The following is a 140852-nucleotide window of genomic DNA, read 5'->3' as shown; positions in this document are numbered from 1 at the left end:
GAGCATAGAGGGCTCCGAAGACAGCAACTGTAAGTTCCTTAATTCCCAACAGCTAAGGGGCGAGAAGGCTTCCGCCTATATACCGAGGCTGGAGAGATTGCTTCCGAGAGCTGTCATGAGGTGAGCAGTGACTGCTGAGCAGATGGATCAGACAAGACTGGCTCAAATTGTAGGAGGAACTCAGTATCAGAACCAGATTCTACTTCATCTCCGGCTAAGAGAACAACAGTAACATTCCCCAAGCTGATAAAAGAGGTCAGAGAAGGGGAAGAAAGGCAGGCTGCCAGTGGGTTTTGGGAAGCCCAGACATCATAGCCAGCCTGTACAACACCACTGCAAATGGCCAGTGTACTGATGGTGAGCACCAGAGAGGAACTTGCCTAACAAATGCAGGTTCTGACAGAACTGATAGCTGAACTGAAAAGCATCATTGAGCGAGCTAAGACTTCCAGGAATAAGGAACCTCAGGCTGTTGCAATGCAGAAATCAGTATCTAGAGCCACCATCCCACGCAGGCAAAGGGAGAAAGGACAATTCTTCTGCTACCAGTGTGGTCAGGATGGGTACAGTGCGGCCAAGTGGCATAATGAAGAAAATCCCTCCTTAGTGTATGGAAAGCTGAGGATCAGTTGGGAAAGATCCGGTAACTGTCAGAGGGTCTGGGGATGAGGACAGGCCTGCATGATTTGAAGATTCTCCCAGAAAAGACCGTTCAGCTGGGATTCCCTCCGGACTGATAGGGCCTCAAGCAGAGGTCACGGTGAGGATTGAAGGGGCGGAGTATAAAGCCGTGCTTGACACTGGATCTCAAGTAACTATTATATTTCAGTCATTCTATCAACAGATGCTTAGGCACCTGCCTATACAGCCACTGACCGGCCTTGGTCAATGTGACCTCATCATGGATGGATACCTCTACCAAGGGTATGTCATAGCGTACCTGGAATTCCCCGAGGAGGTTGCTGGGGTAAGCGAAGAGGTAGAGACAGCTGCCCTAATATGCCCTGACCCTAAAGGGACCTCTGAGGTGTCTGTGCTGATAGGGACTGATTCCAGTTTCTTCAAGGTATTTACGGATTATTGCAGTTGGTGGGCTGGGGACCAGTATGTGAAAATCTCTGAATAATCTTATCTGGGGATATCAGCAAGAACAAATCTAAGACTAAGAATAAGGCGAGGTCCCCAAAGCCTCCTATGCAGAGACACTATCGTCCCTTTAAATCATTTGGGACAAGGCGGGATGAGAGATATGAAAGGGCTTTTCAGGAAATCATTATTTGCCTGATTCATGTGCCAGTCCTAGTCCTTGCTGACCCAAACAAACCATTTATCCTGCACACTGATGCCAGTTTGGAGGGTCTGGGAGCAGTCCCGTACCAGGAAGTGGGAGGTAAACGTAAACCTGTAGCCTTTGCCAGCTGAGAACTGTCTGATAGGAAAACTCACTATCCCATCCAGAAGCTGGAGTTCTTCGCCTTGAAATGAGCCATGAGAAATTTCAAGACTACTTATATGGTGCTCAGTTTCAAGTATGGACAGACAACAGATAACAATCCACTGACTTACTTGCTAACAAGAGCTAAGATGGATGCTACAGGGCAGAGACGGGTGGCCACTTTTGCTAGCTGTGACTTCAGCATTCAATACCAATGAGATGATATACAGAGTGTGATTTGTGGGAACCACAACTTCTTGGCTGGGGAGAGGATGTAAGCAGGGTCAGTTTGAACTCTACCGGGACATCTGTTGGTGACCTGTTGAAAAGGACTTTTGGGGCTGATGTAATTTGCATGGTCACATACACCCTGCATTGCATGATTGCTTGTCCAAACCATGACTTCAGCTGCTGTGGGATCCCCAGTCTCTTTGTTATTAGGGCAGGAGTAATAAAGTGTAGTTATACTGGTTATATGAATGAAGGACAGCAGAACGGTACTTGGCATTTCATGATTGAGGGACTAACCGTAGCCTAAATCATTCTTGCTAGACAAGGCACATGAGTTCTAAAGCATAATAAGTTGAGGCTGGTTGGCTGAGTGATCTATCAATCAATTGTCTAGTCCTAATGTCTGTAGTCTTGTCTCCTACTTTAAAAACTTGCTATTTACCCCTTTCAGTTGTAAAAATGGGCTATTAATTCCTATCCTTTCTTTCCTGCCTGCTAACTGGTTACTGATCCAAGAGAAGAAGGGGCATGAGCCCTCAGGAGTAGCTTGTGACTGTGAGTAGCAACCTCAGGCCAGACTGTTGAGAAGCAGGGCACAGCCCCCAAATCGGTGGTGTGTTTGAGACTTAGATTTCTCCAAGTGTCAGATTCTGGAGGTCATGCCTTTTATGACTTTTTAAACCAAAACTTGCTATTTGGGAATAATATAAGTGTTCTATGCAGAGGACTAGAAATGTTTTTATTAAGTTGTATTTTAGATCATTTTAACATTTGCTGGAATCAAAGTTTTAAATCTGTTCTTATCACTTTAAGAACTGATACTTCCTCTATCTCAGGACTAGCTATGAAACTGATTTTTTGGAAATGGGAGATGGAACAGCAGCTTCCTGCATCCACTGCACTCAGCGCCCTGATATTGCGGCACTGAACCTCCAGGAACGGTGGCCCTCCCTTTGGGGAGAATATCGTGGTTGAAGAGCAGCGAAGAAAAGTGGTGTTGTCTGTGTTACCATTTGGTTTGTACTAAGAGTATGGTTTCGAGTCATTTGTAACTCTTTCATCAGTTACTAGTTACGTCTTATTATTAGGCCTCTGAGTTGAAAGGCTGTTCTTGCAGATTTGACTTTGTCCTTATTTGTGGGTCAGTTAAACAGCTGCTTTCTTAGTCTTTTCTGTGTAGGTTCTTCAACCGCTCTCCTTAGTAGTCTACCTTCCAGAATTAATTGCATGGTTTGCATCGTTCTTTCCCTCGTCTCCCCACAGAAGAGAGAATTTCCATCCCTTTCCCATTGGGAAAATGCCACCATCTTAACCTAGGAAACAGTCTCTGTAAATGTTTTGCCCAGACGAGGGCTAGTTCATAGGAGCAGAAGAGGAGGAAGGTTGTGGCCCTTTGTGTCACATTCCTAGCATGACTCGAGGAAAATAATTGAAAAAAAAAAAGAAAAACAGTGTCCGGGACCAGTGCACGAGCGGCTCGGGGGGCAGCAAGTCAGTGGGTGGGTTTGTGCAAAGGAGGAGTGTACAGGGAACTGTCTTTCTTTCTTTTTTTTTTAACAGACTTGTGTGTCAAGGGTTCTTGCTTTGAATTCTTCCACTGGAGTCATTTTAGGGAAGTGAGCCTCACTTACAGTTACCTAGTTACGGTGTTCTTTGCATGGCTGAGAGCTCGCCACGGTGAGGTAGAAAGCGGTGGGGGCAGGGGTGTGCGGGCGCCGCAGAGCATTGGCATTGCTTTTTGGCTCTTTGTGAGCTAAGATCAAGCATAAGTAATCTTTTAGCTTCTCTAAGGCTGTGATCAAATGTCTTGATGTTTTTTAGTCTTGGTCTTTTAGTCTCAAGATGAAAACCTTGTCTGTGTCTCTGGGACCTTACAATCAAAACATTATCTAAGTTCTATCTGTTTTTATCAGTTTAATATCTGATATGTCTTTGATGTGAGGACTGTATATTAGCTTGATTTTTGAAATGAGGGGGTTAGAACAGAAGCTTGCTTTGTTTATCTATGCATCAACATGTATTGTAGTGTCTCTAGGTACGGTGTATCTCCTTTAGAGGAGAACTTTCTGGTTAGAAAAACAGAAAAGAGATGAACTGTGATGATCTTCCTTTCAAGTAGATTTTTTTGAAGTAGCAGAAAAATCTGGTGTCTTTAGTTAGCGTTTTTGTTTCTTTATGATAAACACAATACAGTTAGGGTCTCTTGGAAGTGTTTTGTGAGTCTGCAGATGTGAGAGGTTCTTCTTTGTCTTGCTAGAGAATTATTTAAGAAGCTGGACTCCTTCTTTCTGCTGTGAGTCTTTTCAACTGTATGAGGGACAAATGCTTTCCAGACTCTGGGTCTGTTGGGGAGATGGTTGTTTTTTTATTTTTGTTTTTCTTGGGGTGGGGGCTTGGTAATATTTGAGAGTACGTGTATATCAACAACTGCATGAGTTACACAGACTTCTCCCCACCCGACCTACATTCTATGTATCTTGTTTTGTAAGATCGAGACAAGGCACTAGGTGCCGTGCTGCACGTGGCACACAGGGGCCCCAATCCTGATTTTTCCCCTCAAGCCTACTGTAATCTAAATGCTAAATAATAACTCTTCACTTCTCATTATTGCCACCTTCACTATTGGAAAATCCCCCAAATCACGACAGTGGCTTACAAATCATGAGGATTCTTTTTTTTAAAAATGTAATGTGGGTTCTCTATCTTTTCCTTTCGGTTTTCTGAACCAGGCAAGCTAGAAACTTACCTTTCTAGTGCAGCCAGAGCCCCAGAGAGCAGGAGCCCTCGGCGCCTGGGGCTGGCAGGCAGTGGGGTTGCTCACGGTTGTGTGTTCCGCACTTTGATCTCACCCACCAAGCATCAAGTGTGATCTCCTCAGGCACTAGAACAGCCTTAACATGGAGTCACAGACAGCCCCCTTAGGCACCCTGACTCTATCTTGCCACTCAGGCTTAGTAGAAACTGCTGTAACACGCAAACTCTGTAAGTCCTTTAGGGCTATCCCTAGCCAAATAACCATGATCCCTTGCTTATGCTTAGAAGGCGTGCCATCTCCCTGAAGTCCAAGCAGCATCAGGGGTGGGGACAACAGTTTCTTCCTGACAGAGTTTTTGTGTTTGTGCAGGTCTCTGCCTCCTCGTAGGTGTGTGAGGGGGAGCAATCAGCCAAGTCTTTTGTCCATGGATGATCCACAGTGGCTTGTCTGATGTCTCAGTCAGGGCCTTCTCTTGTTGGAAAGGAGATGACGCTTCTTCTGGTAAACTAGCGTTTCACACTTGGTAATGCTTCTCTCCTGACTGGTGGTGGGGTGGCAGCAAGGGGGTTTACAGCTTTAGTGCCAACGCTTATATATCACCTTACAACATGGGCTACGGCTATTATAGGTGAGAATAATGCATGCAGAACTCACGAGCTTGTCATAAACTCTAAACACTAAACACATTTTTTATAAATCTAAGTCCTGTTTTAACAACACTAACAAACAGGTGAGCAAGACTAGTTTCCAGCCATTCGTTTGTCACTTTTCAGTAAGGCCTAGGGGCCTTGGCATGAGCTGGCACCTGGTCTGCCAGTGTCAGAAGAGGATCTTCCCTCTCTTATCCCCAGAGGTCTGTACTGGGAGCAGTACTGTTCAACTTATTCATAAATGATCTGGGGAAAGAGGTAAACAGTGAGGTGGCAAAATTTGCAGATGATACAAAATTGCTCAAGATAGTTAAGTCCCAGGCAGCCTGCGAAGAGCCACAAAGAGATTTCACAAAACTGGGTGATGGGGCAACCAAATGTCAGATGAACGTCGGTGCTGTTAAGTGCAAAGTAATGCACATTGGAAAACATAATCCCAACTATCCCTATAAAACAATAGGGTCTAAATTAGCTGTTACCACTCAAGAAAGAGATCTGGGAGTCATTGTGGATACTTCTCTGAAAACATCCACTCAATGTGCAGTGGAGTGTTGGGAATCATTAAGAAAGGGATAGGTAAGAAGACAGAAATTATCATATCGCCTCAATATCAATCCATGGTATGCCTACATCTTGAATACTGCGTGCTGATGCCGTCGCCCCAATCTCAAAAAAGATCTATTGGAATGGGAAAGATTCAGAAAAGGACAAGAAAGATGATGAGGGGATATGGACCAGCTTCCGTCTAAGAAGAGATTCATAAGATTGGGACTTTTCATCTTGGAAAAGAGACGACTAAAGGGGGATATGACGGAGGTCTATAAAACCATGACCAGTGTGGAGAAAGTAAATAAGAAAGAAAAAAAAAGCTGTGGCTCTTCGGCAGCAGCTCAACCACACTGCTTCTTCTGCGGCAGTTCGGCGGCACCTCCTCCCTCCCTCCCTTCCTCTTTGGTAGATATTTGGCAGCAGCTGAAAGACTAAGACAGGGAATGGGGGACCCGCCACCGAATTTCCGCTAAAGACTCAGATGTGCTGCCCCGATACCAGACGGGCCGCCCCTTTGAATTGGCTGCTCCAAGCACCTGCTTGCTACGCTAGTGCCTGGAGCCAGCCCTACTCCCGTGACAAGCATGGGCTGGTGCAGAGCATGGCAGGGCAGGGAGATGACATCTGCTTTAATAGCGAGGCCCTTTCACAGCAAGGGCAGCACCTCCCCGCAGTAGCACAGACCCACCTACTCCTCCTGCTTTCTCCTGACACCAGCACCACCCTTCCCGGCACCGCCTCACGGCAGCACCTGCTTCCAGACTTGCACCAGAAATGGGAAGTCTGGGCCGGGCCTGGCAGCAGCTGTCAGGAAATGGAAGCAGGAGACACGACCACTCCCATGGTGCTGTGGGGTCCGTCCTGGCTGGTGGGAGATGGAGGCAGTAGACACTACCACCCCTATGGTGCCGTAGGGTTTTCAGGTGGGGTGCCCCCCCAAGGGTTGGGCTCCAGGGGAGGTTTAGCATCTAAACGGATTGGTGGGGGGTTGCTTGGAGGAGGTTTGAAGACCAACAGTGAAGGGGAAGTTGGACAGTTTCCAGAATACCAGGGAGACAAGGCAGGTGAGGGGATACCTGTTAATGGACCAGCTTTGGAGTCACACAGGGTCTTCTTCAGGCAGGGGAAAGGTGCTCAGAGCATCACAGTTCAATAGAAGGTGGAACGCTCTGCCCTGAACACCAGACATTCCCCTACTTCCTGGAATGGGGGGGCTGTCCCCACTGTCCTGTAAACAGCCCCACCACGTAACCCAGACGTGACTGTATCTTAGCACCAAGACACCAGTGGTCACCGCTCCAGAGGAGATGGTACGTACAGGCCACTGCCCTACGTGGCCACCAGACGTCACAGACTGTGCACTTTTTTATCTGGCCCCACACGTTACTGCCCTAAGAGGTGAGGTACACACAGGCTGCTACTCAAACTGGGCACCTGGGGTCACTGCAGCAATGGTTGGGGGGGGGATATACAGGCAGGGCACTGCTGCACATGGCCACCAGGTGGCACTGCTGCAACGGTGCTGGTGGGGGGGAGATGATAAACGGCCACTGCCAGAAGTGGCCACTACCATAATGGCGTGAGGAGAGGGGGAGGGAGATACCAATAGGGCACTGCCACACCAGGGCACCACGGGGAGGTCACTGCTCCAGTTAGTAGAGATACACATCGGGTAGTGCCCCAACTGGCGGCTCTACCCCGGAGAGAAAAGGGGCTAGGGAGAGAGGAGGAAATCAAAGACCACTGGCTTACTTAGCCATAGGGGTCACTACCTAAATAGGGGACACATACACACACAGAGCACTGCCCCACCTGACCAGCAGGGGTCACTGCCCCAATTGGGGGATATACAGAGGGTATTGCCCCACGGGGATGACAGGGATCAGTGCCTGCCATATCTGGCACAGGGGTAGAGTGGATAGGGTGACCAGATGTCCCGATTTTATAGGGACAGTCCTGATATTCAGGGCTTTTTCTTATGTAGGTACCTATTACCCTCCACCCTGTCCCAATTCCTCACACTATCTATCTAGTCACCCTGGAGGGGGGAGGGAGGGGGCTACACAAAGGGCACAGCCATACTGGGCCACCAGTGCACATCCCTGGTGGGGGAGTGATACACACCAGAAGCAGGGCTCACTGCCACAAAGGGGTTGGAAGATACCCATGGCACTGCCTGACACAGCCACCCAGGCACCCTGCCACCTTGGGGGAGGTGAAGAATACACCTTGGGCACTGACTCCTCTGGCTACCAGTGGTCACAGGCCCAATGCAGGGGTTGGGGGGAGTAAATACACACAGGGGACTGCCCCACCTGGGCAACAGGAGTCACCGAGATGAGAGTGGGATACACAGAGGGCCCTGCCCCAATGGCTGATATACATACAGGGCCCTGCCTCACCTACCCACCAGCGCTCACAGGCGCAATAGCAGTGGTGGGGTCACACAGACAACTGACCTCAGTTGCCACCAGGGGTCACTGCAGCAATGCCAGGGGGGATGCATGCCAGGCATTGCTGCTCCTCGCCACCAGGGGTCACTGCTCCTAAAAGAAGGCACCTACAGGACACTCCCGTGCCTGGCCAGCAGGGGTCACTATCGCTGGGGAGGGGCTATGGGGAAGCGGAGAAAGAGCAACTAACTGTGGTGGGGAAAATCACTATCTACCAGGGAGAAAGAACGGACTCTGCTAGGACATCAAACCAACTCCGGCCAGGATGGATACCAGCAATTCGGGGCTGCAGCAGCTCCAGCTAGAGGCTGGGCGGAGGCAAGTGACCTCAGTTTCTGCGCTGAGCAGGCTGCTTTGGCAGCGAGGAGGGACAGGGAACCCCCTGTCCAGGGTGTTGCTGCCCAAGGAGGGGGAGATCTGCGGCACTCTTTGGAGTAGCTGGTTCAGCAGCGGTGAGCCACACGCTTCTCCCTGCCTGAGCTCTCCAGGAGCACATTACGCACAGGTGTGCGCTGGATGTAGGCACCAGTGTAACAACAGGGCCAGACTCTGCTGAGTTCTGCCTGCGAGAGACAGGGGCAGAGTCAGACGGGCAGATGGGGGCAGGAGATAACAGAGCCAGCGACCAAGAGCTGAACCCCTCACAAGTCCAGCCTGTGACATCACTATCTGTCCCTGCAGCTCTCCATCTGTCCGGCTGTCCGTCCAACCCTCAACCCCTCATCCGTCCCCAATGTATGTCACACACACCCCTTCACCCATCGCCTCACATACTCATCTATTCCCTCATGCATCCTGCTGTCCCTCTGATTGTCCCTGTAGTGCCCAGCACAAGAAGGCATAGTGGACCCTGAGCAAGGCTTTTGGGTGATGCAGTAATGGAGCTAGTGGGTGATAAGGGGCATCTCTAATCCCAGCCCCACTTCTCCTCTGCCCAAAGCCATGACCGCGAGCCCACCCCTCTCAGTCTCAGACCTCAAAGCCCCAAAGACATTACTGGCCACTCACACTGTGACCCAGTTACAGCAATGAGGTCTCCCCAAAGATAGGGGGTGGGAGGAGCAACCCCCTTATCCTGGCAGGCAGGACACATCCTTCCCAGTATGGCAGAGACCCTGCCCATGGGCAGATAGACCCAGCTGAGCCCATAGGAGACTGGGGGAGGGGGAGCAGAGGAAGAGAATGCAGGCAACTGAACATGACAGGTGTCCATGAAAGGAGCGAGAGCGTTTGAGTGTAAGTTGGCCAACACAGAGAAAGAAACCTAGGAGGAAGAAAGAAATTCAGAACAGGGAGTCACCCTCATGGATCCCACTTTGTACCAGGGAGCACACACCACTCCTGGCCAGAGAGATGATCAGCCCTCGCAAATGGCAACATCATCTCCCTTGAAACCACAGCTAGTCCGGAAACCCACACTCAGATAACAGGAAGTCCCTGCCTGGAGCCAGGAGGGCTGTGATCAGAGCCCTTCCCAAACCAGATACACATCTCACCGACAGAGATGGCTACTCTTGTCCCAGTTGGGCAGGTCTTGCCTGACATCAACAGGATTCACGCTGTCACTGCTCTCGATCACTTTCCATCTCACCTCAGGGCTGGACTCCATCCTCGCGACTTCTTTTCTCTTGGTATGAAACACAACACAAGAGGAAAAGAAAAAGCAATGGTGGTGAGGCTCCTCTTCTTGCTACTCCTGCACCCCAAGGTTTAGGCTTCAACCCTCCTCCCACTCTGCCATTACAGCTACAATTAGAAATCTGAGCCCGGGGCTCACACCTGGTTGTCTCCCCAATCCTTGGCGCTGTCCAGCATGTCTCCCTCCACAGACGTTACCTGGCCTCATCTTACACTCCATCCTCATATTGCTCTTCTCCTTCCCAGAGCTCCTACTCTGCTCCTCAGGCCTGTCTGTCCTCAGCTCCGCAGGCAGAGGGGAAGGGGCATGATGGGAACACACACGCCCCATTCCAGACACCACACAGCATCCACAGGGCTACCAAAACACCTCATCTTCGGCCAAAACCACACCACACCCCGAGGGAGCAAAAAGCCTTGTGAGCACAGCACACACAAGACAGGAAAAGATTAACACCCACACCCAGCCCAGCCAAAGTGGGAGCTTCCCCACCTTCCCGGCCACAGGTCCATGGGGCTCATGGATGGAGAAGTTTGCTGGGCTGTGGGGGTCCCTGAAGAACTAGCTCAGCATGTGAATGACTGGGACGTATGTGGGGGCCTGACTGTGGGTTGGGGTGTCCAGGAGGACCCAAAGGAAGGGAATAGGGGGATTAGGGATAGAAGAGGGAGTGGTTACCAAGGTGCATTGTGGGAATGTGGGATTTAGAGAGCCCAGAGTGGATGGGTATCGGCGGGTTGGACAACCACACAGTGGTTGAAAAGGGGAACCTGGCAGGTTTGGGTGTAGCAGAGATTGAAGATGAGGAACCTCACACCCTGGGGATGGACTGGGGGAGTGGGGGGATGGGAAAGTGGGGCCCAGCAATGAGAAATGGGTTGGAGGCAATTAGGGGTGGGGCGCTGAGGACAGGGATGGGTGGGGGAGGAGGAAGGTGGCGAGGTGCTGAGGACAGGAAGGAGGATGTTGCGGCTGGGGCAAGAGAAGGAGGTCGGTGTCGCGGTGCTGAGGACGGTGGGGGAGGAGGAGGTCGGGGGCAAAGGGAAAGGCCAGGTAGAGCGTACACGATGGCGGAGGGGATGCTGGGGGCTGAGGGATCCCCACAGATGGGGGTGGGGCTGGTGAGAGGGTCACAACAGATGGGGGGACACTGGAGGGCAGGTTGGGGGGCTTGAAGGAGCTGCTGGATCCCTACAGAGGGAGAGGAGGTGGCGGTGCTGGCAGAAGAGTCACAGCGGATGGGGGGCACACTGGGGGCAGGTTGGGGAAGGTTGAAGGGGCTGCTGGGGCCTTACAGCGGGAGAGGAGGAAGTGGTGCTGGCAGGAGAGTCACAGTGGATGAGGGGGACACTGAAGGGCAGGTTGGGGGAGGTTGAAGGCCCCCAGAGAGCTCCGGCAGTGTATGAAATGGCTCCACGTAGGAACGTGGTGCGCCACTTCGCCCCTTTCACCCCCACACAAAGCAGCTGATCGGCAAAGGTCGAGGACCGGGGTGGGGGGCGAAGCTCCCACCGCCAAAAGGCTGCCCACCAACCCTGGCGCCGGGCAGGTCTGTGCGGGGCAGGTCAGTGCCGGGTCTGTCTCTGTCCGGTGACTTGATACATTTGTCTGCACCACGGGGATGTTCCCAGCGCCCCTTGTTCGCTGGGGCTTTAACCCCCCATCTGGGTGTGAGCTGGTTTCTGGGTGTGTCCGATGAGCCTTGTAACCGGCTCCTTGTCACTCCCTGAACTCCCGCTGTGCCCAGCCATCCAGCCCCATCCTCCTCCCTCGGGTGAGCCCGGCTTTAAACCCCCTCTGCAGTACCAGTGTCACCCGCAGACAAACCTGCTACTGAACTGAATTAATCCTCCTCATTCCCTGAGCCCCCCCAGCTCCGCCTTCTCCCAAAGCCCTGCCCACCACCCCTGAGGTCCTGCCCCCACTTGGCCTCACATCACCTGTTCCCCCTAATCCCTGCCCCTTTCCCCAAAGCCCTGCCCCTGCCCGTTCCTCCAAGGCACCAACTTCGCATTGCCCCTTTTCCCTAATACCCCACCCTAACTCTGCCCCTTCCCCCAAATCCACATTCCTGCATTGCCCCTCCCCAATACACCCCTCCCCTGCACCCTTTCCCCAAGGACCCACCCCCACCCTCACATTGCCCCTTCTCCCAAGTTCCCGCCCTTGAGCTTCCCTTTTCCCCCGAGAGCCTGACCCTGCACCGCTCCTTCCCCCTGAGACCTCTGCCCCTACACCACCCATTCACCTGGGACCACGCCCTCACATTGCCCTGAGACCCTGCCCCTGCACCACTCATTCACCCTGAGACCCTGTGCTCGCATTGCCCCAAGGCCCTGCCCCTGCACCGCCTGTTCCCTCTAATCCCTGCCCCCGCATCGTCCCTTTCCCTGAGGCCCTGCCCCTGCACCACCCATTCACCCTGAGACCCTGTGCTCGCATTCCCCCGAGGCCCCGCCCCTGCACCATCTAGTGACCCAAGAGCAGGCTAGATCTGGGAGGGGGGAGGCAGAAACATGCTTTGCTCTGCCACAGACTTCCTGGATGTCCTTGGGCACATCACTCAGCCTCCCTGGGCCTCAGTTCTCCCATCTGGGAAATGGGGCTGGTGGCGCTTCCCACCTTCGCACGAGCCTGGGAGGAGAATTACCCTGCGAATTAGGAAGATGCTCGGATCCTGGAGTAACGGGGGAGGGGCGCAGGGGAGCATATTAGCACAATCATTTGGTATCTGGAGTCTGTTTGCAAACAAAATATATCCCTGAAGTCATTCCAAACCCTGTATTCAGCCATAACCTTGGGAAATACGTAATGGAGCAGTGTGGTTTTTCCTGTGTAGCCAGCACCCGACCTGGCACCACCCCCAGCTCTGCCTCCTTCCTGCCACTGCAACCCCATCTCACCTCGTGACCCTGTCTGGGTGCCTCCAGCTCCTCGTAGCAGGGGGCTGTGCAGGAGGGTCTCCTTGCAACCATGAGTGGGTGTCTGGTGGGTGCTGTCACCTCTGCCAGAGACCCCCTAGAATCTCACTAGCTTCCTCTGCATGCGGGGAGGGGCTCCTACTTTCTGACTTGGGGGAGATTCTGTGATGTCAGAGCCCGTGGGGGGAGGGGTTTGAATCACGAATCTGGAGTGGCAGGGCAACCCCCTCCCCCCGTCAGATTCCACTAAGGGGCTGGGTTGGGACCTCTAGTGAGGGAGACACAGGAAAAACCAGCCACCACTATGGAACCCAGGAGTCCTGGCTCCCAGTCCCCCTGCTCTCACCTCGAGACCCCCCTCCGCTCCCAGAGCCAAGGATAGAACCCAGAGGTCTTGGCACCCAGCTCCCTCCCTGCTCTGACCATTAGACCCCACTCCCCTTTTAGGCTCACTGCCTCTTCTATCCACGCAGCCCTCCTGTCCATCCCTTTGCTGCAGGTTTCTGGGGTGTCACCCCTGCTCTGCACTCCCCCAGTGCAGCCCAAGGCCTTTCCTCCCCCCAACCACATATCCTCTCTCCCCTCATGCTGGATCATCTGCTTGCCCCCCCTCTGCTTGCCCCCCCTCCACCTCTTGCGGTGCGCTGTGCAGCATGGCTGGGGATTCTGCAATGGCCCAGCACCAGGCAATGCAGAACATAAACCACAGGCCCTACCCTGCCCTGCCCTACCCCACCCCACCGGATCTGCCTTCCAGGTGCATCAGAGCCCAGCGCCCTCCACCTGTGCCCTCCTGCCCCACAAGAGGTGAGCTGCAGTCCCCACCATGCTCTGCAGAGGGGAGGAGGGTCAAGCCAACCAGCCCATTTAGGATGGGAAAATCAACACCCTTTTTTCTGCACAGCCACTGACCATCAGCAGGATTCCTCCTCTTCCTCCCTCCTGTGCCTCAGTGCGACTAAATCTCTGCACCTAGACAGCCAGTCCACCCGCTGCACATCAATCCCCCATGCCTGAGCCTCCCTGCCAAAGTCCTGCACCTGTTTCCATAGAATTAAGTCTCACATCTCGCTGGGAACTCGACTTCTTGTGCCCAGAGAGTCTTGGCCCCCATCAGTAGATGACCTGAGTCTGAGAAACACAGTGTCCGTCTTCTCTAAAGTACTTTTGGAGGCTTTTCTTGGGTGACCATGTGGCCTAATGGATAAGGTATCTGACTTTGGATCAGGTGATTGAGAGTTTGAGTCCCTTTGTGCTTGTGCGATTTTACCATTGTGCTGAAAGTCCTGCTTCCTTCAGAGCTGGAACCTCTTCTTGGCCGCTTAGGCCAATGCTCTGGCTTCAGCTAAAGCCCTCGGAAGGAGTTGGGCTTTGGACATCCCAAAGGCTGGGGCATGAGCCCCAGGTGTTTCCAGTCTAGTCTTTGCTGTTCCTGACTTGCCAAAGAAACTGGGCAGCTGCCCGGGCTGGCGGGTAGAGCAGTTTCCCTCTTCCAAATGTGCTCCTGTCCCTGTACTTGAGGGGGCTTGGTAAATAGCACCTTGGGAGCCTGGGTGTTTCTCTGCTTCTTGCCAGCTGGGGAAAAGCCTCTTGGGGTAAAATCTCCTGCCCCACTGCAAAAGTGAGCACCTTGAGTGGGAACGGTAAGAGGCCCCACCAGGGGGGCTGGCCCTGCTCTCCTACTGTCTTCTGATGTTGGCCACAGAGCATCAGCAGCCGCCCCACATGCTGGTCTGTGGGTGGCCTTCAGTGGGTGTTTGGCATGGCAGGGAGCAGGCTGGCCGGGGGTCTTTGTCACTATCTGCTGGCCACACACAGGCATGGTCCTCCCCTCTCCTGAACAGCCAGAGTGAGTCTGTGCTTGAAAGCAGAGACACAGGAGACTCAAGACAAGAAGGTGAGAAAGATTGAGAAAGGACCTATGAAGACAGCACACACTACAGGGACACTGCCTGGTGAACGGATGTGGAGGCACTAAATTGCCCCATTTTTCCTGGTGCCCTACGCAGCTGCATACTGCTCCAGCGGCCAGCCCAATCCCCCGGCTGGCTGAGCCGGCCAGGAAAGCTGCCCCTGCTCTGCCTCTGCCCTAAAGCCCCCACCCCTGCTCTGCCCCCATGCCGCCTCTTCCCACCCCTGCTCCACTCCATTCCCCCCCCCGCCTCGTCCCCTGAGCTACATCCTGGTGGACTGCAGGAGGGATCAGGCTCATCCTGCACTCACCGGGCGGTGGGAAGTGGAACGACCTGGCCCCAGCCTGCTCTGCTCCACCAGCTCCCAGCTGTGGCGCTGGGGAGTGCTGGGGGGCATTTCCCCCCACTCCCCCCAAGTTCCAAGGCTGGGAGCAGAGTGCAGCAGGCTGGGGCCGGATCATGCCACTTCCCGCCGCCCCATGAGTGTGGGGTCGGGTCTGCCCTGCAATTACCGGGTGGCGGGAAGTGGAGTGACCTGGCCCCAGCCTGCTTCACTCTGCCACCTCGGGCTGGGGGACGGGGTGCTGTGTAGGGCACCAAAATGTCTAGGGACAACCCTGAATAGATCATTTTTCCACAGGGACCAATGGCTGTTAGAATAGAGATATTCAGGCTGCCTGTACAGGCCTAGACTTTAAGAACTTAGGTGTATTTTTATCACTTAGCTAGTGACAGGGGTTTAAAACAAAGAACCAAAATCCCAGTCTGCCTGTGTCTGGGCCTTCTCTCCCTAGGATAGTCTAAGCCCTTGTTCGTAGGCTAAGGCCTGTGGCTAAGCAGCAGGGGCAGCCATAGGCTGGGAAGCGAACAGTCACATCCTCACCTCCCAAACCTGTCACAATGAACTAAGGTGGCGTTGGGCTGTTAGGAAGACGATCCTGTTCCGATAGTGCCCATCACCACCAGATAAAGAAGCAGATCTTAAGGAGCAAAGAGTCCTGTGGCACCTTATAGACTAACAGGCGTATTGGAGCATGAGCTTTGGTGGGTGAATACCCACTTCATTGGATGCATGATCTGAAGGGAGCATCTGATATGGCAAGAAATCCCTTCTCCATGGTTGTGGATGTGAAACCTTCATTTCTGTAGGGTCTATCTTTATGGCCTCCGTTTTTCTATTGTCAATCTGTCTGGTCCTCTAATTGTTTCTGTCTGCTGCAGAATTAATTTTGCTGGGTGTAAGTTAATTAGGGGAGTGGGATGCAATTGGTTAGAGAATTCTGTTACAATAGGTTAGAATTGGTTAGTTACATTTCAGTAAAATGATTGGTTAAGTTCTAGCTGTATAAACTGAGGTCAAACAGGCAGTGGGCAGGGAAATTGGACTCATGCTTGCTAATGGGAGGGGATGGGAATAGGGAACGGGGAACAGGGACACAGACAAGATTCTGCAGTGTCGGAGCTGGGAAGGGGGACGTGAGGTAAACACTCTGCAGTGTCAGGACTCATAGACTTTAAGGTCAGAAGGGACCATTATGATCATCATCTATGATCCGACCTCCTGCACAACGCAGGCCACAGACTCTCACCCACCCAATCCTGTAACAAGCCCCTGACCTATGTCTGAGCTACTGAAGTCCTCAACTCGTTGTTTAAAGACTTTAAGGTGCAGAGAATCCTCCAGCAAGTGACCCGTGCCCTACGCTGCAGAGAAAGGTGAAACCCCCCAGGGTCTCTGCCAATCTGCCCTGGAGGAAAATTCCTTCCTAACCCCAAATATGATGATCAGCTAAACCCTGAGCATGTGGGCAAGACTCACCAGCCAGCATCCAGGAAAGAATTGTCTGTAGGGATGTGGGGTAAACGCTCTGTAGTGTCAGAGCTGGGTAGGGAACAGACTCTGTCCGCGTATAGAGATAAGCCTGACTGGTGTGAAGGGCTTTGGAATCTGCTGGAAACTGACCCCAGTAAACATCCCTTCGTCTGCGCTTCGGACTTATGGTCTTTTGCTGCTTGCTGTCTGCATGACAAGAGCCAGGGAAGTAGGCAGGGGAAGGGAAAGCCCTCTAACAATGACTCCTTGCTCCTGTCCCTCCAGGCTCAGGGGTCAAGGATGGGCAGGACTCCAGGCTCTGCTTGAGGGATCCTGGCACAGGGGCTGGTGGGGCAGAAAGGATTGTAGATTCTGACCTGCACTCTGGAGAGGAGCTAATAAGTGAAGGGGGCATTTTTGATTCCTACCCTGCTTCAAACCTCCCCAGGGCTAGATTTCTACACTCCATAGGGCCAAATGAGGGGGTAAAGCCATTTGGCTAATGAAAACCAGTGCTTCAGGTAAGGCTTGAACTCACAACCTCAGCATAGCTCCTGTTAGCACTGCTATCATAACCTTAGTCCCAGATTTGGACCTTAGCGTCCAAAATATGGGGGTTAGCATGAAAACCTCCAAGCTTAGTTACCAGCTTGGACCTGGTACCTGCTGCCACCATCCAAAAAATTAGAGTGTTTTGGGGCACTCTGGTCCCTCTGAAAAACCTTCCCTGGGGACCCCAAGACCCAAATCCCTTGAGTCTCACAACAAAGGGAAATAATCCTTTTTCCCTTCCCCCCTCCAGGTGCTCCTGAAGAGATACACAGACACAAGCTCTGTGAAACTACACAGAGGGACTCCCCCTCTCTGTTTCCAGTCCTGGAAACAAAAAGTACTTTCCTATTCCCCCAGAGGGAATGCAAAATCAGGCTAGCAATCCAAAACACAGATCTCCCCTGATTTCTTCCTCCCACCAATTCCCTGGTGAGTACAGACTCAATTTCCCTGAAGTAAAGAAAAACTCCAACAGGTCTTAAAAGAAAGCTTTATATAAAAAAGAAAGAAAAATACATACCAATGGTCTCTCTGTATTAAGATGATACAATACAGGGTCAATTGCTTAAAAGAATATTGAATAAACAGCCTTATTCAAAAAGAATACAAATCAAAGCACTCCAGCACTTATATTCATGCAAATACCAAAGAAAAGAAACCATATAACTTACTATCTGATCTCTTTGTCCTTACACTTAGAAACAGAAGACTAGAAAGTAGAAAGTGCTTCTCCAAAGCTCAGAGAAAACAGGCAGACAGACAAAAGACTCAGACACTAAATTCCCTCCACCCAAAGTTGAAAAAATCCGGTTTCCTGATTGGTCCTCTGGTCAGGTGCTTCAGGTGAAAGAGACATTAACCCTTAGCTATCTGTTTATGACACGCCCCCCAAATTGCAGACAGTGGGGAAGCTCACTGGCGGCGATTTCCTTCTAGAACTTGAAAATAAACAGATTAATACAACACATACACCTTTACATATACTCCTAAGTATATAACTAACAGACTTCTACATTTTAAGAACACTGTTTAACTACTGAATTCTGGGAAACTCTCACGGGAGAGTGCATCAGCAACTTTGTTAGAAGCTCCTGTGATGTGTTGAATTTCAAAATCAAAATCTTGGAGAGCTAAACTCCAACGAAGAAGTTTCTTGTTGTTCCCCTTGGCAGTATGAAGCCACTTTAGTGCAGCATGGTCAGTTTGTAGTTGGAACCGCCGTCCCCAAACATATGGGTGTAGCTTTTCCAGGGCGTACACAATGGCATAGCATTCCTTTTCACTGACTGACCAGTGACTTTCCCTCTCAGACAGTTTCTTGCTGAGAAACACGACAGGATGGAAGTTGTGATCTGTTGCTTCCTGCATGAGCACCGCTCCTATACCACGCTCAGATGCATCTGTGGTTACTAGGAATGGCTTGTCAAAATCCGGGGCCCTGAGCACAGGGTCAGACATGAGCGTTGCCTTAAGTTGGGTAAAGGCCTTTTGACACTCATCAGTCCACTTAACTGCATTTGGCTGGGTCTTTTTGGTCAGGTCGGTCAGTGGGGCAGCGATTTGGCTGTAGTGGGGTACAAATCGCCTGTAGTATCCGGCCAAGCCTAAGAAGGATTGGACCTGCTTCTTGGACCGTGGGACAGGCCACTTTTGGATAGCATCCACCTTGGCCTGTAGGGGGTTTATGGTTCCTCGACCCACCTGGTGCCCCAGGTAAGTCACTCTGTTTTGGCCTATTTGACACTTTTTGGCCTTAATAGTTAGCCCTGCCTGCCTGATGCGCTCAAAGACCTTTTCCAGGTGTAGTAGGTGTTCGGGCCAGGAGTCTGAAAAAATGGCCACATCATCGAGGTAGGCAACTGCAAATTCTCCCAGTCCAGCTAGTAGACCATCTACCAGCCTCTGGAAGGTGGCGGGTGCATTTCGAAGGCCGAAAGGAAGGACATTGAATTCATACACCCCCGCATGGGTGACGAATGCTGACCTCTCCTTGGCAGGTTCATCTAGCGGTACTTGCCAGTACCCCTTGGTTAAGTCTATTGTAGAGATGAACTGGGCACGTCCCAACTTTTCCAATAGCTCATCGGTACGTGGCATTGGATAGTTGTCCGGACGAGTTACAGCATTTAGCTTACGGTAGTCCACGCAAAAGCGTATTTCCCCATCTGGTTTGGGTACCAGAACCACTGGAGATGCCCATGCACTGGTAGATGAGCGGATTATACCCATCTGTAGCATGTTCTGGATCTCCCGTTCTATAGCAGCTTGGGCATGAGGAGACACTCGGTAGGGTGGGGTTCTGATTGGGTGAGCATTACCTGTATCAATGGAGTGGTATGCCCGTTCAGTCCGTCCTGGGGTGGCTGAGAACAATGGGGCGAAGCTAGTGCACAGCTCCTTGATTTGTCGCCGCTGCAGACGTTCCAGGGTGGTTGAGAGGTTCACCTCTTCCACGCCACCGTCTTTTTTCCCGTCGTAGTAGACACCGTCAGGCCACTCAGCATCATCTCCTTGGACTGTAAACTGACAAACCTGTAAGTCTCTGGAATAAAAAGGCTTGAGACAATTAACATGGTACACTTTAGGCTTTAGGGAGGAATTGGGAAATGCTATGAGGTAGTTTACAGCTCCCAGGCGCTCTTGGACAGTGAATGGCCCTTCCCATGATGCTTCCATCTTATGGGCCTGTTGCGCCTTCAAGACCATAACCTGGTCTCCTACCTTGAAGAAACGTTCTCTGGCATGTCTGTCATACCAGGCCTTTTGCTCTTCTTGAGCATCCTTTAGGTTCTCTCTAGCAAGGGCTAAAGAGTGTCGGAGGGTGCTTTGTAGGTTGCTTACAAAGTCCAGAATGTTAGTTCCTGGAGAAGGCGTAAACCCCTCCCATTGCTGCTTCACCAACTGTAATGGCCCCTTAACCTCGTGACCATACACAAGTTCAAATGGTGAAAACCCTAAACTGGGATGTGGTACAGCCCTGTAGGCAAACAGCAACTGCTGCAACACTAGGTCCCAATTATTGGAGAATTCGTTGATGAATTTTCGTATCATGGCCCCCAAAGTTCCATTGAACCTTTCCACCAGGTCATTGGTTTGATGGTGGTACGGGGTGGCAACCAAGTGATTCACCCCATGAGTTTCCCACAGTTTTTCCATGGTCCCTGCCAGGAAATTAGACCCTGAATCTGTAAGGATGTCGGAGGGCCAACCTACCCTGGCAAAGATGTCTGTTAGGGCCAGGCACACAGTGTTAGCCCTGGTGTTGCCTAGAGCTACTGCTTCTGGCCATCGGGTAGCAAAGTCCACTAAAGTCAGTACGTACTGCTTTCCTCTGGGCGTCTTTTTTGGGAAAGGGCCCAGAATATCCACAGCTACTCGCTGAAATGGGACCTCAATTATGGGGAGTGGCTGGAGAGGGGCCTTGACCTGGTCTTGAGGCTTTCCCACTCTTTGGCATACCTCACAAGACCGGACATACTTGTCAACGTCCTTGCCCATCCCCTCCCAGTGGAAGGACTTCCCCAACCGGTCTTTGGTTCTGTTCACCCCAGCATGGCCACTGGGATGATCATGGGCTAAGCTTAAGAGCTTCCCCCGGTACTTAGTTGGAACCACTAACTGTTTTTGCGGCTGCCATTCTTCCCGGTGTCCACCAGAAAGAATTTCCTTGTATAAAAGTCCTTGGTCTATAACAAACCGGGATCGATTAGAAGAGCTGAGAGGCGGTGGGGTGCTCTGTGCCGCCGCCCAAGCTTTCTGAAGGCTGTCATCTGCTTCCTGCTCAGTCTGGAACTGTTCCCTTGAGGCTGGGGTCACCAGTTCTTCCTCAGACTGTGGACTTGGGCTTGGTCCCTCTGGAAGCGATGTAGGTGATGGGGTTGTTTCCAGTGCTGGTGCACCTGAGGGTATTTCAGGCTCTGGCTGAGCCTTTTGGGTATGGCTGTCTGTTGCTTCTGCTAGTTTTGGCTCGCTGGCGCCCTCTGGCGTTGAGTTTGAAGATGTAGTTGCACTTGCTGGTGCTGGTTGCTGTTCCAGTTCCGGGCCTGGGACTGGAGATGCTGTGGCTGGTTCAGTGGTAGGCATGGAATCCGGGTCCACTACCTCTGTCTGGGTCTCTGGTAACACAGACGGGGCCTCTGTGGACGGTTCAGGAACAGGAATGGGTCTGGAAGCTTGCCTGGTTTGGCTACGTGTAACCATTCCCACTCTCTTGGCCCGCCTCACCTGGTTGGCCAAGTCTTCCCCCAGTAGCATGGGGATAGGATAATTGTCATAGACTGCAAAAGTCCACATTCCTGACCAGCCTTTGTACTGGACAGGCAGTTGAGCTGTAGGCAAGTCTACAGCTTGTGACATGAAGGGGTAAATTGTAACTTTGGCCTTTGGGTTGATGAATTTGGGGTCAACGAAGGATTGGTGGATAGCTGACACTTGTGCCCCCGTGTCTCTCCACGCAGTAACCTTCTTTCCGCCCACTCTCAAATTTTCCCTTCGCTCCAAGGGTATTTGAGAGGCATCCGGGCCTGGGGATCTTTGGTGTGATGGTGGTGTAATGAATTGCACTCGCATGGTGTTCTTGGGACAGTTGGCCTTGATATGTCCCAGTTCATTACACTTAAAGCATCTTCCATCTGATGGGTCACTGGGCCGAGGTGAGTTACTGGAGACTGGTGAGGTTGAAGGGTAGGGTATCTGTGGCTTTACTTGGGTGGTATGTGGGGTCTTTGGCTGTCCTCGGTTGTAGGGTTTATGGTCTGTGTGCCCCCTGGGGTAATCGTTCCCCTTGACAGTAGCTTTCTTGCTTTCTGCCAGTTCCATCCATTTGGCTCCAATCTCCCCCGCCTCAGCGATATTCTTGGGGTTTCCATCTTGTATGTACCGCGTGATGTCTTCAGGAACACCATCCAAGAACTGCTCCATTTGTATGAGGAGGTTCAGTTCTTCCAAGGTTTGAATGTTGTTTCCTGTTAGCCAGGCCTCATAGTTTTTTGCAATGTAGTAGGCGTGTTTGGGAAATGACACCTCTGGTTTCCACTTTTGGGTTCTGAAGCGCCGACGGGCATGATCTGGGGTTATCCCCATCCTGTATCTGGCCTTGGTTAGAAAAAGTTTATAGTCATTCATTTGGTGCTTAGGCATTTCAGCTGCCACCTCTGCTAAAGGTCCACTGAGCTGTGACCTCAATTCTACCATGTACTGGTCTTCGGGAATGCTGTACCCAAGACAGGCTCTTTCAAAATTTTCCAAGAAGGCCTCGGTGTCATCACCTGCCTTGTAGGTGGGAAATTTCCTGGGCTGTGGAGCAATATTTGGCGCCGGGTTGTTAGGGTTGGCTGGCACAGGCAGCCCAGCTTTTGCCAACTCCAGTTCATGTTTTCTCTGTTTTTCCTTCTCTTCATTCTCTTTTTGTTGTTTTTCCATTTCTCGGTGGTGAGCCGACTCTTCTTCTGCTTGTTTCCTTCGGTAGGCCACCTCTTCTTCTTCTTGCTTCCTTCTGTGGGCCAACTCTTCTTCTGCTTGTTTCCTTCGGTAGGCCACCTCTTCTTCTTCTAGTTTTCTTTTGTGTTCTGCCTCCTTGGCTGCCTCTTTGGCTGCCTGTTCTCTTTGGTAGGCTGCCTGTTCTCTTTGGTAGGCTGCCTCTTTGATCTGTTCTTCTCTTTCTTTCATCTCCATCTCTTTTTGTTTTATTTCCAGTTGTCGCCTGTGTTCAGCTTCTTTGATTTGTTCTTCGGCGTCAATTTTTGCCTTAGAAGTCATGGTTCCTGTTTTCTTGTGTTGGGGTGCCCTCCGGTGTTTATCTTCTGAACTGCAGGTTCTGTTGCCTCCTGGAGTCTGCCTAGCAACAGTGCTTTTTTCCTTTTCTCTCTCTAGCTAATGTTCAATGAAGGGAAACCAGAAAAACCACTTTATTTGCATGCCTATAAGTGCTGGTACTTGCCCCCTAATGGGAGGGCTATTGCATGACAAAAGACCCTTAACAGGTTCTTAATGGCTTCTCGCTTAACATGCAAGCCACAAACTGCGAGAGAGAGCAGAAAAAAAAAATTCTCTCTGGTTCCCTTTTAAAACCAACTGTTTCTCTCTGCTAAAAAGCCCTTAGCAGAGAAAAGAAAAATATAATATTCCTACTGGCTTCTGGATTCTAGTCCCACCAGCTGCACACCATGTAATAACCTTAGTCCCAGATCTGGACCTTAGCGTCCAAAATATGGGGGTTAGCATGAAAACCTCCAAGCTTAGTTACCAGCTTGGACCTGGTACCTGCTGCCACCACCCAAAAAATTAGAGTGTTTTGGGGCACTCTGGTCCCTCTGAAAAACCTTCCCTGGGGACCCCAAGACCCAAATCCCTTGAGTCTCACAACAAAGGGAAATAATCCTTTTTCCCTTCCCCCCTCCAGATGCTCCTGGAGAGATACACAGACATAAGCTCTGTGAAACTACACAGAGTGACTCCCCCTCTCTGTTTCCAGTCCTGGAAGCAAAAAGTACTTTCCTATTCCCCCAGAGGGAATGCAAAGTCAGGCTAGCAATCCAACACACAAATCTCCCCTTGATTTCTTCCTCCCACCAATTCCCTGGTGAGTACAGACTCAATTTCCCTGAAGTAAAGAAAAACTCCAACAGGTCTTAAAAGAAAGCTTTATATAAAAAGAAAGAAAAATAAGTACAAATGTTTTCTCTGTATATAGATGATACAACACAGGGTCAATTGCTTAAAAGAATATTGAATAAACAGCCTTATTCAAAAAGAATACAAATCAAAGCACTCCAGCACTTATATTCATGCAAATACCAAAGAAAAGAAACCATATAACTTACTATCTGATCTCTTTGTCCTTACACTTAGAAACAGAAGACTAGAAAGTAGAACTACTTCTCCAAAGCTCAGAGCAAGCAGGCAGCCAGAAAACAAAGACCTTAGACACTCAATTCCCTCCACCCAAAGTTGAAAAAATCCGGTTTCCTGATTGGTCCTCTGGTCAGGTGCTTCAGGTGAAAGAGACATTAACCCTTAGCTATCTGTTTATGACACCACCCCTCCTCCATAGCAGCTCTGTGCAGTGTAACTGTTCTGCAGGCAGCTTCCCATTAACTGCTGTTGTGGGACATTCCCAGACCTGGAAATGTACGAACGACTGAATTTGAAGAGCAAATGTGGCTTCCTGCACCAGGCGGGATTTGAGTGTTTTGTCCCTGTCACTTAGTGTTTGTCAGTAGTACAGATGCCATGGTGGACTCTAGGCTCTGCTTGAGGGATCCTGGCACAGGGGCTGTGGGGCAGAAAAGATTGTAGATTCCGACCTGTGCTCTGGAGAGGAGGTAATAAGTGAAGGGGGCATTTTTGACTCCTCCCCTCCTCAGCGTCCCAGGGCTGGAATTCTACATTCCACAGGGCCAAATGAGGGGGTGACACCACTTGGTTAATGAAAACCAGTGTTCTAGGTGAGGTTTAAACTCACAACCTCAGCATAGTTCCTCTCAGCACTGCCCTATAAGTACTGTGTGTGAACCAATTGTGCCACTGGAGCACCCGCTAATTATGATGCTCTGAGACTCTTAGGATGATAAAGGCAAGGAGTGACCCCAAAACATTCTCAATGGAGCTGAGAGCAGGTAGTGACAAGTGTTGTACTCGGTGGGGTGGATTCTTCTTAAGGGTTCCAGGCACCATTTGACCCTTTTGTTCGTCCCTGTGTAATAACAGAGCCGATTAAGACTCACTGTAGAGTCTTGCTGCAAACTAACACATCTGAAACCACTGATCACCATGTCTAAGCATTAGTCCTGCTTTGGGACAGTGTCTCTCATGCAAGAAACTGCCGAGTTTGCGCTAGCCGTGAGGCTTCCTCACTAACACCCACCTCAGCCCCCCCTCCTGCCCCGTCCCTGGGCCCCCCATTTCCCCATCCTCCCTCCGGTGACTCCTTCTGTCTGTGGGGCCCCTCCCCCCACCCATCCCACCTCCCCGTCCCATGAGTCCGCCCCAACCCCCTCCTCCTCCCCCCGTCCTCAGAGCCCTGCCCCTGACCTCCTCCTCCCTCCATCCTCACCGCCCCTCCCCCAACCTCCTCGTCCCCCACCCTCAGCGCCCTGCCCCCGACATCCTCCTCCCCCCCTCGTCCTCAGCGCCCCTCCTCCAATTGCCTCTAACCCATTTCTCCATTGCTAGGCCCCACTTTACCATCCCCCTACTCCCCCAGTCCTTCCCTGGGTGTGAGGTTCCTCATCTCCAATCTCTGCTACCCCCCAACCTGCCGGGTTCCCCTTTTCAGCCACTGTGGGGCCTTGCAACCCGCCCCTGCCTCTCCTTGCTGGGGTCTCTAAATCCCCCAGTCCCATAGTGCACTCTGGTAACACCACTCTCCTCTCCCCCTAATCCCGCTAGTCTCTTCCCTTGTGTCCTCCTGGACACCTCAACCCACAGTTTGAAATTTATAAGTGTTTTAAAATTTCAGTGCTCTGCATTTTTCTCCTGCCACTGTCACCTGGCAGCTCAGGGATGTGAGATTCTCCTCCATTGCGTTTCTGCCCACCGAAAAAGAAGAGAGATCACACTTCAGCACCTTTGTAAGTAAAAGCAGCCTGGAAACAAACCAACTGTCTCCAGAGTGTGTAGTTTGTGTTTCTTTTGTTGCAGTTGATGTGTGCGCAGCATGCACGGTGTGTGTGTATGTGTGCAGTGTGTGCAGTGGACAGGGGCATGGTGTGTGTGTCTATGTGCAGTATGTGTGTGGTGGAGAGTGGCACTGTGTGTGTGTGTGTGTGTGTGTCTGTGTGCAGGGCCGGTGCAAGGAAGTTTCGCACCCTAGGCAAAACTTCCACCTTGCTCCCCGCACTCCCAGCCCTGCATCAGCTACCCCCCCAGCTGTCAGGCGCTCCCCCCCCCACAGCAGCTCCCTTGCTTGGGAGCTGTCCAGTACCTCCCCACCCCAGCTCACCTCTGCTCCGCATCTTCCCTGAGCTCGCCGCCCCCGCTCTAATTCTCCTCCCAGGCTTGCAGTGCCAAACAGCTGATTGGCACTGCAAGCCTGGGAGGTGGGAGAAGTGGAGCAGCTACTGTGCACTCGGGGAGGAACCGCTGTAAAAAAAAATTGGAGGCACTGCTTTTTGGCACCCCCAAATCTTGGCACCCTAGGCAACTGCCTAGTTCGCCTTAATGGTAGCACCGACCCTGTGTGTGTGTGGTGGACAGTGGCACTTTGTGTGTATGTGCAGTATGTGTGGTGGACAGTGGCACTGTGTGTGTGTGCAGTATGTGTGGTGGGTAGTGGCACTGTGTTTGTGTGTGTGCAGTATGTGTGGTGGACAGTGGCACTTTGTGTGTGTGTGTGTGTGTGCAGAATGTGTGATGGGCATTGGCACTGTGTGTGTGTGAGAGTGTGTATGTGTAGTGTGTGTGGTGGACAGTAGCACTGTGTGTGAGTGTGTGTATGAGCAGTGTGTGTGGAGGACAGGGGCAGTGTGTGCTCACACAGGAATTCATGGGGAACTCACCACCCTTGGCGCAGCATTTGACTTGTCCTCAGAGTGAATGTAGCACTGTGGAGTGTCAGCTACAGAGCATCTTCTGACAGCTCAGAGGAGCAATTGCAGAGAACATCCTTCTCAACCCCAGGCTGGAAAATGCTCAGTGAGTTCTGTGGGCACGGAGCAAAAGACCAGTGTCTGACACCTCCTGCAAAATGGCCTCTCTCTGCTCCAAAGCATGGAGACGCTGTAGCTTTATTGGTAGTGAAAAAAATGGTGCCCTGGGAAAACAAGCGTAAGGCCCTTTCTGGAAAAGGCTGAAACTTTTTTGCTGAAATTAAAAAAAAATTCCATCTGACTGGCTGTTAATGACCCTTGCAGAAAGTCCTACTTCTTGCCCACTATGCACGTGAAAGAACCATTTCCATTTCAGTGCCAGGAGAAAGGAGACCCAGAAGAAGCCTCTGTGCCTCAGGCACTTCAGAAATGCATGGGAGGGGTCAAATAATCAGATCAAATATTACAGTCCATGATGGGGTGTGCATACCCCACACTAGGCAAGAAAGGGTTAATCCCACACTATGGCTGGAGCAAGTCCCGCCCCTCAGACCCTGCTGGGCATGCTCCAGCTGCTGTGTCAGTATAAAGGAGAACAGCTCAGCTCAGTCTGGGCTGACCATTGAGGAAGACGCACGCTTGGTGGAGGCTTCAGGCCAGGAGCCATTACAGCCCCTGACTGCGGGACCAGAGATCCCAGGTACCAGACTGGAGACTTGCTACCTACAGTCAATTGGTGGGAGTCAAAGTTCTATGGAGCTGCCAGTGCCAGGGAACCTGGAGACCCTGACGATAGATGGACGACAGCTTCAGGAAACAAGGTAGGAAGTGGCCCCGGGAGGCAGAGTGAGTGGTATCTCGTACCCTTGTAATGTCAGCATGTTGCGGTAGGATCCTGGCTGGCTGAGTAACGAATGCACTCAACTTGAGAGGGCCTTGGGCTGGGACCCAGTGGACTCAGGTGGGTCCAGTTCCCCTTAATCCAGCCACTATCCCTGTTTTGAAACGGCCCCCTGATCTGGCCATTAGGCCTTACAGCCCTGAACCAAAGGGTGGCCATATTGACTCACTCACGTAATCCTGAACCCAAGGACAGCCATGTTGACTCTGGACTTAGTGCGCCTAAATCTTGAGTTCAAGGACAGTCCGACCTTTCCAGTGATATCTCACATGTCCCCTCTTGCATAAAACACATCTTAGCTGTGCCACATGTATATCATAACAATATTCTCTGTGAAGAATATGGGGTGTAGGGTCACAGCTCCTCTGGCAAGGCAGCGACTGGCAGGGACCAAGGGAAGCTAGAGAGAGTTCCTGGCTGGTTGCTGGGACTTGCACCCTTGAGACCCTGAGAAGAGGGCGAAGAAAGTGCTGGGGCTGCAGGGAAGTGGCCCTGGGAATTGAAGCAGCACTTGGGGATGAAGTTAAGGAGAGGAAGCAGAAGCTGTTAGCTACAGGATCCCTGGGCTGGGACCCAGAGTAATGTGGGCCTGGATCCCAGCCACTCACCACTGGAGAAATGGCTGGATTGGGAAACACTTCACTGCACACCTGCCTATGTCACCCTGGAAGGGAGGAGCACGGATCATGGCATGACCGGATGGCCGAGTCATAAAGAGGATGCTGCAGTACTTGGACTGAGGCAGGTCTGCAAGCAGTGACAGTGATGGGCAAGGCACCACCAGGAGAAGGAACACTAGCTGAGTGAGCTAATCCCTGAGACAAACAGCAGGACGTGCCACCCTGGCATCACCCATTACAGGGCCTGAGTGCATGTCCTCCCCTTCCTGGGGGTCTGGCCAGGCTCTGCCAAGCGAGGCTCAGCTGCTCTGTGAGCCTATCCAGGGAGCTGATACCACCCAGACATATGAGTGTCCTCAGGGCAACACAGTTGCAAAAGTGAGTAGGGGAAGGCTGCAGCACACACCACACCTGCTGGCTCAGCCTTGTGCATGCTGGGGTGGCCACTTCCCCGTTGATGAGACCTGGTCCTACCGTCTTCCTAGAGCTCCAATCTGCCCTGCTGCCACCCCTGTCTGTGTTGCTGTTGTCTGCTCTAGCAGCTGACTGGAAGGGGCGCATTGGCCCCAGGCCACGTAGCCATGAGGTCTGGAAGGCTGAAAGCAGGAAGAATGGTGCCTTCCTAGCCCACCCAATATTCCATAATATACTTAAGGAAAATATTTCTCAATGAATTCTCAGTAAAAGATGAGAAACAGCCAGTGTCTGCATCATGCTAAGGGCACTGGGATTTTCTTTAAATTTGGCAGACCAACCTAACACACTGTGAAAGTAGAATGAATTATATAGTAAGAATAGAAAGGATTAAAGAAATGTTGTCTGTACCTTTAAGCACAGTTGTTGGAATGTTGCAACCAGGTGTCAGGAATACAGACATTAACATAGAACAATTGCACCGTTTAAGGGCAATTGGTGAAGCATTAGCCTTAGATCGATAACAGTTAGTAAGGAAATAGGATATGCATGCTGCGCCCCAGGTGAATTTTACTGTTTTGATTTCTTTGTCCCTTTGTCTAAATTCCCGCTCTTTTATCTGTATATATAAGACTGTTTGGGCCTTGCATGGCCACTCACATATTCTGAATGTTATTGGCGGAGCGCTGCGCTAATAAACAGAGTGGTCTGACAAATTGTGAGTCCTGATTCTAACTTTGACAATTTGGAGGTCCCACTGAGATGGCAACCGTCTTCACTGGGGCTGTGTGATTCCTGACTGTTTTTGTGGGATGACCGTGGCAGCCGGCACCTGGGCGTTTGGCCCAAGCGGTCCCCCACTAGAGCGGAAAGGCGCACAGCCACAGTGAGGTCTACGCCATCGAACCTGTTGGTTCCCACTCTGTTCTGGTAGGGATCCCGGGATCTGACATCAGGAATCTGGTCAGGTAATTATTTCTGTATTTTGTCCGGACTGAGGACTGTCCTGTCTCTGTGTCTATCTGTCCTCTTGTGGAGTGTTTGAGTCTGGGTGCCGTCTCTGTCTGGGGATCGGCTGACCAAGGGGTTCCTGCCCCCGCGGTCTGAGTGAGTGGAATCTGCACAATTGCAGCCGCACCGCACTTTGGGTAAAACCCCTGGTGTGAAAGCAAGGGCAATTGAGGCAGTAGCCTGTGGGCTCCTTTTGTGTGTTGCAGCAGGCATCGCTCTGACGAACCTGAATTTCCTTCTTGTGTGATTGGTGTGTGAAGTCCTCCTGTATTGGTAAACAGACGTCTAAGTCGGGACAGTTCCCTAAATGAACGCCGGCTCATTTTATGTATTTAGGATGGGTCCAGACTCCTGTAAAAGGGGTCCAGACTCCTGTAAATTTCTGGGAAAATGGTCTAGGCTAACTCAGGGGGATCCCAAAACTCAGTGGCCACTGTTAAAATCTTGGAACAAAGACTGAGTGGACGTCTTAAAGGACAAACTCGGCCAACCTAAAACTAAATTTGCTAAAGGAGAGGTTAATTGTTTCATGCAGTGGTGGCAAGAGGCAAATCATAGGTGGACAAAATGAAAACTGGCCTCTCTCACTTATTCAAATAATAAGTTAAAAGCTTTATTAAAAGCCTCCTCTCCCACCACTAGACCGAGCGCTCCCCTTTACCCCGTTCTCCAAACCCCAGATCGATCCAAACCCCTTAATACTCCCATCTCATTGTAAAAAGGACAAAAAGTCCCTTGTTCTGTTCCCCTTTGTTATCTGCCTCAGAAACTGATTCTTTATAGTGTCCCACTACCAATTCAGCAAGGCTGGGGGCGGGGGGAGCTCCTCAACTAGCCCCCACCCTTCCTGGTCCCTTTCCTTGAACATTTCTTTCAAAATTGTGAAATGACCACAATATCACTCACAAATGGTTCAATGAAAAAAAAAGCAGGATCGGGCCCAGACAAGCAGGCAAGCAACAGATAAAGAAACTGAAAAACAGGTTGGAAGCCCTAAGGGCATAGTGTCAGAAGAAAAAAAAAAAAAAAGCAGTAAGTGCAGGCATAAATCCCTGGAACAATACTTAAAATGTTGAAATCTAAGGTGATAAAGGTGTCATTTTGGGACATAAACAAGTGATTTAAGGGAAGAGAGTGAAAAGTTAACTCTACAGAGGCTGAAGAGAATTAAGCAGTTAAATTTTGTGGAAAATGTTAAAAAGGACCATGTTAAAGAGAGAATTCTTGGCTTCTTTGCAGCCATTCTGAAGGGAAAATGGGCCCTTTTCCAGAAGAGTGCCTATAAATAATCCATATATATATATATACAGCTATGTAAAAACAAAGTAGTGTAAAGAAATGTTTAAAAAAAAATGTATGCATCTATTTGTCTGTGAAAATATGTAAAATTCTAAGAATCTAAACCAGCACATCTGGTTTGTAAAACTCCAGTTTTGTAGGTGTAAGATAAATTGATTTTGATTTTGTTTTTAATGCCACTACAAATTCATTTGACTCTTTAATTCAAAGTTGCAAAACTGACAGACCTTTTTGCAAGACACAGGTAATTAGTGTTGTTTGGCTTTGGAATTTAGCATTTAACCCTTAAGGGGTAACTTCATTCTTTACAAAAATTAAAATGTTTTTAAATAAAGACCAAGTCATGGCTGCAATAGGGCAGTCAAAATCAGGAGAATAGGTAGAGATTCTGGAGTCTGTTTGTTTGTTTGGTTTGGTTTTTTTTGTAACAATAGCAGATAAGAGCTGTAGTGAAAGAATAAGAAATTAACAGTGACCCTCTGAAGCAACAGCAGAGGTGAAGGGCACAAAACAAAAAGAAGCAATGTTAAAAACACTGAGCCTTAAAATGGCTCTGTGGAATCAGACTGTCACTTTGATAAGGATACATGAAAACTCTGTAAGAACAAAAGAAACAGTTACACCTTATGTAAAAATTGATATGGCTAATGTTTTAAAAAAAAGTTATAGTAAAGAAGGAATGTGCATTTTCCCTCGGACATGTGCAGTGTATATTGTAAAAAGGGGTAAAAGAAATGCAAATGAAACATGCTGCTGAATTAAAATCCTATTAGGGCTCCAAAAAGAGCCGCAATAGGCTGTGTTTTCTTTTTCAGATCCCTGTGTGTTAAGACAGAGTCTCTGAGCTCTGCTGATGGCTTTGAATCCAAAAGCCTAGCCTGTGTTGATGCAAATTACCTAACTGATAAAGAAAGGTGAGAACTGCCAGCACAAACGAAGCTGCAAATAAAGAACATACCTGGTCAGCACACAAACTGCCTACATAAAAGGCATGGTATAACAAGATACCTTTTATAGATTTGATGCTAATGTTACTGTTAATATTAAACATTAAAATAACTTTAATGTTAGTAAGTACCCCTGTAACAACTTGTAGTGTGTATCATTTTTGAAAAAAATCCTTTAAAGTAATATGGTACTGATGCTTCTCAGCTATTACCTGTAAATAAACTTAAAGCTTAACGCAGCAGGAAAAACATTACAAACTTGGTCTGCTATATAAAAGGCAAAACTTAAGGTACACCACCTCATGAATTTAATAACTAAACAGTGGAATAATTTTTGCATAACCCTTAAAATGTAGAAGCCATTAAAACCTGGCCTGCCTATAGAAAAAAAAAAAAACACAGGAAAATATGGGGTAATTCCTCTGTTTTGCCTGCAGTCAGGAAGGGTATTTGTAAAAGAATGGAATCTTTAAGCAATAATCAATGCCACCCCAAAAGGGGTAGAAAAATGTTTTTTTTGTCTTTCAGATAATCCAAAGTACTGTATAATGGACTATGTGTATGTGTTAATTCTTGGGGAAAAGTGTTTAAAAAGTGTTAGCAACCCACCAGAAGAGAAATGTAAATGTAATGTAAGTACTGTGTTTACCAATAATCACATTTACTATTTGCCACAACAACAACAACAAAAGAGTCTCAGCTTACTGTAAGCACTGATTTACCTGAGTTCTCTATCAATCTTGGCATTGAATGGCAAACAATTACCAATCATCTGTTAAAAGGTAAAAAGGTGACATGGGTCCTAAATAAATAAATAAATAAAACAATGTGGAAAACTGGGCTATTCATATTATACACGCCAATGGGGACATGTTAAGAATTGCTACTACAGAAAAGCATAACAGCTTACCATTGGTATAACATTTTCTGGATGGTCTCCCACAACTACTGGCATACTAATGTTACTACCCCTAATTGTTTTTGGTTTTACATTGTATGTGTTTAATTGAAATGTTTAAAATGTGCTGGTGGATAAAACAAATGTATGTAAAGCTAAAGCCACAGGCCCAAATCACCTCCCAGTATTTTCTATTACGTGGACTAAATAAGAAGTGACACTGGCGATTAATAATCTAGTGTCAAAAGGGGGATATGTAGGAGCAGGATTTTATAATGTCCCATAAGAACTAAAGTATAATTGATTTCATCCTGCTAGCCACTTTTTTTTTAAATAGCAGAAAGAACTGACCCCCTGGGACTACAAGATTCTGTTTTCCCATATGCATTACAAATTGGGCCCCCTCTAACTCTTTGTTTTAAAATTTAAAATAGTATTTAAAATAGTAAGAGACAGGATTCTCTATTGTGTCTGTGTTAAGTAAATTAGAGAAACATTGAAGGCCTGGGTCTCAATGTAAATTGTCTTAGTTATCAATTGTAAAACTTAGCAAGGTTTAATTTGCAATGCCTTTTTTTGTTCTATATAAAATACTACTGTTTGTATTCTCAATCTATTTGTGTGAATGAGGAATGTATGCATCAGGAAAAAACAAGGTGTGAAGGCCATTGTTACAGCCAGAGTCAAGGGACAGCTGTTAAACTTTCTGGCATCTCAGAGTGGATACATGCTTCGCGGTGTAAGAATGCACCACCCCCAGTGAACCAACCACCACCACCTCAGGACCACGCAGAGTCAATTTTTTTTGACTCCAGAAGAAGACGTAGAGGAACAGCCTGCAATAACTTACAATCTACGCTCTCGTAAGGGTTGCCAGAAGCAGATGACTACATAAAGCAAGGCCCAAGAAGAAGCAGCAGTGAGCTTAGCGCCTGCTGCCTGGTGGACATAAAACTGTAACTGCAGTTCCCTCAGTTGAGGTTGTCAGAACCAGAAGGGCCCTGCCTCCAACATGCGCCTCTGGTGGTGCCTGTTCTTCGGCTGCTGGTATCTTAAGGTCTGGGGAATCCACAATGACAATTCTTTTATCCAGCAGCAAGTGTGGATAGCTCAGACCCTTATTATTTCTAAATGCTGGGTCTGCAGCCACATCCCAGCCCACTCTCAAACTGGTGTTCCTGTCCTGGCTATCCCACTCAATTCCCCAGACCTCACTGGAGGACCTTGTCCGTTTAACACAATATGGAACAGTCATGACACCTGGGAAGAGGCTATTGGCAGTTCCTTTATCCCACTTGGGGGAGCAATACACCAGGCAAAAAAAAAAAGGCTCCTAAGTAGTTAAATAATGGCAAATAAAACCAGAGAAAGTTTAAGAGCCCTGAGCAAAGAAACAGGGGCGATCGGACAGGTGGCCCTCCAGAACCATCAGGCATTGGACATAGTGCTGATGGCCAAAGGAGGGACCTGTGCTCTCACTGGAAAACAATGTTGTGTGTTTATACAATACCAATGAGGTAATAGATCGCTATAGCCACTTAGAACAAATCGCATATCTTCCCATGAAGAGCTGAGTTCTTTATGGAAGTGGCTAAGTAACCTGTTCAATTTCTCTGGCATAGGAAACTGGTTGTTTCAGGGAGCCCTAACTATCCTGTTTGGAATCTTAATGATTTTTGTATGCTTTCAGTTAATCTCCTGTTGTATCCAGAATTGTGTCACCCAGATGACTGCCCCAAAACAGATTGCTAATATGATGATTTTGAATATCACTGATGAACAAAGAGATAAGGAACGGTTAATTTGTGGAACCCAGTAATTGTTGGTCATGGCGTACGCCTGACCAAAAGGAGGGATTGTGAAAGTAGAATGAATTATATAGTAAGAATAGAAAGGATTAAAGAAATGTTGTCTGTACCTTTAAGCACAGTTGTTGGAATGTTGCAACCAGGTGTCAGGAATACAGACATTAACATAGAACAATTGCACCGTTTAAGGGCAATTGGTGAAGCATTAGCCTTAGATCGATAACAGTTAGTAAGGAAATAGGATATGCATGCTGCGCCCCAGGTGAATTTTACTGTTTTGATTTCTTTGTCCCTTTGTCTAAATTCCCGCTCTTTTATCTGTATATATAAGACTGTTTGGGCCTTGCATGGCCACTCACATATTCTGAATGTTATTGGCGGAGCGCTGCGCTAATAAACAGAGTGGTCTGACAAATTGTGAGTCCTGATTCTAACTTTGACAACACATTTGAACCTCTTCTTTTTCACGCTGTTGCTCATTCTCAGGGTATACTTTGTTTCCAGACAGATCCATTCTCTTTCAGAACAGCCTTGCTCTTCCTGTCTGTTTCACTCATGGACGTGTCAGAGTAAACACTCCCCTTCACTCTATTCTCAGACAAACACTAATATTAACTGTTTGCTACTGAGGGGTTTAGAAGCATTTATTGCATGAAGGATGACATTTCTGGGGGATTGTTCCCAAGATCCAGCACTTTGTGTTCAAACATCTCCCAGCTTCCTTGGTGAAAACAAGACCAAGGTTTCTTTGCAGTATACAGGAAGTTTTCACCCCAGGTGGGACTTGAACCCACAATTTCTAGCTTAGGAGGCCAATGCCTTATCCATTAGGCCACTGATGTACAACTAGAATGGCAAAAATTCCCTCTCATAAATGCACATTCCTCCTTTCTACACCTTACAGAAATGTCTGCATCCCCTGGCAGTGAGGCAACTGGGCAGGTGACTGACAGAGCTGAGCACCACCTTTCTACCAGCCATCTTTAGAGAAGAACCCCACCCTAGAGTCACCCCTCCCTCCTTCAGCACCTCCATGTCTGTGGCTCTGAGTGGCAGTAGGATGATTAGGGGGCGAATCCGGGGCTGGAAGTGGGGTAAGGTCTGCCTGTAAGGAGTAACCAGGTGGGGCAGACCCAGGGGGAGGTTGTGGGCTGCTGGTCGGTTGTTGAGATCTGAGCTCTAGATCAAAGCTGCACGGTGACCTGACACCCAGGGTTACAGGGCAGACATCGTGACCCCCTAACTGGCCTCGATGAACCCCAAACCCTTGTTACTAAGGGCATTGAGTCTCTGTCCCTTAATAACTTCTGGGAGCTCCACAGCAGGCTGTGGGCATCAGTCGCCTCATGCCTCACAGGTTAGACTCTTGGGGCTGTGCCAGCCGCCCCCTCGCTTGAAGGCCCAGTGTAGGAAGAAGGAGACCTGGTGCTGGCAGAAGAGGGTTTTGATTAATCTACTCTTTATTAATCCACGGACCCTGTGTCACTCTGATGGCTTTTCTTCAGCAGCACCTAGTGGCCCTGGCTCCAGGCTAGTGCCTGGTGAGCTCTGGCACTGGCAGGAAGCGGTGCAGGGTGTCGAGCAGCGGCCCTGGCAAACAGCTGCTGGTAGGTGTCTCTGTGGTATCATGGATCGGTGAGTTCAGCTGGTAATCGAAAGGAGGGGGGTTTATGCTCCCCCAGGAATGCCACTGAAGGCTTCTCATGGGCTCCTCAAGGTCTGCTGGGAGCCATGATGTTCCCCTTTACCGCCTCGAAGGCTTTCTCTTGGACACTGTGGTTTCACCTGCTGGCTGGAAGAGTGTGGGGGCCGCGCTGCAAAAGCCCATCTCCCGGCAGCTGTACTAGAGGCTTTGGATTAATCCTCAAAGCTGAGCACAAAACCTTCAGCCGGGAACATTTCGCTCCCTTCCCACCTCCGCCCAAGTGGCAAGGGAGAAGTGGATGAGACACGCTGGCTCGAAGATGTCTCCTTCCCACTTCCCTGTACGCTGTGCAAAGCCCTTGGCCTGCCTCATGCCTCATCAGGAAAGCATGGCCATGCTCCCCAAGCCTAAGTCACGTCCGCAGCCTGGCCTGCCCTGGCTGACGGTGCGCAGAGCCACGTGAGTCAATGGCAGGTAGAATCGGGAGCCTCAGCTCTTTCCCCTGACAGCCACACAGCGCTGCCAAGCGTCCTGAGAGCCTCCCTTGTGTTCTCCCGCAGCAGCTGCCTGCCGGTGTGGGTGGGAAAAGGGGATGAGGAAGTATTGCGGCCTCATTCCGGGACAGGAGGCCCTCACCCTGCCCAGGCCTGCCTCTTGCCTTCAGCCCAGGCAGTCAGAGGTGCCAGCAGGTCCGGTGCTTCCATTTAGGCAGCGTAGGCAATCGCCTAGGGTGCCAGCATTACTAGGGGGCGGCATTTTGCCCGGGGGGGGGCAGCAGGTGGCTCCGGTGGACCTGCCGCAGTCGTGCCTGCGGACGGTCAGCTGCTCCCGCGGATCTGGTGGACCTCCTGCAGGCACGGCTGCGGCAGCTCCACCGGAGCCGCGGACCAGCTGACCCTTTCCTCAGGCACGACTGCGGCAGGTCCACTGCAGCCACAGGACCAGCGCGCAGGGCGGCAAAATGACCGTCCGCCTAGGGCACTAAAAACACTAGCGCTTGTCCTGGGTGCCGGGGAGCTCCCCGGCAGGCCGCAGCCTCAGCCTGGAAATAAGGAAAAGGCGATGAATAAAGAAGTCAGGAAATAACAAGGAAATGAAGGGGTTTGTCGAACGGGTTTCTATCCAATTTACCATTTTCTCAGCTATAGCTCAAAGTTAAAAGCCTAAAGTCAACCTATCAGCATAAGTACAGATGTTTAGATGGGAATTAAAAGGAGCTGCTGTCACAAGTGTTAGGTGCCTGCAAGCAGCGTGCAGACTGTTTAAAAACACTGCAATTAGAGGCTCAGATCAAACGTTTGCCCTAAATCAGAAACGACAATAGGAGGACCAGCAGAAAGCCACTCTAGGTAAACGGCCGAGGAATGGAGGCTGTTAGAGGCAAAAAGTCATTCCTCAAAATTTGGAAATCAGATCCTAGTGAGGATAATAGGAAGATACACAAACTCTGGCCTGTTAAGTGTCAAAGTGTAACAAGTCAGGCCAAGAAAAAATCTGAGAAGCAACATGCTAAAGACACAAAAGCTAAGCATAAATCCGGTCAATGCGAGTCCTGGTCTGTCACCGCAGAAAGGTGAACCCCCCTGTGGCTGGAGTGAGCTCCTCTAAGCTGACCTCACTACAGACCTGTGCCAGGTAGTGCTCATTGTAAAAGTGTGTCCTCTGACGGTTGGGAAAACGGGACCAGAGGTCCTCAGGCCGGCTGACACAATTAAAATCGTCCCCCTAAAAACAAATATCATGCAGTCTAGAGGAAGAGAGCCTTTGATCTTCCCTCTCATGGCTTAACTGGGGACCATACACACTAATATAGCAGTAACCAGTGCCACGGAGCACAAAGTCTATCAGTAATGCCCTCCCTGGTCAGAGCTCCACCACCTTCTGTACTCGCACCGCGAATGTGAAAAACAAGACTCCAGGCCTATCATTCTTCCCTGGACAGGGGGCCCTTCCTCCAATCACCCTCTGCCTATTGAGCTACCCTAGAGTTGTTAATGTGCATTTCCTGAACACCCACCATGTCCAAGTCCACCTGCTCCAAGGCACTGAACATCAAGCACCTCCTCCTGGGCCCCCAAATCCTTTCCACCTTCCACACAGCCATTTTCACAGATGCCCCTTCCCTGGTGCTGCCCTTGCTCAGCTGCACAGAGGAGTTTTCATCCCCAATCCCTGTCTGTCACTGCCCAGCAGCCCTCTGGCACCATTCCTGAGGGTCACCCTGCCTTGCTCTCTTCCTGCCATGTTGGGAAAGACAGCTGTCATCATTAAAGGTCAGGTGGGCCAACTAGGGGCAGAAGCCCATTCTATGTTTTCCTACTGCAGAGCCCAAGATCAGAGACTCACCTTCAGTGCCACCCAGAGGGGAGGTAAGTGGGGCAATTTGCCCCAGGCCCCGCAGGGGTCCCAGGAGAATACAATGTTGCAACTTTTTTTAATGGAAGGGGCCCCCAAAACTGCTTTGCTACAGGTCAGCCCTGCTCACTTTGGGTGTAGGCACCACTGTGCTGCCAGAGAACAAGCTGCCCCTGCACAAAGAAGATGAAAGAACCTGCCAAAGCCTGGGATTGAATTAGGGACCTTTAGCTCTTCAGTCTAATGCTCTCCCAACTGAGCTACTTTGGCAGCTGTATGGGATTATTTCAGCCTGTTGCTTCTCTGTCCAGGATGTTTTTGCAGCCATTGCACACAAAAAGGACATCCTTGTGAGCGGGCCATGGAGACAAGACTCACTTTTGCCTGCCTTGCTCAGCTTGACTTGCTTCCTCACCCTGTTCCTGCCTTAGTTCCTGGGTTGACCTGGTGGTGGAAGGGGTCTGGGGGCCAGTGGTGCGGAGAGGAAGTTGAGCTGGACCCTGAGCTAGACTAGACCCTGGCGGTGAGAGTCTGGCCACCACTTGCCAGGGTGTTGTCCTGGCTTCCCCCACTGGGCGTCATTTCGGGAGGGAAGTGGAGCTTCTGCCTCCCCTCCTCAATTTTCACACCACAGAGGCGTGCTAACAGGAAAATGAATGGCTGCTCCACACGCCCACCAAAGGAACCCAACGCCCTTAGCAGTGGTAAGTAAGGCTATGTCTTCATTACCTGCCGTATCGGCGGGTAGCAATTGATTTCTCGGGGATCTATATATCGCGTCTTATCTAGATGCAATGTATCGAACCCTGAACGCTCTCCTGTCGACTCTGGAACTCCACCAATGCGAACGGCGGTAGTGGAGTCGACAGGGGGAGCCGTGGATGTCGATCCCGCGCCGTGCGGACGGCAAGTAACTCGATCTAAGATACTTCGACTTCAGCTACGTTATTCACGTAGCTGAAGTTGTGTATCTTAGATCATCCCTCCCCTAGTGTAGACCAGCCCTAAGAAGTATCTGTTGTCTGACAGAGCCTGTCCCCGAGCAGCTGGAACAGCAGCGGCCGCCTCCCTCTCGGCTCCAGGCTGTGGGAAATGCTCATTGCCTGGCTGCATGGGTGGATGCTGCTCCGTGTTCTGGAGAGCATCTGTATTGCTCTGTCAACCCCCCATCTTCACTGAGCCAGTCTGGTAAGATCCCAAGTGCCCCCTCCAGACTGGCAGCTGAGAGTCTGTGCAGACATCAGTCCCCCTGCCAGCCCCAGAGCCAGCAGAAGCGCCAGCCCCCCCAGCACCACAGGGGCACTCAATGCACTTCCTGTGGGGAAATGGCTCCTTGGTATCCAGCTGCTAGAGTGAGAGCCAGGAGAGAGCAGTGTCTGGCTCACCGGGGGGGAGAGAAGAAACCTGATGAGTGTGGATCTCCCTCAGTCTCCCCCGCAATGCTGGTCAGTTTTATCGTCACTGTGATAGTCACTGCTTCCCTTCAGGGCCAGCCCTAGAGGGGTCTGGGGTCCGGGAAAAATCCCCCCTTTCCTCCCCAGGTCCTGCCCCCACCCCATACTGTCCCATCTCTTCCCGGCTTGCACCATTCCTCTCCCTCTCCCACCTCTTCCCATCCCTGCTCCTCCCCCTCCCCACCCAGTGCCTCCTGCACCACACTGAACAGCTGATCACTGGCAAGTGGGAGGTGCTGAAGGGGAAGAGGAGGAGCTTGTCAGCAAGGCCTGTAGTGGGGGGAGGGAGCTGGCTGTCAGTGCTGAGCACCTATTTTTTCTCTGTTGGTTCTGCAGCCCCATAGCTCCCATGGAGTCGCTGACTTGGCTCCTTTCGCACTCTAGAGAGAGGAGCAGAACCAGTGCTATGGCTGATCCATGGGGTACCAGAGGCTTCAGGTGCTGAGAGTTTGCCTGACCCCTCAGGGACACAGTGTGAGGTGGTGCCCCAGGGATCTCTATGAAAGGAGCAGAACAGGATTTACTTGGGGTGGGGAGAGAATTGAGAGTGTCTCAGGGGATAGTACAGAGGTGTTGCCCGGGTGAGAGACTGGCTAAAACACAGGCCGTGTTCTGAACAGGATTCAAACCTGCACAGGGAAACTCTATTACACTTCAACTCCCACACCTTAACCACTCAGCCATCACAGCTGTCAGTGAAAAACTGCCCCAATGCCAGAGAAACTGGTAAAGAATCACAATGACCAGGTGTGAAGTCATCTGAACTACAGTATTCCCACCGCAAACCTGGCTCCCAAAGCACGGGGGGGATTTGGGGTTTGCTCTCTTTGCTTAGCCATGTGCAGTCGCACAGAGAACACGTTTAAAAGTCTCCCCTCCCACAGAGTGGGAATGGGAAATGATTCTCAACTTGAAGCCTGATGTAGGGTGACCAGACGTCCCGATTTCATTGGGACTGTCCTGATATTTTCTTGTTTGTCCCGCAGCCCGACCGATGTTTGGTCGAGACCCTGGACAAACAAATAACTTTGTCCTCTTCTCTGGAACACAGGCATAGTCTGGAGGGATACTTGCCCCCCCCAACTCCGCCCCCTCATTCCCCCATTTGATCCCTCCCCAAATCCCAGCCCTGGCCCTGCCCCCAGCCCCACTCCCTCACTGCCCCATTGGATTCCTCCAAAAATCCTCGCCCTGGCCCTGCCTCTTCCCCAAGCACGCGGCATTCTTCCTCCCTCCCAGGTTTGCACACGGGCCATGGATACACTCCTGTCGGGAGCTGCCTGGTTCTCCCCTTGCCTGGGAGCTGCAGGAGGGGCCTGGATCATGGCTCGGCTGCAGAGCTCGGAGCCCAGGCTGGGCCCAGGAGTGAGGGGATGGGGGAGCTGGGGGTGTAGCATGGGTTGGAGCCAAGAGTTGGTTGGAGATGGGGCTGTGCCACTGCCGCTTGGTGGCGGGGGCCCTCCGGCTTATTTTTTTGCTCCGCCCCCCGCATCCTGATATTTCATCTTTGACATCTGGTCAACCTAGCCTGATATGAAGGAGGCTGTCTGGACCAAGGGGCCAGGGACTGGCCTTTGCTAGAGAAACCACTGTCAAGTTTTAGCCAATTAGGACAAGTCAGCAAATAAGAACAACCTTAGGTATCAGTAACTGCTACAGGTTGCAAATTCCTACATGCAGCAGTTTCTGGCACTACACCTGCACAGCTCTGCTCCCCGGCTCTTCTCGGGCTCCTGCTCTCTCCTTAGCTCTGCCTCACTCTTGCCCAGGCAGTTCCAGCTCACATGGAGGATGGGACCCCCTGGCCTGGTCACTCTCTCATTACACTGCATGGCCTGTCAGTGCAGCTAACTTGGAGCTTTGGCCTCTCCCCATTGTCCCTGGGGACTGTCAGTCTCAGGGTTCTGATTTCCCATTGATCCTTCCCCCTTCTATTGGTGCTGGGAACTAGCCAACCAACCTCCCCCCCACACACACACACACACACTAAGTTTTAGTAAAGGGCCAAGAGCCCCCTTACACAAGCCAGCCCCATGAGGGTCACCGATGTGCAGAGAAGGCAGCACAAGCTGGTCCCATGGTGTAATGGGCAGCACTCAGGACTCTGAATCCTGTAATCTGAGTTCAAATCTCAGTGGGATCTTGTGTTGGCTTGTGGTCATAGGCAGCAGGTTATATACATTTGCGGTTCTCAGGCTCCAGGAATATTCAGGGCTGGAGGCCCTGCTCCAGCAATATTTGGAACTGGGTCTCTTCCCCTGGCCCCTGCATGTCCCCCCCTGCTGCGCTGTGTCCCTGCCTGACAAAAAGAAGTGTGTGCCTGTCCTCTGTCTGCTCCTGCTGCTGGAGTAGAGGGATTCTGGGCAGAACTGCTATCTGCTTCCACCAGGGTCCTAGTGCCCACCCACAACTAATGGCAAGACAGGCTGCCCTGAACCCCCCATCTCCCAGCCACAGCCCCCCCGCCCCCCAATCCTCAGCCCCAGCCCTGATCCTCCTCCTGCATCATGAATCCCTCATCGTCAGGCACTCAGCCCTGCACTCCCTCCTAGAGGGTGCACCCCCTACTACTTCCCACCCCCAAGCTCCCTCCCAGAGCCTGCATCTCTCACCCCTGCCGGAGCCTGCACCCTGCACCCCTCCTGCACCCTAATCCCCAGCCCAGGATCTGCACCCCAGCCCTCCCCCCCAAACCCGCTCCCAGAGCCTTAGGCAGGTGGGGGTGGAGTTTTGGGGCTGGTTCTGGGCACCACGAAAATTTCTACAAACTTGCCCCCCATGCTTGTGGTAAAGCCCCAGAGCTCAACTTCCCTGTCTCCAGCTGTGTAAGAGTGAATCTTTCCCCTCCTGCTGGGTGACTCACACCTCCTAGAGCCAGGTCTTTGGCTGGGATGTCTACAATGGGTTAGGGCTCTAGAACTTACTACCCTGATAGTTGGGATTCTTGCTGCTGCACCTGATGTTCGCAAGCTTGGCCCTTGTGCTTCCTACCACACTTTTCCTCTGGCCCACATGGCACCTGAAGAAAGGAGTGCCAGGATAGCAATTAATAGTCAGGTCTTGACAGGAGGGAGGAAGAGTCCCAGGCCCGAGCCCCACACACCTTCCCTCCGCCGGGCACCTAGAGCAGAGGCAGCCAAGCTCTGTCCACTGGATACCTCGGCAGAGTAGGTGAGATCATGTAAATACAGTCTGGTCCCAAAGCCTCCTCCCAACCCTGGTCATCAGTAGCTGTCAGGGGAGAGCTCATTCACACCTTGCTTACAAATCATCATTTGAAATTCTAAGGTTGGCCAACACTGCCGAAGCCAATGCACCCACATTGTCAGCAAACACAACAGCTGGGTGAGGAAACCCGGCTTTGTCCAGACTTCCCAAACCTATTTTACTTTTTCAGGTACAAGTAGTTTTCATACGTTGTATCTGCTTTTAAAGTGTGTTAACGTTTAATTTTCATTCTAATTTGCAACCAATGACAACATTGGCAGCGCTGCATGTAACAACCTGACCACTGCGGGAGGGGGTGTTGGGGAAATTTGGGGAAGGGGGTGCACAGCTCCCTGACTGGGGGGCATATAGGGAATGCCCAGTTTCACTGAATTGAGTCTCCTACTGCAGCACCTCAGTAGGTTACATCAGAGAGGAGCTGCAGTTTCTAGGCAGTGGGATGCCTGTGCCTTTAAGATCCCAGCCCTGGGAAGTTCATGCTTAGAGGTGCTGCCTGTGAGAGGGGAAATAAAAAAGCCCTCTGCTCACCCCCACCCATGTTTGCAAACACTGGAGTCTCAGCCCACCAGGATAACTGTTACCCCTCAGACCCTGCCTCTGCCAGGATTTAACCCTCTGGCAGCACCTCCCTCTGGGCTTAACTCCAGCTCCTTCCCCCCTCCCTGACTTTGCCCTTCAGTCCCTCTCCTAACTCTGCCTCCAGCTGCTTGACCCCCCGACCAGTCAATTTCCACCCCCTGCTCAGACCCTGGCCACTCCCTCCTCTGATTTGCCCCCCTTTGTCCCTTTTTAATCCCTGTAAAAAGTAGGGGGTGCTGTGTCCCATTCTCTGGAGGGAGGGTTGGGCATCTGGCCCCTGCCTGCCCAATGCTCAAAGTGCCCCATGATCTTGTGGATGTTTGCTGAGTGCTGCAGGGTCGCCCGAAGGGGGAGAGAGATGCTGTTAGGAGGTGATGCAGCCAAGGGTGCCTCACCCAACACTGAGATGAAGCCACCTCTGGGTTGAGTTACACAAGTTAGGAAATGAATTTGGAACAAGAAACGCACTGAAAGGACCGAGGCAGCTGCAGGAGGTGGAGAAAACCAGAAAAAGCAGTAGCCCTGGATCCCAGCCCTGCCCCTCCCCCACTCTACCCCCTAATCTCCACTCCCCTCCCACATGTGAGGGGAGAACCCACGAGTCCTGGTCCCCAGCCTTGCCCACTCCCATATTTTGATATGGCTCCATCCTACAGCTGCCCGCACAATTGCAGAACAGTGCCATGGGGCACACCGGGGCCTTCCTGTTTACACAGGATGGGCAATGCCAGTGCCCCAGGATGGGGAGAGACCATGCTAAGGGAGAAGCAGGCAGCAGACAGCTCCCATGACAGAGAAAGAAATGCTAGGGGGTGCTGTGCTGCAAGGAGTGAAGGGGGTTGGCAGGGAATGGGAGGACCTTCCCTCACAGCAGGTGTGTCTGTCTCCCTCCCAATTCCTCCCCAGCCCTACCCCAGCCCAGGCTAATCCCAGCCCAGCTACCAGGGTTAAATTTGGCCTGGATTCCCCAGCTGCTGGGGGTGGGGCGTGGGGCTGGGAAGCCTGAGCCTCTACTTCCCCTTCCCCAGACACAGTTGCATGGGCACAGACCAAAAGAGCCTGCAGCACTGCTGCCTAGAGGAAAATGAGGCACCAGCCAGTGACAGACACATCATGGCTCTCCTCATCCTCATCCTCTTTTCCATATACAACCTGGCCAGGGGAGCAGGGGGTAAACTCAGGGCAGTTGCATAGTTAACCTGTGGAACTCCTTGCAAGAGCATGTTGTGAAGGCCAAGACTATAATAGGGTTCAAAAAAGAACTAGATAAGTTTATGATGGATAGATCCATCAAGGGCTATTAGCCAGGGTGGGCAGGGATGGTGCCTGTAGCCTCTGTTTGCCAGAAGCTGGGAACGGGCAACAGGGGATGGATCACTTGATGATTCCCTGCTCTGTTCATTCCCTCTGGGGCACCTGGCACTGGCCACTGTCAGAAGACAGGAGGATACTGGACTAGATGGACTTTGCATCTGAACCAGTCTGGCCGTTCTTATGTCTCCCTTGGAGCAGCAGTGACACCTCGCGATCATTCAGAGTAATGCACAGAAGGTGTTTCCCTTGATACAGCAGTGACACCCACTGGTCAGGTGGCATAATGCACTGCATGTGTCTGCGCTCTATGAGCAGTGACACCCACGGACCAGTCACGGTAAGGCACATAGTGTGTTTCCCACCAATCTGGGTAAGGCACAGAGCATGTTTCTCATGGAGCAGCAGTGACACCCAGTGACCAGCAGGGGTGGAATCAGACTCTTCTCCTTTAGTGGGGGACTGAGATGAGCTAGACAAAAAACACTGGGGGGCTGTGCCTCCCATCACCTGGCCCCACCCTTCACGGGGGCCATGCCTCTGTTCCTTCTCAGTTAAAGGCCAGGCTCATCTCCTCTCCCCCCGGCTACGGTTTACAGCAATACAAACTTTATTAAAATAAAATAGTAAACAGGGTTTACTTTAAATATTCTAAATCTGTCCAAATTTCACTACTGAATCCAAAGTTCTCTTAACGATCCCATCAGTAACCAAAACCTAAATAAAAAATTGAAACCAAAAACAAGGCTTAATTTAAAACCCAAACAAAAGAAAAACTTTGTTTGTAAAAATAAAAACTAACAAATGCTGTAAATTAATAATTTCAACATTTTATCAAAAAAGTGTGCTGCAGCAGAATGATAATATAACATCAAATAAATAAGCATGACGACTAAAACCTCCTATAAAGGAATTGAATCCTTGAATACTGGTCAAATCTGTATAAGATATGCAGAACTATGTCAAAACTGGTGTTGCAGGTCAGCCATTCGAATCCAGCAAATATCAATTAAAAGTTCCATTCCAACTAAAAAAACCGAAACAACCCAATAAACCAAAATGGTCACAGCGTGAAACAAACCTACGCAGAAGGAAAATTAAACCTGTACCAACATTGGAACAAACTATCTAAATTTCTAATTCTAACTTCTTGTTTCTCCCAGGAGGAAGGTGTTTTGCACCCCAGTAACCAGGCTGTCACTGCAGCTTTCCTTTCACTAAATAAGATTTTTACCAAATATAAATTACTCTCCAATTTCTCTAAGAGAAATTGAAATTGTATCTTTGCACTAATATCCCAAATGTGCAAGTCCATCCCCTCAGAGCAGCCCCACACCCTCAGGCCAGGGGAGAATCCCAACTGGTTTGTGCATTTGTAACCCTGGGGCCTGAAGCTGATGAGAGAAAGGGAAGTGAGCCATCTTGGAGCTTTCCGATACCACCTGCGGGGAGCACAGGGATTTGACTGAGTGACATCCTGGCTAATTTTCACCTTGTTTCTGCCAGCGGGCTCCACTGGAGAGCTCGGGAGTGACTTGACCATGGCAGCACCCTATTTACATATTAAAAGCTGGCATTTTGGGGCCAATGGGGTGAAATGTGAGTACTTTTGGGGTTGGGACCCACATGAGAAGGGATGTGGACAACTTGGAGAGAGTCTAGAAGAGGGCAATAAAAATGATTAGGGGACTGAGAAACATGACTTACGAGAACCTACAGGCCATATCCTGTATGTTAAGCTAAGGCAAAGTGAGCATATCTGTATTGTGACCTTTTACTCAGAGAGGAAAATCGACCTTTATCATGTTACTTAAATAGATAAGTACCCATGCCTGTCCAAGACCTTTACCTAGACCAATCGACAATGGAGAATGGCATAGGGTTTTTTTCAGTGTTGTACCCACAGATTTAACAGGTACACTACAAGGTAACTTATGTGCATATGTACATGTCATCAGCAAGCAGAAACATACTAGCCTATGAAGTAAACGTACCCTAATGTTTTGTGGGTGAGGAATGAAATTTGGGCATTGGAGGAAGGATTTCCTGCCCTTGTGCCCTATAAAAGAGATAAGCCACCTCGCTGGAGCACTTTGCTCTATCATTCTGACTTACTTCCTCCACTCTCTCTCTATGTACTATCAGCAGGCTGTACTTGTTCTTAAACTTTAAGTTTCAAGGGAACTAGGCTAAGTTCGGTTTCCCTACGTTTTTAGTCTTTGTTTATTAGGTTTTGATTTTAAGTTTAACATAGTCAAGTAAACCCTAAGTAACACTAGCTTTTTCTAAGCACTGCATCTTTCACTTAAGAATTGAGAAACCTGAACTGCAAGGCTGGTCCTGTGTCTCTTACCACCAGGTTATCAAGGAAGGCTGTGAGTATATTAACCAAAATTTTGTTGCATATAATGCCATATGTATCTTTTGAATAGCAGTAATGCAAATGTAACTTTGTAAGTCAATTAAATTAAATAACATGTAAGCTAATCAATTAAATTTTCATCAAATTATCCAAATTAATATTATTAGTACACCCTACATCAGGCTACATGGGACAGAGAGTTGGAGTGCAGAGGGATGAAGGCACTGGTTCTAGGGGTGCTGACTCTGAGGTGGGGTTAGAATGAGACATTCAGGGTGCCGTAGAGGACTCAGGGTTAGGATAGAGAATTGGGCTGTGAATGCTCTGGAATGAGGCCAAGAAAAAGAAAACTGAGATGCAAGAGAGAAATCAAGCTAGAGCAAAAACCAGAGAAGAAATGTGCGATTTGAGCTGCAGAGGGAAAAAAAAAAGCTCTCCCTGTCCCCTCTCATCAAAGCATCTAAGAACCAGATGACAGACATCTTTCCCCCACTGCAACAACAATTCCAGTTGACCTGGACTGAGGAAGGAAATCTTCTCCTTTGCAGCACTAGCAGACCTGGACTGAATCATGAACGCCACATCTCCTGCCTCCTGCCTGCCTCCAATCTGGTGTTCCTGGCGTGGGACACGGGAGGGGCTCCTCTCTTCTCCATTTGGGACATGGCGGGATGAGAGAAGTGATAGGGCTTTATGGGAAATACTTATTTGCCTGATTCTTGTGCAAGTCCTAGTCCTTGTTAACCCAAACAAATGGTTTATCTTGCATGCTGATGCCAGTTTGGAGGGTTTGGGAGCAGTCTCGTACCAGGAAGTGGAAGGAAATGTAAATCTGTAGACTTTGCCAGCTGAGGACTGTCTGATAGCGAAACTCGCTATCCATCCACCAGCAGCAGTTCTTGGTGTTGAAATGGACCATCACTGAGAAATTTCGAGACTCCTTGTGTGGTGCTCAGTTTCAGGTGTGGACAGAGAACAATCCACTGACTTATGTGTTAACAAGGACTAAGCTGGATACTACGAGGCAGAGATGGGTGGCTACTTTTGCTAGCCATAACTTTGCATTCAATACCAATGAGCTGGTATAATAAGGAATGTGATTTATCAGGACCACCAATTCTTGGCTAGGGGGAGAATGTCAGCAGGTTAAGAATGAACTCTACTCTGCCATCTGTTGGTGATCTGCTGTAAAGGCCTTTTGAGGCTGATGTCATTTGCATGGTTCCACCCACCCCGGATTGCATGATGGAAGTGCTTGTCCAAGAGCTGCATGCATATGCTAGAGCGTACCCTGAGCTGATTCCTGACTTTTGTGCTCCATACAGCCTTGCCTGTCTGTGGCGCAATGGGTCAGCGTGTTCGGCTGTTAACCGAAAGGATGGTGGTTCAAGCCCACCCGGTGCTGGTGATAAGCCCGTGCTACTTCCTTGCTTCCCTGAGGCTTGTGGGGAGCCTCAGAAGTCCCATTTTGCTGTCTCTTGGCCTCAGTACTTTCAGCCTGTGGCCCAAAGAACATGCTGGATGCCATTCAGAAACCCATCTCCCAGCAGCCGTGCCGGAGGCTCAGGCTTAATCCTCGAGGCCGAGCACAAAAACTTTCAGCTTTGAACATTTTGCTCCCTTCCTGCCTCCGCCCAAGTGGCAAGGGAGAAGCGGACGAGACACGCCGGCTCAAAGACGCCTCCCTCCTACTTCCCTGTAGGCTGTGCAAAGCTCTTGGCCTGCCTCATGCTTCGTCAGGAGAGAGCGGCCATGCTGCCCAAGCCTGAGTCACGTGCGCAGCCTGGCCCGCCCCAGCTGACGGCGAGCAGAGCCACGTGAGCCAATGGCAGGTCGAGTCGGTAGTCTCGGCTCTTTCCCCTGACAGCCGCACAGCGCTGCTCAGTGCCCCGAGAGCCTCCCTCGTGTTCTCCCACAGCCCGCTGGGGTGGGTGGGAAAAGGGGACCAGGAAGCACTGCAGCGTCATTCTGGGACAGGAGGCCCTAGCCACGTCCAGACCTCCCTCTTGCCTTCAGCCCAGGCAGCCAGAGGTGCCAGGGAGCTCCCTGGCAGGCTGCCACCTCAGCCACCTCTTGCTGCTCTGCTGGTCAGCACCTCGCTGGAAGGCCGAAAGGGAAAAGAAATGAGCGTACATGTAGCAGAGGATGGCTTTGATGCATCGATCTCTCGGTTATGGGCCCAGCACGCTTCCACTGCACCACTCTGCTGGCTCGTCACAGCCCTGCCACCCAGCCGGCACTATCCAGATTAGTGCCTTACGAGCTCGCGCGCTGGCAGGCAGATGCGCAGGCTGCTAGGCAGCTGCCCTGGTCACAGGATTTTACAGCGTCTACAGGGTAAAAGGGATCTATCTGGGGTTTGGACCCCACTGGGAGCTGGGGAGCTGAGTGCCGGAGACGGAAGCACATCTTAAACTGTTTTCAGTTAAGCCTTCAGCTCGTAGCCGATGAGGTTCAGCCTTGGATCCATGTCTGCAGCAGGCAAGCGCCTCTGGCTCAATCGGCCCCCCTCGCTGTCTTAGCAGACTAAAACCCAGAGCAAACGCACACGCCTTGCAAAGGAGCAGGAGCCGGGATCTCGAACAAATGTCAACATTTCATTAAGATGACCTTGAAAGAAAAAAAAGAAGCGTACTGTACAGCGTTTAGGTGCAGAAGTTTCTGGTGATCAGAGAAGAACGTACAGATTACACAGGGGGTGCGAAGTTCGGTTTAAGAGCGGGTGGCGTAAGGAATACCTAATCTGCAGTAGCCCCGCCTGGGGGTAAAAGGTTAACGTACAGACACTGAGTTAGGAGGGTATGTTGTCCATGTGAGGGCTATGTTCAGGTGTGGAGTATAACGAGCGGATACGACGATGAGGATGGATTGACCCGCGTTTGGTGAGTTTGAACGTTCAGTGTTTTTTCATCTTTGCCACAATCTAGTTTAAGCAGGGTCGCTATGAACTCTACCCTGCCATCTGTTGGTGATCTGTTGTAAAGGCCTTTTGAGGCTGATGTCATTTGCATGGTTCCACCCACCCCGGATTGCATGATGGGAGTGCTTGTCCAGAGGGTCATTTCAGCTGCTGTGGGATCCCCAGTCTCTTTGTTATTGGGGCAGGAGTAATGCAGTGTATTTTCCTGCTCGTTTTGGATCAAGGAGAGGGTAACTGTACCTGGCATTTGAGGCCTGAGAGCTTTACCCTCACCTGAAAAGTACTCACCTATTAAGGGGTCTGGGTTCCAAAGACCCAAAGCTTCTGGGAAGTAGAGATGGATGTTTGTTTGGCTCTTGTTGGCCTGTGCTTGTGTGTGCATCTGCTGGTTTCTTTTTTGCTGTCTGTGGTGTGTAAAGACAGAAGCATTTTTGAATCTGTTTTGAGTTGTTATTAGTGTTCTAGTAGTTTGTCTTAAGCTTATGCTGTTTGATTTCTTTCAGGGTATGTTTTGGTTCTGAGATGTAAAAGACTGCTCTGTGTGTGTGGTGTTATGGAGTGAGGTAGCAAAGGTTGGTTGCAGAGGTAGTGCATGTGCCACAAAAATTGTGACACCCCCCCCTCCCAGCTGTGGTCCCAGAGTCCAGTATTTACATAAACCCACCTGCTGATCTGTGACTAAGAATCTGGTTTCAGAGATCATTCGTGTGTCACAAAAGCTGTGTCCCACAGCTGATCTCCCAGAGTCCAGAGTCCAGTCTGCTAAATTTTTTTGCTGTCTGAGTGGTAAGAAACGTTTGTCCCCCACTATGGGGTTGTTTTCAACTGTCAGTGTGGAAATAAGATCAAAACTTCACCACTTCAGCCTCTCTAAAAATTGCATTTAATTAATGATTTTATATCTGTGACATAAAACCAATTATGTATTCAAACTATAAAAAGTTCTCTTTTTAAACTAGAAAACACTCCCATCATGCAATCCAGAGGCTCTTTGGGCCACCAGCTGAAAGCACTGAAGCCAAGAGGCAGCAAAATGGGACTTCTGAGGCTCCCCGCAGGCCTCGGGGAAGCAAGGAAGCAGCACGGGCTTATCACCGTCCCCGGGTGGGCTCGAACCACCATCTTTTCAATTAACAGCCGAACGCGCTGACCCATTGCACCACAGACAGGCAAGGCTGTATGGAGCCCAAAAGTCGGGAATCAGCTCAGGGTACGCTCTAGCATATGCATGCAGCTCTTAGACAAGCCACAGCAAGGAACTGGACTGGTATGCAGTGAAAGTTCTGTGGGAAGGAACCGAAAAGAGCACTGGGGCTGCGGTACAGCGCTTGCACATACTTTCTTTGGCCTGTTTTGCTGGAAGAGTTAGTAGGGTGAAATTCTTAGTCACAGGTCAGCAGGTGGGTTTATGCAAATACTGGACTCTGGGACCACAGCTGGGAGGGGGGTGTCACAATTTTTGTGGCACATGCACCACCTCTGCAACCAACCTTTACTACCTCACTCCATAACACCACACACACACACACACAGAGCAGCCTTTTACTTCTCAGAACCAAAATATACCCTGAAAGAAATCAAATGGCATAACCCTAACCAAAGGCAGTGGGGCTCCTCATGGTTGTGTGTTCCATAATTTGATTTCATCCACCACGTATCAAGTGTGAACTTGTCAGGCACTAGAATAGCCTTAACATGGAATCATAGACATTCTCCTTGGGCATCCTGACTCTATTTTGCCACCCAGGTGTTGAAGCAGCCGGGATTCTTTTCGTACAATTAGAAGGCATGCTGTCTCCACAAATTCCAAGCAGCATCCGGGGGGCGGGAAGCTTCTTCCTGACAGGGATTTTTATTCCATTCCCCCAGAGCTCAAGCTGATGGGGGCAAGTGTTTGTGCAGGTCTCTGCCTCCTCGTGGGTGCATTACGGGGAGCAATCAACCAGGTCTTTTGTCCACGGATGATCCACAGTGGCTTGTCTGATGCCTCAGTCAGGGCCTTCTCTTGTTGGAAAGGAGATGACGCCTCTTCTGGTAACCTAGCATTTTACACTTCATAATGCTTCTCTCCTGACTGGTGGCAGGGTGGCGGCAAGAGGGTTTACAGCAGTAGTGCCAACACTTATAGATCACCTTACAACATGGGCTACGGCTATTATAGGTGAAAATAATGCATGTATCAACTCACGAGCTTGTCATAAACACTAAATACATTTTTATGAATCTAATGTCTGTTTTAACAACACTAACAAACAGGTGAGCAAGACTAGTTTCCAGCCATGCATTTGTCACTTTTCAGTAAGGCCTAGGGGCCTTGGCATGAGCTGGCACCTGGTCTGCCAGTGTCAGAAGAGGATCTTCCCTCTCTTATCCCCAGGTGTCTGTACTGGGAGCAGTACTGTTCAACTTATTCATAAATGATCTGGGGAAAGGGTTAAACAGTGAGGTGGCAAAATTTGCAGATGAAACAAAATTGATCAGGATAGTTAAGTCCCAGGCAGCCTGCGAAGAGCCACAAAAAGATCTCACAAAACTCGGTGACGGGACAACCAAATGGCAGATGAATGTCGGTGCTCTTAAGTGCAAAGTAATGCACATTGGAAAACATAATCCCAACTATCCCTGTAAAACGATGGGGTCTAAATTAGCTGTTACCACTCGAGAAAGAGATCTGGGAGTCGTTGTGGATAGTTCTCTGAAAACATCCACTCAATGTGCAGTGGAGTGTTGGGAATCATTAAGAAAGGGATAGATAAGTAGACAGAAACTATCATATCGCCTCAATATCAATCCATGGAAAGCCCACATCTTGAATACTGCCTCTGAGCACCCCCCCTACGGTCTCCCCAATCCTACCCTTGGCTGTGTCCTTCCCCCCAGCTCCCGCCCTGCCTCCCCCATGCTACTGCCTCTGAGCAGCCCCCCCTACTGTCTGCCCAATCCTCCCCCCGGCTGTGTCCCCTCCCCCCAGCTCCTGCCCTGCCCCCCTCATTCTACTGCCTCTGAGCAGCCCCTCCTATGGCCTGGCCAGTCTCTCCCCCAGCTGTGTCCCCCCCCCAGCTCCCACCCTGTCCCCACCATGCTTCTTCCTCTGAGCAGCCCCCCCTACGGTCTGCCCAGTCCTCCCCCTGGCTGTGTCTCCTCCCCCCAGCACTGCTCTGCCTCCCCCCATGCTACTGCCTTGAGCAGCCCCCCCTAACACTCTGCCCAGTCCCTCCCCCCGGCTGTGTCCCCTCCCCTCCAGCTCCCGTCCTGCCTCCCCCCCATGCTACTGCCTCTGAGCAGCATCCCCTACGGTCTGCCCAGTCCTCCCCCTGGCTGTGTCTCCTCCCACCCAGCTCCCATCCCTGTCACATCCCCCCCTCTACACTTTCTCCCTGCAGCTTGCCCCATTCCCTGCTGAGTCCCAGCTTCACCCCCTGACATCTCTCCAACCCCACCTCCCCCCATCACAGCCCTTGGCCCCCTAATGTCCCGGCCCCTGCTCCCTGTGGTGGGCTTGAGAGGCCACCACTCCCCAACCGCTCCACTTCCCAGAATTGGAAGCTGCTGGCATTGAGGAAGGTGGGGCCTGGGCTGGCCCAGCTGCTTGGACAGATCCTGGTGAAAGAGAGAAGAGCGGGCAAGGCTGAGGACCCTCCTTTGTCCTGGGGAGGGCGAGGGTCCCACAATTTAGCTCAGCGTCACCCTTCCATCTCCAGCCCTGCTGGGATGAGACCACAATCCCCCAGTGCCCCCTGCCCTGTCACCGCCATCAGCAGTCAAACCGGGGAATTGCCCCCACTTCTCCCCTGCGAGGGCTGCAGGACTCCCTGACCCCTCCAACACCAGCCTCCCTGCCATGTATCCCGGGGTGGGGTCGGATAAGGGTGGATTTATTCTTTCCATTGCCCAGATCTAGCCCTCAGCCCCGGTCTGCCCATATGGGTCCCAGGGTCTGGAGCAGTTGGCTGCTTACTGAGGGCTACAAGGAGCCACCAGGAGAAGGGAGTAGATTCTCCACAGCTTTGCATCCACTCATACTGGTACCTGTCTCACACATGGGGAAACTGAGGCACCAGGGAGGGCGATATGGCCTGCGCCAGCTCCGACTGGGAGTCTGTGGGAGAGCCAGGAATAGAACCCAGGAGTCCTGGCTCCATGGGCAGCTTCGGACTCCTCCCTTTGGGGGGGCTGGGCGGTCCCGGACTGCGGTCCTGCCCCAAGGCCCGCTCCGACTCAGCCTTCTCCTGCCGAAGCCCCGCCCACACTCCACCCTCAAGCCCCCTTTGTTCCACTCCCCTGACCCCCCCCCGCATCTCACGTCTCTTCTGCCAAGGTCCTGCCACTTGTGCCCCTTTGCCCCCTACCCCAAGGCCCCCACCTGCCTGCCTGACGTTTGCACCCCTGCCCCTCTCCCCGTGGCTCCATGTGGGCAGATGAGAACTTGGAACAGGGCAGAGTTAGGATGGGGCCTTGAGGGGGAGAGGACGAGTGGGATCAGGGCCTCTGAGTGGAGCATGGGCCAGGTGCCTCCCCAGGCCCCTTCTAATCACAGCCCATGCCTGGCTCCCAGCCTCCGCTGCTCTAACCACTAGACTGCACTGCCCTCCCAGAGTGGGGATAAGAACCAGGAGTCCTGGCTCCCAGTCGAGCTGTGGGTGGAGCAGGGTGTACTGGCCATGGGCTCACCTGGGTATCACTTATCATCAATTTGGATGATATCCCAGTCCTGACCCCCAGACTCACAGCTCTGCTGGTGACCCTCACTCCCGACCCGCAGCCCTCTGGGTTCCCCGCTGACCTCCCCAGTCACTGCACTGCCCATGCCCCTCACTCCCGACCCGCAGCACCTGGTATACCAATCATGACCTCCAGACTCACAGCTCTGCTGGTACTCCTCACTCCCGACCCACAGCCCCCTGGGTTCACCCCAGCTGTAGCGGTGCCCCTCACTTCTGACTCGCAGCCCCCTGGGCACCTTCCAGCTCTGCTGGTGCCCCTCACTCCTGACTCGCAGCCCCTGTTATCCCAGTACTGACCTCCAGAGTCATAGCTCTGCCTGTGCCCCTCACTCCCGACTCGCAGCCTCTGCTATCCCCATCCGGAGCTCGAGACTCACAGCTCTGTTGGTGTCGCTCACTTCCGACCCTCAGGCCCTGCTATCCTCGTCCTGAACTCCAGACTCATAGCTGTGTTGTTGCCCCTCACTCCCAACCCGCAGACCCCAGGGGGTCCCACAGCTCTACTGATGCCCCTCACTCCCGACCTGCAGCCCCCTGGGGTCCCTGCAGTTCTACCGGTGCCCCTCACTCCCAACCCGCAGCCCCCTGGGCTCCCTGCTGAGCTCCCCAGTCACTGTGCTGCTGGTGCCCCTCACTCCCGACACACAGCCCCTGGTATCCCAGTCCCAACGTCCAGACTTGCAGCTCTGTTCGCGTCCCTCACTCCCGTTCCACATATCCCTGGGATTCCCACTACATTACTGGTGCCCCTCACTCCCAACCCGCAGACTCCTGGGCTCCCAGCTAAGCTCACCAGTCACAGCGCCGCTGGTGCCTCTCACTCCCAACCCACAGGCCCTGCTAGCCCAGTCTTGACCTCCAGACTCACAGCTCTACCGCTGCCCCTCACTCCTGACGCGCAGCCCCCTGGGCTTCCTCCACCTCTACCGGTAGCCCTCATTCCCCACCCACAGCCCCCTGGGCTCCCCGCTGATCTCCCAAGTCACTGCGCTGTTGTTGCCCCTCACTACCAACCCGCAGGCCCTGCTGTCACACTCCTGACTTCCAGACTCACACCTCTGCTGGTGCCCCTCACTCTTGACCCACAGCCCCCTGGGCTTCCCCCAGCTCTACCGGTGCCCGTCACTCCAGACTCACATCCCCCTGGGCTCTCTCCAGCTCTGACAGTGACTCTAGCTGCAGACCCACAGTGCCTGGTATCCCTGTCCCGAACCTTCAGACTCACAGCTCTGCTGCTGCCCCTCACTCCTGACCCGCAGCCCCCTAGGCTCCCTCCAGCTCTAACGGAGCCCCTCACTCACGATCTGCAGCCCCCTGTTCTCCTCTCTGAGCTCCACAGTCAGTGCACTGCCTGTGCCCCTCACTCCCGACCCACAGCCCCCAGGGCTTGCCCCAATTCTAATGGTGCCCCTCACTTCCAACCTGCAGCCTCCTGGTCCTCCTCCATCTCTACCGGTGCCCCTCACTTCCGACCCGCAGCCCCCTGGACTCCCTTCAGCTCTACTGGTGCCCCTTACACCCGACTCGCAGCCCCCAGGGCTCCCCGCTGAGCTCTCCGGTCTCTGTGCTGCCGGTGCCCCTCACTCTCTACCCGCAGTCCCTGGTATCCCAATCCTAACCTCCAGACTCACAGCTCTGCTGGTGCCCCTCACTCCCGACCCGCATCCCCTTGGGCTTTCCCAAGCTCTACCGGTGCCCATCACTCACAATCTGCAGCACCCTGGGCTTCCCCCAGCTCTGCTGGTGCCCCTCACTCCTGACCCGCCGTCCCTGGGCTCCCTCCAGCTCTACCAGTGCCCCTCACTCCCGAGCCACAGCACCCTGAGCTCTCTGCTGAGCTCCCCAGTCACTGCACTGCCTGTGCCTCCACTCCCGACCCACAGCCCCTGCTATCCCAGTCCTGACCTCCAGACTCTCAGCTCTGCTGGTGCCCCTCACTCCCGACCCGTAATCCCCTGGGCTCCCTCCAGCTCTGCTGGTGCCCCTCACTCCCGACCTGCAGCCCCCTGGGCTCACTGCTAGGCTCCCCAGTCACTGCGCTACCGGTACCCCTCACTTCTGACCTGCAGCCGCTGCTATCCCAGTCCTGACCTCCAGACTCACAGGTCTGCTGATGCCCATCACTCCCAACCCGCAGCCCCCTGCGATTCCCCCTGCTCTACTGGTGCCCCTTGTGATGGAGTATGAACGGTCTGTGTGGGGGATGGGAGAACAGGGGGGTGAGTTTAGGTGTGGGACAGGACCTGAGCCTGTAACCTGAGCAATGCAGGGGGGGATGGGAGTTCAACACTTTGGCCAGAGAAGGTGGACAAAGGCAGAGAGCTGACTAGGTAGGGTTTGGGCAGTTTCCGTTTTACGGCTGGGTAAATCCCAAGCTGGGGACAAAACACTCTGAACCCCCAGAACGACCAGATTTGAGGGGTCCTGGTTGTGCCTACAAGCTCTGCTGTCACCTGCGTTCCTGTTGTCCAATAAACCTTCTGTTTTACTGGCTGGCTGAGAGTCACTGTGAGTCCCAGGAAGAGGGGTGCAGGGCCGGACTCCCCCACACTCTGTGACAACTGGTGGCAGCAGCGGGATCTACTGCACCCCATGGACGATGCTTCCTGCAGTGACTGGGGAGCAGTAAAACTAAGGGACGATTGTAGGGGTGATTAAGCCCTGGGAGTGTGTGACCAGACAGAAGGACTTTTGCAGTAACAGGGTCCCCCGGGGGATTGCAGTGAGCGGTCCCAGGGGTGGAGGAGTCTGTGGATCAACCCTGTCAAATGGGTGGTGACCACAAGAAGGGCTGGTGCACTAGGGGTCTCCCTGGAAACCGTGGGGAGCAGTGAGCACCCCGGCCTGGGAGTGGCCAGCAGGAAGATGTATGCCAAGCGGCTTAAGTGCGACCTGGTTGGGCTGTGCAAGCAGAGGGGGCTGTGCAGAGGGAGGCTCACAGAAGACCAGCTGATTGCCCGGCTGGAGGAGGGAGATCACTTGAATGAACTGATCACTGTCTCTGAGGGAAGCAGCCTGATGCAGCGCAGACACTAGTGTCTGTCCCCACTGGGAGTGGTCAGCTGGTGGCTGAGGGCTTCCCGAGACCTCCCCTTCCTATGCCTAGGGGAAGGGTCAGGAGGAGCCCAGCAAATACCAAGGACACCGTGACACCCCTGGCCAGCAGAGGATCCTCCTGGCAAAGCTCACCCGCCAGCAGGGGATCGTCCCGGCGATGCTCGGCATCCATGGAGCAGAAGCGGCTGGAATGGGAGAGAGAGCTAAAACTGAGAGAGCTGGCGGATCGTGAGTGACAGAGAGAACATGAAGAGAGACAAAGACAGCGAGAACAGGAGGAAAAAGAGAGAAAAAGGGAATATGAAGAATAACAGCGTCAGTATGAGCAGAACTGGCTAGGCTGAGGAACAGCGGGGCCCCCAACTGCAAGGAGTGAGGGGGGCCCAGGACTGCGCGGAGCTTTGCTAGGTGCATTCTGGCTCAGCGTAAGGAGAGGGAGGACATGGATGACTTCCTAGTTGCCTTTGAGATGGCCTGCGAGCTGCACCAGGTAGATCCTGTGGACAGGCTCCAGGTTCTCACTCCCTTAAAGGACCCCAAGGCCATGGCATTTTACCGCCAATTGGGAGATGCTGAGAAAGGGAACTATGAACTATTCAAACAGGCCCTGCTGCGTGAGTTTGGGCCAGTGGGGCCCAGATGAAGGGGGACCTGGTTAACTGCTGGGACTGGAGCAACTGTATGAGCAGTACCCATCCGACCTGAGGCTGTGGTTGAGGGACCAAAAACCAGAGGACCTGCGACATACAGGGCGGCTGGCCGATGAGTTTGTGAAGATCTGGTCGGGAGGTGGCAGGGAGGAGTCCCAAAGGAACAGGCCCACCGCGATGCAGAGAGAGTCTCATCCTGGGACCTCCCAAAGAGGTAATAGGGAGAATCCCCTCCCAAGGAGAACATCCGGGGACACGGCTCAGAAACGCTGTGGCCTCAGAACAAGCCAGCTAGAGAGAGAGCATGTCTCCATCCCTGTCTCAGCTGCTGAGTTCCAGGCTGAGTTGCAGAAAAATCCCTCATTCTGGTGGTAGATTTCGCCACTCGCTACCTCGAGGCGGTGGCCTTGTCCTCTATCGAAGCAGACACCGTGGCAGATGCGCTGCTGACCATTTTCAGCTGGATGGGGTTCCCCAAGGAAGTCTTAACGGACCAGGGGTCCAACTTCATGTCGACCCTGCTCCAGTGCTTGTGGGAGAAATGTTGGATCCGGCACAGCTGGGCCTCAGCGTATCACCCCCAGTCCAATGGGCTGGTGGAAAGGTTCAACGAGACGCTAAAGATGATGCTAAAAACATTTATGAACCAGCATCCGCAGGACTGGGACAAGTACTTACCTCACCTGCTGTTTTCGTATAGGAAGGTATCCCAGGAATCTACTGGGTTTTTGCCGTTCGAACTGTTATATAGAAGGCAGATAAGGAGGCCCCTGGACCTGATGAGAGACGAATGGGAGGGAAAGGCCACTCCCGATGGGGAGTCAGTGGTGGAGTATGGCCTGACCTTCCGGGAAAGACTTGCCGAGCTCATGGGCCTGGCCAGGGAGAATATGGCCTGAGCCCAGAGGAAGGAGAAGGTCTGATATGACCGCACGGTGCGGGCCCGCGCCTTCGCCACCGGGGATCAGGTGATGGTTCTCATCCCCATGAGAAAGTACAAACTTCAGGACCGTAGGAAGGGCCCTTCAAGGTTGTCAAGCAACTAAATGAGATAAACTATGTGGTGGAGCTGTCAAAGTGGACGCACCACTACCGGGTGTACCATGTGAATATGATGAAGCCATATTATGACAGGGGGAATGTGGTGTTGGCCGTGTGTGGACATTGGGAGGAGCAGGGAGATGACGCTTTAATGGATCTATTTCCTGGGACAAAAGCTGGTTCCCCGCTGGAGGCAATTCCCCTCTCTGATCAGCTGACCCCGGCCCAGCATGCTGAGATCACAGGGGTGCTGCATCTATACTGACAGCTGTTTTCCAACCAACCTAGACGCACTAATTTGATTATCCACTGGGTGGAGACCAGGTCACATCCTCCTATACGATGATCCCCTTCTCGGGTCACCGGGAAAACTGCTCAGGACCTAGAAAGAGAGGTCAGGGACGTGCTGGCTTTGTGGGTGATCCAGCCGTCTTCCAGGCCTTGGGCCTCTGCAGTGGTGCTGGTCCCCAAAAGGGATGGGTCGATCCGGTTCTGTGTGGACTATCGAAAGCTCAATGCCATCATCGTATCTGTTGCCTACCCCATGCCCAGGCCTGATGAGCTCCTAGAGAAGCTGGGAGGTTCTTGGTACCTCACCTCCGAGGATCTTACAAAGGGCTACTGGCAAGTGCCACTGGACGCAGATGCCAGGGTGAAATCGGCCTTTATCACCCCTCTGGGGCTCTACAAGTTTCTGACCCTGTCCTTCAGCCTCAAGGGAGCTCCAGCCACCTTCCAGCGCCTGGTGGATCAACTACTGAGGGGGATAGAGCTTTTTGCCGTGACGTATATTGATGACATCTGCATCTTTAGCCTGACCTGAGAGGACCACGTGTCCCAGGTTAAGCAAGTGCTGGACCAACTGCGGGAGGCTGGGTTAACCGTAAAGGCTGAGAAGTGCAAGATGGGGATGTCTGAAGTATCTTATCTGGGCCATCAGGTGGGGAGTGGCTGCCTAAAGCCGGAACCAGCCAAGGTGGAGGTGATCAGAGACTGGCCCGCTCCCCAAACCAAAAACCAGGTCCAGGCCTTTATTGGGATGGCGGGGTACTATCGAAGGTTCGTGCCCCACTTTTGAGCCATAGCTGCCCCCTCACTGAGCTGTGCAAGAAGGGGAAGCCAGACAAGGTGGTCAGGACTGAGCAGTGCCAGCAGGCTCTCCGGGCGCTGAAGAAGACTCTAGTTAGTGACCAATTTCTGGCAAACCCAGATTTCGACAAGCCCTTTATGGTGTTCACCGACGCCTCAGACATGGGACTGGGGGCGGTGTTAATGCAGGAGGATGAAAAGGGGGAGAGACACTCCATCGTGTACCTGAGCAAGAAGTTGCTACCACGGGAGCAGAACTACGTGGCCATCGAGAAGGAATGCCTGGCCATGGTGTGGGCCCTTAAGAAACTGGAGTCATATGTCTTTAGGCAACACTTCACTGTGTACACCGACCACTCTCCCCTGACTTGGCTGCACCAGATGAAAGGAGCCAACACCAAGCTCCTGAGGTGGAGCCTGCTCCTGCAGGGCTATGACATGGACATGGTCCATGTGAAGGGAAGTTCCAACTGATAGCGGATGTGATGTCCCGGAAAGAGGGGCCCTGAACTTCCCCAGGTCACTGGTCAGAGTTACCCCGCTCAGTTCAGTCTCGAAGGGGGGAGAGATTTGATGAAGTAGGGACTGTCTGTGTGGGGAGATGGGAGAGCTGGGGAGGACGTTAGGTGAGGGACAGGATTTTTAAGCCTGTAACTTGAGCCAGGTACGGGGAGAGGGTGTCAGCACCTTTGCCCGGGAAGCTGGACAAAGGAATTGGCTGGCTGGAGGAAGGGCAGTTCAGTTTCTGTTTTAGGCTGGATGGTTGGAGTTCAGGGTATCCCAAGCTGGGATCCAAGTACCCTGAACACCCAGAAGAACTAGATTGAGTGGTCCTGGTTGTGCCTCCAAGCTATGCTGTAACCTCCATTCCTGTGTCGAATAAATGTTCTGCTTTACTGGCTGGCTGAGAGTCACTGGGAGTCCAGGAAGAGGGGTGCAGGACCGGATTTCCCCACACTCCGAGACAGGAGTGGTGCTAGGTCGCTGTCTTCCCTCCTCGGCTCTGTGAGGGGACTGGGTAGTGGCCGTTGTAGTGGGGGAGGAGCGCTGCCTCCCCTCCCCGGCTCTCCGAGGGGTTTGGGGAGGGTCCGATCCAGCTGGGGCGGGGCGCCGCCTTCTACTACGGCTCTGCGAGGGGACTGGGGAGCGGCTGTTCAAGCGGGGGTGGGGCGCTGCCTTCCCTCCCCAGCTCTGTGAGGTGACTGGGTAGAGGCCGTTCCAGCGGGGGCGGGGTGCTGCCTTCCCTCTCCGACTCTGCTAGGGGACTGGAGAGCAGCTGTTCCTGCGGGGCCAGGCACTGGGTTCCCTCCCCAGCTCTGTGGGGGGACTGGGGAGCGACTGTTCCAGCGGGGGTCGGGGCGATGCCTTCTGTTGCCGACACAGAGGGTGCCCGAGGCAAGCAACAGTGGTTCGTTGCCCAGAGTGTGAAGCGCCAATGAACACACACCAGGGTGGAGAAGCAAGCAACATTTATTGGGATCTTAAAGCGGTGCGAGGAGACGAACGCCTCAAATCATGCACCACTACACAAGCAGCTTTTCCCTTTTTATAAGTTTTTTTTCTCTTTTTCTTTCTTCCCCCACCCTCCTCCTCCTCCTCCTCCTCCTCCTTCCTCCTCTGTAGCAATTAGGTAAGCGCAGGTGCATTAAGTAATCTTGGCCGCGGCAGCCCGTTAGTAAGTTTTCCTTCTGCAAGTTACCTTGTCCTTCTGTTAAAGGTGCACAGGCCTTATCACCACTGCTTTAGACCGGTTTTAGCTGTGCTGCAACTGATAACTTACTGTTACACATTTCATTTCACAGCTGCTAGCTTTCTAGATCAAGTAGAGTTCAACATGGAGGAGCTTTGGTTCACTAAGGCTTAGATTTATGCCTAGTGATACCAACACCGGGGAGCGGCCGTTCCTGCGGGGGTAGGGCGCTGCCTTCCCTCTCCAGCTCTGCGAGGGGAATGGGGAGTGGCCGTTCCTGCGGGGGCAAGGCTCTGGGTTCCCTCCCTATCTCTGTGAGGGGACTGGGGAGCGGCTGTTTCTGCGGAGGCAGGGCACTGAGTTCCCCTTCCAGCTCTTCAAGGGGACTTGGACGTTGCTTTTCCTGCAGGGGTGGGGCGCTGCGTTCTTTCCCCAGCTCTGCCAGGGGACTGGAGAGTGGCTGTCCAAGCGGGGGCAGGGAGCTGCCTTCCCTTCCCAGCTCTGCAAGGGGACTGGGAAGAGTCCGTTCCAGCAGCGGTGGGGCGCTGCTTTCCCTCCCCAGCTCCGCAAGGGAAAAGAGGAGAGGCCGTTCCTGCGGGGGCGGGGCGCTGCCTTCCCTCCCCAGCTGTGAGAGGGGACGGGGGAGTGGCTGTTCCAGCGGCGGAGGGGAGCTACATTCCCTCCCCAGCTATGCGAGGGGAAAGGGAAATGGCTGTTCCTGCGAGGGCGGGGAGCTGCCTTCCCTCCTCAGCTCTGCAAGGGGGCTGGGGAGCGGCCGTTCCAGCAGGGGCTGAGCGCTGCCTTCCCTCCGCAGCTCTACAAGGCCACTGGGGTCGGACGTTCGTGCGAGGGTGCTGCGCATTCTTTTCTCTCCAGCTCTGCTAGGAGTCTGGGAAGCGTCCGTTCCTACGGGGGCATGACGCTGTCTATCCTCCCCAGCTCTGCGAGGGGAATGGGAGTGGCCATTCCTGAAGGGGCGGGCGCTGGATTCCCTTCCCAGCTCTGGGAGAGGAATGGGGAGCGACCGTTCCTTCCAGGGGTGGGGCGTTGCCTTCCCTCCCCAGCTCTGCCAGGGGACTGATAAGCAGCCTTTCCTGCGGGGGTGGTGCGCTGGGTTACTCTCCCAGCTCTGCGAGGGGACTCTGGTGCCACCGTTCCTGCGGTTGCGGGGTGCAGGGTTCCCTTCCCAGCTCAGCGATGGGACTGGGGAGCGGCCGTTCCAGTGAGAATGGGGCACTTTCTTCCCTCCCCAGCTCTGCAATGGGACTGGGGAGCGACCGCTCCTGCAGGGGTGGGGCACTGCGTTCACTTCCCAGCTCTGACAAAGGACTGGGGAGCGGCCGTTCCAGCGGGGGTGGGGCGATGCCTTCCCTCTCCACATCTGCGAGGGGCCTGTGAGGCTGCCATTCCAGCAAGGGCGGGACCCTGCTTTCCCTCCCCAGCTCTGCGAGGGGACTAGAGAGCAGCCATTCCAGCGGCAGCGGGGTGCTGCCTTCCTTCACCAGCTCTGCGAGTGGACTGGGGAGCGACCATTCCTGCGGGTGGGGCGCTGCCTTCCCTCCCCAGCTCTGACAGGGGACTGAAGAGCAGCCTTTCCTGCGGGGGCAGGGCACTGGGTTAACTCCCCAGCTCTGCGAGGGTACATGGGAGCGGCCGTTCCAGCGGAAGCGGGCGCTGCCCTCTCTCCTCAGCTCTGTGAGGCCACTGGGGAGCATCCGTTCCTGCAGGGACGGGGCACTGTGTTCCCTCCCCAGCTCTGCCAGGGGACTGGGGCATGGCCGTTCCAGCAGGGGAGGGACGCTGCCTTCCCTCCGCAGATCTGCAAGGCCACTGGGGAGCGGATGTTCGTGCGGGCGTGGGGCGCTTTCTTCCCTCCCCAGCTCTGCCAGGGGACTGGGGAGTGTCCTTTCCTAAGGGGGCGTGGTGCTGTGTTCTCTCCCCAGCTCTGCGAGGAGACTAGGAAGTGGCCATTCCTGCGGAGTCTGTGCTCTGGGTTCCCTCCCCAGCTCTGTACGGGTACTAGGTAGTGGCCGTTCCTGCGGGGGTGGGGCGCTGCCTTCCCTCCTTAGCTGTATCAGGGGACTCAGGAGTGGCCGTTCCAGCGGGGGTGGGGTGCTGTATTCCCTTGCTAGCTCTGGGAGGGGACAGGGGAGTGGCCGTTCGAGAGGGGGAGGGGCGCTGGGTTCCCGACCCAACTCTGGGAGGATACAGGGAAGGGGCACTTCCAGCGGGGGCAGGGCGCAGACTTCCATTCCCAGCTCTCGGAAGGTCCTGGAGAGTGGTGGTTCCAGCGGGGGCGGGGGGGCGTTGGCTTCCCTCCTGTCATAAACAGATGGTTAAGGGTTAATGTCTCTTTTACCTGTAAAGGGTTAAGAAGCTCAGTGAACCTGGCTGACACCTGACCAGAGGACCAATCTGGGGAGAAGATACTTTCTATTTTTGGAGGAGGGAAGTCTTTGTTGTGCTGTTTGTTTTGTTCTTTGTTCGCTCTTGGGGCTAAGAGGGACCAGACGTGCAACCAGGTTTTCTCCAATCTTTCTGAATCAGTCTTTCATGTTTCAAAGTAGTAAGTATAGCCAGGAAACGTGGATCAATCTTATGTTTGTTTTCTTTACTTGTAAATGTATCTTTTGCTGGAAGGACTTTTACCTCTGTTTGCTGTAACTTTGAATCTCAGGCTAAGTGAGGCGGGGAGGTCCCTCTAGGCTATATAAATCTGAATACCCTGTAAAACATTTTCCATCCTGATTTTACAGAGATAATTTTTACCTTTTCTTTCTTTAATTAAAAGCTTTCTATTTTAAGAACCTGATTGATTTTTTCCCTTGTTTTAAGACCCAAGGGGATTGGGTCTGAATGCACCAGAGATTGGTGGGGGATAAAGGACGGGGGGGAGGTTAATTCCTCTTTGTTTTAAGATCCAAGGAGTTTGGATCAGTATAGCCTCTCAGGGTAACCCAGGGAGAGGAAAGTCTCGGGGGAAAAAGAGGGGAGGGAAGGCTAATTTCTCCTTGTGTTCAGATCCAAGGGGTTTGGGTCTTGGGTTTCCCAGGGAAGGTTTTGGGGGAACAGGAAGTCTGCCAAACACCATATTTTTGGCTGGTGGCAGTGTACCAAATTTAAGCTGGTAATAAAGATTAAAAGTGATCATTCAGGTCCCCACTTCTTGGACTCTAAAGTTCAAAGTGGGGAAAAAACCTTGATACCCCCCCAGAATGGACCCTGCCTGGGAGGACTCACTGTGGGAAGTGCACAGAGGGTCAGAGGATGCTGAATGCTCCAAGGAGAGACCCAGGAGGTAAAGACTTGTGAGCTTCTTGCCCTAAAAACTTCTGCTCCAAGGGAGAGGAGGCTCCTCAAAGTCCTGACTGGTTTTGTGGGGAGCAGTTCCAGAGCATTGCCCAGGGTCTCCGTGACAGCTGGTGGCAGAGGTGAGATGTACTGCACCCCGTGAATGGCGCTGCTTGCAGTAAGTGACTGAGGAGCAGTAAAACAAAGGAGGGATAATGAGAACCAGGTGTGCTGAAGGCTCAGAGAGGGACGGTTTCAGGGAGCAGTTAACCTCTGGGAATGTGTGACCGGCGAGAAGGACTGTTGGAGTAACAGGGTCCCCCTGAGGACTGCAGCCAGCAGTCTCAGGGGCAGAGGAGCTTGCCGCTCTGCCCTGGGAGAGAGGATTTTTGCAGTAGCAGGGTTCCCCTGGGGATGGCAGGAGCAGTCCCAGGGGCAGAGGAATCTGCAGCTCGACCCTGGCAAAGAGGTGGTGACCACGAGAAGGGCCTGCCACACCAGGGGTTCTTCCTGGAAACCATGGGGGAGCCAAGAGCACACAGGCCTGTGAGTCCAGAGCCACTTGGGAACGGTGAAGTGATAGCCTATCACCATCTTCTTGAGAAGGACATTGTGATCCTGTACACAAAGAGGGTTATGCACGGGGAAGTTCACCAAGGCACAGTTAATCGTGAGTGGGAAGAGAAGGACATGTCTGAGGAGCAGATTCCTGACCCAGATGGGGCTACAAAAGGATCTGGGAGCAGCTGGAGCAGCAGCCAGACATCCCCGAGAGTCTGGTCTCCAACCAGATGAGAGTTTTCAGGATCGGGTTCCCCATCAGGGGATCGAAGACATATGGGATGGGAGCAGAGCCTGAGAGTGCGAGAGGACCGTGAGAGAGAGCCAGATGCTGAGGGGCTGTGGGCCTGGGTGAAGGTCCCCAGGGTGAAGCCCCTCGTCCTGCATATAGCCTGGATCCGTGTGCAGACCCAGGAAGGGTCTGGCTGGCTGGTCATTGGGGTTCTCCAGGATTTTGGCTGGGAGGCCCTGTTGGTGTCCAAAGGATTCATAAACCTGCCGAGCAGCTTTTTCAGCTGTGTCCCCTGTCGCCTGCACCTAAATGCGCTAGCTAAATTTGAAAGCATCTCTCATTGAAAATGCATGTGCTCTTATTTGCATGCAAGTGACTGTGTCTCTTTGGGACAGGATCCAGGCCCTGCTCCTGTAATGGCCGAGGATTTGAATTCAAATCCAGGGAACCAATTGGGTAAGACGGAAATGATCTGTGAAAATGCAAATGACGTGGCTGGCAGGGGGAAGGGGCTGCTGGGCTCAGGATACCTGCCTACCTGTAACCAGCCCCCTGGGGCTGAGTGGGAGGGAGAGATGCTCCCCACCCCCCCTGCACACCGGAGAGGGGGCTCACGCTGGCTCTGAGGCTGTGACTAAAGCAAGGAGCTCGCTGCCTGCCCCCACTCGAACCGCCACTCCCCAGACCCCTCCCACACCTGGGGAGGGAAGCCAGCGCCCCGCCCCCACTTGAGTGGCCACACCCCACGCCTCTCCCAGAGCTGGGGAGGGAGGCCAGTGCCCCGTCCTCACTTTAATGGCCACTCCCCAGTCCCCATCCAAAGCTGGGGAGCGAAGCTAGCGCCCCGCCCTTGCTGGAACCGCCACTCCCCAGGCCCCTGCCAGAGCTGGGGAGGGAAGGCAACGCCCCTCCCCCGCTCGAACCGCCACTCCCTGCTCCCCTCCCAGAGCTGGGGAGGGAACCTAGCGCCCCGCCCCAGCAGGAAATACTGTGTCCCAGACCCCTCTCAGAGCTGGGGAGGGGAGGTAGCACCCTGGCCCCGCAGGAACGGCCGCTCCCCTGTCGCCTCGCAGAGCTGGGGAGGGAACACAGCGCCCCAACCCCACAGTAACGACCGCTCCCCACTCCCTTCGCAGAACTAGGAAGGAACCTAGAGCCCCACGCGCCCAGGAACGGCCGCTCTCCAGTGCCCTCGCAGAGCCGGGGAGACAACCAAGTGCCCTGCCCCTGCTAATACTGCCGCTGCCCAGTCCTCTGGCAGAGCTGGGGAGGGATGGCAGCACCTTACTCCCGCAGGAACGGCTGCTCCCCATTCCTCTCGCAGAGCTGGGAGGGAACCCAGCACCCCACCCCCGCAGGAACGGCCGCTTCACATTCCCCTTGCAGACCTGGAGAGGGAAGGCAGCGCCCCTCCCCCGCAGGTTTGCACACTGGCCATGGCCATGGCCAGGAGCGCAGCGCAGAAGCTGCTCCAGCCCTGCAGCCTGCGGGGCAGCGCAGTGGGGCTGGGGGCAGCACGGAGCAGGAGGGGCCCAGGTGGGCAGGGGGTGGAGACACAAGTGGGGTGGACACACTCCTGCCAGGAGCTGCCTGATTTCCCCCTTGCCCGGGAGCTGCAGGAGCGGCCCGGATCATGGCTCGGCTGCAGAGCTCGGAGCCCAAGCTGGGCCCAGGAGTGAGGGGATGGGGGAGCTGGGGGTGTAGCTGAGGTTGGAGCCGAGAATTGGTTGGAGATGGGGTTGTACCACTTCCGCTTGGCGGCAGGGGGTCCCTCTGGCTTATTTTTTTTTGCTCCGCCCCCCACATCCCAATATTTCATTTTGACATCTGGTCACCCTAGCCTGATATGAAGGAGGATGTCTGTACCAAGGGGCCAGGGACTCTCCTTTGCTAGAGAAACCACTGTCAAGTTTTAGCCAATTAGGACAAGTCAGCAAATAAGAACAATCTCAGGTATCAGTAACTGCTACAGGTTGCAAATTCCTACGTGCAGCAGTTTCTGGCACTACACCTGCACAGCTCTGCTCCCCGGCTCTTCTCGGGCTCCTGCTCTCTCCTTAGCTCTGCCCCACTCTCGCCCAGGCAGTTCCAGCTCACATGGAGGATGGGACCCCCTGGCCTGGTCACTCTCTCATTACACTGCCTGGCCTGTCAGTGCAGCTAACTTGGAGCTTTGGCCTCTCCCCATTGTCCCTGGGGACTGTCAGTCTCATGGTTCTGATTTCCCATTGATCCTTCCCCCTTCTATTGGTGCTGGGAACTAGCCAACCAACCCCCTCCCACACACACTAAGTTTTAGTAAAGGGCCAAGAGCCCCCTTACACAAGCAGCCCCATGAGGGTCACCGATGTGCAGAAAAGGCAGCACAAGCTGGTCCCATGGTGTAATGGGCAGCACTCAGGACTCTGAATCCTGTAATCTGAGTTCAAATCTCAGTGGGATCTTGTGTTGGCTTGTGGTCATAGGCGGCAGGTTATATACATTTGTGGTGCTCGGGCTCCAGGAATATTCAGGGCTGGGGGCCCTGCTCCAGCAATATTTGGAGTTAGGTCTCTTCCCCTGGCCCCTGCCTGGAACCCCTCCCCCTGCCTGACAAAAAGCAGCACGGGCCTGTCTCCTGCCTGCTCCTGCTGCTGGAGTAGAGAGATTCTGGGCAGAACTGCTGCCCCAGAGTCCTAGTGCAGGCTGCCCTGAGCCTCTCCAACACTCCCAACCCTGAGCTCCCTCTGAACCCTGATACTCTGCCCCAGTCCTGAGCCCCCTCCTGCATCATGAATCCCTCATCCTCAGCCCTATGCTCCCTCCCAGAGGGTGCACCCCTTCCCACACACTCCTTCCCACCCCCAGAGCCTGCACCTCTCACCCCTTCCTACAACCCTGCCTGAGCCTGCACCCAGCACCCAAACTCCATCCTAAAGCCTGAACCTTGCACCCCTCCTGCACCCTAATCCCCAGCCCAGGATCTGAAGCCCAGACCTCCCCCCTAAATCCCAGCCCAGAGCCTTAGGCAGGTGGGGGCGGAGTTGGGGAGCGGGTTCTGGGCACAACCAAAATGTCTACAAACTTGCTACCGATGCTTGTGGTAATGCCCCAGAGCTCAACTTCCCTGTCTCCAGCTGTGTAAGAGTGAATCTTTCCCCTCCTGCTGGGTGACTCACACTTCCTAGAGCCAGATCTTTGGCTGGGATGGCCACAATGGGTTAGGGCTCTAGAACTTGCTACCCTGATAGCTGGGATTCTTGCTGCTGCACCTGATGTTCACAAGCTTGGCCCTTGTGCTTCCTACCACACTTTTCCTCTGGCCCACATGGCGCTTGAAGAAAGGAGTGCCAGGGCTGGGATTAATCGTCAGGGCTTGGCAGGAGGGAGGAAGAGTCCCAGGCTGGAGCCCCACACACCTTCCCTCCTCCATGCACCTAGAGCAGAGGCAGCCCAGCTCTGTCCGCTGGATACCTCAGCAGAGTAGGTGAGTTCATGTAAATACAGTCTGGTCCGAAAGCCTCCTCCCAACCCTGGTCATCAGTAGCTGTCAGGGGAGAGCTCATTCACTCCTCGCTTACAAATCATCATTTGAAATTCTAAGGTTGGCCAACACTGCCGAAGCCAATGCACCAACATTGTCAGCAAACACAACAGCTGGGTGAGGAAACCCGGCTTTGTCCAGACTTTCCAAACCTATTTTACTTTCTCAGGTACAAGTAGTTTTCATACGTTGTATCTGCTTTTAAAGTGTTTGTTAACGTTTCAATTTCCATTCAGATTTGCAACCAATGACAATGTTGGCAACGCTGCATGTAACTACCTGACCACTGAGGGAGGGGGTGTTGGGGAAATTCGGGGAAGGGGGTGCACAGCCCCCTGGCTGTGGGGCGTATAGGGAATGCCCAGTTTCACTGAATTGTCTCCTACTGCAACACCTGAGTAGGTTACATCAGAGAGGAGCTACAGTGTCTAGGCAATGGGATGCCTGTGCCTTTAAGAGCCCAGCCCTGGTAAGCCCATGCTGAGAGGTGCTGCCTGTGGGAGGGGAAATAGAAAAGCCCTCTGCTCCCCCCACCCATGTTTGCAAACACTGGAGTCTCAGCCCACTGGGATAACTGTTACCCCTCTGCCCCTGCCTGTGCCAGGGTTTAAACCTCTGGCAGCGCCTCCCTCCGGGCTTAACTCCGGTTCCTTCCCCCGTCCCTGACTTTGCCTTCAGTCCCTCTCCTAACTCTGCCTCCAGCTGCTTGACCCCCCGACCAGTCAATTTCCACCCCCTGCTCAGACCCTGGCCACCCACTCCTCTGATTTGCCCTCCTTTGCCCCTTTTTAATCCCTGTAAAAAGTAGGGAGTGTTGGGTCCCATTCTCTGGAGGGAGGGCTGGGCGCCTGGCCCCTGCCTGCCCAGTGCTCAAAGTGCCCTATGATCTTGTGGATGTTTGCTGAGTGCTGCAGGGTCACCCGAAGGCGGAGAGAGACACGGTTAGGAGTTGATGCAGCCAAGAGTGAGATGCAGCCACCTCTGGGTTACATGGTGGGGCTGTTTACAGGACAGTGGGGACAGCCCCCCTGTTCCAGGAAATAGAGGAAAGTCTGGTGTTCGGGGCAGAGCGCTCCACCTGCTATTGAACTGTGATGCTCTGACCACCTTTCCCCTGCATGAAGAAGACCCTGTGTGACTCCAAAGCTCGTCCAGTAACAGGTATCACCTCACCTGCCTCTCTGGTATTCTGGCCAGTGTCCAACTTCCCCTTCACTGTTGATCTTCAAACCTCCTCCAAGGCCTCCCTCCACAGTCCCTTAAGATGCCAAACCTCCCCTGGAGCCCAACCCGGGGGGGGCCACCCCACCTGAAAACCCTACAGCACCATGGCAGTGGTAGTGTCCACTGCCTCCATCTCCCACCAGCCAGGACGGACCCCACAGCACAACGGGAGGGGTCATGTCTCCTGCTTCCATTTTCTGACAGCTGCTGCCAGGCCCGGCCCAGACTTCCCATTTCTGGTGCGAGTCTGGAAGCAGATGCTGCCATGAGGCGGTGCTGGGAAGGGTGGTGCTGGTGTCAGGAGAAAGCAGGAGGAGTAGGTGGCTCTGTGCTACTGCGGGGAGGTGCTGCCCTTGGTGTGAAAGGGCCCCGCTATTAGAGGAGATGTCATCTCCCTGCCCTGCCACACTCTGTACCAGCCCCTGCTTGTCACGGGAGCAGGGCTGGCTCCAGGCACCAGCGTGGCAAGCAGGTGCCTGGAGCAGCCAATTCAAAGGGACGGCCTGTCCGGTATCGGGGCAGCACGTCTGGGTCTTTAGCGGAAATTCAGCGGCAGGTCCCCCATTCCCTGTCTTACTCCTTGAGCTGCTGCCAAATGTCTACCAAAGAGGAAGGGAGGGAGGACTCACCGCTGAACTGCCGCAGGAGAAGCAGTGTGGTTGAGCTGCCACCGAAGAGCCACAGCTTTTTTTTCTTTCTTATTTACTTACTCTACATCCTCTGGCAAAGAGTTCCACAGATTGACTGTGTGGTGCGTGAAGAAATACTTCCTTTTGTTTGTTTTAAACCTGCTGCCTATTAATTTCATTGGGTGACCCCCTAGTTCATGTGTTATGAGAAGGAGTAAATAACTCTTCCTTATTTACTTTCTCCACACCGGTCATGGTTTTATAGACCTCCGTCGTATCCCCCTTTAGTCGTCTCTTTTCCAAGATGAAAAGTCCCAATCTTATGAATCTCTTCTTAGACGGAAGCTGGTCCATATCCCCTCATCATCTTTGTTGTCCTTTTCGGAATCTTTCCCATTCCAATAGATCTTTTTTGAGATTGGGGCGACTGCATCAGCACATAGTATTCAAGATGTGATCGTACCATGGATTGATATTGAGGCGATATGATAGTTTCTATCTTCTTACCTATCCCTTTCTTAATGATTCCCAACACTCCACTGCACATTGAGTGGATGTTTTCAGAGAACTATCCACAACGACTTCCAGATCTCTTTCTCGAGTGGTAACAGCTAATTTAGACCCCATCGTTTTCTAGGGATAGCTGAGATTATGTTTTCCAACGTGCATTACTTTGCACTTAACAGCACCGATGTTCATCTGCCATTTGGTTGTCCCGTCACCCAGGTTTGTCAGATCTCTTTGTGGCTCTTCGCAGTCTGCCTGGGATTTAACTATCTTGAGCAATTTTGTATCATCTGCAAATTTTCCCACCTCACTGTTTACCCCTTTCCCCAGATCATTTATGAATAAGTTGAACAGTACTGCTTCCAGTACAGACACCTGGGGATAAGAGAGGGAAGATCCTCTTCTGACACTGGCAGACCAGGTGCCAGCTCACGCCAAGGCCCCTAGGCCTTACTGAAAAGTGACAAACGCATGGCTGGAAACTAGTCTTGCTCACCTGTTTGTTACTGTTGTTAAAACAGGCATTAGATTCATAAAAATGTGTTTAGAGTTTATGACTAGCTCATGAGTTGCTGCATGCATTCTTCTCATCTATAATAACCGTAGCCCATGTTGTAAGGTGATATATAAGCATTGGCACTAAAGCTGTAAACCACCTTGCTGCCACCCTGCCACCAGTCAGGAGAGAAGCATTACCAAGTGTGAAACACTAGTTTACCAGACAACGTGTCATCTCCTTTCCAACAAGAGAAGGCCCTGACTGAGACATCAGACAGGCAACTGTGGATCATCCGTGGACAAAAGACCTGGTTGATTGCTCCCCCTCACACATCCAAGAGGAGGCAGAGACCTGCACAAACACTTGCCCCCATCAGCTTGAGCTCTGGGGGAATGAAATAAAAATCTCTGTCAGGAAGAAACTGTTGTCCCCACCCCCGATGCTGCTTGGACTTCAGGGAGACGGCACGCCTTCTAAGCATAGGCAAGGGATCCCGGATGTTTGGCTAGGGTTAGCCCTAAAGGACATACAGAGTTTGTGTGTTACAGCAGCTTCTACTACACCTGGGTGGCAAGCTAGAGTCAGGGTGCCCAAGGGGGCTGTCTGTGACTCCATGTTAAGGCTGTTCTAGTGCCAGAGGAGATCACACTTGATGCTTGGTGGGTGAGATCAAAGTGTGGAATACACAACCGTGAGAAACCCCACTGCCTGCCAGCCCCAGGCGCCGGGGGATCCTGCTCTCTGGGGCTCTTGCTGCACTAGAAAGGTAAGTTTCTAGCTTGCCTGGTTCAGAAAACCGGAAGGGAAAGCTAGAGAACCCACATTACATTTTTTAAACAAAGAATTCTCATCATTTGTAAGTCACTGTTGTGAATTTGGGGATTTTCCAATAGTGAGGGTGGCAATAATGAGAAGTTAAGCGTTATTATTTAGCATTTAGATTACAGTCAGTTTGGGGGGAAAAATCAGGCTTGGGGCCCCTGTGTGCCGGGTGCAGCACGACACCTAGTGCCTTGTCTTGGTCTTACGAACCAAGATACATAGAACGTCGGTCGGGTAGGGAGAAGTCTGTGTAACTCATGCAGTTGTTGATGTACACGTAATCTCAAATATTACCAAGCCCCCACCCCAAGAAAAACAAAAACAAAAAAAAACCATCTCCTCAACAGACCCAGAGTCTGGAAAGCATTTGTCTCTCATACTGTTGAAAAGACTCACAGCAGAAAGAAGGAGTCCAGCCTCTTAAATAATTCTCTAGCAAGACAAAGAAGAACCTCTCACATCTGCAGACTCACAAAACACTTCCAAGAAAGCATAAGTGTATTGTGTTTATCATAAAGAAACAAAAACACTAAAGACACCAGATTTTCCTGCTATTTCAAAAAAATCTGCTTGAAAAAAAGATCATCACAGTTTAACTCTTTTCTGTTTTTCTAACCAGAAGGTTCTCCCCTAAAGGAAATATATCCTTCCTGAAGACTCTGCAATACCAGATCCATGCACGGGGTAGACAAAGCAAGCTCCTGTTCTAACTAATCCTCTCCTTTCAAAAATCAAGCTAATATACAGCTCTCACATCAAAGACATATCACAGAGTGTACTGAGAAGAACAGACACTATGTTTTGATCTTAGCTCCAGGGAGCCAAAAAGCAATGCTGACCGTCTGCCACGCACACACCCCCCTGCGCCCACCCATTTCTACCGCACCAGGACGAGCTCCACGACACACAACAAACACCATAACTAGGGAACTCTACGGGAGACTGATCCGGTCCCCCAAATGACTCCAGTGGAAGAATTCAAAGCAAGAACCCTTAACACACAATTCTGTTCAAAGACAGGCAAGTCTTGCAGATGTCTTCCTCTCACTGGTTTCCCCTCTAGACTCCTAATTTCCATAAACCCACCCACTGACCTGTGACTACCAATCTCTCACTGTTAACTTTTACAGCAAACCAGGGAAAAGAAAGCCTATGCAAGTGCTATTCCGCAGCCCCAATGCTCTTTTCTGCTCCTTCCCACGCAACTATCTCAAACATACAGTCAATTGCATCAAAGCAGTTCCTCGCTATTTGGGGCATTGGTGCCCCTGAGTCCCTCTGAGGTGATCAGCTGGTTCCTTTTGGCCTTAAACGCAAGGTAGGAATCTGACTCAAAGGGCCATAACCTTCCTCCTCTTCTGCTCCTATGAACTATCCCTCATCTGGGCAAAACCTTTGAAAACACTGGTGTTTTCCCAACAGGAAAGGGATGGACAATTTCTCTTCTGTGAGGATATGAGGGAAACCATGCAATCACCTTCTGGAAGGTATATTAAGGAGGGTGGCGTAAGAACCCTCATGGACTAGATTAAGAAAGCAGCTCTTTAACTGACCCTCCAACAATGACAAACTGAAATCTGCAAGAGCAGCCTTTCAACTTAGGGACCCAAAAATAAGCTGTTGACAATAATTAACCCAAGAGTTACAAATGACTCCAAACCATACACTCTTAGGACAGACCAAACGTTAACACAAACAACAACACAATTCTTTGCTGCTCTTCAACTGTGATAACCAAAAACTTATGAAACCAAAGAGCCAGCAGAATACACACCACAAAACAGTCCCCTGTTAGCTAGGAAGCCATCTCACTAACACAATGAGCTCAAAAAAAAAGGCAAAAAAACCCACACAGTCATTTTCAGAGCTCTCAGTTGTTTTCATACACTAATAGAAAAGCTTGAGCTACTGACACCAGTTGAGGTAGTATCCTTCTGTTTTTTTCACAACAGGGAATAGACTTGCCAAAACAAAGCCTCAAAAAAATTGAGTACAAACTCATAAATGCTCCTCTCCACAGAAATCTGTAGTAAAAGGCAAAAGATTTATACGAACTGAAAAGAAAAGAAAAAAAAGCAGTTTCTGCCAGGGCAGCCGCCTATGCTACCACAAGTCAGGGTGACTACTCTCACAGCCCGCTAAAGTGCTAGCTTTTAGAGGAAATGGAATTGAACCGATTGACAGCCTGAGTTGGATCATGGGAACCAGAGACACATGGAGCAAAACCAGTCCCTTGACCAGGGACTCGCTTCGCTGCCGGCAATGCACTGTGAGTATGCAAATAAGATGCTCCGGCCGTTTCCGGAGCTCAAAGGAGTCTTTTCTCCGGGCTGCCTCTGCTCCTTCTCCAGCTGGGCGGAGATTGGGATGCGGCGAGGGTGGGGAAGCTGCTCTCCTGAGGCAGTCCCGCTGATGGCCAGGCGCATGGAGGATGGAGCCCGGACGAGAAGTCAGAGGCACTTGGCCCACAGCTCAAATCCAGAGCAAAAGCACACACTTTGCAAAGGAACAGGAGCCAGGATCTCGGACATGAGATTCTATCTGCCGGCCGGGGTGCGACCCCGCATTGTACCTGCTGCTTGGTCTTCCTCTGCTGCAAAGTAGCTCAGGAGGTCATCTAGTCCAACCCAATCCCCAACTAAATCATCCCAGCCAGGGCTTTGTCAAGCCTGACCTTAAAAACCTCTAAAGAAGGAGTTTCCAGCACCTCCCTAGGGAACCCATTCCAATGCTTCACCACCCTCCTCGGTGAAAAAGAGTTTCCCTAATATCCAACCTAAACTTCCCCACAGAACTTGGGACCATTGCTCCTTGTTCTGTCATCTGTTACCACTGAGAACAGTCTAGATCCATCCTCTTTGGAACCCCCTTTCAGGTAGTTGAAAGCAGTGATCAAATCCCCCCTCATTTTTCTCTTCTGCAGACTAAACAATCCCAGTTCCCTCACCCTCTCCTCATAAGTCCTGTCTTCCAGCCCCCTAATCAAGGGGTCAGGGCCGGCTCTAGGTTTTTTGCCTCCCCAAGCAAAAAAAAGTCTGCCCCCCCGTCCCAGCCCTAGGGTCCCCCCACCCCGCACCTGCCTGCTGCCCCAGGCCTGGGCTTTCCCCCACACACGCACCCCTGCTGCCCCAGCGCTGGGCTTCCCCCTTCACCAGTGCCCTCCCCCCACCCCGCTGCTGCCCCAGCCCTGGGCTCCTCCCCAGCAGTGCCCCCCCAACTTCCTGCCACCCCAGCCCGAGGCTCTCCCCCATCTCCACCTGCACCCTCCTTCCACCGCAGCCCTGGATCACTGGTAATTCGCTCCCAGGGCAGGTCATTCAGCAGGAATTTTGGATGTGTAAAAACACAGACAGGATTGGTTCCCACATGGTTATAGAAGTGCAGTAAAGTGGAACAATTTTCAGCTTGTGTGATTGGAAGATATCTGGATGCATATTATAAGACTATCCTCCATAAATGAGGAAAAGTTGAGATGCCTTTATTATTCTTTTGTTCCACTCTTTCTTTCTATGGGGAATTTCCCAATGCAATATCACTGTCTTCCTTTTAAACAAACAAACAAAAAAAGGCAATGGCTGTTGAAAATAGCAATTCCAGTCCTAATAACCACTCGGAAGCATTTCTTGCTCAATTTTATCCTACTTTTTCTACAGCAAGTTAGAGTGGATCAGTATATTTGATTTGGGAGAAATGAAGTACCAGCTGCCCAAACTGAGCTTGAGCACTTCTGATTTTTGAGGTGTGCAAATCTGGAAGGCAGGTGCTGGGTGTGTGTGTGTGTGTGTTTGTGTGTCGGGGGGGGGCTGTGGGCTCTGCGGGGGAGAATGGCAGCATGTATGCGGCAGCGTGTCTGGAGATGCACAGAGCCAGACAAGCTGGTCTGAGTGGCACAGTAAGGGGGCTGGGGTGTTGGAGAAGTGGTATGGGGTTCCAGGGGGGCAGTCAAGGAGCAGGGGGTGTTGGATGGGGCAGAGATTCCGGGGGGCAGTCAGGGGCAGGGAGAAAGGGGAGTTAGATGGGTCAGAGCTTTGGTGGGGCAGTCAGGGGACAGGCAGCGGTTGGATAGGCATGGGAGTCCCAGAGGTTTGTTAGGGGACAGGTAGGGGGTGGGGTCCTGGGGGGGAAGTTAGGGGGGTCTCAGGAGTGGGCTGTTGGGGACAAGGAGAAGGGAGGCTTAGATAGGGGCTGAGGTTCCAAGGGGCAGTTAGGGGCAGGGGTCCTGGGAGGGGGCAATCAGGGGACAAGGACCAGTGGTGCTTAGATAGGGGGTGGGGTCCTGGGGGGCAGTTGGGGCAAAGCTCCCAGGAGGGGGTGATCAGGGGACAGGGAGCAGGGGGATTGGATGGGTTGGGGTTTCTGGGGGGGGGGGCAGTCGGAGGGAGTGGATGGTGGCAGGGTGGGGCTTCCCTCCCCCTGGAGTGTCCTGTTTTTTGAATGTTAAAATATGGTCTTCCTCCATTCACAGTGCAACTCTCCACTCACACCACGCTGCCGCATGAGGCCCCCCTCCTTCTTTTCCAGTTGGTAGTGGCCAAGGGAATGCTGGGAAATGTAGTTCTTTCCCTGCTCCAGGGCTGGCTCTATAGGCAGGGAGCTAACCAAGGAACTACAGCTCCCAGAGACCCCTATTGGTTCTCAGCTCCCATGCTGCCCTTGCAAATGGGCTGCCCCAAGCAGGTGCCTTGCTGGTGCCTAGAGCCGCCCTAGGGGGTTTGACGCTCCGGCTCTCCAGCAGCAGGGCAGCCTGAACTGCAGTCCAGCCTGTGCACCTCAGGCTGCCGTGAGCGCCATCCTGCTACTGAAGCCAGAATTGCAGGGTCAGTTCCAGCTCAGCCTGAAAGCCTCAGCTGACAGGGAACATCTTGGTTCAGGGCTGGCTCCTGGCTTTCTGTGAGCCCCCCCTCTCCAAAAAAGGGGGGGCAGGGGCTGGAGTGCCACCCCTTGGAAAGTGCTGCCCCAAGCACATGCTTGGAGTGCTGGTGCCTGATCCCAGCACTGGAAATGGAACCTAGGAGTCCTGGCTCCCAGCCTCCCTTCCTCTAACCATTAGACCCCACTCCCCCCGCTTCTGGGGAGCCAGGATTCATGGGTTCTAGCCCCATCTCTGAGAGCAGAGTGGGGTCTAGTGGTTAGAGCAAGAGGAGCCAGGACTCCTGGGTTCTACTCTCAGTGCTGCTGTGTGACCCTGGGCCTCTGTTTCTCCTCCCACTTTTTGGGTATGGGGCCTTTAAACTCTCTGGGGCATGGCCTATCTCTCGCTGTGTCTGGGCAGCGCCTGGCCCAACCGGGGTTTGAGTCTGCCCCGCTCTCTGTAGGTGCTGCTGTTGTACAGATAAATAGTCACAATACTAAAAGGCGTGGCAGTGCGTGAGTGCACCACCATTACCATGCAAGGGGAAAGCCGGTACAAATTACCGGGGCCCGGTGGTCCAGAAGAGGGCCCAAGGCCTAGTTTCCCTGGCTTCATTGCCCTGTTTAGCTAGTCCACCTTCCTGGGGGGGGCCTGAAAAAAATTTTCACCGGGCCTGAACCCGCTTTCAGTGGCCCTGAGGGTATGGGGGGCCTTGCCCCCCTCCACGGAGCATAGGGGTGCCAATAGGCACCTATGCATGGTCCCCCCAAGCAGGCCCAAGATGGAAATAGGGGGCTTGTGCCCCCAACATGGAGAATCTGGGGTGCAACCTTGCTTAACGGGTCAGTCTGTCCTTTCTCTGACTGTCCCATTCCAGCTTCAACTAGCACTTGTGGTTCATTTGTTCTTCTTCATTCCTTTCCTTCTCTTGCTTGTATGTTCTTGCTTTCTTTTTCCCCCTCTACCTTTCATGCTCTTCCTTTCTTTCCTTCTTTTTCTATTTTTTTCTCTCCCTTTATTTATTTCTCTGCCTTCCATGTTCTTTTCGCTCTCGCTCTCTCCCTGGTTATTTTTTTCACTCACTCTTTTTTCTCACTCCCTTCCAAGCCAAGCAGGTTCTCCTCGCACACACATTTTGACAGGTTTTCCTCCTGATCACTGAGTGTATTAAGCACGTCTTCAGTGGGTGTTTGGCATGCCAGGAAGCAGGCTGACCGGGTGTCTTTGTGGCTGTCTGCTGGCCACACATAAGCATGGTCCTCCCCTCCTCTTGCCCCTCCCTCAGTTGCTCTCTAGCTTTTAAGCCTTCCCTTGGAGCTGTCAGCACCAGCCGCCTCTGCTCTAGATGCCCAGAGCAGGAAAAATGTGTTGGGCTCCAGCCTGAGACTCTTCCACCGTCCTGCCTAGCCCTGACTATCAAGCCTGGCCCTGGCACTCCTTCCTTCAAGCGCCATGTGGACAAGAGGCAACATGTGGCTGCAAGCAAAATGGCCAAACTTGTGGGCATCAGGAGAAGTTGTGAAAACCCCAAGCAGCTGGTCAAACCACAGGACTGCAGGTATCAGCAACCAGGGTAGTAAGTTCTAGAGCCCCAACCCATTATGGCCTTCACAACTGGGCTCTAGAGGGCAAATCACCCAGCAGGAGGAAAAAGATTTGCTCTTACCCAGCTGGAAATAGGGAAGTTGAGCATTGTGAGCTCCAGGGGTTTGCTACAAGGTCCCAGTGAGATTTGAACTCAGATTGCAGGATTCAGAGTCCTGAGTGCTGCCCATTACACCATGGTACCAGCTTGTGCTGCTCTCTCTGCACATTGGTGACCCTCACAGGGCCAGCTTATGTAAGGGACTGTTGGCCCCTTACTAAAGCTCAGTGGGTTTTTGGTTGGCTAGTTCCCAGTACCAATAGAAGAGGGAAGGATCAATAGGAAATCAGGACCCTAAGACTGACAGTCCCCAGGAGCAATGGGGAGAGGCCAAAGCTCCAAAGTTAGACTGACTGACAGGGCAGGCAGTGTAATGAGGAAGTCACCAGGGCAGGGGATCCCATCATCTGTGTGAGCTGGAACTACCTGGGCCAGAGTGGGACCCAGCTAAGGAGAAAGCAGGAGTCCGAGAAGAGGCGGGGAGAAGAGCTGCGCCAGCCAGGGAGAACCAGAGCAGATCCATTCTAGGAACTGAGCCAGAGCAGCGTGAGCCACAGAAGCTGCCCAGGGAGCAGATCTGTGCTGGGAGAAGAGCTGCAGCAAGCGGAGCCAGAGAGGCCAGAGGAGCAGCCCACGGAGATGGAGGCAGAGCCACAGCAGCACTGGGGCTGGATGTGGGTGCAGTGAGCAGCTTGGGAGAGTGAGAGGGACCCTGGGCAGAAGGCCCAGCACAAGGAGATGCCATGAATCAAGAGGCCTTGCAGGCCAGACCTTCGGGGGTGGGGGGATCATATCCCCTACATGGGGGCTGACACTGGGAACAAGGGTCCTGTCACCTAGAGCATGTGGCCACTGCCAGAGCAAGTGTCCAGTCCATGGTGTCCCTGCACACAGCCAGGACCTGGGAAGGAGGCCTGGGACAGGTGAGGGAAAGACTGTGACCTGCCCTGACACTGCCCAGAGATGCTGGTTGTGCTCTCCCTGCACCACAGAACAGGGTGATGTGTTTTCCTTTAATCTTTCCTTATGTTTTACATTAATTGCTGTGTAATAAATTGTATTTGCTTGAAGCAATGGAATGCAATGATGAGTGGGTCAGGGAAGTGCCCAGAGTGGAGAGAGTACCCCAGAGTGGGGACACTGTAGCCCTTTTCAAGTGAGCACGACAAGACTGGGGGTCAAGCCCCCCAGGATTCCTGGGCCCAGCCTTGTTGGGGTTACGAGGACTCTGCCACACGTGAGAGTAGAAAGAGCATCCTTGGGGTCAGATAGGCCTCTGGGTAAGGGGGTGGGGACTCAGATCCTTTCTCTGGCCAATTACACCAGGGTCATGTATAAACCAGGGAAGTTCCCCACAATAGCCGGACCTGAGCCCCCTGTACACTTGCCCTCTGTACTCATTGCTTCTCTGTCTCTCTTCCCTTCATCTCTGCTGGTCTCCCTCTGAGCTTTCTCAGCACCTGGCCCCACAGCACTTCCTGCCAGCCAGAAACTGCTTGTTCTAGGCCTGCTCCTGTGGATGTGGCCTCTCTCCTGATTCCTGAGGAAAGGAACCTTTCCAGGAAATGGCCATGGATTCTGGGAATCTGCATGTGGCTGGTGGACAGCACCAGGAATCATTTGGCTTCTGGCACACAAGGCCACTTAAAAGCTGAGTGCCTAGACAGAGGCTTAAACGCTGGATTTTCAGATTAAGAGCCTGATGTTCTACCAACTGAGTTAGTTGAGACCATTTTCACCGTTCACCCCAAGAGCTAGCAGGTAGGCAAAAGAGAGGCAAAAAAAGTCCCAGGAACCTCTCCTCTTTTTCTGCACATCCACTGCCTGTCAGAAGGATTCCTTCTCCTCCTCCCTCCTGTGCCTCAGTGTGACTAAATCTCCACACCTAGACAGCTGGTCCATCTGCTGCACCCCAGTCCCCCCATGCCTGAGCCTCCCTGCCAAAGCCCTGCACCTGGCTCCATAGAATTCTCACGTGTTGCTGCGAACTCGACTTCTTGTGCCGAGAGAGTCTCTGCCCCCCTCAGTAGATGACCTGAGAAACACAATGTCCGCCTTTTCCAAAGAAGGGCTTGGAGGGGTTTCTTTTGGTGTTACCATGTGGCCTAATGGATAAGGTGTCTGAGTGTGGATCAGAAGATTGAGGGCTTGAGTCCCTTGGTGGTTGTGTTTCTGCAGTTCTACCATTGTGCTGAAAGTTCTGCTCCCTTCAGGGCTGGAACCTCTTCTTGGCTGCTCAGGCCAATCCTCTGGCTTCAGCTAGAGCCCTGGGAAGGAGTTGGGAGGTGGGCATCACAAAGGCTGGGACATGAGACCCAGGTGCTTCCAGTCTAGCCTTTGCCCTTCCTGGTTTGCCAAAGAAAATGGGCGGATGCCCGGGCTAGCGTGTGCACCTGTCACTGTGCTGGAGGATGCTTGCTACGTACGGTCTTCAGCGCCTGGGTGTTTCTCTACTTCTTGCCAGTTCAGGAAAAGCCTCTTGGGGTAAAATCTCCTGCCCCACTGCAAAAGTGAGCACCCTGCTTGGGAGCAGTCAAAGGCCCCACCATGGGGGCTGGCCCTGCTTTCCTACCCACTTGTGATGTTATCCACAGAGCATCAGCAGCTGCCCTGCATGCTGGTGACCTTCAGTGGGTGTTTGGCATGTCAGGGAGCAGCCTGGCTGGGTGTTTTTGTGCCTGTCTGAAGGCCACACATAGGCATGGTCCTGCCCTCCTCTAGCCCTGACCTCAGTTGCTCTGTGGCTTTTAAGCCTTCACTTGGAGCCATAAGCACCAGCTGCCTCTGCTCTGATGCCCAGGGGAGGAGAGGTGTGCTGGGTCACTTTTACAGATGCCCCTTCCCTGGTACTGCCCTTGCTGAGCTGCACAGAGGAGCATCCATCCCCAATCCCTGCCTGTCACTGCCCAGCAGCCCTCTGGCACCATTCCTGAGTACTACCCTGCCTCACTTTCTTCCTACCATGTTGAGAAAGACAGTTCTCATTATGAAAGGTTAGGTGGGCCAACTAGGAGCAGAAGCCTGTTCTATGTTTTCCTATTGGAGAGCCCAAGCTCAGGAACTCACCTTGGGTGCAGGCACTGTTGTGCTCCCAGAAAACAAGCCACCCCTGCACAAAGAGGGATGACAGGGCCTGCCAAAGCCTGGGATTGAACCAGGGACCTTTAGATCTTCAGTCTAACGCTCTCCCAACTGAGCTACTTTGGCAATTGCATGAGAACATTTTGGCCTGTTGCTTCTCTGTCTCGGATGTTTTTGTCAGCAGTTGCAGACAAAAAGGACAGGAAAACAAAAGGCTGCTCCACACCCACACTGGAGGAATCTGGCACCGTTAGCTGTGGTGAGTAAGAAGTGTCTGTTGGCTGACAGGGCCTGTTCCCCAGGAGCTGGAACAGCAGCTGCCACCTCCCCCTCGGCTCCAGGCTGTGGGAGATGCTCATTGCCTGGCTTCATAGGTGGATGCTGCTCCGTGCTCTGGACAGCATCTGTATTGGTCTGTCAACCCCCCATCTTCACTGAGCCAGTCTGGTAAGGTCCCAAGTGCCCCCTCCGGCCTGGCAGCTGAGAGTCTGTGCAGACATCAACCCCCCTGCCAGCCCCAGAGCCAGCAGAAGCACCAGACCCCCCAGCACCACAGGGGCACTCAATGAACTTCCTGTGGGGAAATGTTTCCTTGGCGTCCTGCTGCTAGAGTGAGAGCCAGGAGAGAGCAGTGTCTGGCTCACCGTGGGGGAGAGAAGAGACCTGATGAGTGCGGATCTCCCTCAGTCTCCCCTGCAATGCTGGTCAGTTTTATTGTCCCTGTAATAGTCAGTGCTTCCCTTCAGGGCCGGCCCTAGAAGGGACTGGGACAAATCCCCCCCTTTCCTCCTCAGGCCCTGTCCCCACTCCACCCCTTCCCCCAAGTCCCCACCCCGTCCCGTCCCATCTCTTCCCTTCCTGCACTTTCCTGCCCCATTCCTCTCCCACCCCCAACTCTTCCCATCCCTTCTCCTTCCCCTCCCCATCCAGTGCCTCCTGCACCCCACTGAACAGCTGATCACTGACAAGTGGGAGGCACTGAAAGGGAAGAGGAGGAGCTTGTCAACAAGGCCTGTAGTGTGTGTGTGGGTGGGGGGAGGTGGCTGTCAGTGGGTGCTGAGCACCTATTTTTTCTCTGTTGGTTCTGCAGCCCCATAGCTCCCATGGAGTCACTGACTTGGCTTCTTTCGCACTCTAGAGAGAGGAGCAGAACCAGGGCTACGGCTGATCTATGGGGCACCAGGTGAGTGGCAGAGGCTTCAGGTGCTGAGAGTTTGCCTGACCCCTCAAGGACACAGTGTCAGGTGGTGTCCCAGGCATCTCTTTGAAAGGAGCAGAACAGGATTTACTTGGGGTGGGGAGAGAATTGAGAGTGTCTCAGGGGGTTGTACAGAGGTGTTGCCCAGGTGAGAGACTGGCTAAAACACAGGCCATGCTGTGAGCAGGATTTGCACCTGCACAGGAGAACCCTATTGGATTTCAACTCCCACATCTTAACCACTCGGCCATCACAGCTGGGAGTGAAAAAAAATGCCCCAATGCCAGAGAAACTGGTAAAGAATCACAATGACCAGGTGTGAAGTCATCTGAACTACAGAATTCCCACTGCAAACCTGGCTCCCAAAGCACGGGGGGGATTTGGGGTTTGTTCTCTTTGCTTAGCCATGTGCAGTCGCACAGAGAGCGAGTTTAAAAGTCTCCCCTCCCACAGAGCGGGAATGGGAAATGATTCTCAACTTGAAGCCTGATGTAGGGTGACCAGACGTCCCGATTTTATCGGGACTGTCCCTATATTTGCTTGTTTGTCCTACGTCCTGACCGATCGGGACCCTGGACAAACAGATAACTTTGTCCTCTTCTCCAGCACACAGGCATAGTCTGGAGAGATACTTGCCCCCACCAACTCCGCCTCCTCATTCCCCCATTGGATCCCTCCCCAAATCCTCGCCCTGGCCCTGCCTCTTCCCCAAGCACGCAGCATTCTTCCTCCCTCCCAGGTTTGCACACGGATCATGGCCATGGCCGGGAGCGCAGTGCGGAAGCTTCTTTAGCCCTGCAACCTGCGGGGCAGCGCAGTGGGGCTGGGGGCAGCACGGAGCAGGCAGGGCCCAGGTGGGCGGGGGGCAGAGATACACGTGGGGCTGACACGCTCCTGCCAGGAGCTGCCTGATTCACCCCTTGCCCGGGAGCTGCAGGAGGGGCCCGGATCATGGCTCGGCTGCAGAGCTCGGAGCCCAGGCTGGGCCCAGGAGCGAGGGGATGGGGGAGCTGGGGGTGTAGTGGTGGTTGGAGCCTAGAGTTGGTTGGAGATGGGGCTGTGCCACTGCCGCTTGGTGGCGGGGGGGCCCTCCAGCTTTTATTTTTGCTCCGCCCCCCGCGTCCCAATATTTCATCTTTGACATCTGGTCACCCTAGCCTGATATGAAGGGGGATGTCTGGACCAAGGGGCCAGGAACTGGCCTTTGCTAGAGAAACCACTGTCAAGTTTTAGCCAATTAGGACAAGTCAGCAAATAAGAACAACTTCAGGTATCAGTAACTGCTACAGGTTGCAAATTCCTACGTGCAGCAGTTTCTGGCACTACACCTGCACAGCTCTGCTCCCCGGCTCTTCTCGGGCTCCTGCTCTCTCCTTAGCTCTGCCCCACTCTCGCCCAGGCAGTTCCAGCTCACATGGAGGATGGGACCCCCTGGCCTGGTGACTCCCTCATTACACTGTCTGGCCTGTCAGTGCAGCTAACTTGGAGCTTTGGCCTCTCCCCATTGTCCCTGGGGACTGTCAGTCTCAGGGTCCTGATTTCCCATTGATCCTTCCCCCTTCTATTGGTGCTGGGAACTAGCCAACCAACCCCCCCCCCACACACACACACTATGTTTTAGCAAAGGGCCAAGAGCCCCCTTACACAAGCCAGCCCCATGAGGGTCACCGATGTGCAGAGAAGGCAGCACAAGCTGGTCCCATGGTGTAATGGGCAGCACTCAGGACTCTGAATCCTGTAATCTGAGTTCAAATCTCAGTGGGACCTTGTGTTGGCTTGTGGTCATAGGCGGCAGGTTATATACATTTTTGCAGCTCGGGCTCCAGGAATATTCAGGGTTGGGGGCCCTGCTCCAGCAATATTGGAAATGGGTCTTTGCCCCTGCCTGCCACACTGGGTCCCTGCTTGACAAAAAGCAGTGTGTGCCTGTCCCCTGCCTGCTCCTGCTGCTGGAGTAGAGGGATATTGGGCAGAACTGCTGTCTGCTTCCCCTGGGGTTCTAGTGCCCACCCACCAGTAAGCCTTAGGTAGGTGGGGGTGGAGTTTGGGGGGTGGAGTTGGGTGCAGGTTCTGGACACCACCAAAATTTCTACAAACTTGCCACCCATGCTTATGGTAAAGCCCCAGAGCTCAACTTCCCTGTCTCCAGCTGTGTAAGAGTGAATCTTTCCCCTCCTGCTGGGTGACTCACACCTCCTAGAGCCAGGTCTTTGGCTGGGGTGGCCACAATGGGTTAGGGCTCTAGAACTTGCTGCCCTGATAGTTGGGATTCTTGCTGCTGCACCTGATGTTCACAAGCTTGGCCCTTGTGCTTCCTACCACACGTTTCCTCTGGCCCACATGACGCTTGAAGAAAGGAGTGACAGGGCTGGGATTAATAGTCAGGGCTTGGCGGGAGGGAGGAAGAGTCCCAGGCTGGAGCCCCACACACCTTCCCTCCTCCGGGCACCTAGAGCAGAGGCAGCCCACCTCTGTCCGCTGGATACCTCGGCAGAGTAGATGAGTTCATGTAAATACAGTCTGGTCCCAAAGCCTCCTCTCAACCCTGGTCATCAGTAGCTGTCAGGGGAGAGCTCATTCACACCTCGCTTACAAATCATCATTTGAAATTCTAAGGTTGGCCAACACTGCCGAAGCCAATGCACCAACATTGTCAGCAAACACAACAGCTGGGTGAGGAAACCCAGCTTTGTCCAGACTTTCCAAACCTATTTTACTTTCTCAGGTACAAGTAGTTTTCATACGTTGTATCTGCTTTTAAAGTGTGTGTTAATGTTTTAATTTCCATTCAAATTTGCAACCAATGACAACATTGGCAGCGCTGCATGTAACTACCTGACCACTGCGGGAGGGGGTGTTGGGGAAATTTGGGGAAGGGGGTGCACAGCCCCCTGGCTGTGGGGCGTATAGGGAATGCCCAGTTTCACTGAATTGAATCTCCTACTGCAGCACCTCAGTTGGTTACATCAGAGAGGAGCTGCAGTGTCTAGGCAGTGGGATGCCGGTGCCTTTAAGAGCCCAGCCCTGGGAAGCCCATGCTGAGAGGTGCTGCCTGTGAGAGGGGAAATAAAAAAGCCTTCTGCTCCCCAGACCCATGTTTGCAAACACTGGAATCTCAGCCCACCGGGATAACTGTTACCCCTCTGCCCCTGCCTGTGCCAGGATTTAACCCTCTGGCAGCGCCTCCCCCTGGGCTTAACTCTGGCTCCTTCCCCCCTCCCTGACTTTGCCCTTCAGTCCCTCTCCTAACTCTGCCTCCAGCTGCTTGACCCCCCGACCAGTCAATTTCCACCCCCTGCCTAGACCCTGGCCACCCCCTCCTCTGATTTGCCCCCCTTTGCCCCTTTTTAATCCCTGTAAAATGTAGGGGGTGCTGGGTCCCATTCTCTGGAGGGAGGGCTGGGCACCTGGCCCCTGCCTGCTCAGTGCTCAAAGTGCCCTATGATCTTGTGGATGTTTGCCGAGTCCTGCAGGGTCACCCGAAGCGGGAGAGAGACGCAGTTAGGAGATGACGTAGCCAAGGGTGCCTCACCCAACACTGAGATGCAGCCACCTCTGGGGTGAGTTACACAAGTCAGCAAATGAATTTGGAACAAGAAATGCACTGAAAGGACTGAGGCAGCTGCAGGAGGTGGAGAAAACCAGATAAAGCAGTATTCCTGGATCCCAGCCCTGCCCCTCCCCTAATCTACCCCCTAACCTCCACTCCCCTCCCACATGTGAGGGGAGAACCCAGGAGTCCTGGTCCCCAGCCTTGCCCACTCCCATATTTTGATATGGCTCCATCCAACAGCTGCCCTCACAATTGCAGAGCAGTACCATGGGGCACACCGGGGCCTGCCTGTTTGCACAGGATGAGCAATGCCAGTGCCCCAGGGTGAGGAGAGATGATGCTAACGGAGAAGCAGGCAGAAGACAGCTCCCATGACAGAGAAAGAAACGCTAGGGGGTGCTATGCTGCAAGGAGTGAAGGGGGTTGGCAAGGAATGGGAGGATCTTCCCTCACAGTAGGTGCATCTGTCTCCCTCCCAATTCCTCCCCAGCCCTACCCCAGCCCAGGCTAATCCCGGCCCAGCTACCAGGGTTAAATTTGGCCTGAATTCCCCAGTTGCTGGGGGTGGGGTGTGGGGCTGGGAAGAATGAGCCTCTACTCCCCCTTCCCCAGACACAGTTGCATGGGCACAGACCAAAGGAGCTTGCAGCACTGCTGCCTAGAGGAAGCTGAGGCACCAGCCACTGACAGACACATCATGGCTCTCCTCATCCTCATCCTCTTTTCCATATACAACCTGGCCAGGGGAGGGGGGGGGTAAACTCAGGGCAGTTGCATAGTTAACCTGTGGAACTCCTTGCAAGAGGATGTTGTGAAGGCCAAGACTATAACAGGGTTCAAAAAAGAACTAGATAAGTTTACGGTGGATAGATCTATCAAGGGCTATTAGCCTGGGTGGGCAGGGATGGTGCCTGTAGCCTCTGTTTGCCAGAAGCTGGGAATGGGCAATAGGGGATGGATCACTTGATGATTCCCTGCTCTGTTCATTCCCTCTGGGGCACCTGGCACTGGCCACTGTCAGAAGACAGGAGGATACTGGGCTAGATGGACTTTGCATCTGAACCAGTCTGGCCGTTCTTCTGTCTCCCTTGGAGCAGCAGTGACACCCAGTGGGCAGTCAGAGTAATGCACAGAAGGTGTTTTCCTTGGCTCAGCAGTGACATCAAGTGGCCAATCAGGGTAACACACAGAGCATGTTTCCCTTAGAGCAGCAGTGACACCTCTTGGTCATTCAGGGTAATGCACAGAAGGTGTTTCCCTTTATACAGCAGTGACACCCACTGGTCAGGTGGCGTACTGCACAGCATGTGTCTGCCCTCTACGAGCAGTGACACCCACAGACCAGTTACAGTAGGGCACATAGTGTGTTTCCCACTAATCTGGGTAAGGCACAGAGCATGTTTCCCATGGAGCAGCAGTGACACCCAGTTACCAGCAGGGGTGGCATCAGACTCTTCTCCTTTAGTGGGGGACTGAGATGGGCTAGACAAAAAAAATTGAGGGGCTGTGCCCCCCATCACCTGGCCCCACCCTTCACGGGGGCCATGACTCTGCTCCTTCTCAGTTAAAGGCCAGGCTCATCTCCTCTCCCCCGGGCTAGGGTTTACAGCAATACAAACTTTATTACAATAAAATAGTAAACAGGGTTTACTTTAAATATTCTAAATCTGTCCCAATTTTAGTACTGAATCCAAAGTTCTCTTAAAGATCCCATCAGTAACCAAAACCTAAGTGGAAACCAAAAACAAGGCTTAATTTAAAACCCAAACATTAAGAAAAACTTTGTTTATAAAAATAAAAACTAACAAATGCTGTAAATTAATAATTTCAACATTTTATCAAAAAAGTGTGCTACAGCAGAATGATAAAATAACATCAAATAAATAAGCATGACCACTAAAACCTCCTATAAAGGAATTGAATCCTTGAATACTGGTCAAATCTGTATAAAATATACAGAACTATGTCAAAACTGGTGTTGCAGGACAGCCATTTGATCCAGCAAATGTCAATTAAAAGATCCAGTCCAACTAAAAAAAACAAAACAACCCAATAAACCAAAATGATCACAGCCTGAAACAAACCTACACAGAAGCAAAATTAAACCTGTACCAACACAGGAACAAACGATGTAAATTTCTAATTCTAACTTCTTGTTTCTCCCAGGAGGAAGGTGTTTTGCACCCCAGTAACCAGGCTGTCACTGCAGCTTTCCTTTCACTAAATAAGATTTTTACCAAATATAAATTGCCCTCCAATTTCTCTAAGAGAAATTGAAATTGTATCTTTGCACTAATAGCCCAAGTGTGCAAGTCCATCCCCTCAGAACAGCCCCACACCCTGAGGCCAGGGGAGAATCCCAGCTGGTTTGTACATTTGTAACCCTGGGGCCTGAAGCTGATGAGAGAAAGGGAAGTGAGTGATCTTGGAGCTTTCTGATACCACGTGCTGGGAGCGCAGGGAATTGACTGAGTGACGTCCTGGCTAATTTTCACCTTGTTCTGGGCCAGCAGGCTCCACTGGACAACTCGGGAGTGACTTGACCATGGCAGCACTCTATTTACATATTAAAAGCTGGCATTTTGGAGCCAATGGGGTGAAATGTGAGTACTTTTGGGGTTGGGACCCACGTGAGAAGGGATGTGGACAAACTGGAGAGAGTCCAGCAGAGGGCAATAAAAATGATTAGGGAACTGGGGCACATGACTTACAAGGAACTACAGGCCATATCCTGTATGTTAAGCTAAGGCAAAGTTAGCATACCTATGTTGTGACCTTTTACTAAGAAAGGAAAATTGACCTTTATCTTGTTACTTAAATAGATAAGTACCCATTCCTGTCTAAGACCTTTACCTAGACCAATAGACAATGGAGAATGGCATAGGGTTTTTTTCAGTGTTGTACCCACAGACTTAACAGGTACACCACAAGGGAATTTATGTGTATATGTACATGTCATCAACAAGCACAAACATACTAGCCTATGAAGTAAACGTACCCTAATGTTTTGTGGGCAAAGAATGAAATTTGGCCATAGGAGGAAGGATTTCCAGCGCTTGTACCCTATGAAAGAGGTAACCCACTTCGCTAGAGCACTTTGCTCTAACATTCTGACTTACTTCCTCCACTCTCTCTCTATCTACTATCAGTAGGCTGTACTTGTTCTTAAACTTTAAGTTTCAAGGGAACTAGCCTAAGTTCGGTTTCCCTAAGTTTTTATTCTTTGTTTATTAGGTTTTGATTTTAGGTTGAACATAGTCAAATGAACCCTAAGTAACATTAGCTCAGGGGTCGGCAACCTTTCAGAAGCGGTGTGCTGAGTCTTCAGTTATTCACTCTAATGTAAGGTTTTGTGTGCCGATAATACATGTTAACGTTTTTTAGAAGGTCTCTCTCTATGTCTATATATTATATAACTAAAATAGTGTTGTATTGTAAAATAAACAGGGTTTTCAAAATGTTTAAGAAGCTTCATTTAAAATGAAATTAAAATGTTGATCTCATGCTGCTGGCCCGCTCAGCCTGCTGCTGGTCTGGGGTTCTGTTGACCTAGGCCGGCAGCAGGCTGAGTGGGGCCTGCGGCCGGGACCCCGGCTGGCAAGGGCCCTCAGCCAGAACCCCAGACCAGCAGTGGGCTGTGCGGGGCTGGCGGCCAGGACGCAGAGGGCTGGAATCAGGGCTGGGTATGTGAGGGGGTGTAGGTGTCAGGGCAGAGGGGGTGCTGGGTATGGGTGGGGGTGCAAGTGTCAGGGCTAGGGTTGCGGGTGGTGGTGGGGGGATGAAGGAGTCAAGCAGAGGGCTGGGTATGTATGAAGGTATGTATGAGACGTAACTGATGAAAGAGTTACAAATGACTCGAACCATACTCCTAGTACAAACCAAATGTTAAGACAGACACCACCACTTTTCTTCGCTGCTCTTCAACCACAATATTCTCCCCAAAGGGAGGGCCACCGTTCCTGGAGGCTCAGTGCCGCACTAACAGGGCGCTGAGTGCAGTGGGTGCGGGAAGCTGCTGTTCCATCTCCCGCTTCCAAAAAATCAGTTTCATAGCTAGTCCTGAGATAGAGGAAGTATCAGTTCTTAAAGTGATAAGAACCGATGTAAAACTTGGATTCCAGAGAATGTTAAAATGATCTAAAATACAGGTTAATAAAAAGACTCCTAGTCCTTTGCACAGAACATTTAAATTATCCCCAAATAGCAAGTTTTGGTTTAAAAAATCATAAAAGGCACATCCTCCAGAATCTGACACTTGGTAAAATCTAAGTCTGGAACCTACCACTGATTCTGGGGCTGTGCCCTGCTTCTCAACAGTCTGGTCTAAGATTGTGACTCACAGTCAAGAGCTATTCCAGAGAGCTCAAACCTCTCCTTCTCCTGGATCAGTAACCTTTTAGCAGATAGGAAAGAAAAACTAGGAATCAATAGTCTATTTTTACAACTGAAAGAGGTAAATAGCAAGTTTCTAAAGTAGAAAATGAGAGAGATAGATTGGCCAGCCTTTCAATTCATTATGCTTTAGAACTCATGAGCCTTGTCTAGCAAGAATGATTTAGGCTACGGTTAGTCCATCAATCATGAAATGCCAAGTACCTTTCTGCTGTCCTTCATTCATATAACCACTGTAACTACACTTTATTGCTCCTGCCCTAATAACAAAGAGACTGGGGATCCCACAGCAGCTGAAGTCATGATTTGGACACGCAATCATGCAATGCAGGGTGGATGTGACCATGCAAATTACATCAGCCCCAAAAGGCCTTTACAACAGATCACCAACAGATGTCAGAGTAGAGCTCAAACTGACCCTGCTTACATCCTCTCCCCAGCCAAGGATTTGTGGTTCCCACAAATCACACTCTGTATACCACTTCATTGGTATTGAATGCTGAAGTCACAGCTAGCAAAAGTGGCCACCCACCTCTGCCCTGTAGCATCCAGCTTAGCCCTTGTTAACAAGTAAGTCAGTGGATTGTCATCTGTTGTCTGTCCATACTTGAAACTGAGCACCATATAAGTACTCTTGAAATTTCTCAGTGATGGCTCATTTCTTGGGGAATGTTACTGTTGTTCTCTTAGCCGGAGACGAAGTAAAATCTGGTTCTGATACTGAGTTCCTCTTACAATTTGAGCCAGTCTTGTCTGATCCATCTGCTCAGCAGTCACTGCTCACCTCATGACAGCTCTCGGAAGCAATCTCTCCAGCCTCGGTATATAGGCGGAAGCCTTCTCGCCCCTTAGCTGTTGGGAAGGGAATTAAGGAACTTACAGTAGCTGTCTTCAGAGCCCTCTATGCTCCCAAACATGTGATCAAGGGCCTCTAGGCAGTCTTTCACACTGACCCCAGGGTCAATGAGCTTCAGGGTGCAAATCGCATCTAATGCTGGGCCCATAAGGCTCTCTAGTAGACGTCTGTGCTTTTCTGCATTGGGCATCTGCATCGGGTATGGCCCATTCCTGCACCATTTCAGTGGTGTGCTCTAACCAGGGTTCAAACTCCTCTTCACCAGCAAATAACCTGAACATACAACAAGAGTCTGATGTAGCATGGGACAGCACAACCTTTTCCAATGTTTGCCCCAGTGCTTTTGCCCAATCGTTGGCTGAGGCTGCGGCTCCTGAGCTAGAGGCTGTTGAGCCTGGGTCCAACAAACCTAACATATTAGCCATTATACAAACAGTCATTTCCTCAAAATATAAACACGATAGTTTCCCAATGTAGTAGATCGCTCAACAGGTGCTTGACAGGGATACTGACCCAGGGATCACGGACGAGCCCCCCAAAATGGAACCCTTCTGCCCATCAGAGTTGGCAGCAACAAGTGCCGGGGTCAGTCTCTAGGGGTTCTGTTTCAATAACACAAAAGTGGCTTGAGCCTCCACCCGCTGACTCCGGACAATTATACACCACCCCCTGGGTGCCTCTAAGAGGCAATACTTCCCCTCTCGCAAGCGCAGAGTCTGAGTGTAGCAAAAGCCTTTTAATAAAGGAGGGAACCAATGTGGCGTTATGTGGGGAAACACCACAAACAGGCTTCATAACAAAAATCATGAGCAAAAGATCCACCCCAAGTAAGTTTGTCAGTGTCTTTTTCCCCTCAGGGTCTTAAGTCCAGCAACCCAACAGTCACCCCACCCACAGTTTCTGTCCTTGGTCAGTGCAGCCCCAGAGTTCAGAAGTTTATCTGCAGACTTTACCTCCCAGCCTGAGTGGAACCGGGGGGAGGCATGGGAAGGCATCTTACATGTTCCGCTGCTTGTGTTGATGGCTGATTGCCACACCTCTCCATGGGGTTCTGCTGCAGTCTCCACCACCGGCTGCTCCTCTCCGCCAGCCTTCCAGCTAGCTGCTCCTCTCCACCAGCCATCCAGCTAGCTGCTCCTCTCTGAGCTGGGCACTGCAGGGAGCTCAGAAAGGAGCCATTTCCAGATGAGACCAGTTGATCTCAAACTTTCTGGGTTTAAGACCTCAGTTCCCTGTAAGCTGTGCAGCCATGCAGCAGGCTCTCAAGGGCAGTGCAGGCTGGGAGAGGAGCCCCTCCCCTGTCCCAGCCCAGGCACACCAGAGCTGTGGGAGAGAGGAGTCCATGGCCCAGCCTGGCCCAGCCGAGGCCCTCCAGAGGAGCCCCTCCCTCCATCCAGGCCCACCGGAGCTCCTGCAGGGGGGGAGAGGTGCATCTCACCTGGCCCCTAGCTGCTCTGGTGAGAGGGGGATGGGAGAAGTCCTCTCTCCCCACTGCAGCCCTGGGGCAGCCGGCACCCCAACCCCTCACTCCCCCACCACAACCCTCTGCCCTAGCCTGACTCCCCTCTCGTACCTCAATCCCCTCTTCCCTGGCCTCACCCCAGAACCTGCTCCCCCAACCAGAGCCCTCATCCCCCTCAGCCCAACCCTCTGCCCTAACCCTGAGCCCTCTCCTGCATCCCGAACCTCTCATTCCAACCCCACCCTGGAGCTGCACCCCCAGAGCCAGTGCCCTCATCCCCCTGCACCCCAACTCTCTGCCCCATGTCGCTTGATTTCGGGTATACTAATAATATTAATTAGGATAATATGGTGGAAATTTAATGTATTAGTTTAATTTTAATTGTATTTAATTTAATTAGTAATATGAATACTAATTAATTATCAGTATTATTAATATGGGTTTTAGGCTTGCCAATCTGTTTGACCAGAAGATGAAAGTTCTTATCGCGAATCAGGCTCCACAGAATTTACAAAGGACCCTTGGGGATATGACAGGAAACTCACACTGAGACAGATTATAGCCTTAAAGACCTTTTTATTAAAATCAGTGAAATAGTAAGTAAATAGTAAAATAAGCAGAGGTACAAAGTTACAGTTGCATTACTGTTATTCAGAAGATACATATGGCATTCTATGCAACAAAGTTTTGGTTAATATACTCACACCCTTCCCTGATAATCTGGCGGTAAGAGACACAGGACCAGCCTTGCAGTTCAGGTTTCTCAATTCTTGAGTGAAAGATGTAGTGCTTAGAAAAAGCGAATGTTACGCAGGGTTTACTTGACTAAGTTAAACTTAAAATCAAAACCTAATAAACAAAGACTAAAAACTTTGGGAAACCAAGCTTAGCCTAGTTCCCTTGAAACTTAAAGGTTAAGAAGACCAAGTAGAGCCTACTGATAGTAGATAGATATTACAGAGAAAGAAAGTGGAGGAGGTAAGTCAGAATGATAGAGTGAAGTGCTCTAGTGAGGTGGGTCACCTCTTTTATAGGGCACAAGTGCCAGAAATCCTTCCTCCTATGCCCAAATTTCATTCCTCACCCACAAAACATTAGGGTACGCCTACTTCACAGGCTAGTATGTTTGTGCATATTGATGATATGTGCATATGCACAGAAGTTCCCTTGTGGTGTACCTATTAAGTCTGTGGGTACAAGACTGAACCCCCCCCATGCCATTCTTCATTGTCGATTGGTCTAGGTAAACGTCTTAGGCAGGCGTGGGTTCTTATCTATTTAAGTAACAAGATAAAGGTCAACTTTGCTTTCTGAGTAAAAAGTCATAACATAGATATGCTAACTTTGCCTTAGCTTAACATACAGGATATGGCGTGTAGTAGGTCCTGTGCATTACAGCCAAACTTACTTTCATATAAATCTATAAACCTCTTACAATAAGCCAAATACTTAAACTCTAAGAAAAGATATATATATATGCAAGCAAGCAGGTTAGTCCTATAGGCTACACCCAGCCCTTAGTCCCCTCCTGTATCCTGAACCCCTCATCCCAAGCCCTCTGTGCCCACACCCCCAGCCAGAGCCCTCACCCTCCCACAAACCAACCCTCTGCCCCAGTCCTGAGCCCCCTCCCACAGTCCAAACCCCTGAGCCACATCCCACCACACATCACCTCCATATTGGCACACCTAAAACATTTAATTCCACACATGGACGTAACAAATTAAAGAGAACACTGCTCAGGGCCCATTTGTAAATCATAGAATATCGGGGTTGGAAGAGATCTCAGGAGGTCATCTAGTCCAACTCCCTGCTCAAAGCAGGACCAACACCAACTAAATCATCCCAGCCAAAGCTTTCTCAAGCCTGACCTTAATAAACCTCTAAGGATGGCTATTCCATCACCTCCCTAGGTAACCCATTCCAGTGCTTCATCACTCTCCTAGTGAAATAGTGTTTCCTAATATCCAACCAACCTAGACGTCCCCCATTGCAACTTGAGACCATTGCTCCTTGTTCTGTCATCTGCCACCACTGAGAACAGCCGAGCTCCATCCTCTTCAGAACCCCCCTTCAGGAAGGCTGCTATCAAATCCCCCGTCACTCTTCTCTTCTGCAGACTAAATAACCCCAGTTCCCTCAGCCTCTCCTCATAAATCATGTGCCCTATCCCCCTAACCATTTTTGTTGCCTGCCGCTGGACTCCCCAATTTGTTCACATCCCTTGGCATGTGGGTCCCCACCCCAAACGCACTCACCGGCTTTTAATATGCAAATAGGGTGCTGCCATGGTCAGGTCACTCCCCAGCTCGTCAATGGAGCTGCTGCCAGAGAACAAGGTGGTAGTTAAATTAGCAGGGAGATCACTCGGTCAATTCCCTCTGCGCACCAGTAGGTGGCATCGCAAAAAATCTGTAGTAACAGCCTGGTTACTGGGGTGCAAAACACTTTCCTCCTGGGAGAAACAAGAAGTTAGAATTAGAAATTTACATTGTTTGTTCCAATGTTGGTACAGGTTTAATTTTGCTTCTGTGTAGGTTTTTTTTAGGCTGTGACTGTTTTGACTTATTGGTTTAGGAATTTTTTTTTTAAGTTGGAGTGGAGCTTTTCATTGCCATTTGCTGGATGGAATGGCTGACCTGCAATACCAGATTTGACATAGTTCTGCATATTTTATACAGATTTGGCTAGTATTCAAGGATTCAATTCCTTTATAGGAGGTTTTAGTGGTCGGGCTTTTTATTTTATATTATTTTATCATCCTGCTGTAGCACACTTTTTTGATAAAATTTTGAAATAATTAATTTATGGCATTTGTTAGTTTTTATTTTTAAAAACAAAGTTTTTCTTAATGTTTGGGTTTTAAATTAAGCATTGTTTTTGGTTTCAATTTTTCATTTAGGTTTTGGTTTCTGATGGGATCTTTAAGAGGATTTTGAATTTAATACTAAAACTTGGACAGATTTAGATTTTTTTTTAGAGTAAGCTCTGTTTACTATTTGATTTTAATAAAGGTTGTATTGCTGTAAACCCTGGCGAGGAGATGAGCCTGGTCTTTAACTGAGAAGGAGCAGAGGCATAGCCCCCATGAAGAGTGGGGCCAGGTGATGAGGGTCCCAGCCCCCCAATTTTTTTGTGTAGCCCACCTCAGTCCCCCATCAAATGGGAAGAGGTTGATGCCACCCCTGCTGGTCACTGGGTGTCACTGCTACTTCATGGGAAACATGCTCTGTGCATTACCCAGATTTGTGGGAAACACACTCTGTGCATTACCATGACTGGTCTGTGGGTGTCACTGCTCCTAGAAGGCAGACACATGCTGTGCATTATGCCACCTGGCCACTGGGTGTCACTGCTGCACCAAGGAAAACACCTTCTGTGCATTACTCTGACTGCCCACTGGGTGTCACTGCTGTTCCAAGGGAGACAGAAGAACGGCCAGACTGGTTCAGAGGCAAAGTCCATCTAGCCCAGTATCCTCCTGTCTTCTAACAGTGGCCAGTGCCAGGTGCCCCAGAGTGAATGAACAGAGCAGGGAATCACCAAGTGATCCATCCCCTATTTCCCATTCCCAGCTTCTGGCAAACAGAGGCTACAGGCACCATCCCTGCCCACCCAGGCTAATAGCCCTTGATGGATCTATCCACCATAAACTTATCTAGTTCTTTTTTGAACCCTGTTATAGTCTTGGCCTTCACAACATCCTCTGGTTGACTATGCAACTGCCCTGAGTTTAAACACCCCCTCTCCCCTGGGTTGTATATGGAAAAGAGGATGAGGATGAGGAGAGCCATGATGTGTCTGTCACTGGCTGGTGCCTCAGTTTCCTCTAGGTAGCAGTGCTGCAGGCTCCTTTGGTCAGTTCCCATGCAACTGTGTCAGGGGAAGGGGGAGTAGAGGCTCATGCTCCTCAGCTCCCATGCCACCAGCAACTGGGAAATACAGGCCAAATGTAACCCTGGTAACTAGGCTGGGATTAGCCTGGGCCAGGGTAGGGCTGGGGAGGAATTGGGGGGGGGAAGAGACAGACACACCACCCATTCCCTGCCAACTCCCCTCACTCCTTGCAGCACAGCACACCCTAGCATTTCTTCCTCTGTTGCGGGGAATGTCTGCTGCCTGCTTCTCCCTTAGCATCATCTCTCTCCACCCAGGGCACTGATATCAGCTGTCCTGTGCAAACAGGCAGGCCTCGGTGTGCTCCATGGCACTGCCCTGCAATTGTGGGGGAGGCAGCTGTTGGATGGAGTCATATGGAAATACAGGGAAGGGGCAGGGCTGGGATCCAGGGCTCCTGCTTTTTCTGCTTTTCTCCTGCAGTTGCCTCGGTCCTTTCAGTGCGTTTCCTGTTCCAAATTAATTTGCTGACTTATGCAACCCACCTCAGAGGTGGCTGCATCTCAGTGTTGGGTGAGGCATCCTTGGCTGCATCACTTCCTAACCATGTCCCTCTCCCCCTGCAGGTGACCCTGCAGCACTCAGCAAACATCCGCAAGATTGTGGGGCACTTTGAGCATTGGGCAGGCAGGGGCCAGGCACCAAGCCCTCCCCCCCCCAGAATGGGACCCAGCACCCCCTACTTTTTACAGGGATTAAAAAGGGGCAAAGGAGGGCAAATCAGAGGAGAGGGTGGCCAGGGTCGAAACGGGGCAGGGGGGAATTGACTGGTCAGGAGTGTCAAGCAGTTGGAGGCAGAGTTAGGAGAGGGACTGAAGAGCAAAATCAGGAAGGGGGGAAAGGAGCCAGAGTTAAGCCCAGGGATGAAGTGCTGCCTGAGGGTTAAACCCCAGCACAGGCAGAGGAAGAGGGTAACAGTAACCCCGGGGGGCTGCGACTTCAGTGTTTGCAAAAATAGGATGGGGGAGCAGAGGGGCTTTTTTATTTCCCCTCCCACAGGCAGCACGTCTCAGCATGGGCTTCCCAGGGCTGGGCTCTTAAAGGCACAGGCATCCCACTGCCTAGACACTGCAGCTCCTGTCTGATGTAACCTACTGAGGTGCTGCAGTAGGAAACTCAATTCAGTGAAACTGGGCATTCCCTATACGCCCCCAGCCAGGGGGCTGTGCACCCCCTTCCCCGAATTTCCCTAACACTCCCCCACTCCCAGATGTTAAGGTAGTTACATACAGCTCTGCCAATGTTGTCATTGGTTGCAAATTTGAATGGAAATTGAAACGTTAACACACACTTTAAAAGCAGATACAACGTATGAAAAATACTTGTACCTGAGAAAGTATAACAGGTTTTTTTAAAAGTCTGGACAAAGACTGGTTTCATCACCCAGCTGTTGTGTTTGCTAACAATGTTGGTGCATTATGATTTGCAAGCAAGGTATGAATGAGCTCTCCTCTGACAGCTAGTGATGAGCCAGGGTTAGGGCGAGGCTTTGGGACCAGACTGTATTTACATGAACTCACCTATTCTGCTGAGGTATGTAGTGAACAGAGCTGTGCTGCCTCTGCTCTAGGTGCCTGGAGGAGGGAAGGTGTGTGGGGCTCCAGCCTGGGACTCTTCCTCCCTCCTGCCAAGGCCTGACTATTAATCCCAGCTCTGGCACTCCTTTCTTCAAGCGCCACGTGGGCCAGAGGAAAAGTGTGGTGGGAAGCACAATGGCCAAACTTGTGGGCATTAGGTGAAGCAGCAAGAATCCCAACCATTAAGTCAAACTGCAGGACTGCAGACAGCAGTAGCCAGGGTAGCAAGTTCTGGAGCCCCAACCCATTGCAGCCATCCTGACCAAATACCTGGCTCCAGTGGGTGTGAGTCACCCAGCAGCAGGGAAAAGACTCACTCTTGTACAACTGGAGACAGGAAAGAGGAGCACTTTGCGCTCCAGGGCTTTACTGCAAACCAACACAAGGTCTGACTGAGATTTGAACTCAGATTGCCGGATTCAGAATCCTGGTTGCTGAGTGTTACATCATGGGACCAGCTTATGTGGCCTTCTCTGCCCATCAGTGACCCTCACAGGGCTGGTTTGTGTAATGGGCCTGCTCTTGGCCCTTTATTAAAACTTGGTGGGGGGCGGGTTGGTTGGCTAGTTCCCAGTCCCAATAGAAGGGGGAAGGGCCAATGGGAAATCTGGACCCTGACACTGACAGACCCCAGGGGCAATGGGGAGAGGCCAAAGCTCGAAGTTAGCCGGACTGACAGGCCAAGCAATCAAATGAGGGAGTCCCATCCTCTGTGTGAGCTGCAACGGTCTGGGCCAGAGTGGGGCGGAGCTAAGGAGAAAGCAGGAGCCCAAGAAGATCAGGGAGCAGAGCTGTGCAGGTGTAGTGCCAGAAACTTGTCCTAATTGGCTAAAACTTGACAGTGGTTTCTCTAGCAAAGGCCAGTCCCTGGCCCCTTGGTCCAGACATTCACATTCACATCAGGCTTCAAGTTGAGAATCATTTCCCATTCCCGCTCTGTGGGAGGGGAGACTTTTAAACGCGCTGTCTGTGTAACTGCACATGGCTAAGCAAAGAGAACAAACCTCAAATCCCCCCAGTGCTTTGGGAGCCAGGTTTGCTGTGGGAAATCTTCAGGCCTGGGCATTGTCATTATTGACCAGTTCATCGTGATTATTTATTCTGTGGTACTGAAACCTTATTATGCTGATGGCTGAGTGGTTAAGGTGTTAGAATTGATAAATCCAATAGTATTCCTCTCCGTAGGATTGAATCCTGCTCACAGCCTTTCACTCACGCAATACCTTTATACAAACTGATGCTCTCAATTCTCTCCCCACCCCAAGTAAATCCTGCTCTGCTCCTTTCATAGAGATGCCTAGGACACCACCTCACACTGTGTCCCTGAGGTGTCAGGCAAACTCTCAGCACCTGAAGTCTCTGCCACTCACCTGGTTCTGCTCCTCTCTTTAGAGCATGAAAGGAGCCGAGTCAGTGAATGCAGAGGTGCTACGGGGCTGCAGAACCAACAGGGGGGAAAAAATGGTGCTCAGCACCCACTGGCAGCCAGCTCTGCCCCTGCTTCGGGCCTTGTGGACAAGCTCCTGCTCTTCCCCTTCAACACCTCCCCCTGCCAGTGATCAGCTGTTCAGTGGGGTGCAGGAAGAGGAGGGAGAGGAATGGAGCAGGAAGATGCAGGGCAGGAAGGGGTGGGACTTGGGGGAAGGGGTGGAGTGGGGAAGGGCAGAAAGGGGGGGATTTGTCCCAGGTCCTGCACCCCTCTAGGGCCACCCTGAAGGGAAGCACTGACTATTACAGTGGCAATAAAACTGACCAGCATTGCGGGGGAGACTGAAGATCAGCTCTCATCAGGTCTCTTCTCTCCCCCAAGGTGAGCCAGACACTGCTCTCTCCTGGCTCTCACTCTAGCAGCTGGATGCCAAGGAGCCATTTCCCCACAGGAAGTGCATTGAGTGCCCCTGTGGTGCTGGGGGGGCTGGTGCTGCTGCCGCCTGTGGGGCTGGCAGGGGGGTTGATGTCTGCACAGACTCTCAGCTGCCAGGCAGGAGGGGGCACTCGAGACCTTACCAGACTGGCTCAGTGAAGACGGGGGGTTGACAGACCAATACAGACTTTCTCCAGAGCCCAGAGCAGCATTCACCAAATCAGCCAGGCAATGAGCATTTATCACAGCGTGGAGCCAAGGGGGAGGTGTCAGCTGCTGTTCCTGCTCCTCGAGGACAGGCCCTATCAGCCAACAGACGCTTCTTACTCACCACAGCTAAGGTTGTCTGGTTCCTCTCATGGGAGAAGTATGGAGCAGCCATTTGTTTTCCTGTTTGTGCTCCTCTGTGATGTGAAAATCGGGGAGGGGAGGTAGAAGCCCCACTTCCCTTCCTAAATGACTTCCAGTGGGGGAAGCCAGGATAACAAGGTGGGGCAGCAGGTGGTGGCCAGACTCTTACTGTCAAGGTCTAGTCTAGCTCATGGTCCAGCTCAACTTCCTCCCTACATCACTGGCCCCCAGTCCCCTTCTGCCACCAGGTCAACCCGGGAACTAAGGCAGGAATGGTGTGAGGAAGCAAGTCAAGCTGAGCATGGCAGGCAAAAGCGAGTCTTGTCTTCGTGGGCCACTCACAATGAGGTCCTTTTTGTGTGCCATGGCCATGGCCGATAAAAACATCCCAGACAGAGAAGCAGCAGGCCAATAAAGCATTATGCAGATACCAAAGTAACTCAGTTGGGCAAGCATTAGTGTGAAAAACTAAAGGTCCCTGGCTTTAACAGCCCTTTTATCTTTCTTTGTGTGGAGGTGGCTTGTTTTCTGGGAGCGCAGCAGCACCTTTACCTGAGGTGAGTCCCTGATTTTGAGATCCACAGCAAGACAATGGAGCATGGACTTCTGCCCCAGTTGGCCCACCTGACCTTTTAAAATCAGAGACGGGAGCTGTATTTCCCATGCGACTTATTGGTTGACCCAATATGGTGGGAAGAGAGTGAGGCAGGGTGGCCCTAGGAGATGGTGCCAGAGGGGGCAGGGACTGGGGACAAAAGTTCCTCTCCACAGCTGAGGGAGGGCAGTACTGGGGAAGGGGCGTCTGTAAAAGTGTCCACGTGGAAGGTGGCAGGGATTGGAGGGCCCAGGAGGAGATTGTAGGATGTTCAGTGACTTGGAGAAGCTGGACTTGGACATGGTGTGCATTCAGGAAACGCACATTAACAGCTTTAGGGTGGCTTGATGGGTAGAGGGTGGTTGGAGGAAGGGCCTGTCTTTCTGGCCCTCCTGGCCAGGGAAGAATGATGAGGTTGGAGTCTTGTTCTTCATATTTGCAGTGCTCCATGGCACTTGTTACCACTAGATTAGTGTCTTTGGTCCCCAGTTAAGGTGTGAAAGGAACTGGCTCCCTTCCTCTGGACTACACAGTGTTTGGTGTAGGGGATGGATTTTAATTGTGTCAGATGGCCTGAGGACCGCTGGTCCCATTTTCCCAACTGTCAGAGGAAACTCTTCTATGATGACCACTCCCTGATGCAGGTTTGTAGTGAGGTCGGTTTAGAGGACATGTCTCTCCATAGTAGAACCAGTGGAGGGCAGGAGGTAGCCTCCAATTCCTCTGATCTGAGCTCGCACCAGACACAGATGCGGTACACCTTTCTGCAGGGATAGGCCAGGAGTCACACTGATTTACGTGAAAGAGAGCACGTCGACAGCCCAGTTGCCACCCTCTTCCTCTTGCCCAGGTTTAATAGTCATGGATAGGCAGGAGGGAGGAAGAGCCCCAGGCTGGACCCCAGTACACCTCTCCTCCTCTGGGCATCTGGAGCAGAGGCAGCTGGTGCTGATAGCTCCAAGGGAAGGCTTAAAAGCCACAGAGCGATTGAGGGTGGGGCAAGAGGAGGGGAAGATTTCCCCCAAGAGGCTCTTTCCCAGCTGCTGAGAAGCGCAGAAGTACCCAGTGTTTGCTCTTGCGGTGAAAGGGGTTAATATATTTAGGCGGCCTGGCTAGCTCAGCTGGCAGCACCTCTGGCTCTTACTCTGAAGGCTGAAGTTACAATTTCCTGTCTGGGTGCTTGGGGCTCCTCTTCAACAATACAACACACAGTCTGCCTAAGCCCCCACCCAGTAACCTGGCTAAACTAGCCCTGGCCACTGGGTGCCTCTAAGAGATGATATTTTCCCCACTCACAACCACTGAGCGTAGAAAAGAAACTTTAAGAAAAAGGAGGAAACTCACCTTGTAATAACACCACAATCAGGATTCATAACACTACACTATGAACAAAACACCCACCCACAGTGAGCTGGGCAGTGGCCTTTGCCTCGGGCTCTTAAATCCAGACACCAAAAGCTCTGTGGATGTGCCCCTCCCTTCACTGCACCTCACCCACAGCTGCTGTCCCGGGTCAGTGAAAACCCACAGTTCACCTCTCACGTCCCGGGGGGAAAGCCCCTTTCTTCCTCCACCCTCCGCTGTCTGGCCACATTGTCGGTCACTTGCCCTTCCCCTCTGTCACCGTTCTGCTGGCCCCTCTCTGCTCTGGGACATATTGTGGTCCCACCAGGAGTGGAACAGGCTCCCTAAAAGTAGTGACCACCAGAGCCCGAACAATAGCCCCATCCCGTCCACTCGAGGCCATGCCCCTGCACCGAGCCCTTCTCCCAAAGGCCCTGCTCCCATGCTGCCTCTTCCCCCCAAGACCCTACCTCCCGCTTACTGCTATCCGCCCCCTTCCGCCTCACTCCCCCTTACGGTCATTACAAAGTGGCATGGCAGAGCCTTCCCATTTTTAAAAGTCCTGGGGTGTTGTTCCCCCCTGTTCAAGCACTTGTGGGGCCCTGCACTTCACACAGCTCTCCCTGATTTCAGCTGTTAGTGAGGGAGCCTCACTGCTAGCGCAGACTCAGCAATTTCTTGCATGAGAGACACTGTCCCAAAACAGGACTAATGCTTAGACCTGGTGATCAGTGATTTCAGATCTGTTGGTCTGTAGCAAGACTCTACAGTGAGTCTTAATCAGCTCTGTTATTACACAAGGACGAACAAAAGGGTCAAATGGTGCCTGGAAGCCTTAAGAAGAATCCACCCCACCAAGTACAACGCTTGTCCCTACCTGCTCTCAACCTCACTGAGAATGTTTTGGGGTCACTCCTTGCCTTTATCAACCTACGGAGAATAGCAATTGACAGGTGCTCCAGTGGCACAGTTGGTTAGCGCACAGTACTTATAGGGCAGTGCTAAGAGGAGCTATGCTGAGGTTGTGAGTTCAAACCTCACCTGGAGCACTGGTTTTCATTAACCAAATGGCATCACCCCCTCATTTGGCCCTGTGGAATGTACAATTCCAGCCCAGGGGACACTAAGGCAGGGAAGAAGTTAAAAATGCCCTGTTCACTTATTAGCTCCTCTCCAGAGTGCAGGTCAGAAACTACAATCCTTTCTCCTCCACCAGCCCCTGTGCCAGGATCCCTCCAGCAGAGCCTGGAGTCCTGCCCATGGCATCTGTACTATTGACAAAGACTAAGTGACAGGGACAAAACACTCAAATCCCGCCTGGTGCACGGAGCCAGGTTTGCTCTTCAAATTCTGTTGTTCGTACCTTTCCAGGTCTGGGAATGTCCCACAACAGCATTTAATGGGAAGCTGCCTGCAGAACAGTTACACTGCACAGAGCTGCTATGGAGGAAGGGTGGGAATTGGTAACATTTTGAGGATTGTTTGGGAAATGAGCCTTTTTTTTTTGTGAGGTTAATAACTATCTCCTCAACTTTATTTACTCAACTTAAAAATGAGTGTCACTTGATTTTTGCATCTCCCTGTGAAAATACAACTGGCACGTGTGGCTTTCTACAGGGGGTCATGATGTTAAAGTTGGGGAATTCAGTCTCTGTACTTCTGGGGGAGTGTTTCTTTTTTAAACTGCCTCACTGCCAGGCACACCGGGCTGTTAGCTGCACCCACTGTCCTTGCCAGGGGCCCTTGCTGAACCCTGGGCAGCTGCACTGCCGTGCTGGGGTTACTCTGCAGGGGGAGAAGCTGCTGGGGAGCAATGTAGAGCAGGTGCAGGAAGGAGACGGGGTCACTATTCACATTCTGAACTGCACAATTTTCCAAATTTGGGAATAGATTCATAGATTCATCCTCCAGCAAGTGAACCCGTGCCCCATGCTACAGAGGAAGGCGAATGTCTGAGAACAATTCTAAGGGGAAGGTGAATGGAGAGCAATGACACTAGAGATGCCCAGACCTCCAATGGGGGCAGCATGGCAATTAATAATGGGAAGATCATTTGCAAAATTAGTCGTCACTGACAAGATTTGTCTCTGTTTCTATTTCACGCTGTGGTGTTAGAGGAATCAGTACAGAGTTTTACTATATTAATTAAACACTTAATTTTATGTAACCAAGCCAAAAACTTAGTGTCACTTATTTTTTCTCTGTCCTAGCAAGAATGAATTGAATTTTGTGACTTTCTGGAAAGTGCAGCAAGATTAAATGTGGGGAATTCAGTCTCTGTGTTTGTGATCTGATGTTTTCCTCTCACAGGTCAGTGCCTGCCTTGAAATACCAAGAGGAATCTAAGGGCTGGTGTACACTGGGCACTTAAGTGGCAGAGCGACGTCTCTCAGGGTGTGATTTCCCCCCAACCCATAGAGTTAAGGTGACCTAAGCCCTGGTTAGATAGTGCTAAAGAAAAGAAAGAACTGTTCTGTCAACGTAGCTATTACAGGGATGGGAAAACCCCTCCAGTCACTGTCTGCTCCAGAGAGCTATAGCAGTGCCACAGCAGTGTTTTAAGTGTAGATAGAGTGAAGCTAGATCTGGCGCCAGTTCACACTGTGGATGCTCAGGCACTAAGGGTGCAATAATAACAACAACACCGCAGTTGTCAGGATTTGAACCTGTGCCAGGAAACCACAATGGATTTGTGATGTATCACCTTAACCACTTGGCCACAACTACTTAACATACATTTGTTTCACTACATGATGATTCTGTTCTCACTGAATTGTCATTCCCATTGTTTGCTCAGACCAGCTTCCCCAGCACATTCATGGCTGCGCATCAGTGTAAGTGTGTCCTTGGCTGAACAGCGAGAATTCCTGCCCATTTCCCATCCGGCTGGAGCAGGATGAGAGTGTGTTTGTGTTAATGACATTGCTGTAGAATGTTGTTCATTCCCCGCTCTGACAATTCAGACAGTCTCTTTCCTAGTCAAATCTCCAGCACATCGTTCCAATAGCAGGGGGCAGGATTTCTCTGGGGCACTGAAATATTTCCAGGGGCTGGTGCGTAAACTCAGCCTTGCATTTCACCCTTGATGTTTCATGGATGAACAACAGCAGCAGAAAGAAAGAGCCGAGCCAATATCTCACTGGCAGGGATGCAGGTGCCATGTCCCCTCTGTCTGCCCATCACCATCGCAGGAGAGAAGGGTTCACTGGAATCGAATAACCTGGCTCAGACCAGAGACATAGGGAGGTTTTGCTGTTCATGGATTTGTGCAAAGGAAATTGTGTCTCTGTGTGAAATTGAGGTGGGAAATGAAATGTCCACATGGTGGCCCAATGCTCTAGGGAATGTGGGTGCAGGATTCGGGCTGAGAAATGATTTAACGGGGTTTGTTTCAATTATTTGCCCTGATTAAAAACCATGGCTAAAAGGCAGCTACTGTTGTTAGTACTTGTACCTGTGTAGGGACACCCCAGAGGGTGTTAAGTCCATTGCCTTCACCAAGAGCAGTTGATTTTTTATCAAGGTACAAATTTCTTGTGAAGGCCTAGATCACAGAGAAAACAGTACACTGATGATAAGAAGAAGTACACAAAAAGATTTTGCAGCCACCATGGGCCTAACTATGATGTGTCATGTTTCACTTTTTATATCTGGCGCCACCTCCTTTCCCTTTCGCCTTGTAGTTGACCAAGGGCAAAGCTGAACATCTTTTCAGATACCAGGGAGTGTTTATGTCCATCCCTGCAAGCTACACAGGGGTTTGATGTTGCTGCTTTCAGTCCTCTGGCTCTGCCAGGATAAGGAACAATTCAGGCTGTCACTGAACTAAAGAAGGAAGATCATTTTTTGACAGGGAGAGGGACGCCTCCTCTTAAAGGTGTTTGTCTGGCTGACAGTCCTGGCTCCCAGGTCTTGCCAATGGGGCTTCAGCAGTTTTGGGACCAGTTCACTCCCTTGGCCCCACCTGCTGCCCCCAGGCGCTCCCCTCCAGGGGCCCTGGCAGTGCAGTATCTGCCTGCTCGCTCCAGTGGCTGCTGGCCCCTCCCCATGGCAAGGCGGGGCAGAGCTGTGCCTCTACGCTCTGCCCCCACTCCAAGCCCCTGCAGCCAATGGGACACTGTGGGGGTGATTCTTGGGGGCAGCAGCATGCGGAGGCCCCCCAGCCTGCCCTACCTTGGACCCCCATGTAAGTGCTGCGCCACTGACTCCCTCCCAGAGCCTGCACCCCCTCCCTCCACACACCCCCTCCCACTCGCTCCAATCTCCCTCCCAAAGCCTGCACCCCATCCCTCCTCCTATTCCCCCTACCCCTGTCCCAGCCCAGAGCCTGCACCCAGCCCCCAAACTGCATCCCAGAGCCTGCACCCTAGAACCCCTCCCCCACCCAAACTCCCTCCCAGAGACCAGCCTCTCACCCCTTCTGCACCCAAACTCCCCCTAGAGCCTGCACCCCTCCTGCACCCCAATCCCCAGCCCCAACCCAGGGTCTGAATCCTAGACCTCCTCCCCCCACCCAAACTCCCCCCCAGAGCCTTAGGCAGATGAGAGGCAGAGTTTTGGGGGGCGGGTTCTGAGTGGTATGAGTGACATTATTGGCCCACTGGGAGGATTGGAGGACTAGCACTGGCCCTAAGGGATTGGAGCAATGCTGGAGAGACTGACGGGCAGGGAGCTGGGGAGCTGTGTGTGCTCCAAGGAGAGTTGTTGTTGTGCTCTGGTGACACAGAGCGGGGGTGGGGAGTTTGTAAGCTGTGGTGTTTGTATAGAGAGAAAGTTTAGTAACCCCTAGGTTAAAAACTGTTCCTGCTCTGAGCTATACATGACACTTTTTGTTGCGAGTATAGATCAGTGGGTGAATGTTTCCCTGCAGGATAATAGGGTCCTAGTTCCAATCCAAGTGATTCCCTTGAAAAACTTTTTCGAATGAAAATGGATTTCCAGACCCATCTCCAGTATGTTCAGGAGTTCGCTGAATGTCGAGGGCGGGACTTGAAATGAATTTAAACACTCAGCATTTTCCTATGCAAATGAATGAAGACCTAGCAGAGCTGTCCAGCAGCTGAAATCAGTTCCAGACCTCAGCGTCTCTAAGAGGGACACTCTGTATCTGAGGCATGTGGGACACCTCTGTGGTGATGACAGGTGAAAAAATGCTGGATTCAATGAAAGATGAGACCATAGGAGGGGAAGGTGAACGGCAGCACCACACAGGGTCATAACACTGAGACATGGGGCTTCGCTGTCACTGCTCTTGTGCTTTCCATCATTTATATCCTAAGGAACACACCCTCCCCCTCCCCCACACACTGTCACACACAATCTTCTCCCCTTGAGCCCAATCCAACCCTCCCCCTCTCCCACACGCACTCCATGGGACACAGCCTCTCAGTGACTCACCCAGATGGGGGCTTGTCTCTGCATCTCCCCAACAGGGGAGCAGAGAGCCGAAAGGGCCACAGGAGACCAATGGAGCTAGGTAGGATTAGAAAAGACTTCCCCTCCCTTTCCTTTTCTCCTCTTGAGTTCTGTTAATCTCACCCATGGGTTCAAAGCACCAACCTTCCCCTCAGCAACGGAAGGTGGGAACCAGCTCTATCACACAGAAGGAGGCTCCCCACCTTTGCTGCTGCCATTCAGCAGCCATTAATATGGATTTGTTTTAGCTAATGCAACCCCCCTCAACTCCTAATTCATCCATGAATCAAGGAGGCAAGCCCTTCAGAGGGGCAATGGGTTAGTGTACAGGACTTATAGTAGCAGTGCTGAGGACAGCAGTGCTGAGGTTGTGAGTTCAAACCTCACCTGAAGCACTAACTTTCTTTCAGCAAATGGGTTCTGCCAATCGGTTTGCCCTTCAGAAAATACAATTGCAGCTTAGAAGACTCTGAAGTCCCCTTGCTTTACAGAGAGCAGGGCAGATTCCACAGATCTACCAGGCTCTGCTCTCCACTTGCCTCAGGGAGGGGTCAGGCAGAGCCCAGAGCACTGCCCCTGACTCCCCCTCAGTCTTTGCTCTCCAAACCAGCTGTGTGTTCACCCTCTTCGCTGTGAGACTCAAACCCTGCCTGGCTTTCTGTATGTTGATGTGGTTTTCGTCTGTCGTGTTGATGTGCATGTGGTCCTGTGTGATTTTGGTGGATGCCTGGCATAGTTTTGGGTGCGTGTGTGTATGATTTTTGCATACAGATTGGTTTTTTGCTTAGTAGTCTTTTGGTATGTGGGTTTTGTGCTTTCTTGTTGTGGGCTTTTGCTGTGTTTTTTGGTGTGGATTTGTTCTTTCTATATTTTGTGTGGTTTTCCTTTTTGTGTATATGCCTCTGTGTGCTGTGTGGGTTTGTGTGGGTTTGGTTTTTGTTTATGTCTGTGTGGGCCTGTGCAGTCTGTGATTTTCTCTTTCTCTCTGTGTGTTTGTCTCTCTGTTTGTATCTTCATGTGTAAATTCACTGGAATTTTTCAAAATCTCCACAGCTTTGCCAATTTTCACCAGGAATTTTTCTCCATTAACAAATTCTAACATGTTCCCTACCAGTTTGTGACCATTGCCCCAGGGGCACATCAGTCTCAGGGGCCTGATTTCCCATTGACCCTTCCCCCTTTTATTGGGACTGGGAACTAGCCAACCAAAAACTCCACTAAATTTTAGTAAAGGGCCAACAGTCTCTTACACGAGCCAGCTCCATGAGGGTCACTGATGGCCAAAGAATGCAGCACAAGTTGGTCCCATGGTGTAATAGGCAGCACTCAGCCCTCTGAATCCTGCAGTCTGAGTTCAAATATCAGTGGGACCTTGTGTTGGATTGTGGTAAAACCCTGGAGCTCAAAATGCTCAATTTTCCTGTCTCCAGTTGTTTAAGAGTGAGTCTTTTCCCTCCTGCTGGGTGACTCACACAAACTAGAGCCAGGTCTTTGGTTGAGATGGCTGCAATGGATTGGGGTGTAGAAGTGGCTATGGCTGCCTGTAGTTCTGTGGTTTGACCTGGTTGGGATTCTTGCTGCTTCACCTGATGGCCACAAGTTTGGCCCTTGTGCTTCCTGCCATACCTTTCCTCTGACCCACATGGCACTTGACGAAAGGAGTGCCAGGGCCGGGATTAATAGTCAAGGCTTGGCAGGAGGGAGGTGGAGCCCAGCCTGGAGTCCCTCACACCTTCCCTCCTCCGGACACCTAGAGCAAAGGCGGCTGGTGCTGACAACTCAAAGGTAAGGTTTATAAGCCACAGAGCAACTGAAGGCAGGGCTAGAGGAGGGGAGAACCATGCCTACGCATGTCCAGCAGACAGCCACAAAGACCCTCGGCCAGGCTGCTCCCTGCCATGCCAGACACCCACTGAAAGCAACCCACAAACCAGCATGCAGGGCAGCTGCTGATGCTCTGTGGCCAACATCAGAAGAAGGTAGGAAAGCAGGGCCAGCCCCCTGGTGTGGCCTCTGTCTGTTCCCACTCACAGTGCTCACTTTTGCAGTAGGGCAGAAGATTTTACCCCAAGAGACTTTTCCCCAGCTGGCGAGAAGCAGAGAAACACCCAGGCTCCTAAGGTGCTATTTACCAACCCCCTCAAGCACAGGGGCAGGTGCACACTTGGAAGAGGGAAACTGCTCTACACGCCAGCCCGGACAGCCGCCCATTTTCTTTGGCAAGTCAGGAATGGCAAGGACTTGACTGGAAGCACCTGCGGCTCATGCCCCAGCCTTTGTGACACCCAACCCTCAACTCCTTCCCAGGGCTCTAGCTGAAGCCAAAGCATTGGTCTGCGCGGCCAAGAAGAGGTTCCAGGACTGAAGGGAGCAGGACTTTCTGCACGAAGGTAAAACTGCAGCAACACAACCATGAAAGAACTTGAACCCTCAATCTCCTGACCTGAAGTCAGGCACCTTATCTATTACGCCATATAGTCAGGTGAGAAAAGCCCCTCCAAGCACTTCTTTAGAAAAGGCAGATACTGTGTTTCTCAGGTCTACTGAGGGGAGCTGAGAGTCTCTGGGCACAAGAAGTCAAGTTCCCAGTGACACGTGAAAATTAATTCTATGGAGCCAGGTGCAGGACTTTAGTAGGGAGGCTCAGGCATGGGGGATTGGGGTGCAGTGGACGGGCTGGCTGTCTAGGTGAGGAGATTTAGTGACCCTCAGGTGCAGGAGGGAGGAAGAGAAGGAGGAATTGGCAGTGGCCGTGGAGAAGAAGAGGAGGGGTGGAGGCTCTTAGCAAGCCTGGCTAGCTCAGTCAGTAGAGCATCAGGCTCTTCATGGGAGGAGCCGGGGTTTCAGCTGCTGTCCAGGGACTCAGCTTTTAAGTTGCCTTGTGTGCCAGGAGCCAAATGATTCCTGGTGGTGCCCAGAGACATGTGTGGGACAGAGGCTGAGACTTGTAGTACCTGCTCTGCAGCAGGGATCCTGGCAGCTCAGACTCAGGGAAGGCTTCTGCACTCAGAGGTGCTGACTTTAAGAGTTCCCGGGCAGTGCTCAATGCCTGCTCCACCACAGGCCCTGCCCCCAAACCATCAAATCTCTTCCCACCCCACCCTGCCCTACTTCTTTCTCTCCTCACTCCTCCAGCACACCCCATCAATGGCCAGCGGGAGGCACTGAAGGAGAAGAGGAGGAGCTTATCAGCCAGGCCTGCTAGCAGGTGGGAGGTGCCGGGGCAGAGATGGCTGCTGGGCACCTTTTTTTTTTTTCTCTCTGTTGGTTCTGCAGCCCTGTAGCACCCATGGAGTCGCTGACTTGGCTCCTTTCGCACGCTAGAGAGAGAAGCAGAACCAGGGCTATGGCTGATCTATGGGGCACTGGGTGAGTGCCAGATGCTTCAGGTGCTGAGAAGTGGTGTCCCAGGAATCTCTATGAAAGGAGCAGAACAGGATTTACTTGGGGTGGGGAGAGAATTGAGAGTGTCTCAGGGGGTTGTAGAGATGTATTGCCCGGGTTAGAGAGTAGCTAAAACACAGGCCTCGCTGTGAGCAGGATTTGAACCTGTGCAGGTGAACCCTATTAGATTTCAACTCCAATGCCTTAATCACTCGGCCATCACAGCTCTGAGCACAAAGCTGCCCCACTGCCAGAGAAACTGGTAAAGAATCACAATGCCCAGGCATGAAGTCATCTGAACTACAGAATTCCCACAGCAAACCTTGTTCCCAAAGCACAGGGGGGATTTTGGGTTTGTTCTCTTTGCTTAGCCATGTGCAGTCACACAGAGAGCGCGTTTAAAAGTCTCCCCTCCCACAGAGCGGGAATGGGAAATGATTCTCAACTTGAAGCTTGGTGTGAATGAGGATGTCTGGGCCACAGGGCCAGGGACTGGTCTTTGCTATAGAAATCAGTGATACATGGAACCAGGCTAAGGAAAATGTTTCCTGGAGTCAGTAACTGGAATAGCAGCAGTATTGTGCAGAGAAATGTCTCACAATAGGAGTCAGCGCATTGGTGGTTCAGTAGCAGAAGTCACAGATACAGCGGGGGAGGTCTGTGGATCAGGAGTGAGGGGCACTGGCAGAGCAGTGAGAGGGGAGCCCAGGGCTGGGATAACAGGGGCTGTGGGTCAGGATAGGCAGTTCTGGGCAGAGTGTTCAGAGGTGCCCTGTATCTGCCCTTTCTCTGCACCGTCCCTGCTCCCAGAATGCACCAGGCCCTGGACTGAACTCTTCCCCTGCAGGCTGAGCTGGTTTCGTTTGCTGTGATCCTGTTGGATAGGGAGGGGGGAAGTGACAGTCCCAGCCCAGAGCCAACGCCCCCCTGTCACCCAGCACCCTTGGCCCCAGATCCACCCAGCCTAGTAGAGAACTCAGCGGGGCAGGGCAGCCAGGAGTTGTGCCCTGCCAGGCGCTCAGGGGCATCTACCATGCAGCTGGGGGATCTCCCCAGCGTGGTCCATGGGAGCTCGCACACTAATGGGGTAGCGGCAGCAGCTGCATGGTGGGTTGGGCTGGTGACCCGGGTCCATCTCCTGGGGTCGGCTGGGTTCATGCTCAGGCGACTGGCCCCAGTCACCGGCCGAGCCCCCCAGCCACGCTGCTGCTGTTAGCGCTCTAGCCTTGGGTGGAAGCTGCTGGCTGGCTGGACCCTGAAGGTGGATCCGGCATTAGGGGAAACCCTCCTGCCTGGAGATTCGTTGCCGAGATTCCTGGGAGCTGCCCATCCCCATAGTTTGGCTGGAATGGATGTTTGTTTGGGTCTTGCTGGCCCATGCTTGTGTCTGCTGGTTTGGTTCCTGCCGTCCCTGGTGTGTAAAGACAGAGGTGTTTTTGAATCTCTTTGAGCTGTTGTTAGTGGTGCAGTCGTTTGCCTTAAGCTGATGCCATTGGATCTCTTTCAGGGTGCGTTTTGGTTCTGAGAGGTAAAAGGCTGCTGTGTGTGTGGTGTTATGGAGTGAGGGAGCAAAGGTTGATTGCAGAGGTGGTGCATGTGCCACAAAAGTTGTGGGGGCCTGCCCTGCCCCCCCAGCTCTGGTCCTAGAGGCCAGAATTTGCATAAACCCACCCGCTGACCTGTCACTAAGAATTTCGCCCTGCTAACTCTTCCAGCAAAACAGGCCAAAGAAAGTGTATGCAAGTGCTGTACCGCAGCCCCCGTGCTCTTTTTGGTTCCTTCCCACAGAACTTTCACTGCATACCAGTCCAGTTCCTTGCTGTTGCTTGTCTAAGAGCTGCATGCATATGCTAGACCGTACCCTGTGCTGATTCCCGACTTTTGTGCTCCATACAGCCTTGCCCATGTGTGTCTCTGTGGCGCAATGGGTTAGCACGTTTGGCTGTTAACCGAACGGATGGTGGCTCGAGCCCACCCGCGGATGGTGATGAGCCCGTGCTACTTCCTTGCTTCCCCGAGGCCTGCAGGGAGCCTCGAAAGTCCCATTTTGCTGCCTCTTGGCCTCAGTGCTTTCAGCTGGTGGCCCAAAGAGCATGCTGGATATCATTCAGAAACCCGTCTCTCAGCAGCCGTGCCGGAGGCTCAGGCTTAATCCTCGAGGCTGAGCACAAAAACTTTCAGCCGGGAACATTTTGCTCCCTTCCCGCCTCCGCCAAAGCGGAAAGGGAGAAGGGGACGAGACACACCTGCTCAAAGACGCCTCCCTCCCACTTCCCTGTAGGCTGTGCAAAGCTCTTGGCCTGCCTCATGCCTCGTCAGGAAAGAGCGGCTATGCTGCCCAAGCCTGAGTCACGTGCGCAGCCTGGCCTGCCCCTGCTGACGGCATGCACAGCCACGCCAGTCAATGGCAGGTTGAGTCGGTAGCCTCGGCTCTTTCCCCTGACAGCCACACAGCACTGCCTAGCGCCCCGAGAGCCTCCCTCGTGTTCTGCCGCAGCCCGCCGGGGTGGGTGGGAAAAGGGGATCAGGAAGCACTGCAGCCTCATTCTGGGACAGGAGGCCCTTGCCACACCCAGACCTCCCTCTTGCCTTCAGCCCAGGCAGCCAGAGGTGCCAGGGAGCTCCCTGGCAGGCCACGGCCTCAGCCACCTCTTGCAGCTCTGCTGGTCACCGCCTCACTGGAAGGCCCAGAGGGAAAAGAAACAAATGCACACATAGTAGAGGATGGTTTTGATCCATCAACCTCTGGGTTATGGGCCCAGCACACTTCCACTGTGCCACTCTGCTGGCTCTTCACAGCCCTGCCACCCAGCCAGCACTATCTAGATCAGTGTCTTACATGCTCTCGCGCTGGCAGGGGGATGCGCAGGCTGCTAGGCAGCTGCCCAGCATTTGCATAAACCCACCTGCTGACCTGTGACTAAGAATCTGGTTTCAGAGATCGTTCGTGTGTCACAAAAGCTGTGTCCCACAGCTGATCTCCCAGAGTCCAATCTGCTAATTTTTTTTGCTGTCTGAGTGGTAAAGAATGTTTGTCCCCCACTATGTGGTTGTTTTCAACTATCATTGTGGAAATAAGATCAAAACTCCACCACTTCAGCCCATCTAAAAATTGCATTTAATTAATGATTTTACATCGGTGGCATAAAACCGATTATGTATTCAAAGTATAAAAAGTTCTCTTTTTAAACTAGAGAGATAAAAAAAACAAAAAAAGTACATTCAGCAACTTCCCAATAAACCCATTGTAATAACACAAATATTCTTTTTCAATTTTTCTTATTTCACTATCCTTTGGAACCCATGTCCCTTGCCTAATAAGTTTTATGTAGGTTCGAGTGAGTCCCGAAATCATGAACTGCTAAGTTCTGTTCTACTGTCTTTGATTCATATCACTGGAATAACTGCACTTTATTACCCCTGTCCTAATAAGAAAGAGACTGGGGATCCCACAGCAGCCGAAATGACCCTTTGGACAAGCACTTCCATAATACAATCTGGGGTGGGTGGAACCATGCAAATGACATCAGCCTCAAAAGGCCTTTACAGCAGATCACCAACAGATGTCAGGGTAGAGTTCATTCTTACCCTGCTGACATTCTCCCCCTAGCCAAGAATTGGTGGTCCTGATAAATCACATTCCTTATTATACCAACTCATTGGTATTGAATGCAAAGTTATGGCTAGCAAAAGTAGCCACCCATCTCTGCCTTGTAGCATCCAGCTTAGCCCTTGTTAACACATAAGTCAGTGGATTGTTCTCTGTCCACACCTGAAACTGAGCACCACACAAGTAGTCTCGAAATTTCTCAGTGATGGCCCATTTCAAGACCAAGAACTGCTGCTGGTGGATGGGATAGCGAGTTTCGCTATCAGACAGTCCTCAGCTGGCAAAGCCTACAGATTTACATTTCCTTCTACTTCCTGGTACGGGACTGCTCCCAGACCCTCCAAATTGGTATCGGCATACAGGATAAACCATTTGTTTGGGTTAACAAGCACTAGGACTTGCACATGAATCAGGCAAATAATTATTTCCCGTAAAGCCCTGTCACTTCTCTCATCCCACCATGTCCCAAATGGAGAAGAGAAGAGCCCCTCCCGTGTCCCATGCCAGGAACACCAGATTGGAGGCAGGCGGGAGGCAGGGGATGAGGTGTTCATGATTCAGTCCAGGTCTGCTAGTGCTGCAAAGGAGATTTCCTTCCTCAGTCCAGGTCAACTGGAATTGTTGTTGCAGTGAGGGAGAGATGTCTGTCATCTGGTTCTTAGATGCTTTGGTCAGAGGGAACAGGAAGAGGTTTTTTTTTTCCCTGTGCAGCTCAAATCGCACATTTCTTCTCTGGTTTTTGCTCTAGCTTGATTTCTCTCTTGCATCTCAGTTTTCTTTTTCTTGGCCTTATTCCAGAGCATTCACAGCCCAATTCTCTATCCTAACCCTGAGTCCTCCACTGCACCCTGAATGTCTCATTCTAACCCCAACTCAGAGTCGGCACCCCTAGAACCAGTGCCTTCATCCCTCTGCACTCCAAATCTCTGTCCCATGTAGCCTGATGTAGGGTGTACTAATAATATTAATTTGGATAATTTGATGAAAATTTAATTGATTAGCTTACATGTTATTTAATTTAATTGACTTACAAAGTTACATTTGCATTACTGCTATTCAAAAGATACATATGGCATTATATGCAACAAAATTTTGGTTAATATACTCACAGCCTTCCTTGATAACCTGGTGGTAAGAGACACAGGACCAGCCTGGCAGTTCAGGTTTCTCAATTCTTAAGTGAAAGATGCAGTGCTTAGAAAAAGCTAGTGTTACTTAAGGTTTACTTGGCTATGTTAAACTTAAAATCAAAACCTAATAAACAAAGACTAAAAACGTAGGGAAACCGAACTTAGCCTAGTTCCCTTGAAACTTAAAATTTAAGAACAAGTACAGTCTACTGATAGTACATAGAGAGAGAGTGGAGGAAGTAAGTCAGAATGATAGAGCAAAGTGCTCAAGCGAGGTGGCTTACCTCTTTTAAAGGGCACAAGGGCAGGAAATCCTTCCTCCTATGCCCAAATTTCATTCCTCACCCACAAAACATTAGGATACTTTTATTCATAGGCTAGTATGTTTATGCTTGCTGATGACATGTACATATGCACATAAGTTACCTTGTGGTGTACCTGTTAAATCTGTGGGTACAACACTGAAAAAAACCCTATGCCATTCTCCATTGTCGATTGGTCCAGGTAAAGGTCTTGGACAGGCATGGGTAATTATCTATTTAAGTAACATGATAAAAGTCTATTTTCCTCTCTGAGTAAAAGGTCACAATATAGATATGCTAACTTTGCCTTAACTTAACATACAGGATATGGCCTGTAGGTTCTCGTAAGTCATGTGTCTCAGTCCCCTAATCATTTTCATTGCCCTCTTCTAGACTCTCTCCAATTTGTCCACATCCCTTCTCATGTGGGTCCCAACCCCAAAAGTACTCACATTTCACCCCATTGGCCCCAAAATGCCAGCTTTTAATATGTAAATAGGGTGCTGCCATGGTCAAGTCACTCCCGAGCTCTCCAGCGGAGCCTGCTGGCACAGAACAAGATGAAAATTAGCCAGGATGTCACTCAGTCAAATCCCTGTGCTCCCCGCAGGTGGTATCGGAAAGCTCCAAGATGGCTCACTTCCCTTTCTCTCATCAGCTTCAGGCCCCAGAGTTACAAATGCACAAACCAGTTGGGATTCTCCCCTGGCCTGAGGGTGTGGGGCTGCTCTGAGGGGATGGACTTGCACATTTGGGATATTAGTGCAAAGATACAATTTCAATATATCTTAGAGAAATTAGAGGGCAATTTATATTTGGTAAAAATCTTATTTAGTGAAAGGAAAGCTGCAGTGACAGCCTGGTTACTGGGGTGGAAAACACCTTCCTCCTGGGAGAAACAAGAAGTTAGAATTAGAAATTTACATCGTTTGTTTCAATGTTGGTACAGGTTTAATTTTCCTTCTGTGTAGGTTTATTTCAGGCTGTGACCATTTTGGTTTATTGGGTTGTTTCGGTTTTTTTAGTTGGAATGGAACTTTTAATTGATAGAATGGCTGACCTGCAACACCAGTTTTGACATAGTTCTGCATATCTTATACAGATTTGACCAGAATTCAAGGATTCAATTCCTTTATAGGAGGTTTTAGTCGTCATTCTTATTTATTTGATGTTATTTTATCATTCTGCTGTAGCACACTTTTTTGATAAAATGTTGAAATTATTAATTTACAGCATTTGTTAGTTTTTATTTTTACAAACAAAGTTTTTTCTTAATGTTTGGGTTTTAAATTAAGCCTTGTTTTTGGTTTCAATTTTTTATTTAGGTTTTGGTTACTGATGAGATCTTTAAGAGAACTTTGGATTCAGTACTGAAATATGGACAGATTTAGAATATTTAAAGTAAACCCTGTTTCCTATGTTATTTTAATAACGTTTGTATTGCTGTAAACCGTAGCCGGGGGGAGAGAAGATGAGCCTGGCCTTTAACTGAGATGGAACAGAGGCATGGCCCCCGTGAAGGGTGGAGTCAGGTGATGGGGGGCACATCCCCCCAGTTTTTTTTGTCTAGCCCATCTCAGTCCCCCACTAAAGGAGAAGAGGCTGATGCCACCCCTGCTGGTCACTGGGTGTCACTGCTGCTCCATGGGATACATGCTCTGTGCCTTACACAGATTGGTGGGACACACACTCTGTGCCTTACCGTGACTGGTCCGTGGGTGTCACTGCTCGTAGAGCGCAGACACATGCTGTGCATTACGCCACCTGACCAGTGGGTGACACTGCTGTAACAAGGGAAACACCTTCTGTGCATTACCTTGAATCACCACGAGGTGTCACTGCTGCTCCAAGGGATACATACTCTGTGTGCTACCCTGATTGGCCATTGGGTGTCACTGCTGCGCCAAGCAAAACACCTTCTGTGCATTACTCTGACTGCCCACTGGGTGTCACTGCTGTGCCAAGGGAGACATAGTAACGGCCAGACTGTTTCAGACGCAAAGTCCATCTAGCCTAGTATCCTCCTGTCTTCTGACAGTGGCCAGTGCCAGGTGCCCCAGAGGGAATGAACAGAGCAGGGAATCATCAAGTGATCCATCCCCTATTGCCCATTCCCAGCTTCTGGCAAACAGAGGCTACAGGCACCATCCCTCCCCACCCTGGCTAAGAGCCCTTGATGGATCTATCCACCATAAACTTATCTAGTTCTTTTTTAAACCCTGTTATAGTCTTGGCTTTCACAACATGCTCTTGCAAGGAGTTCCACAGGTTAACTATGCAACTGCCCTGAGTTTACCCCCTGCTCCCCTGGCCAGGTTGTATCTGGAAAAGAGGATGAGGATGAGGAGAGCCGTGATGTGTCTGTCACTGGCTGGTGCCTCATTTTCCTCTAGGCAGCAGTGCTGCAGTCTCCTTTGGTCTGTGCCCATGCAACTGTGTCTGGGGAAGGGGGAGTAGAGGCTCATGCTTCCCAGCCCCATACCCCACCCCCAGCAGCTGGGGAATCCAGGCCAAATTTAACCCTGGTAGCTGGGCCGGGATTTGCCTGGGATGGGGTAGAGCTGGGGAGGAATTGGGAAGGAGGGAGATGCACCTGCAGTGAGGTAAGATCCTCCCATTTCCTGCCAACCCCATTCACTCCTTGCAGCACAGCACCCCGTAGCATTTCTTTCTCTGTCATGGGAGCTGTCTGCTGCCTGCTTCTCCCTTAGCATCGTCTCTCCCCATCCTGGGGTACTGGCATTGCCCATCCTGTGCAAACAGGCAGGCCCCGGTGTACCCTATGGCAATGCCCTGCAATTGTGGGGGCAGCTGCTGGATGGAGCCATATTGAAATATGGGGGTGGGCAAGGCTGGGGACCAGGACTCCTGGGTTCTCCCCTCAAATGTGAGAGGGGAGTGGAGATTAGGGGGTATAGTGGAGGAGGGGAAGGGATAGGATCCAGGGATATTGCTTTTTCTGGTTTTCTCCACCTCCTGCAGCTGCCTCGGTCCTTTCAGTGCATTTCTTGTTCCATATTCATTTGCTGACTTGTGTAACTCACCCCAGAGGTGGCTGCATCTCAGTGTTGGGTGAGGCACCCTTGGCTGCATCACCTCCTAACCGCATCTCTCTCCCCCTTCGGGTGACCCTGCAGCACTCAGCAAACATCCACAAGATCATGGGGCACTTTGAGCACTGGGCAGGCAGGGGCCAGGTGCCCAGCCCTCCCTCCAGAGAATGGGACCCAGCACCCCCTACTTTTTACAGGGATTAAAAAGAGGCAAAGGGGGGCAAATCAGAGGAGGGGTGGCCAGGGTCTGAGCAGGGGATGGAAATTGACTGGTCGGGGGGTCAAGCAGCTGGAGGCAGAGTTAGGAGAGGGACTGAAGAGCAAAGTCAGGGAGGGGGGAAGGAGCCGGAGTTAAGCCCAGAGGGAGGCGCTGCCAGACAGTTAAACCCTGGCACAGGCAGGGGCCGAGGGGTAACAGTTATCCCGGTGCGCTGAGACTCCAGTGTTTGCAAACATGGGTGCGGGGAGCAGAGGGCTTTTTTATTTCCCCTCTCACAGGCAGCACCTCTCAGCATGGGCTTCCCAGGGCTGGGCTCTTAAAGGCACAGGCATCCCACTGCCTAGACACTGCAGCTCCTCTCTGATGTAACCTACTGAGGTGCTGGAGTAGGAGACTCAATTCAGTGAAACTGGGCATTCCCTATATGCCTCCCCAATCAGGGGATTGTGCACCCCCTTCCCCGAATTTCCCCAACACCCCCTCCCTCAGTGGTCAGGTAGTTACATGCAGTGCCGCCAATGTTGGTTCCACTGGTTGCAAATCTGAATGGAAATTGAAACGTTAACACACACTTTAAAAGCAGATACAACGTATGAAAACTACTTGTACCTGAGAAAGTAAAATAGGTTTGGAAAGTCTGGACAAAGCCGGGTTTCCTCACCCAGCTGTTGTGTTTGCTGACAATGTGGGTGCATTGGCTTCGGCAGTGTTGGCCAACCTTAGAATTTCAAATGATGATTTGTAAGCGAGATGTGAATGAGCTCTCCCCTGGCAGCTACTGATCACCAGGGTTGGGAAGAGGCTTTCGGACCAGACTGTATTCACATGAACTCACCTACACTGCTGAGGTATCCAGCGGACAGAGCTGGGCTGCCTCTGCTCTAGGTGCCCGAAGGAGGGAAGGTGTGTGGGGCTCCAGTCTGGGACTCTTCCTCCCTCCTGCCAAGCCCTGACTATTAATCCCAGCCCTGTCACTCCTTTCTTCAAGCACCATGTGGGCCAGAGGAAAAGTGTGTTAGGAAGCACAAGGGCCAAGCTTGTGGACATCAGGTGCAGCAGCAAGAATCCCAACTATCAGTTTAGCAAGTTCTAGAGCCCTAACCCATTGTGGCCATCCCAGCCAAAGACCTGCCTCTAGGAGGTGTGAGTCACCCAGCAGGAGGGGAAAGATTCACTCTTACACAGCTGGAGACAGGGAAGTTGAGCTCTGGGGCTTTACCACAAGCATGGGTGGCAAGTTTGTAGAAATTTGGTGGTGCCCAGAACCCGCCTCCCAACTCCGCCCCCCAAACTCCACCCCCCGCCTGCCTAAGGCTCTGGGAGGGGGTTTGGGGAGGAGGTCTGGGGTGGAGATCCTGGGCTGGGGATTAGGGTGCAGGAGGGGTGCAGGCTTTGGGATGGAGTTTGGGTGCTGGGTGTAGGCTCCAGGCTGGGGCAGGGGGTGGGGTTGTAGGAAGGGGTGACAGGTGCAGGCTCTGGGAGGGAGTTTGGGGGTGGGAAGGAGTGTGTGGGAAGAGGGAGGGGCTGCACCCTCTGGGAGGGAGTTTGGGGCTAGGAGAGAGTGCAGGGCTGAGGATGAGAGATTCATGATGCAGGAGGGGGCTCAGGTTGCAGAGGGTGGGGCAGCTTAGGGCAGCCTGCCTTGCCATTAGGGGTGGGCACTAGGACCCTGGGGCTGCAGACAGCAGTTCTGCTCAGAATCCCTCTACTCCAGCAGCAGGAGCAGGCAGGGGACAGGCACACGCTGCTTTTTGTCCTGCAGGGATGCAGCATGGCAGGGGGGGACATACAGGGGGAGGGGTGGCAGGTAGGGGCCAGGGCCCGGGGAAGATACTCAGCTCCAAATATTGCTGGAGCAGGGCCCCGCAGCCCTGAATATTCCTGGAGCCCGAGCACCGCAAATGTCTATAACCTGCTGCCTATGACACAAGCCAACACAAGATCCCACTGAGATTTGAACTCAAATTACAGGATTCAGATCCTGAGTGCTGCCCATTACACCATGGGATCAGCTTGGGCTGCCTTCTCTGCACATCGGTGACCCTCATGGGGCTGGCTTGTGTAAGGGGGCTCTTGGCCCTTTACTAAAACTTAGTATGTGTGTGTGTGGGAGGTTGGCTGGCTATTTCCCAGCACCAATAGAAGGGGGAAGGATCAATGGGAAATCAGGACCCTGAGACTGACAGTCCCCAGGGACAATGGGGAGAGGCCAAAGCTCCAAGTTAGCTGCACTGACAGGCCAGGCAGTGTAATGAGGGAGTCACCAGGCCAGGGGGTCCCATCCTCCATGTGAGCTGGAACTGCCTGGGTGAGAGTGGGGCAGAGCTAAGGAGAGAGCAGGAGCCCGAGAAGAGCCGGGGAGCAGAGCTGTGCAGGTGTAGTGCCAGAAACTGCTGCATATAGGAATTTGCAACCTGTAGCAGTTACTGATACCTGAGGTTGTTCTTATTTGATGACCTTGTTACCGGCAGATAACTGCCTGAGGCCAAGCAACAGCGGAGGGGGTCCGTCGCCTGGTGTGCTGCGCCAATAAACACACCAGGGTGGAGAAGCAAACCAAGTTTATTTGAGATCTCAAAGCAGTGCAGGGAGATTGACTCAGATCAAGCACACCTAAAACAAGCAGTCTGTTCCTTTATATCCATGAGAACTTTTCTCACTGACTAGCAATCCCCCGTTTCCCCTCCCTCCTCCTCCTTCCTCCCCCTGTAGCAATTACGTAAGCGCAGGTGCATTAAGTAATCTTGGCCGCGGCAGCTCGTTAGTAAGTTTTCCTTCTGCCAGTTATCTTGTCCTTCTGCTAAAGGTGCACAGGCCTCATTATTTCTGCTTTAGACCAGTTAGAACTGTTGCAACTGACAATGGCTGTTACATCTGGCCTTTTAGGTTGATTAAAGTTCAAACATGGAGGGACTCTTGTCTGCTGAGGCCTAAAACCAGGAAGGCTCCATACTCTTTTGGCTTTCCACCCTCCCGAGTTACGTAGGGTTATGCTTATGTGACACCAACAACTCCCTCCTTTGAGAATACTCAACAAACTTTTGGCTGAGTGTTCTCACATTTAAAGGATAACATGTGATTTAGCTTTAGGGAGCTGAAGTGCTTTACAGCAAGCAAGCAAGAGAAGAGTAACAATACACAACACCACACCAGTGAACAGGAGGTGAACAATGCCTTCCCCTATTTCTCCCAGGTTGAGTAACCAGCCCCAGAGGGAATCAGAAATAGTGGGTTTCCTTTCCTGGGTCTTCCACTGTTCAAAAGCCTGTTTGGCTGACAGGATGTACTTGTTAATATCCTGTGCGTCTTCTGGGACATAAGTACAGCATTCATCCCCTATAAGGGCGCACACCCCGCCCTGTGAAGCCACATTTCCACCCAGGAAGTGTCCACGTATGTCTCGATGATCACAGATCAGATGGTATTTCTGATGCGTCTGTAAGGGCAGTGGGACAAGTCTGGTACTCAAGATCACTCCAAATGGCCATCAGCTGGTAATTCAGGAAATCCCGAATTCCTAAACATACTAGATCCCACTGCAATGCCTTCCCAGCCTCAGTGATATTTAATACCATCTTTCCTTGGTGTAGTACTATAATACACCTGTTATTTAACTATTTTCAGGTACTTTCAAAAGACATTGGCATTAATAGCATAGGAGGGGGGTTACATTATTAGTCACTCTCCAGGACACAGGGCACAGCCTGTAGAATAAACCCCAAGCTCCAATCAATACCACATTTTCAAGCATGGGTCCCACAAACGTCCTCCCGCCAGTGTATAATTCTTTGTTTCTTCACCAGGGTCAGTTCTTAATGTCCTTTCTAGTCAGGAATTCCTGGACTTTGGCAATTTCAGTGGAGCGAGTGTTCCTTCTTCTTTCCCAAAACAGTCGTGGTGCAGCATCCTTGTACTTTTTCCCTACTGTCCAGAAGGCACAGTGGAGCTAGAAGGTGAAATAGGCTAATCATCAGTAGGAGAATTCTCCCGATGTGGAGGGGTCTTTTTGCAGTGAGAATCTTGGGTTCATGCAGTCAGTCTTTGACATTTTACAGCGATGTTGGTAGTCACCGGGACTTAAGGGCCTTTCCAGGGTGGAGCCAGAGCAGACTTTCGTCGGTGGACCTTTACATCAATCCCGTCTCCTGGTTCCAAAGAGTGGCAGGGCTGCAAGGGTCTTTGGGTAGCCCTTCTTTACCTGTGAGAAAAGAAACTTAACACATTTTATTAGTGCCTGGCAGTGTTTTGCAAATCTCATAGCTGCGTGAGCAAATTCAAGCCCTCCTTTTCCTGGTTGTTAGCCAAGTCTTAACTGTGAGCAGTGTTCTTGAATGGAGTCAGTGTCTTATCTATAGCCTGAGCTTGCTATTTTATTTTATTTTTTCCAGTTAACTCATTCTGTTCTTTGTCCTTCTTCCCTTCTTGGCTTCTTTTAACCTGCAAAGGAAACTTCCACTTTTTACTTATACACCTTCTTCCCAACAATGAAGACATAAATATTGTCATTATACAGTACATTAGTCTTATTATTTAATATATGCCACACACACCCTTTTACTAAAATAACCTTATTAAAGAGCTTTGGAGCAACAAGCCAGGACAAGCACACCCACTTTGAGGAGTTCACTCAATACAACCTCTAGTCCAATAGCCTTTCACCATCCCCAGCCCTCTGGCTAGAAAACTGAGGTAGCCAGAAAGTTCCCATGTACAATATGGGGAGTGGGTTAACTTTTCATGTCTTTGCTTTCAAAGACTGTTGGTATGCAAATTTTAACAACAATTTTTGCAATTAACAGTTTGGCCAATGAAATTTCTTTTTCTTGAGGAAATGCATTAGACTTTAGTATATTACATTCTTCTGATTTATCCAAACACTTTGTATTACAAGTTGAACAAGACAAGTATCTGCATTTTAATTTAACCTTTTTGTTTGATTTTAAACTAGACTATTTAATAAAAATATTAAACACAAAAATTCCGGCCACAAGACAAACACCACAGGCCAGAACATAGAACACAAAACATGATTCCTATTGTGCCAGTAAATTCATGGTACGTTGAATGCTGTTCAGCTGGCATCAGTTTTCTCTATTTATCTGAAAGACAAAGAAAAGAGAGGTCTACCCACCCCTTCTGGGCAGACAATCATCGCTTGAAATATACAAATACTCTTGTTGGCTTCAGGTAAAACAGAGGAATTACCCCATAGTTTCTTGTATTTGTTTCATAGGCAGCCCAGGTTTTCAATTACATGACACTGTATACATTCTTCAGCTAATTCAACTAAATTGTTCATAGCCAAATCAAATGATTGCAATCCAATAACTTCTTTGCCTGAATTTATTTACAAACATTTCACAGACACCAAAAACTTTTTTCTTTAGCATTTTTACAAAGTTCAACTGCTGTTTCGTTCAGCAACTACAGAGTTAACTTCTCACTCTCCCTTAAATCACTTGCTTGTCTCCCAACAGCCACTTTTATCAACTTAAATCACCATTCCAAGTAAGTCCTAGGTATTTGAAATCTCCATGCTTACACTTACTGACTCCTTCCTTCCACTACACCCTTAAAGTTTTCCAACCTGTTTTCCAATCTCTCTGTCTGTTGCCTGCCCGCCTGGGCCCAATCCTGCTTTTCTTGCTGAACCATCCCTTCCATTGGCACCAACTTGTTCCACTACCAGTTTAGCTAGGAGGGTGGGCTTCTCAACTAGCCCCCACCCCTCCTGGTCTCTTCCCTTAAACATTCTTACTCACAAGACTACCCGAGTCCTCCTTCATGAGGCTTGTCACCTGGACAAAAACACATGGCCCATTGGGCAAAGGCCATTTACTTAACATACAATCCAAACCCCTTTAGAGGGTTTACCTAAAGACCCACCCATCTGTCTGCTGACACTTAAACAGAAAAGAGAATTACACAGAACAGAGGAACTTACAGTCTAAGCTAGACTTTCCCACTTCTATACACTGACCGCTACAGGGGACGGGACAGAAGTATCTCAATTCGACCTCAGAGCTTCCTCGCATGCATGGCTTCCACTCCGAGGAATTACGAACGAGAGGTTCAGTTCTGCCCACACTCCTAACGCCCAAATGAACAGAGCAGAAAAACAACAGTAACTGGTTAAACAGAACAGAACCAGAACCAGATAGTGTTTCCTTATCCTATTAGGGTTCACTTTTACTCATGCAGTTCTCAACATATAACACCGACAGTACCAAGCAAAGCAAACACAAAATAACAAGGGTAAAACAAATAGATGGTGTAAATTCTGCAGGGCTTCCTCCTTCTTAATTGCTCACCAAACTGTGACAAATTTCTGTTACCAAGCTATCCCTCATGTCAAGTGATCAGGCTGACACTACAGGATCGTTGGGAGAAGATAAAGAAAACACACCGTATAACTGAATTTGAAAGCTTCATTAATAAAATAATAAAACAACAACAGAGAGTGTTGGGAAAGCTCTCTCATCACTCAGGAAAACATTAATGCCCCAAGCCCCTTTCATACCCACACACGTACGTCCAGACTGGCCACTTTTTTGTATAGTGTTCAGAGAAGGGGGAGAGGTGCACGGGAGATTATCCTGTAGACAGCTTGTCCAGAATTTCCAACATGCTTCCACTCTTGGGAGGGCTGTTCTCTTACATCCTGGAATCTCCTGCGGCGTCTCTTTCAGAGATTCCAGTCCAGGTCAGCTGCCTGTGGCTTCTTTGGTGTCACCAAGCCACACCGACTCCAGGGTCACAAAGGCACACTGTTGGATCTTACTGGACAGTTAAGCTATGCAAATGTAATCTCAGTTCTGTAACTTGTATTGCCTTTGGTTCGCCTCTGTCTATATATTTTTCACAGCCAGCTGGGGCTGAAAGCAGCCCCTCCCTGCACTAAGCACAGTCCGCACCGATTCCTGACCCTGAACGCAGAGCAACCCCCTCTTCCATCCCTGGGCCAAGATGATTTTTAAATTAACCCATTCCTTTCCTCAATAGACAAATTTGCTCACGCTGTGTCAGGGCTTTTTGGTGATTAAATGCTCCTCTTAGATGTATGATCTTATCTAGATTGAAGTACCTTCTAGTGGGCATTGTTTAGATGGATTTTCAAGCATGTAAATATTCCAATTCTCTAAATACCTGCAGGTTGATGAACCATAATGTACGTGCATGTAATATGCTGGGGTGCTCTTAGGGGGTGAGATGGAATGTTTAGACTGCCCCCCCACCCATTTTCCACTTACACACACAGGGAGGGTGACCTTTCTCCCTCCACTGTCTTGCCATATTGTTGGCCACTTACCATTCCACCCTGTCACCGCTCTGCTGACTACCCTCTCTGCCCTGGGACGTCTTGTGGTCCCACCAGGAGCGGAACAGGCTCCCTAAAAGTAGTGGCCACCAGAGCCCGAACAGTAGCTCCATCCCTTCCATTCGAGGCCATACCCCTGCACCACCCCTTCTCCCCAAGGCCCCGCTCCTATGCAGCCTCTTCCCCCCAAGACCCCACCTCCTGCTCACTGCTTTCTGCCCCCTCCCCCCTCACTCACCCTTATGGTCATTACAAAGTGGCAAGGCAGAGCCCTCCCATTCTTAAAAGTTCTGGGGTGTTGTTCCCCCCTGTTCAGGCACCCCTGGGGCCCTGCACTTCATGCAACTCTTCCTGATTTCAGCTGTTAGTGTGGGAGCCTCACTGCTAGCACAGACTGGGTAGTTTGTTGGATGAGAGACCCTGTCCCAAAGCAGGACTAATGCTTAGAGCTGCTGATCAGTGATTTCAGATCTGTTGGTCTGCAGCAAGACTCTACAGTGAGTCTTAATCAGCTCTGTTATTACACAGGAAAGAACAAAAGGGTCAAATGGTGCCTGGAAGCCTTAAGAAGAATCCACCCCACCAAGTACAACACTTGTCGCTACCTGCTCTCAACCTCACTGAGAATGTTTTGAGGTCACTCCTTGCCTTTATCAGTCTAGGGAGAAGAGTAATTAACAGGTGCTGTAGTGGCACAATTGCTTAGCCCATGGTACTTATAGGGCAGTGCTGAGAGGAGCTATGCTCAGGTTATGAGTTCAAACCTCACCTGGAGTACTGGTTTTCATTAACCAAATGGCATCACCCCCTCAGTAGACCCTGTGGAATGTACAAATCCAGCCCAGGGGACACTGAGGCAGGGGAGAAGTTAAAAATGCCCCTTTCACTTATTAGCTCCACTCCAGAGCGCAGGTCAGAATCTACAGTCCTTTCTCCCCCACCAGCCCCTGTGCCAGGATCTCTCCAGCAGAGCCTGGAGTCCTGCCCATGGCATCTGTACTATTGACAAACACTAAGTGACAGGGACAAAACACTCAAATCCCGCCTGGTGCAGGGAGCCAGGTTTACGCTTCAAATTCTGTCGTTAGTACATTTCCAGGCCAGGGAATGTCCCACAACAGCATTTAATGGGAAGCTGCCTGCAGAACAGTTACACTGCACAGAGCTGCTATGGAGGAAGGGTGGGAATTGATAACATTTTGAGGATTGTTTGGGAAATGAGCTTTTTTTTGTGAGGTTAATAACTATCTCCTCAACTTTATTTACTGAACTTAAAAATGGGTGTCACTTGATTTTTGCATCTCCTTGTGAAAATATAACTGGCACGTGTGGCTTTCTACAGGGTGTCATGATGTAAAAGTTGGGAATTCAGTCTCTGTACTTCTGGGGGAGAGTTGATTTTTTAAACTGCCTCACTGCCAGGCACACTGGGCTGTTAGCTGCACCCACTGGTCAACCCGGAGCTCCGACCGGGCACCAGGTCAACCCGGTTCTCCGACCTGGCACTAGGTCTCCCCGGAGCTCCGACCGGCCACTAGGTCAACCCGGAGCTCCGACCGGGCTCCAGGTCAACCCGGTTCTCCGAAAGGCCACCAGGTCAACCCGGAGCTCCGACCGGCCACCAGGTCAATCCGGTCCTCCGAACGGGCACCAGGTCAACCCAGTTCTCCGACCTGGCACTAGGTCTCCCCGGAGCTCCGACCGGCCACGAGGTCAACCCGGAGCTCCGACCGGGCACCAGGTCAACCCGGTTCTCCGACCGGCCACCAGGTCAACCCGCAGCTCCGACCGGCCACCAGGTCAACCCGGTCCTCCGAACGGGCACCAGGTCTACCCGGTTCTCCGACTGGCCACCAGGTCAACCCGGTTCTCCGACCTGGCACTAGGTCTCCCCGGAGCTCCGACCGGCCACCAGGTCAACCCGGTCCTCCGAACGAGCACCAGGTCAATCCGGTTCTCTGACCGGCCACCAGGTCAACCCGGTTCTCCGACCTGGCACTATGTCTCCCCGGAGCTCCGACCGGCCACCAGGTCAACCCGGTTCTCCGACCGGCCACGAGGTCAACCCGGAGCTCCGACCGGCCACCAGGTCAACCCGGTTCTCCGACCGGCCACCAGGTCAACCCGGAGCTACGACCGGGCACCAGGTCAACCCGGAGCTCCGACCGGCCACCAGGTCAACCCGGTCCACCGAACGGGCACCAGGTCAACCCGGTTCTCTGACCTGGCACTAGGTCTCCCCGGAGCTCCGACCGGCCACGAGGTCAACCCGGAGCTCCGACCGGGCACCAGGTCAACCCGGTTCTCCGACCGGCCACCAGGTCAACCCGGAGCTCCGACCGGCCACCAGGTCAATCCGGTCCTCCGAACGGGCACCAGGTCAACCCGGTTCTCCGACCGGCCACCGGATCAACCCGGAGCTCCGACCGGCCACCGGGTCAACCCGGTTCTCCGACCGGCCACCAGGTCAACCCAGAGCTCCGTCCGCCGGAGGGTGAACCGGGTGGACCTGGTGGCCGGCGGGCGAACCGACCACCAGGTCAGCCCGGAGCTCTAGCCGCCGGAGGGAGAACCGGGTGGACCTGGAGGCCGGTTCGCTTACCGGCCACCAGGTACCCCCGGAGCCCCGACCTCCGGAGGGAGAACCGGGTAGACCTGGTGGCCTGGAAGGGACTTGGAAAAATATTTCGCCGGGACCGCTGCCTGGGGAACGACTTTGAAGACGCCCAGGGCTCACCCTCCACGACCGCGGACAACGACTTGCCCCCGGGCGTTTGGATCGAGCACATGGGAAATTTTAGCAAATTTTGCCCTGAGGCTCCAGGCACTGCTGGAAGGTAACCCCGTTCCCCGGCGGAGTAAATTAAAAAAAAAAAAAAAAAAAGGATCGGGACCTCCGAGACCGGGTCCCCGCCGCCCGGCAAGCCGCCCGGGGCTCACCCTCCTCGGCCGCGGAGAGCGACTTGAACCCGGTCGTTTGGATCGAGCACCTGGAAGATTTTAATTTTTTTTTTTTTTTTCCAAATTTTGCCCACAGACTCCAGGTGGTGCTGGAAGGTCACCCGGGTCCCCGGAGCAGAAATTTTTTTTCCCTCCCTACTTCTTCATCGTTTCTTCTCTCTCTCCCCAAATTGGCCCGAGACCATTGCGGTCGGGCAGGCCCGGGCGTCGGCGGCGGTGGAGGCGGGGGCCGTGAAGCGGACGAGGAGGCGCGGAGCCGGGTGCCTACGGCCATACCGGACCGAAAGCCCCCGATCCCGTCCGATCTCGGAAGGTAAACCGTCCCGGGCCTGGCTAGTACTTGGATGGGTGACCGCCTGGGAATCCCAGGTGCCGTAGGCAGCTTTTCCCGGTCCCGGCCGGCTCCCTCCTTTTCCGGGCAGGGAGGGAGGGAGGAAGGAACCGGGGCGGGGGACGAAAAGCAGCCTCCTCGCCCCCGAGTTCCCCCCCGCCCGAGGGACCGGAGGGACGGACGGCGGGGACCGGGGTCCCAGGGGCCGACTCGACCGAGGACCCGGGATTCTCAAACTTTCAGGGGGAGACCCGGGGTCCCGGAGGGACCGGCCCGGACCCCTACGGAGCCTCTGAGCCCGGCCCCCGGCTCGCAGGATCGCCCCGAGCGCCCCCGCGGCAGAGCAGGCGAGGCCTGGCCCGGCTTGAGTTCGACGGGTGGGTGGCTCCCCCGGGCTCCCACCACGGAGGACTCACCGCTCCCAAAATCTCAGGGGGGGACCCGGGGTCCCGGGCGGACTCACTCGTACTCCTTCGGGGCCTCTGAGCCGGGGCCTCGGCCCCCAGGACCGCCCCGAGTCCCCTCGCACTGGCCCAGCGGAGGCCTGGCCTGGCCTGAGGACGGCGGGTGTGTGGCTTCCCCCGGCTCCCTCCACGGAGGACCGAGGCCTCCCAAACACTCAGGGGGAGTCCCCGGGCTCCGAGCGGACTCGGCCGGACCCCTTCGGGGCCTCTGAGCCGGGGCCTCGGCCCGCAGGTCCGCCCCGAGTCCCCTCGCGGCGGCCCGGGCGAGGCCTGGCATGCGCTAAGGACGGCGGGTGTGTGGCTCCCCCGGGCTCCCTCCACGGAGGACCCACCGCTCCCAAACTCTCAGGGGGAGTCCCCGGGCTGCGGGCGGACTCTCCCGGACCCCTTCGGGGCCTCTGAGCCGGGGTCTCGGCCCGCAGGTCCGCCCCGAGTCCCCCCGCGGTGGCCCGGGCGAGGCCTGGCCTGCGCTAAGGACGGCGGGTGTGTGGCTCCCCGGGGCTCCCTCCACGGAGGACCCACCGCTCCCAAACTCTCAGGGGGAGTCCCTGGGCTCCGGGCGGACTCGGCCGGACCCCTTCGGGGCCTCTGAGCCGGGGCCTCGGCCCGCAGGTCCGCCCCGAGTCCCCCCGCGGCGGCCCGGGCGAGGCCTGGCCTGCGCTAAGGACGGCGGGTGTGTGGCTCCCCGGGGCTCCCTCCACGGAGGACCCACCGCTCCCAAACTCTCAGGGGGAGTCCCCGGGCTCCGGGCGGACTCGGCCGGACCCCTTCGGGGCCTCTGAGCCGGGGCCTCAGCCCGCAGGTCAGCCCCGAGTCCCCCCGCGGCGGCCCGGGCGAGGCCTGGCCTGCGCTAAGGACGGCGGGTGTGTGGCTCCCCTGGGCTCCCTCCACGGAGGACCCACCGCTCCCAAACTCTCAGGGGGAGTCCCCGGGCTCCGGGCAGACTCGGCCGGACCCCGTCGGGGCCTCTGAGCCGGGGTCTCGGCCCGCAGGTCCGCCCCGAGTCCCCCCGCTGGGGCCCGGGCGAGGCCTGGCCTGCGGTAAGGACGGCGGGTGTGTGGCTCCCCCGGGCTCCCTCCACGGAGGACCCAAAGCTCCCAAACTCTCTGGGGGAGTCCCCGGGCTCCGGGCGGACTCGCTCGGACCCCTTCGGGGCCTCTGAGCCGGGGTCTCGGCCCGCAGGTCCGCCCCGAGTCCCCCCACGGTGGCCCGGGCGAGGCCTGGCCTGCGCTAAGGACGGCGGGTGTGTGGCTCCCCGAGGCTCCCTCCACGGAGGACCCACCGCTCCCAAACTCTCAGGGGGAGTCCCCGGGCTCCGGGCGGACTCGGCCGGACCCCTTCGGGGCCTCTGAGCCGGGGCCTCGGCCCGCAGGTCCGCCCCGAGTCCCCCCGCGGCGGCCCGGGCGAGGCCTGGCCTGCGCTAAGGACGGCGGGTGTGTGGCTCCCCCGGGCTCCCTCCACGGAGGACCCAAAGCTCCCAAACTCTCAGGGGGAGTCCCCGGGCTCCGGGCGGACTCGGCCGGACCCCTTTGGGGCCTCTGAGCCGGGGCCTCGGCCCGCAGGTCCGCCCCGAGTCCCCCCGCGGCGGCCCTGGCGAGGCCTGGCGTGCGCTAAGGACGGCGGGTGTGTGGCTCCCCCGGGCTCCCTCCACGGAGGACCCACCGCTCCCAAACTCTCAGGGGGAGACCCCGTTCTGCGGGCGGACTCGCCCGGACCCCTTCGGGGCCTCTGAGCCGGGGCCTCGGCCCGCAGGTCCGCCCCGAGTACCCCCTCGGCGGCCCGGGCGAGGCCTGGCCTGCGCTAAGGAGGGCGGGTGTGTGGCTCCCCCGGGCTCCCTCCTCGGAGGACCCACCGCTCCCAAACCCTCAGGGGGAGTCCCCGGGCTCCGGGCGGACTCGGCCGGACCCCTTCGGAGCCTCTGAGCCCGGCCCCCCGCCCGCAGGACCGCCCCGAATCGCCCCGCGGCGGCCCAGCGGAGGCCTGGCCCGGCCTGAGGACGGCGGGCGTGTGGCTTCCCCCGGCTCCCTCCACGGAGGACCCACGCCTCCCAAACTCTCAGGGGGGCTCCCAGGGCCCCGGGCGGACTCGCTCGGACCCTGCCGCCGGCCGTCAGCCCGCAGGACCTCCCCCGGTCCGTCCCTTCCGCCCTCGAGGCTGCCCGGGGCCAGAGCGGGCGTGCGGCTCCCCCGGGCGTCCCGCGCGGAGGACCCACGGCTCCCGTGCTATCGGGGAGAGTCCCGGGTGCCCGGGTGGACTCGGACGGACCCCGCGACCGGCCGTCGGCCCGCAGGACCTCCCCCTGTCCCTCCTTCCCTCCCCCGCGGGGGCCCGCGCCAGGGCGGGAGTGTGGCTCCCCCCGGGCTCCGTCCGAAATTTGACGGGAGAACGCCGGAAGGTCCCACCGGTCCCCGGAGGTAAAAAGCGGGCAGGGAAAAGTGGTGGGCAAAAAAAGGAAAAAAAAAAAAACCGAAAAAAGGATCGGGCCCTCCGAGACCGGGTCCCCGCCGCAGGGCGAGCCGCCCAGGGCGCTCCTTCCTCGGACGCGGAGAGTGACTCGCTCCCGGTCGTTTGGATCGGGCACACGGAGGAGCAGTGCTGCCCTCCTGTGGACAAACTTGAGATTACCTGGGGAAAGGGGACTTTGCCGATTCGGACAGCCAGCCGCTTCCCGGCGGTCGACCCGCTCCACGAGAGTTCGGCAGAGGACCGTGAAACCTCACCCCGGGGAGTCTTGGGGAACGGCCCGGAAGCCTTACCCCGGAGCGCCCGGGGTGGTGGGTGGGACGACACGGAAGCCTCACCCCGGAGAGCCTGGGGGACGGACGAACGGAAAGCCTTCCCCGGAGAGCCCGGGGGGACGGACGAACTGGAAGTCTTCCCCGGAGAGCCGGGGGACAATCCGGAAGCCTGCCCCAGAGAGCTTAGGGGACGACCTGGAAGCCTTCCCGGAGAGCCCGGGGGAGCACCTGGAACTCTTCCCCGGAGCGCCTGGGGGACGATCTGGAGGCCTTCCCCGGAGAGCATGGGGGACGACCTGGAAGCCTTCCCCAGACAGACTGGGGGAGCATCTGGAACACTTCCCCGGAGAGCCTGGGGGACGACCTGGTAGCCTTCCCCGGAGAGCCTGGGGGACGACCTGGAATCCTTCCCCGGAGAGCTTGGGGGACGACACGGAAGCCTTCCCGGACAGACTGGCGGAGCACCTGGGACTCTTCCCCGGAGAGCCCGGGGGAGCACCTGGAAGCTTTCCCCGGACAGCCTGGGGGACGACCTGTAATCCTTCCCCGGAGAGCTTGGGGGACAACCTGGTAGCCTTCCCCGGAGAGCCCGGGGGAGCGCCTGGAAGCTTCCCCGGAGAGCCCGGGGAGCGCCTGGAAACCTTCCCCGGAGAGCTTGGGGGACGACCCGGAAGCCTTCCCCGGAGAGCTTGGGGGACGACCCGGAAGCCTTCCCGGACGGACTTGGGGAGCACCTGGAGAGCCCGGGGGAGCGCCTGGAAGCCTTCCCCGGAGAGCTTGGGGGACGACCTGGAAGCCTTCCCCGGAGTGCTTGGGGGACGACACGGAAGCCTTCCCGGATGGACTTGGGGAGCACGTGGGACTCTTCCCCGGAGAGCCCGGAGGACGACCCGGTAGCCTTCCCCGGAGAGCCCGGGGGAGCACCTGGAAGCCTTCCCCGGAGAGCCTGGGGGACGACCTGGAAGCCTTCCCCGGAGAGCCAGGGGGACGAGCAGGAAGCCTGGCCTGGCCTGAGGACGGCGGGTGTGTGGCTTCCCCCGGGCTCCGTCTGAAAGTTGACCGGAGAACGCCGGAAGGTCCCGCCGGTCCCCGGAGCTAAAAAGCGGGCAGGAAGAAAAAAAAAAAAAAAAACCGAAAGAAGGATCGGGCCCTCCGAGACCGGGTCCCCGCCGCAGGGCGAGCCGCCCAGGGCGCTCCCTCCTCGTACGCGGAGAGTGACTCGCCCCCGGTCGTTTGGATCGGGCACACGGAGGAGCAGTGCTGCCCTCCTGTGGACAAACTTGAGATTACCTGGGGAAAGGGGACTTTGCCGATTCGGACAGCCAGCCGCTTCCCGGCGGACGACCCGCTCCACGAAGGTTCGGCAGAGGACCGTGAAGCCTCACCCCGGGGAGTCTGGGGGAACGGCCCGGAAGCCTTAGCCCGGAGCGCCGGGCGTGGACGACACGGAAGCCTCACCCCGGAGAGCCTGGGGGACGGACGAACTGGAAACCTGCCCCGGAGAGCCCGGGGGTCGAGCTGGAAGTCTTCCCCCGAGCGCCCCGGGGGGACGGACGAACTGGAAGTCTTCCCCGGAGCGCCTGGGGGACGGACGCGACCCGGAAGGCTTCCCCGGAGCGCCTGGGGGACGATCTGGAAGCCTTCCCCGGACAGACTGGGGGAGCATCTGGAACAGTTCTCCGGAGAGCCTGGGGGACGACCCGGTAGCCTTCCCCGGAGAGCCCGGGGGACGACCTGGTAGCCTTCCCCGGAGAGCCCGGGGGAGAGCCTGGAAGCCTTCCCCGGAGAGCCCGGGGGAGCACCTGGAAGCCTTCCCCGGAGAGCTTGGGGGACGACACGGAAGCCTTCCCGGACGGACTTGGGGAGCACCTGGGACTCTTCCCCGGAGAGCCCGGGGGAGCGCCTGGAAGCCTTCCCCGGAGAGCCTGGTGGACGACCTGGAAGCCTTCCCCGGAGAGCTTGGGGGACGACCTGGAAGCGTTCCCCGGACAGACTGGGGGAGCATCTGGAACACTTCCCCGGAGAGCCTGGAGGACGACCTGGAAGCCTTCCCCGGAGAGCCAGGGGGACGAGCTGGAAGCCTGGCCTGGCCTGAGGACGGCGGGTGTGTGGCTTCCCCCGGGCTCCGTCCGAAAGTTGACTGGAGAACGCCGGAAGGTCCCGCCGGTCCCCGGAGCTAAAAAGCGGGCAGGAGGGGAAAAAAAAAAAAAACCGAAAGAAGGATCGGGCCCTCCGAGACCGGGTCCCCGCCGCAGGGCGAGCCGCCCAGGGCGCTCCTTCCTCGGACGCGGAGAGTGACTCGCTCCCGGTCGTTTGGATCGGGCACACGGAGGAGCAGTGCTGCCCTCCTGTGGACAAACTTGAGATTACCTGGGGAAAGGGGACTTTGCCGATTCGGACAGCCAGCCGCTTCCCGGCGGTCGACCCGCTCCACGAGAGTTCGGCAGAGGACCGTGAAACCTCACCCCGGGGAGTCTTGGGGAACGGCCCGGAAGCCTTACCCCGGAGCACCCGGGGTGGTGGGTGGGACGACACGGAAGCCTCACCCCGGAGAGCCTGGGGGACGGACGAACGGAAAGCCTTCCCCGGAGAGCCCGGGGGGACGGACGAACTGGAAGTCTTCCCCGGAGAGCCGGGGGACAATCCGGAAGCCTGCCCCAGAGAGCTTAGGGGACGACCTGGAAGCCTTCCCGGAGAGCCCGGGGGAGCACCTGGAACTCTTCCCCGGAGCGCCTGGGGGACGATCTGGAGGCCTTCCCCGGAGAGCATGGGGGACGACACGGAAGCCTTCCCGGACAGACTGGCGGAGCACCTGGGACTCTTCCCCGGAGAGCCTGGGGGACAACCTGGAAGCCTTCCCCGGAGAGTTTGGGGGACGACATGGAAACCTTCCCGGAAAGACTGGGGGAGCCCCTGGGACTCTTCCCCGGAGAGACTGGGGGACGAGCTGGAAGCCTTCCCCAGAGAGCCTGGGGGAGCACCTGGAAGCCTTCCCCGGAGAGCCTGGGGGACGACATGGAAGCCTTCCCGGAAAGACTGGGGGAGCACTTGGGACTCTTCCCCGGAGAGCCTGGGGGACGACCTGGAAGCCTTCCCCGTAGAGCTTGGGGGACGACGTGGAAGCCTTCCCGGAAAGACTGGGGGAGCACCTGGGAATCTTCCCCGGAGAGCCTGGGAGACGAACTGGAAGCCTTCCCCGGAGAGCCTGGGGGACGAACTGGTAGCATTCCACGGAGAGCCAGGGGGACGAGCTGGAAGCCTTCCACGGAGAGCTTGGGGGACGACACGGAAGCCTTCCCGGACAGACAGGGGGAGCCCCTGGGACTCTTCCCCGGAGATCCTGGGGGACGACCCGGTAGCCTTCCCCGGAGAGCCCGGGGGACGACCTGGTAGCCTTCCCCGGAGAGCCCGGGGGAGCGCCTGGAAGCCTTCCCCGGAGAGCCCGGGGGAGCGCCTTGAAGCCTTCCCCGGAGAGCTTGGGGGACGACACGGAAGCCTTCCCGGACGGACTTGGGGAGCACCTGGGACTCTTCACCGGAGAGCACGGGGGACGAACTGGTAGCCTTCCCCGGAGCGCCCGGAGGGGACGACATGGAAGCCTTCCCGGACAGACTGGGGGAGCACCTGGGACTCTTCACCGGAGAGCACGGGGGACGAACTGGTAGCCTTCCCCGGAGCGCCCGGAGGGGACGACACGGAAGCCTTCCCGGACAGACTGGGGGAGCACCTGGGACTCTTTCCCGGAGAGCCAGGAGGACGAGCTGGAAGCCTTCCCCAGAGAGCCTGGGGGAGCACCTTTGAAGCCTTCCCCGGAAAGCTTGGTTGACGACCTGGAATCCTTCCCCGGAGAGCTTGGGGGACGACATGGAAGCCTTCCCGGAAAGACTGGGGGAGCACCTGGGTCTCTTCCCCGGAGAGCTTGGGGGACGAACTGAACGCCTTCCCCGGAGAGCCTGGGGGACGACCTGGTAGCCTTCCATGCAGAGTCTGGGGGAGCACATGGAAGCCTTCCCCGGAGAGCCCGGGGGACGATCTGGAAGCCTGCCCCGGAGAGCCCGGGGGTCGAGCTGGAAGCCTTCCCCCGAGAGCCACAGGGGGACGGACGAACTGGAAGTCTTCCCCGGAGCGCCTGGGGGACGGACGATCTGGAAGCCTTCCCCGGAGAGCCTAGGGGAGCACCTGGAAGCCTTCCCCGGACAGACTGGGGGAGCATCTGGAACACTTCCCCAGAGAGCCTGGGAACGGCCTGGTAGCCTTCCCCGGAGAGCCGGGGGGAGCACCTGGAAGCCTTCCCCGGAAAGACTGGGGGAGCATCTGGAACACTTCCCCGGAGAGCCTGGGGACGGCCTGGTAGCCTTCCCCGGAGAGCCTGTTGGAGCACCAGGAAGCCTTCCCCGGAGAACCTGGGGGACGACCTGGAATCCTTCCCCGGAGAGCTTGGGGGACGACACGGAAGCCTTCCCGGACAGACTGGGGGAGCACCTGGGACTCTTCCCCGGAGAGCTTGGGAGACGAACTGAAAGCGTTCCCCGGAGAGCCTGGGGGACGACCTGGTAACCTTCCATGCAGAGTCTTGGGGAGCACATGGAAGCCTTCCCCGGAGATCCCGGGGGACAATCTGGAAGCCTTCCCCGGAGAGATTTGGGGGAGCACCTGGAAGATTTGCCCGGAGAGCCTGGGGGAGGACTATTAAGCCCCCCGGACCTGCCGGGGCTCGACTATTAAGCCCCCCGGACCTGCCAGGGGATGACTATTAAGCCCCCCCGGACCTGCCGGGGGACGACTATTAAGCCGCCCCGGACCTGCTCCGGAGCGACTATTAAGCCCGCCCCAGAGTTCCACGGGGGCGGCGGTGCGCTGCCCTGGGTGTGGGGGGAAACGCGGCCCGAAAAGCAAAACGGCCACCAGGTCAACCCGGTTCTCCAACCGGCCACCAGGTCAACCCGGTTCTCCTTCGGAGGACCGGGTAGACCTGGTGGCCGGGAAGGGAACCGGGTTGACCTGGTGGCCGGGAAGGGACTTGGAAGTATTTGGCCCCGGACCTGCCGGGGGTCGACTATTAAGCCCCCCGGACCTGCCGGGGCTCGACTATTAAGCCCCCCGGACCTGCCAGGGGACGACTATTAAGCCCCCCCGGACCTGCCGGGGGTCGACTATTAAGCCCCCCGGACCTGCCGGGGGACGACTATTAAGCCGCCCCGGACCTGCTCCCGAGCGACTATTAAGCCCGCCCCAGAGTTCCACGGGGGCGGCGGTGCGCTGCCCTGGGTGTGGGGGGAAACGCGGCCCGAAAAGCAAAACGGCCACCAGGTCAACCCGGTTCTCCAACCGGCCACCAGGTCTACCCGGTTCTCCTTCGGAGGACCGGGTAGACCTGGTGGCCGGGAAGGGAACCGGGTTGACCTGGTGGCCGGGAAGGGACTTGGAAGTATTTGGCCCCGGACCTGCCGGGGGTCGACTATTAAGCCCCCCGGACCTGCCGGGGGTCGACTATTAAGCCCCCCGGACCTGCCGGGGCTCGACTATTAAG

At 52.9% G+C, this 140852-nt stretch overlaps 1 long non-coding RNA gene, 11 other non-coding genes and 1 pseudogene across 12 annotated transcripts; 7 read left to right on the top strand and 6 right to left on the bottom strand.

The window, feature by feature from the left end:
• Window positions 1-2422: 2422 nt before the first annotated feature.
• LOC127041808 (U2 spliceosomal RNA) lies at window positions 2423-2618 on the top strand. Its single transcript, XR_007771727.1, has one exon. It is a non-coding gene; the product is annotated as a U2 spliceosomal RNA (small nuclear RNA).
• An 894-nt stretch (window positions 2619-3512) lies between these two features.
• On the top strand, window positions 3513-3717 carry LOC127041809 (uncharacterized; annotated as a pseudogene).
• Window positions 3718-41861: 38144 nt separating this feature from the next.
• On the top strand, window positions 41862-41933 carry TRNAQ-CUG (transfer RNA glutamine (anticodon CUG)). The gene has a single exon. It is a non-coding gene; the product is annotated as a tRNA-Gln (tRNA).
• Window positions 41934-68897: 26964 nt separating this feature from the next.
• Window positions 68898-68969, top strand: TRNAQ-CUG (transfer RNA glutamine (anticodon CUG)). The gene has a single exon. It is a non-coding gene; the product is annotated as a tRNA-Gln (tRNA).
• A 5394-nt stretch (window positions 68970-74363) lies between these two features.
• Window positions 74364-74562, bottom strand: LOC127041800 (U2 spliceosomal RNA). The gene has a single exon (XR_007771720.1). It is a non-coding gene; the product is annotated as a U2 spliceosomal RNA (small nuclear RNA).
• Window positions 74563-75686: 1124 nt separating this feature from the next.
• LOC127041803 (U5 spliceosomal RNA) lies at window positions 75687-75801 on the bottom strand. The gene has a single exon (XR_007771723.1). It is a non-coding gene; the product is annotated as a U5 spliceosomal RNA (small nuclear RNA).
• A 7559-nt stretch (window positions 75802-83360) lies between these two features.
• Window positions 83361-83433, bottom strand: TRNAF-GAA (transfer RNA phenylalanine (anticodon GAA)). The gene has a single exon. It is a non-coding gene; the product is annotated as a tRNA-Phe (tRNA).
• A 2767-nt stretch (window positions 83434-86200) lies between these two features.
• Window positions 86201-86272, top strand: TRNAQ-CUG (transfer RNA glutamine (anticodon CUG)). Its single transcript has one exon. It is a non-coding gene; the product is annotated as a tRNA-Gln (tRNA).
• A 5729-nt stretch (window positions 86273-92001) lies between these two features.
• On the bottom strand, window positions 92002-92195 carry LOC127041801 (U2 spliceosomal RNA). The gene has a single exon (XR_007771721.1). It is a non-coding gene; the product is annotated as a U2 spliceosomal RNA (small nuclear RNA).
• Window positions 92196-105351: 13156 nt separating this feature from the next.
• TRNAI-UAU (transfer RNA isoleucine (anticodon UAU)) lies at window positions 105352-105445 on the top strand. The gene is made up of 2 exons: window positions 105352-105389; window positions 105410-105445. It is a non-coding gene; the product is annotated as a tRNA-Ile (tRNA).
• Window positions 105446-113339: 7894 nt separating this feature from the next.
• TRNAS-UGA (transfer RNA serine (anticodon UGA)) lies at window positions 113340-113421 on the bottom strand. Its single transcript has one exon. It is a non-coding gene; the product is annotated as a tRNA-Ser (tRNA).
• Window positions 113422-132051: 18630 nt separating this feature from the next.
• LOC127041806 (5S ribosomal RNA) lies at window positions 132052-132170 on the top strand. Its single transcript, XR_007771725.1, has one exon. It is a non-coding gene; the product is annotated as a 5S ribosomal RNA (ribosomal RNA).
• Window positions 132171-137033: 4863 nt separating this feature from the next.
• Window positions 137034-139407, bottom strand: LOC127041796 (uncharacterized). Its single transcript, XR_007771717.1, has 3 exons — window positions 139322-139407; window positions 137362-137395; window positions 137034-137124 (listed from the first exon to the last, which is right to left on the bottom strand). It is a non-coding gene; the product is annotated as an uncharacterized LOC127041796 (long non-coding RNA).
• Between the last annotated feature and the right edge of the window lie 1445 nt (window positions 139408-140852).

Source organism: Gopherus flavomarginatus (genome assembly GCF_025201925.1).
Source record: "Gopherus flavomarginatus isolate rGopFla2 chromosome 13 unlocalized genomic scaffold, rGopFla2.mat.asm SUPER_13_unloc_4, whole genome shotgun sequence".
Lineage (NCBI taxonomy): Eukaryota > Metazoa > Chordata > Testudines > Testudinidae > Gopherus > Gopherus flavomarginatus.
The sequence above is the reverse complement of the archived record's forward strand: the minus strand, read 5'-3'. Positions and strand labels throughout refer to the sequence as shown.